This window comes from Nuphar pumila, chromosome 5 (genome assembly GCF_984573655.1).
Source record: "Nuphar pumila chromosome 5, dmNupPumi1.hap1.1, whole genome shotgun sequence".
NCBI lineage: Eukaryota > Viridiplantae > Streptophyta > Magnoliopsida > Nymphaeales > Nymphaeaceae > Nuphar > Nuphar pumila.
This window is the reverse complement of record NC_143253.1, coordinates 17,569,112-17,684,363: the sequence shown is the minus strand read 5'-3', so window position 1 is coordinate 17,684,363 and position 115,252 is coordinate 17,569,112. Positions and strand designations below refer to the sequence as shown.

At 39.8% G+C, this 115,252-nt stretch overlaps 3 protein-coding genes and 1 non-coding gene across 8 annotated transcripts; 1 reads left to right on the top strand and 3 right to left on the bottom strand.

Annotated features, from left to right (window-relative positions):
* The first annotated feature begins 15,376 nt into the window (after positions 1-15,376).
* LOC149836972 (protein DEFECTIVE IN MERISTEM SILENCING 3-like) lies at positions 15,377-39,480 on the top strand. 2 transcript variants are annotated; one of them, XM_090005707.1, is made up of 8 exons: positions 15,377-15,518; positions 17,163-17,288; positions 17,496-17,610; positions 18,090-18,318; positions 18,432-18,623; positions 18,833-19,153; positions 19,490-19,715; positions 38,923-39,480. In XM_090005707.1, the coding sequence occupies exons 1-8, from the start codon at positions 15,501-15,503 to the stop codon at positions 38,956-38,958; spliced, it is 1,263 nt and encodes a 420-aa protein (XP_089861833.1). In that variant the 5' UTR covers positions 15,377-15,500; the 3' UTR covers positions 38,959-39,480. The 2 variants fall into 2 exon arrangements, with proteins under 2 accessions (XP_089861833.1, XP_089861832.1); XM_090005706.1 differs by having other exon boundaries at positions 38,917-39,480.
* A 1,204-nt stretch (positions 39,481-40,684) lies between these two features.
* Positions 40,685-43,050, bottom strand: LOC149836971 (RNA polymerase II transcriptional coactivator KELP-like). The gene is made up of 3 exons (XM_090005701.1): positions 42,640-43,050; positions 41,243-41,348; positions 40,685-41,021 (listed from the first exon to the last, which is right to left on the bottom strand). Exons 1-3 carry the CDS (start codon positions 42,979-42,981, stop codon positions 40,933-40,935), a joined length of 537 nt encoding a protein of 178 aa, XP_089861827.1. The 5' UTR covers positions 42,982-43,050; the 3' UTR covers positions 40,685-40,932.
* Positions 43,051-62,305: 19,255 nt separating this feature from the next.
* LOC149836970 (uncharacterized) lies at positions 62,306-74,615 on the bottom strand. Of its 4 annotated transcripts, none has more exons than XM_090005703.1 (4): positions 74,331-74,615; positions 71,878-72,108; positions 65,775-65,852; positions 62,306-62,553 (listed from the first exon to the last, which is right to left on the bottom strand). In XM_090005703.1, the coding sequence occupies exons 1-3, from the start codon at positions 74,558-74,560 to the stop codon at positions 65,819-65,821; spliced, it is 495 nt and encodes a 164-aa protein (XP_089861829.1). In that variant the 5' UTR covers positions 74,561-74,615; the 3' UTR covers positions 62,306-62,553; positions 65,775-65,818. The 4 variants fall into 4 exon arrangements, with proteins under 4 accessions (XP_089861829.1, XP_089861830.1, XP_089861828.1 ...); XM_090005704.1 differs by having other exon boundaries at positions 62,306-62,549; XM_090005702.1 differs by having other exon boundaries at positions 65,798-65,852.
* A 539-nt stretch (positions 74,616-75,154) lies between these two features.
* TRNAQ-CUG (transfer RNA glutamine (anticodon CUG)) lies at positions 75,155-75,226 on the bottom strand. Its single transcript has one exon. It is a non-coding gene; the product is annotated as a tRNA-Gln (tRNA).
* Between the last annotated feature and the right edge of the window lie 40,026 nt (positions 75,227-115,252).

Sequence of the window (115,252 nt, the reverse complement as noted above, 5' to 3'; positions counted from 1 at the left end):
TATATTGGACTTTGTCCAATATATCCTCGTACAAGAGGGGGGATAACAAAAAAAATATAAAAAGTATGCAAAGACAAAACTGCCCCTAATGGCCAGAACCTATTACATAGGTGTAAAAAGATTAAAATGCCCCTACAAGGACAAAAAAACAATTTAAAATTTATATATATATATATATATATGTTTTTTAACACTTATAATCCATCACATTAAGAAACTTGGCTGCTCATAGGGCAAAGGGTAGGTGTGATGACTTTATCTCAAGAGCATGGACAAGTTGGATCCAGACTTAGGAAGGTCTAGTTGGAGTGTCTTGGTCCATGGTGGGATATAATTTGGATGGTCATTGATGTGGGTTTAGCCGCAATTTCTTCCATCTTTCTAGTCTTGAATCTAGATAGAGATCCTAAAGTGCCCAATCCGTTTGAGGTTTTATACTCTGAACTATGACCCAAACCAAGTCCATGAAAAGATTTGGATTTGGACCTCAAACACATTCCATGTCAGAACCGGTTTGGATTTGAGATCGGGTCTGGTTAGATCTGACTTAGGCAGCCTCGAGCCCATTTTGAGGTGCCATCATCGGGTCTGAGACTGGGCCTGGTCTGACCTAGCTTAGGCAGAACCATATTGGGATCCAGTCTAAGTGGTTGAACTACAACCATGTTAAGCTTGGATTAGACTTAACTGTTCTTGACTTCTTGACCGTAAAAAACACACTTGTTTGGGAGCTAAAATCAATCCTTAAAAAGCCAAAATCCATCTGAAAACCCAAGAAGCCCTCGCCTTTCTCCGTTTTCCGTTGTCTTTCCTCGCTCCCAAACAACCTTTGGGATTGGCAATTCCACGAACCTTCAAAGCCACGTTTTGGCAACACACGGAAACACTGATTCCATCCCTATTACAAGCTCCCAAACAGAGCCATAACAAAGGTATCAAATCAAGACATAAAAAGGAACAAATAGCAAACAATAAAAATACATAGGACACTATTATGCAAAAAAAATATCACATTCACAAAAGGAAAAAAATTAAATAAAATTATGTAACCTATTAGGTTGGCACGATCAGTCCCCCAAATCCAAATTAAAAAAAAAAACAATAGGGGAAAAAGGCAAATCAGGTCTATGTTAGTTCTCGAGAAGAAAACTATGCCAAAGCAGTATCATATAGCAAAACAATAGAAAATTTAATTGTTTTTTTACTCTCAAATCAGGATAGATAAAAAAGAACAAATAGCAAACGGTAAAAATACATGGAATAACACCATTATGCAAAATTAATTTCAATTAACAAAAGAAAATTATGTAACCTATTAAGCTCGCATGATTAGTCCCACCAAATCCAGGTAAAAAAAATGATAGGATGAAAAGGCAAATCCGGTATACGATAGTTCGAAAAAAAAAAACTATGCCAAAGAAACATCATATAACAAAAAATGAAAAAATAAATGAAATTAAATGATTTTTTTATTAAAACATTTTGACAATGCAAATGGTCAAATAATCTAATCAATTAGACAACTTAGAAATAACACACACACCCATATTTGGTTTGTATGTTCTCAAACTAAGCCCTACCTAGTTGAAACCATAAATTTGATCCAAAAATCACCTATGAGCTATGCCAACGTCCTTGCCTTGGAAAAGTTTCCACCGAATAATTGCATGTTTCTTTTATTTCAACAATGCGATCATCCTTTTGATACATCAGAAATAGGATTTGCAAAAAGAAAAATACAGGAATAAACCCTAACCAAACTCAACAAATGCTAATAATAAACCAAATAAAAGTCTCAACACAAAGAGAAAGTGCCCAAATGCAAAACATGGTTCCAAAAAAATTAGGGTTTCAAATCTAATGTCCATCTCCACCGACTTGTCCATGGTGGAGTAAAGGTGCCCAGGGGCGTAGCTAGGATTCATGTGAGGGGGGGGGCAAACAGGGTTGTAGAAAAAAAAATTATTTGTGTGATAGTCGGGGGTTCGGGGGCGCGCTGCCCCCGGAAAAAAGTTTTTTTGAGATAAAATAAAAAATGGCTACAATTATTAATAAAAATCTATTTCATATGGACAAATCAAACTATTTGCTGCAATCAGGGCTGGGCTAGGACTGGGCTGGGCTAAAAAATGGATAAAAATCTATTTCATATGAAATCAGGGCAGGGCTAGGACTGGGCTTTTTTAAAAAAAAAAAAATTAGCCCAGTCCTGCCCCCTCCTAGCTACGCCCCTGGAGGTGCCGATGGTGGTCGTCTCCATCATCGTATCCATACATCAAAAATACCCCCCCCCCCCACACACACACACATATATATATATATATATATATATATATATATAGAGAGAGAGAGAGAGAGAGAGAGAGAGAGCATGGTCAACTGGCCAACCAAACTATTTAAAATAGGACAACCAGGATCCACCGTGGTAAAAAGGTCTACAGAGGATGCCTCCGCCCCGATCCACTGCCATCCCTAGGCAAGCCTAAGAGGTTTTGTCGACACCCATTAATCATCCCAAGACCCAATCTTCCCTTTCTGTTTTTCAATTCGGTTAGGCTTCTCCAACCTTTCCAAATACCCAACACTGTTCTATAATTCTCGGACCATTGGAAATGCCAGGCGATCAACTTGTATTTGACTTTGTTGGAGTTGGTTCATCTTCCCTCATTTCTGCTATGACGATGAAGCCACTTAAAAAGTAGCATCATGTTCATCAAACTGATGCAAGGAATGCCCAAGCCGGCCCTGTCACTTGGCATATAGAGCAAATTTCAAGATAGAAGGTGGTTCCATCTTTAAATGCCCCTGACCAAAGAAAGTTCTGAAGGTGCTTGTTCAGCCTTAGCTCTTCCTTCTTTGAGCTATTTCTAATCTATTTATCTAACTGGATTTTGATCAAATTTAGATCCTATTATCAAAATATATAAATACTTGTTCAGCTTGGGTCAGCTGTCTCACTCTTGATTTGCATCAGAATGATATCTGTTTTTAAATATTGTATATTTTTGTGAAGAATTTAATGTCGTGGAGAAGTAGAATGTAGGAAAGTGTAGAAAACTCTAGCGTAAAGATAGAATATGGGGCATCAATGGGTTTTATTGATGATATTTTTAGATATGTAGTTTAATGGATGTATTGAGAACAAAATTATGTTGGTGAAACACCTATTATGACAATAAAAATGCATTACTGTTCGCAAGAAATGCTGCATTAGATATAGATCAACGCACTTTCAAACATGATATTGTTACTATAATATGGTTTATTAGATTGCCTATGAAAGTGCAAGAACAAATAGTTTGTACCACAAAATGAAATAAATCTGTCATTTGTTGTGATTGAATCTAGTCTTTTTTCACCCCATTTCTTTTTACACGGTTGTTCTGCTCCACCTGGCGGGTCTGAGTGGGTTTTGCAACTGCACATTTCAGCACGTTGAGAGTCATTGTTGATCATTTTCTGCATAGTTGCTATTGGTGATCCTTACAAGGAGATGATCACATGGTCAAGCTTGACTATCAAGTTCTGATTGGTTGTTGTGGAAGCCTATCTTACCTCTGTTGGTTGCATCTGGCTTCTCTTTAATTACGGTCAATTTTGCCTGTGTTTTCCATTGCAGATATCTAGGTTAACAATTACTATGCTAATTTGTGCTATATCAGTTTGTATATCTGTTAAGTGTGAGTTCTTAGGCCAGTTCTAGTATTTGTATTGACTAATATGACATTGTATGGCTACATTTGGCAGCTTTCATGTTGGCTCTGGCTGAAAGGTCGAAATAATGGAGGAGCTGCTGTGAGACTTAGCTGTATAGATTGTTACTGTAGAGGTTATCTAACAAAGTAAAATGTTAGTCCGAAAGCCTCTAAAGAGGACATTGGAAGAATATTTGGATGATGAACATATACATTTTGCATTATGTTGCCAAATGGTGTGCATGTAGATTTAATTTTGCATGGTCGGCAGGAAGAAATCCTTTTGCCTGACTTTGTTCGTGCTGTGTGGAAGTAATGTAATAATTGGAAACGGAACATCATTCTAAAAGAGATGTTGTGGAATGCTGATATATACTTTGAAGATTTAGCTGGCATGACAATCAGGAAGAGAATAAGATTTGGTGAATTTTCTAGAACGAAGCCCAATGTGCTTATGTTACATGTATCCCTCTCTCTATCTCTCGCTTTAGTTTGACGCTTCTATTCCTTATTTAATATACTAAAGAATTTTGGCATTTTTTCAGGATGGACAAGATGGCGTTTATGCTTGCCAGGTCGGTAATTTTGGCTTTTTGATCCATGTGAATTTTGTATATGCTCATGAATATACAAACGAAAAGCATTCAAATGTATGTCAACTGTGTGCATAAAAGTTCTGTTTCTGGAAGAAACTTGTTTGGCAGGATCATCATGTTACAGCTGTTAAACATAAGTGAGCGTAGTTTCATACTCTCTTTATTGTTCTTTCTTGTCATTGCAGAATGTGGGATCTGACCCCTGATACTGATTTGTTGTCAGAACTTCCTGCAGAGTATACTTTTGAATCTGCTCTTGCTGATTTAATAGTAAGTGACTAATGTGCTCCTGTAATGTTTCTATGTTCTGCACTATGGGTCCATTTGGCATGTGTTCTTTCTGATTTTCTTTTTTCTTTTTTTGTTGGTTCCTGTATTTTGTATCAGGATAATTCATTGCAAGCTATATGGCTCAATGCTCCAAACGAGAGGAAACTAGTTAGGTAAAGTAGATAGTAGATACACATCACTCATCGCCATCACAAGTGTTGATTACAAGGCTGCATCTCTTTTCCATTAAAAGTTCAACTACATGATCCAAATTTTTTTATATTTCAAAATCAGAGTGAGTTTTTGGCTTGTTAAGCAAGCTAGTAGTCCCTTGCATAATTTCCATGTAAAGTCCTATTTGGCAAAAATGTATTGAAGCTGTCTGCTTTCACACCACAGGGCCTGGGACATGGAACACAGATTTAGATTCTTTGATGCCATTTGTGAGAATTTAAGAAACACATTGATTGTGGATAGGCCTAGATATGTGAGGAACATCTTTGGGCAGTGATGAACCTTCCCACAAGTATTGCTCTCTCTCTCTCTATGTGGTTTTCCAAGCAAAATGTGGCCTTAGTAATTCTGATTTGGTTTTCTTTGAATTAAAAATAAAATATGGACCAAGCGTTTGGTCAAAATCTTGACCACCATTAGTTTAGTTTTGGTTTTCATAAATTATTTATTTGTGTTGATTTTTTTGGGCAACCTACTTTATTTTTCTCTGTGAGAAGCAAAGGTCAAGAATGCTTTTCCATGGACCCTGCTGAAAGGGTTAATGCTAATGCTTCCTAGGGAGGATGAAATCATTCACTTTTTCCATTCTTAGTCTCATTAGCCTTTTTAGTAGTGTGATGTTCAGCCTTCACAAATTTTTTTTTTTTAAAAGGCAAGCTGGGGTTAGGCAGACCCCTACCAGTTATACAATGATACCATTGGGATTCCAACTTGCAACATCCCAACACAAGGTGACGTGCACTAGCTGCTCCTACCAGACAATCGGAGCCCCCCGTTGCTTCAGCCTTCACAATCTCCTACATAGGAGTGAGTGCAAATTCTGGTGGGCGTTGGTAGTGCACTGGTGGAGTCTGAAGATCAGCCTAAAACAAGGATGCTAAGTCTGAGATCGTGCGTTTGGTTAAGGGAAATTTCCTGATCTCAAACCGACTTTTTACCTGATATTTGATGTCAGGTACCAACATTTCCTAAATACCAAATCCGGGCCTAATGTTTCCCCAAAAGTGTCAAACAGGGACCTTGGGTCAACCTTCCTCAAACAAAACCATGATTGCTTTTGTGTTTGCTGCAAAAACAACATCATCCAGAGTAAATAAACAACCTTATCATTAATACGTAATGTTGATTCATATTATCATCAGTTTTTCCAGACGTATATAATAATAACAGTTTGAGTGTTAGATTAAATGAACTCGTATAATAATGAAAGTTGAATGGTAGATTAAATGAAGTGGTCGACTGGACATCATCCAACTTCTATCCAAACTCAAAATAAAATTGTGATACTCTGAGTTTCAAATAGATAAAATACTGATGAAATTGTGTGTTTCTTTGGATAAGCAAGATGGTTAGGCTGACCCACTGATACATATTAAACACATTTTACATGTCACCACGCTTCTAATCTATTTTACGTCATTTAAACCTGTGAGCCATTTTATGTCATTTGCACTTGTAAACTGTTTAGGTAGGATGTTTATTCCATATTCTATCTTGGCCTAATATCCATGTGGAATTAGGTTCCTGGCATGAAACTGTAATGGATGACCTTTTCTTGGTACCAACTACCAAGCAGTCCTGGTTGATCCCTCCCTTCAAGTGTTCTATTGATTATCATATACGATAACTCTACAGTTCCTAAGATATGTACAGTTATCTGGTGAGATAGTAGAAGAAATGAATAAGACAAAGTAAGAGAATGGGGCAGAATTCCTGAATGGGCTCCTCCCTCACACCTAGAGGTGCGTGCCATTATGATTCTAACATAAACGTCACCTTCATGTGTCATGGTACAAATGACCGAACTTCCCATGTCAACCAGGGTCTGATAGTAACATCCCCCTTGTGCATGGGTAAGGACCATCTACAACCTAGCTATTATATCCCAATGATGGTGTACTGGCAATGGTTTTTGGTAAACAGATGTGCAATTTGATGTTCTTCCTATATAAATCTAGTCTTCAACTTTAGATCTCCCACCCCTTTTCAAACAAAATGTTTATCCAATTCTCTGTGTTGTCTTGTGCTGTACTTGATTGATTGAGATGGTGACAACACATTTATTATTGCGATACAATTTGGCATACATAATAAGTTGTCTCTGTCACGGGCTAATTTTTCCAAGGTCAATTTTTTTTGCATTTCAAGCCAAGGAACGCCCGTGCGGCACTAGGCCCTGCGGCCTAGTCAGCCTCACAGCACATGCTTCCCACACGTAAACTTCTTACCCAGCTTAATGTCAACTTAGCAAACTGTTCTTTCTAATAAGTCATTTCAAACATGGTCCATCGCGTATCCGATCGCCACTTTCGTGCATAGCCGTCCCATACCGTCTAGCACCTTCAACCACCAAGCCAACAATGCCTTACTACTCCCACAAGCAAGTGCATGTTGGCAATAGCTGAAACGTGCCTTCATAGCATTACTGACTTAACCAACATCCAACACGGGTCATGAAGAGCATGGCACATCCAACAACCTTTATCGATGTATGTCATGCCTCCAACTATCATTGCGAGCCAACCTTCCTCAATTCCAGCCATCCACGTCAACAACACACAGATGTCTTAGCCTCGCGTGCCATGGAGCAAATAGCGATCCCATGGGCACACCCCTACCATAACTTCACCACCGAAGGGACAAGGTCTTTCGACCCCCAGTCCGAAGACCAGTTGATGATTTCATGCCATAGCGAACAACACCACCCAAACTCATTCGTCAGCGTTGTGCACTCACTTGCACAACCCCATGCCACTATGCACGGTTGAAACCGCACCGCCACACCAAGAGCGTCCCACCCGCGCACCCAAGGCCTTTGCCTACGTCCCATGGGGGATTTGAACTACACAGAGACACTTTCATGCACTCCCAGTGTTGCCCGTGCGATATAGGGGTGTCTATGCCAAACTGCTGCAACATGTGCCAAGCAGCTCAAACAGGAGGTCCCCTATATAGATGTTTTAGGAGTCAGGCCCCTGCCAGCAAGAGGAACCCGAAAAACACTTGGGGAACCATAAATTTCTCAACCTCAGAATTCTTCAAATCTGCCTTCACTCATGCATTCCCCATAGTTCATTTACACGGTGAATCTTTGATCTTGGCCCCAAACAACTTCAAATGCATGCTGGATTATCGTCTCAAAGATTATGCACACATTGTTGCGCGTGCCACGCCCTTACCAAGCTCACTACAACCACGTGCCCACCACATGTTGTGCTTTGCACACCGAGTGCATCACGCACGCCAATGACCCATGCAACATGCGACACCATTGTTGTGCATGTGCACCAAGCTCTGCGCATATGGGCAGGGCATGTTTGCTACGGGGATGGTCCAACTGCCTCATGCACGCTGCAACCAACCAATCCATCACTCCTGGGGCGCTTTCACTGCACTTTACACACATCCATGCATCTGTTGTCACATCTGCACTGCACCATGCCAGTGCACATGCCACGCTCCTTGCACAACCCAATGCCACACTCAGGCACAAGACCCAATCCGTTGCATGCACACACCTTTTCTGCTTGTGCACTGCACCTTGCCTGTGCACATGCCACACACCTCCTCCACAGTCCAGTGCCAAGCTCAGGCACAGGATGCAATTAGTGACATGCACACACACCTCTTCAACACCTGCATTGCACCACACCCGTGCACATGCCACACCCCCTTACATAGCTAGTGCCAACTTCGGCTCAGAGCAGTATCTGTGGCATGCATGCATCCCTTCAACCCTAAACACCGCACCAAGTCCCATACATGTGGCACATTGTCAGGCTCTCCAAGATTTCGGGTGCAACATCCTCCCCTACTTAAGCCATCGTCGTCCTCGATGATCTCTTTGCTAACATATGAGGAGTTCTGTTCAACAATGCAACCCACCCAAATGATGTGCTACTTTCCATTTAGTTCATTTTCCTTTTCATAATCACAGGACCCCAGCGTAGTCCCCATTCTCAAGCGAATCTCCCATGCCCGCACAACATCCTGTTGTCTCAGCTCACCTTACACGGGTGCCCTCATTGCCCATTCACTGGCTCGATCACTTCAGGTTATGTCACTTTGGCCATACCTAATCTGCACACCACCAGTCATCCTGACTGTGCTCCGTGGAGAGTGTGCCAACACAAACGATCAACAACCGAGGCACTTCTTCTCGTGTTTCCCTCAACACAGAGCGACAATCGAGCTTCTCCTCACACTGCCCTTGCCAGAGAGCGACAGTCGAGCTTCTCCTCGCACTGCCCTCACAACACAAGGAAACCAGACTCAAACCCAAAGGCATGCCTACACTTTGGCTTCAACCCGCAGTTGTTGCAACTTTCGAACACACTAAGTCTCATACCTTAGCATGTCTCTAGCAACTCCAACAACGGTCCACTGCATGCCACAACGACCTTCTTGTCGCACATAAGCCTTGATTCAAAGGGCACTTTCTTGGTGGTTGTTGATCTCGTAACAAGCAAACATTGACCTCTTCAGTGCCACCTTGACCCCAAAGGCTTCATTCCTTTTAAACACACCTTTTGTATGCCACTGTGCCTCACAAAGCTTTCAAGGCATGAAGGAAAACAACGATCTTTCTCGACCACACAAAAATTGCACATTGTTGTCTCGAGCTGACTATATAGTTGACCTTCCACATAGCTAAACCCAACTCCAACAACCCAGCCTTCATGTTAACTCCACCATGAAGCATCACACTCCGGCTTAGGTGCTCCGAACATGCTTTGGCAACATGAAGAGAAACCCGACCAAAGGCTCTCTAACACATTCACCACTTACGCACTCGTATGCTTTTGCTCTGATACCAGTTGTCACAGGCTAATTTTTCCAAGGCCATTTTTTTTTGCATTTCAAGCCAAGGAATGCCCGTGCGGCACTAGGCCCTGCGGCCTAGTCAGCCTCACAACACGTGCTTCCCACACGTAAACTTCTTACCCAACGAAACATCAACTTAGAAAACTCTTCTTTCTAATAAGTCCTTTCAAACATGGTCCATCACGTATCTGATCGCCACTTTCATACATAGTTGTCCCATACCGGATAACACCTTCAACCGCCAAGCCAATCATGCCTTACTACTCCCACAAGCAAACACATGTTGGCAATAGCTGAAATGTGCCTTCACGACATTACCGACTTAACCAACATCCAACACGGGTCATGGGGAGCATGGCACATCCCAAAGCCTTTATCGATGTATGCCATGCCTCCAACTATCATTGCGAGCCAACCTTCCTCAATTTCAACCATCCATGCCAACAGCACACACATGCCTTAGCCTCGCGTGCCATGGAGCAGATAGTGATCCCATGGGCACACCCCTACCATAACCTCACCACCAAAGGGACAAGGTCTTTCGACCCCTAGTTTGAAGACCAGTTGATGGTTTCATGCCATAGCGAACAACACCAGCCAAACTCATTCGTCGGCGATATGCACTCACTTGCACAACCCCATGCCACTATGCATGGTTGGGACCGCACCGCCGCACCAAGAGTCGCCCACCCGCGCACCCAAGGCCTTTGCCTACGTCCCATGGGGGATTTGAACTACACACGGGCACCCCCATGCACTCTCAGTGTTGCCCGTGCGATATAAGGGGTAGGGGTGTCTATGCCAAACTGCTGCAACATGTGCCAAACAACTCAAACAAGAGATCCCCTATATAGATGTTTTAGGAGCCAGGCCCCTGCCGGCAAGAGAAACCCAAAAAACACTTGGGAAACCATAAATTTCTCAACTTCGGAATTCTTCAAATCTGCCTTCACTCATGCGTTCTTCACAGTCTATTTACATGGTGAATCTTCAATCTTGGCCCCAAACAACTTCAAATGCATGCTGGATTATCACCTCAAAGATTGTGCACGCATTGTTGCACGTGCCACGCCCTTACCAAGCTCACCGCAACCACGTGCTCACTGCATGTTGTGTGCATCACGCACGCCAATGGCCCATGTAACATGCGACACCATTGTTGTGCATGAGCACCAAGCTCTGCACACATGGGCAGGGCATGTTTGCTACGAGGATGATCTAACTGCCTTGTGCACACTGCAACCAACCATTCCATCACTCCTAGAGTGCTTTCATCGCACTTCACACATATCTGTGCATCTGTTGTCGCATCTGCACTGCACCATGCCAGTGCACATGCCACGCTCCTTGCACAGCCCAGTGCCACACTCAGGCACAAGACCCAATCTGTTGCATGCACAGACCTTTTCTGCTTGTGCACTGCACCATGCATGTGCACATGCCACACACCTCCTGCACAGTCCTGTGCCAAACTCAGGCACATGACGCAATTAGTGACATGCACACATACCTCTTCAGCATTTGCGTTGCAGCACACCCGTGACATGCCACACCCCCTTACACAGCTCAGTGTCAACTTTGGCTCAGGGCACTATCTGTGGCATGCATGCATCCCTTCAACCCTAAACATTGCACCAAGTCCCATACCTATGGCACGTTGTCAGGCTCTCCAAGATTTCAAGTGCAATAGTCTCAGTGTAGTTAGTAAATGTCTCAGATAACGGATCTTTGCAGTAATAAATACGATAAATCTATAATCGGTTTTTAGTACTCGAGTTTGTAATTGTATCTTCTTACTCCAAGAATCAAACGTGAGAGGGTGGTGTATGTTCTCCCCCGATGATTCACTGAATCCCACGTCTGTGTTTGGGGGTCTGAATGAGCACCACATATGTAAGCACATGGGGCTCATATTCCCGTGTATGTTGACATCACTTAGCATCAGAGTATGGTGTGGTTGCAAAGACTTAACTACCCTTTCTTGCTATTCTTGCCATAAAACGATGGTTTGAAAAAGTAACAAAAATGACCTTCATTCAAAAAAAGGAAAACAAATGGTTCAAAAAGAGGACAAACATGTCCTCCATTCAGAAAGTCGAGGATGATGTTGACTCTTCAAAGTCTACACAGCGAAACGAACCTTAGCTGATAATCTGATGGTGATCCGGCGAAACGATGGTGAGCCAGCGATCCGATGGTGAGCCAGCGAAATGATGGCGAGTCGGCGATCTGATGGTGATTCGGCGAAACGAACCTGAGCCATCAAAAATGTCGTTTTGAACTTTTCATCGTCATTTTTTTCTTCTTCCTTCTCCGTAAAACACTATAAACCCCCCCCCCTCTCTCTCTCTAACGAAGAAATCAAGGGAGGCAAAGAGCCGACAATCCAATGGTGATCGTCATCCTCTTTCTACTAGCAGTGGCCAGAATGTTGCTCTCATCCAGCGGGCAACCGACTGCGACAACTCCTACTCCGCCTTCGAGGGACACCTACAACGGAATCTTCCTCCAGTACACCTACAATGGAGTACAGCCTCTGGCTTCCCCCATCATGAACCTCAAGATTGCCATCGGAATGGCTGGCGACTATAGCTTGATCACGATGAAGATCGTGCTCAAGGGGGCAGTGTTCGGCATCGCGATTTATAAAAATCGCGTCACGCAAAAAAAATACCAGAACTCTGTATTCTGATTTTGTGTGTGCTGATTATGGCCTCATGTTATGACTGTTGCACTCATTCAACAAATCGTCATTCTTCAGCAAAATCGCTATTATGATTTGTCGGGTCTTCAACGAGTCACTGTAGCGATTTATAGTGTTGGTGGATCTCCAATGAGTCATTATAACAATTTATAGTGTTGGTAGGTCTTCAATGAGTCACTGTAGCGATTTATAGTGTTGTCGGGTCTTCAACGAGCCACTATAGCGATTTATAGTGTTGGTGGGTCTCCAACGAGTCACTGTAGTGATTTATAGTGTTGGTGGGTCTTCAACGAGTCACTGTAGCGATGCATAGTGTTGGTGGGTCTTCAACGAGTCACTGTATCGATTTATAGTGTTTTCGGGTCTTCAACGAGTCACTACAACAATTTATAGTGTTGTCGGGTCTTCAACGAGTCACTATAGCGATTTGTAATGTCTTCCATAGATCACTATAGCGATTTATGAAAATCGCGCAACAAAAAAATTGACAAATTGAGTAGCGATTTACGAAAATCGCACCAAAAAAAAAGTAGAAAAATCGTGGGAAAGAGTGTTACAAAAACCTCGAGCAAGAAACAACCAAAGGAAACATGAGCACCACCATTAAACAAAACACTTTATTGATCTTTTTCGATAGTTATAAGAGGGAAGGAAAAGAAAAAATTTATACAAGTCTCAAAAAAAAATTGGTCTGGGGGGCGCTGCCCCCCGATCCCCCCGCCAGGGGCGCCCCCCCTGGAGCCCCGTTGACTGCGCCGGGGGGAGCCCCCGGACCCCCCTTCTGTAAGAGTAAAAACTCTAAATCAGGCTCCGCAACTCATCAAGTTGAACGATGCTACAATCAGTGTGCAGGTTAATCGGTGCTTGATGGAGCAATGTAGGATCGTCTGCTGGATGTGCATAGAAGTGGAAAGAGAAGGGAGAGAGAGTGAGAGGGTTGATGTTCATGGCCTTCTCCAGGGGGGATTCCTTTCTCGGATAATCCTGCAGTGCAAGGACTGGGTCTTAAATAACCATCTTCGGGGTACTTAAGTCTTAACAACCACTCCTTTTCTAGAATCGTCATTTTTTTGGCACCAATGGAGGAAAGGGTACTTAAGTCTTTGCAATCGCATCAAACTCCAACGCTAAGTGACGCTGACAAACATGGGGATACGAGCTGCACATGCTTACATACGTGGTACTCTTTGGGACCCTCGAACATGAGATGTAGCTACCTGCCCTGTTCGGGGGGGGGGGGCATATAACCTGCTTCGATCAAACGTGATCCAAGTGACTTGTTTAAGTGAACATTGTAGACATAGCCAAACACACACAAATAAGAATACTCAGGGTATTTGTCGAACACGTAAAGGTATGGGGGGCCCTTATCCAATTTTTTTGTGGGCATACCATTGATGAGAATTATGGCAGTATAAAACGCTTTTGTCCATACATAGTTGGGCAAACTACTCAGATGCAACATAGTTAATGCAATTTCAATGATACGTCCATGTGTTTTTTCTAACACTATTTCACTGAAGTGTGTGAGGACAAAAAATCTTGTGTTTGATCCCATTATCAAGGAGGTATTCTTTAAAGCCATTAGAGGTGTATTCACCACCCCAATCACTTCTAAACGTGACCATACAAGCAGAAAATTAATTTTCAACATAGATCTTGAAGTTCTTAAAAATAGAAAGTACAAAGAAGATTCATGTGTAATATATCCAGTCATCAACAAAGATCACATAGAAACGAGACTTATGTAAGGGCTCACATGGGGCAAGTCCCCGAGCATCTAAGCCTCTGTTTGGGAGTCGAAGATGAGAGAGCAGACAATATTTAGCGAGGATTTAATAAATACCACTTACCTTAGTTGGTGCTTAGGAACCTTGTTTTGGGAGAAGAGAATGGCGTTGGGAGTTGAGATGGGAGTGAAGATGGGCCATTTTCAACTATATCCTTGTAAAGGCGTTGTTGACAACTCGAGCCTCATCTCTCATTTTCTTCTCATCACCCCTCCCATCTAGGGATGGCAGTGGACCGTGGCGGGGCAGGGGACACGGTCTTCACCCTCGCCCCGTCTCTAGAAATTAACCTTCAGCCCCGGTCCATCCCCGTGGTGGGGGAGACTTTGGACCTCCACCCCCGCCTCATCTCAAAATATTAATCCCCACCTCGCCCTTGCCTCATCTCCCTCATTGCCACCGCTACCGTCCCATCCCCGCCCCATCCCTGCCCCATCCCAATTTTTACAGTACATAATAAACCCTACCCAGTAAAATAAGAGATTGGAAAGGAAAAAAACACAAAAACCTAATAATGCAGATAATTTTTTTCAGTTTTAGAATGATTCAGATAAACAAGAGGAAGATTGAGAAGGATCCTCACTCAAATGTGGCTGCGGCAGTCATCTCCTGAGGGCGGGGCGACGGTGAGAGCGTAACAGGGACGGGCAGCAGCGCAACGGCTCACCTCGTCGTCATGGGTGACTCGACAGGAAGGAGTGGAGAACTAAGAGCCAGAGAAGAAGAAAGACGTCAAGGCAACGACAGTCAGCAACAACTCGCCTCATCAGATCGTTGTTGGTACTCGATAGGAAGGAGAGAGGGGTTGAGCACTCAGAGCCGCGGAACTGGAGGGGAGAATGCTAGAAACCCTAGTCAACCATTCTTTTTAACCCTTTATCTATGTTTCATCTGAACCGTTGATTAAGTTATGATCAATAGACGAGATTACAATAATATGTGGATGACATGAGGGGGCGGGGTGGGGGAAAGTGTTGGTCCATCCTCGCCTCCATCCCTGCACAGGGATGAATTTTAACCTTCATCCCCGCCTCCATCCCCGGTCCAAACGGGGCAAGGCGGGGCGGGGCCCCGCTTTCCCCCCGTCCACTGCCATCCCTATATGGAGTTGCTCGAAATTTGATAAAAAACATGAAATTCCAATGCCAAACGCACCTAGATTTTTGCAATTCTTGGTGGTGGAGACCTTGTCCCCCGCCCCGCCCCGCCCCGCCCCACTGCCATCCCTAACTCCATATATAGGTTCGTGCGAAAGCCCCACACGCACAGCAAGTCAAACTCTTACCGTTTTGGTTGGGGGCAGTGATCCACCTAGTGTAGTAAAACAAAGCCGCGTAAATCGCTTGTTGCTATTTGCAAACCATATTCGTCCCTCTCATATTTCCAAATGTTTCACCAAAGTCAGGTAATTTCATGACTACCCATTTGGAATTACGCTCTCAGCTTTCATGATTTTGGTGGAAAAAATCGAATTTGCAATGGTTGGTTTTGGTGATCATGAAACTTCGAGTTGCATATGACCGTGTCCCTCTCTAGATGTTTTTTTAAGAGTTTTTCTTGGGTTAATACTAGGGGTTATTGAGTTTTCCTTATTTCTTCCAAAGAACATGCACTCATTGCTGCCATTGATGATGTTTTGGGTTTGTAGAAGTTTTTGCTGTTATGGGTTGCGTGGGGAATGAAGATTTCTGTGGGTGGTTGTGCTTTATAGCCTGATTTCTTTTGGATGTTGGTTGTGTTTTACGAGTTGGGGAATTGGGTATGTTTTAGTTCCGTTTGTAGTTGAGGATTATACCCAGTAGCATGAAGTATGCGAGGACATTTTGAGATATTTTCCGCTTTCTCTGCATGCATGTTGTAGTGTAAAATTTTCTCTCCTTGATTGTCAATTAGAACACTAGTCGAATGAAGAGCTTCAAATGTGTGAAATTCCTTTTTGAAAGTAAATTGTATTCTTCATGTGTCTGTTCTGACACGTCATTCCTATCATTACCATTGCAATTGCTGCTCAAATTTCACTTTTACTTTATTGCTCGCGTCCAATCAACTTCTGCGTATCAAGGGACCCTTTCTATGCCAAGTTATTTTGTAATGCACATTGATTTGATGGATATTTTGAAGTCATTTTCCTTCCCCTTCATCAACCTCAACCTACTTCTACCTATTCTGGTGGATATTGCTTTCCATCTACCTTTTGCAAGATCATGTGTGAAAAATGCGGATGTCAGTGCAAAACAGAAGTTTATTGCTCTTCAATAGTGTGTAAGCCCTTAATGCTTCCCAATTACGTCTTGGATTTTTTTTTCAGGTCTATTTTGTTTACACGAGCAGTTTTTGTGCCGGACTGTTTTATGTGCTATAGAGGGAAAAAAGGATCTTCTATATATTTTCAATCTGTACAGTTTAGCTGACAACTTTTCCTGCTGCGATTTGCTCCAATCAATGTCAAAGGGACACGCCACTTTTAGCCGTGTATCTAGGGACACGAAAGGGGAATGCCCATGACTTGTATGAACAATATTATATTATTTTTAATAATTTGTATTGTTTTCGGTAGTATTTTGAACAATAATTATTAAATATTTTTAATCAATTTAATAATGCAAAAAACCTGTATTATCATGTGCTTTTTTCCAAAAAAAATTGTGAACTTGCATCTTGAACTCATATTGAGTCACAGTTAGTGTTCATGTCTTTGGACATAGGCTCCAACATACTCGGGGATTGGAGAGCATACTACAAGTTTTGGTTACTCCCAAGTTATGATTCTTTATGTCAAGTCCAAACTTGTTCAAGTCCCTATGAATTAATTTTTGAGATGGAAACTTTATAAACTTCTAAAAGCAAATTCTTTTCAGTTTAAATATTTTATTTATTCATGTTTTTTCATTGATTTCTCCTTTTAGAAGAAAATAAGTTGTTACACATGAATTCTGCAATTATTATAACGATATGGATATCCTACTTTGTTTTTTCTACGCCCTCCCTTTGTTGGTTTTCAACTCTAGATAAATGAGTGCATTGATATTGCTTTCATTGTGTTATTCAGAGTCCTCAAATCCCTCCTTCATGTTTGAAGGTGTTGCGTCTTCCAGAATTTCCAATGTTAATACCTGATACAAGTGGTTCCATGCAGACTGAACAGAGTGTGGAGGTAGCGATGGATCAAATTAAGGTATGTTTCAGTGGAGCATGGGCATTTGATTATTTTATGTTATTTCCATTTTCGGATCTCTCCTTGTACTTGTTGTTGGGTCTGATGTTTTGTGGTCACGGTGTGTTTTAACATCCTTTTGAATATGTCCATTCATCTAAAAACAAATCTGTCCTATGTAAGATGAGCCATGTTCACCTAAGCTTTTGAAATTTTGCTTACCTGCAGAGGCTTGAAGAAGATCTACAAAAACTTGGGTTAAAAATCAAACATCATGAGGACAACATGGAATTTTTGAAGACTCAGTCCAACAACTTAGACAACTCAATCAAGGATCTCAAAGGTTTGATGAATGTAAACAGTATCATTTTTCGGCGGTTAAGCCATGTATCTGTGATTCTGTATACTTTGCTTAGATCGCTTGGTGATGCTTATTGTAGTAAAATATTGCCAAATTCAAAATAAAGTGGGATACAAAATAAAGTGGGCAGCTGCCTTCCAGGATTTAATCCTGAGAAATATTTGGTTCCCAAAGCCATTGGATGAGCATCATACAGAAAAGGTGACAGGATATATGCTTTTTTTGCATCACCTTTGATTGCTAGTATGTCTCACTAAAAGTCTTGAGTTCCCAAATTCGATGTTTGAGCACCATACAGAAAAGGTGACAGGATATTTGCTTCTCTTGCATCACATTTGTTTGCTAAAACTGATACCATATTACTAGCTTTACAAACTGAAAAAAATAATAATAACAATATACAAAAATTAATCTGGAATAATGTCAGTTGTTATTACCATGTAACAGTATTACTGAAACAGGTAATCTTGGAATATATAATTCATCAAGAAAAGCTGAAGCCCTTTATCGGAGTCATAAAAACGTGCACAGTGAACAGGATACTGTTGATCAGATATTACTGCTGGACAAAAAAGCTGCTAGTCTATTGTGTAGGATAAAAAACTTTCAAACAGCAGATTGCACTTTGTCCAGAGACATTCTTGGTATAGTTGCTACACTTGGAAAGGCACCAGATGATAACCTTAGCAGGTTTGTTTTATGTACAAGTCTGCTAGTTCTAGTTGTGCAATAAGTATCCATCATGGCACTTTTTCATGCATTGGGTTTTTATTGTTTAGCCTGACCTGACATCCGTTTTCCAGGCTTTTCTCAGAATACCTAGGATTGGAGAGTATGCTCGCAATTGTATGTAAGACACATGAGGGCATCAAAGCTCTTGAAAATTATGATAGTGAAGGCAAGATAGACCTGAGATCTGGTGTACATGGACTTGGGACTACTATCAGAAAACCAGTCAGTGGAAGGTGTCTTGCAATTTGCCTTGAAGATCTAAGGCAAGATCCTTTCACAAATTGCTGTTTTTTGTAGAAGGTGGCATGGTATCTTTGAAAAGGATTCATGTTATCTAGACTGGCATATCCATTTGCTGCATTGAATAAATTTACTATTTTTTATATGTGGAAAAGCTCTGCCATATGGAAAGGATCTCATCTTGGTAAGGGCTAGAAACTAAATGTATTTCCATCTGCTTGTGTGAGCACAGGACTTATGTCGGAAAACATGTGGCAAAGGATCCACAGAAAAGACTTGATTTGTTGAAGCCTAGACTTCCAACGGGGGAGTACCCACCTGGCTTTCTTGGTTTTGCAGTGAACATGATCAGTGTGGATTCTATGCACTTAACCTGTGTTACATCATCTGGACATGGCCTGAGGGAAACATTGTTTTATGCTCTTTTCTCCCGATTGCAAGTGTATAGGACCAGAGCTGAGATGGAACTTGCTCTCCCTTGCATAAGTGATGGTGCACTCTCGTTGGATGGTGGAATAATTAAGAGTTCTGGTGTGTTTTCACTTGGTGAAAGGTAAGAGTTAGATATATCTGATTGTATGCTCTTTGACATTTTCTTCTTATAAATGCTTAGTTAGTATTATACATCTTATGCCATTTTGCAATTTTCTTTAAGCTTTTATGCTTGTTGTATGCCTAGAGCCTTGAATACCCTGCTCCACTTCTACTTTTCCATCTACTCTTTGTTTTGGCCGAAGTAGATGGTTGTTCAATTGATCACAGGAACACAACTATAGTAGTTGTAGAAAAGGCTTTTATACCCTTTAGTTGCATTTATCTATGTTATAATGGTAGGCTTAGGAATATTCACTCATCTGTTTTCTGGCTAAGTTGTATTATCTTATTTCAGGGAAGAAGTAGAAATTAGGTTTCCAGTGAGTCTGCCTGCTTCATCAATGTCACTCAACATAGTTGAATCTGAGGAACGCCTTAGGCTGATGATATGGAACAAAGAACAAATAGATGAGGACATGGAAAGGGAGAAGAGTGTCTTGGAGAATGTTAATACTATGTTTAACAAAAAAAGAGAAGAGTTCGTGAACTTCCTTGCTCAGAGTGCTCCACTAGTGAGCAAGGTAATGTAGCATAAATATCCTTGCAAAGTTAGTTTCACCATATTATTGTTATATGTCTATATGGATTATGAAAGCCTGGAAGTTCCTTTTCATGTGTTGTATGTCCTTTTATTTTGCGAGAGCTGGTAAAATCTATCGTGAATGATGCTGAAAATATTTGTCCTCTAGAGATATTTACCTGTGATCATTTATGTATAGTTTTATAACATCGTTGATATTTATGGTTTCCGTGATGCATCTTGTTTACAAAAATTTCCAAACAGGGAAAGAAGGGACTTGTCCAGATTCACTAAAATCCTTTTTGAAATTGTAGGGGACGCCATCTACGAGCCTCGATCGTCCTTCACTTGACGGGAAGGTAGGATCTAAGCAAGTTTTTCGATCTTCATAACCCGAATTGCACCGTTGAGATGCTTGAATATGCAATAAAGATCAAAGTGTATTAGTATATGTTCTTTAAAATAATAAAAATCAAAATGAAAGAACGAATGATCTGAAAATCACCTTTTTCAGACTCGAGGATCCGTTAAGCTTTTAAGTCCTTTGGTTTAGGTAGCACCTTTGCGAATGTATGACAATTCGAGAGAGAGGGTTATGGGAAGGCTGGGACTCGTTTTCTTTAGGGTCAACGCTCGGATATGGAATTTTCAGATGACCAGACTATAGGGGTGAACCCCTATTTATAAAGTTTTTAGACGGGGTATGGATCATCAGGTTCTCAGATCTGGGTCTGGTCCAAATGAGTTCAAGCTTATCCCAACATGGGGATTGGGCGTAGCAGGAACAATCTCGTTCCTGAGAAACACACAAAACAATATTTGGCAGTTAGGGATAAGATAGAGATAAGTCAAATGGTTTATCTGCACATTCAGTGCAGCGGACAACAAAGCAGTTGTGTCGTCCCATATCATATGACACTCTCCTTTTGTCATCTACAATATCGGATGACGCTCAGTTCTGCCTTCCCCAATAGTGGATGGTGGTGCATGATGTCATCCTGTAATGGATGACATTACAATGAGTCGCCCTCTGGATGGATGGCAAAATGCCCCTTGTCGTTCGAGTTTGAGAAGTATTTGATTCTTGCTTTATACTTGAAAATACTTGTTTTAAAATATATTATTAATCGAGCATCATAAAATTTTGGTGTCTACAAATGCCCCTCTTTGTTATTAATCGAATGTGATTCAATTTATGACAAAGAAATAGACAACCTCAAAATTTGAAACGCTAGGTTGTCGAGGATAAGTTTAATTCTGGCGAACGAGATCGGGCTATTGTTTTTTAAAGAAAACTGGGTTGCTGGGACCGTGATTGGTCTCGCCGAATGAGGTTGGGCCAGTTTGAAAACCACTGGGTTGTGAGGACCGTTTAGGTCCCGTCGAACGAAGTCGGGCCAATATTTTTGAAGAAAAACTGGGTTGGCAAGACTGTGATTGGTCTCGTCGAATGAGGTTGGGCTAGTTTGAAAAATAGAAAACAATGCCCCTAGGATGATAAGGAATATACCACCTTACTGGGATTGGGAGGCAAGAATCGAGTGGAGGCCGACCCAAGCATGCTCTCTATTTGGCTGGATGGGAACTTAAAGTGCAGTCCGCAGATGGACGACAAATTGGATGTCGTCCACTATCTGGACATCTTTGGAATGTCGTTCCTTGTCCGCATAGTGGACGACAATCCTGGAATGTCGTCCCATACAGGGCGACAATTCATAGTGTCGTTCGACAGGAGGTTGTAATTTTTATTGCACGAGGCCCACCCAGGAGTTTGACTTTTAGTAGGAGTAGATCTCTTACCTTAGATATTCACTTTGCACATCCAGTTTTGTCCAGCAGTGCACTCAGATCTTTGACTTTTGCCATGGACTCGCTTGCTGTCATTATCACCCTTAAAAAGAACAATATTTTTTCGGTCAATCCTCGTCAAGTCTACGCTCACCACCATATCCGTCATGGGCGACTGGTAAAGAAAATATTTTCTTTTTCTCTTTTTGTTTATCATCTTCTAGCCCTTTTATGCTTTCCTTCTATAGTCTGACCGCAGATACAAGGGGGAGAGCGCAGCTCCTCGTTAGTTTGATGAATGGTATACTGAACTTTAAACAATTCACCGATAGTTCTTAAAGGATTTTGGAATTTATCATGTCTGCCAGTTGCAGAAAATGGCAACCAACGATGCCCTTCTTTCTGCCCTCATGGAACGCTGGAATCCCGCACGAACACCTTTTGGTGCCCCTTTGGAGAGATGACCATTACTCTTAATGAAATGATGCACCTTCTGGGACTGGTTTATTCTCCTTTCGTGCATCCTTTAGATGATTTTATGATAAGTCGCGGTGCTATGAATTTCACAAAGCTCTTATTTTCCCTGTTCGGTCATTCATACTGGGATCTGGTCCATCCTTCGTGGGATGCACAAAATCAGTATCCTCATATCATACTGGAAGATCTCAAATCAGCTTTCCAATCTCGCACCCTTACATCAACTGGTGCATGTGCAAAGAAATATTTATTGGGGTCCTTTTACTTTTGTGTTGTGGGGCATCTGCTTTTCCTTGCGGTGATCACTTCATGGACCTCATATACATGCATATGCTAAAGAGCTGGTATGTTAACGAGCAACGCTTGTTTCTAGGTATGATCGAACTAGCAACAACTTATTGGGAGATGGAGTAAGTTTTTTGTTCTTGGTACCCCGAAATCTTTTTGCTAATTTTTTTTTCTTTAAGTATGGTTTTTTGAGCACTTTCAGTTTGAGCGACCTTCTGCTACCACTACAAGAAAAACGTTATTTAGCGACGAAAATAATCCGTCGCAAATTTATGATGGATTAGCTAGAGAAAACTAGTCGTCCCTAAAATTGGAATTAGTTGTAGAATTAGCAACAAAAAAATTGTCTCAAAATCCGTCGCTAATTAGTGACAGAAACAATCCATTGCAATTTTGCGACAGATTTTTTTCGTCGCTACTCTATCGCTAATTTGCATGCATAATAGTTCATGGAATTGCATTTTATGTTAAGCATGTTTGTGGTAGAGAGGGAAAGAAAATTTACGCATTAACTGAAACAAAAAAATTACTCACCAACAATCACCAAACAAGAATTTCTAACAGATTTGTAAACCACAACAAAGTGTTAACGAACTCAACACAGGCAACAAGCAAAATGAAGACTTTATGACCTACAATATGCAAATTATAGCAAACCAATAAGGAGAAATCAGTCATTTCATTCCCATTAACTTGGAAAAATGGAACCTACTTTGTAATTTCATCTAAATGTGTGCAAAACTACTTTTGCTTGACAATAGTTTTCTTGGAGGTGAATGACATCATATATATGTGTGTGTGTGTGATATATATATATATATCAAATCATTACATCCACCATCAATGCATGATAAATTAGATATTTTCTTCATCATAGCATTATTATGATTCTCTTTTAACTGGTTAAGATAATAACCGTAACATCATAGGACAAAATGATTGCAAATCGTGAATGGATGTATCATATGATAGTTGATAATAAGGTGTCGCTTGAATATATGAATGGTGTTGACAGTTTTATTGAATTTGCAATAGCAAGTGTCAGTATAGTGGATCTCGGTCAGATCAGGTGCCCCTGCACGATGTGTAAGGACAATCGATTTGTAGAACCTCATGGCGTTAGACATCACTTATACAGGAAGAGTTTTTTCAGTGGTTATCAGAATTGGACGCTTCATAGTGAAGAATTTTGAAACAATTTTGACGCACGGGTGGATGTGGTGCACGATAATCCATATATGGATTTGATATTTGATGTCGCAGGACTAAAACTGGGTCCTAGTGATGTACCAACTGGGGTAGAGGAAGAAGTATCAAACGATGCGGTTAGTAGATTTTATGACTTACTTAGAGATGCTGATGAGCTGTTGTGGAATGGTTGCGAAAGTCACACTATCTTGTCTGCAGTTCTTCAACTACTGAATTTGAAGTTAGAGTATAATTTGAGTCAATCATGTTTTGACAGTCTATGCTCTATTGTGAAGAGTATGTTGCCCAAAGATGAGAAATTGCCATAAAATTTCTACCGTACGAAGGTTATGGTCAACGCTCTAGGTATGGGGTATCAAATTCTACCGTACGAAGGTTATGATCAACGCTCTAGGTATAGGGTATCAAAAGATAGATGCTTGTCCAAATCACTGCATGTTGTATTTCAAAGATCAAGAAAATAGTAGATCATGTCTGTTATGTGGGCATCCTCGGTTCAAGCCAAAGATAAAGGACAATGCTAGCACGAGGTCAAGAGAAGTGTTATACAAGTCACTCTGCTACTTTCCTCTCACCCCTAGATTGCAACGACTGTATATGTCTCCGAGGATAGCTAAACACATGAGATGACATACAAATAAAGTTCGACATGACGAAGACAAGATCACGCATCTTGTTGACGCGGAAGCTTGGAAGCACTTTGATCGTACTCATCAGACCTTCACAATGAAAGTGAGAAATGTTAGACTCGGTTTATGTACAGATGGATTTAATCCATTTGGGGGTAGATCAACCTCATACTCGTGTTGGTCAGTATTTGTCACCCCATACAACCTTCCTCCAAGCTTGTGTATGAAGCATCAAAATCTTTTTTTGTCTCCATTGATCCCTAGTCCGACGTCTCTAGGCTAAAATCTTGATGTATATTTGAGGCCATTGATTGATGAACTGAAAATACTCTGGGATGACAGTATTCTCACGTACGATGCCCACGAAAAAACAAAACTTCAATATGAAGGTTGTTGTTCTATGAACAATTAGTGACTTCCCTGCATATGGTATGTTATCTGGTTGGAGCACACATGGGAGGTTGGCATGTCCGTACTGCATGAAGGATACAAAATCTTTTAGATTGACGCATGAAAGAAAGCCGTGTTGGTTTGATTGTCACCGTCGATTTCTACCTAGCGACCATCCGTTCCTACAATAAAGGAATGTGTTTCGAGCAGGCACAACTGAAATAGAAGGTCCACCTACACGGTTGTCTGGCATAGAGATTTTAAGACGATTGCGATACTTTTCATATGGACTGATAGATGCTCGAAGTGAGACGCCCTTCCTTGGATTGGGGAAGGATCACAATCGGACAAAGAAAACTATATTTTGGGAACTATCATATTTGTTGACCTTCTTGATACGACATAATTTGGATGTGATGCATATAGAGAAAAATGTGTTTGATAATGTGTTCAATACGGTAATAAATGTCAAAGAAAAAATAAAGGATAATCTGAAGGCTCATATTGATTTAAAAGTAATATATAAAAGACCAGAATTAGAACTCCAAGAGTACAATGGCAAAGTACTGAAACCAAAGACAAGGTACGTGCTTGGACCAGATCAAGTAGGTCAGGTATGTCAGTGGTTGAGACAGTTGAGATTTCCAGATGGATACGTCTCTAACATTGTTTGGGCTGTGAAGATAGACAATGGACAATTATATGGGTTGAAGAGCCATGATTGTCATGTCATCATGCAACGGTTGATTCTCCTAGCATTTCATGATATGTTAGACAAACCTATATGGGGGTATTATCTGAGTTGAGTTGATTTTTTAGAACATTGTATGCATCGAAAGTTGTAGTAACTGAGGTAAAGAATCTCACGGATTCTGTCGTACTACTATTTGTCAGCTAGATAAGAGATTTCTGCCAGTATTTTTCGACGTTATGGAACATGTGATCATACACTTGCCATATGAAGTTAGGGTTGGTGGTCCTGTGCAATATCGGTGGATATACCCTTTTGAAAGGTATATTTTTATTTATATTTTTTTCTCTAATGCTATTGGAAATTTATTGTATTACGAGATGTATATTGAATTACGAAGAGGAGAAGGAGGAAGAAGATGAATATGAAAGTCAAAAAGTGATGAGGAAGCATACTCGAGCTAGTGAAATACATACCACATCACTTTCTCATATGCACTATCTATTTTAACATTATATCTTGCATATCATGTTACATTCCATGGATACTTAGCAAGTGCATGCACAGTTCATGCATAGTTATAAAACTGATTTATGTAGGACTTTTAAATCTTTATATTTCATGCATATGTCATGTTCATGCATGTCATGCTAAGATCAAGAGTTATGTAATTGATCCAAATAACATTTTTATTTGTTAGAATATGGTTCGTGGAGGTAGCAGTGATCGAGGATCAAGTGAAGGCCGTGGGACAATATTAGGTGGATGTCTTTATGTTATATTTAAATATATGCATTCATTATGTTTTTGCTTATATGTTGATATAAAAATTGTTACGTGTTAATCATCTTTATAGGATCTCAGCTCAGTAATCGCCAATATCAGCCTTCGTCTTCACGTACAGCTTCAATAGGTATATCATTTAAATAATTATATACTTGATTAGTTTAAATGTGTATTGTGTGAATTTCTAAATTATTCTATAAATTATGTTTCGCCTACACATGACCCACCTACACCAGCTACTCATACACATCACGAGTCAACGCCAGCTAGTATGTATAGTTCCATAATGGTTAAAGTTATTTACTCAACATGTATATAGAATGTGTACATGAATTTTCTTATTTTTGTACAACAGTCCAAGAGAGTCGTACGGATGTTGGGTCTTCTCAGTCTGACACACGACGATTCATTAAAATAGTGTATATCGATAGTCGACCGTAAGTATTTCATTGTCACTTGTCCAATACTTATCTTATAAATAGTGTATATCAATAGTCGATTGTCAATATGTACAAATTCATATGCAGCGCGAGGTTCGAGCCACAAGAAGTGATTCAAGAATTAAGAAGTCACTAGTTCAGCATCTTTCAAGACCGATCACTAAATGGATGAGTACCCGAAGGAGGTGTTGGATAGATTATGATCCTCATTCATGGTATACAATCGTTTATCATAGCTAATGTGTTTCATATTTACAAGAGGATCTTTCATTTGACTTGGAGGGACTTCTTGTTATTGCATAGGATTATTCTCTTTTGGAGACTTTGGGTTTCGAGCGACCTCCTGAGGTACTTTTCCTTGGTTCCGCGATTCTGAGTAATTGCATCTTCCATTTGCCTTTTACTCGAGCTGTCATTGTTTCCTTACTTTCTTGCTTATACCATCCTCATATTGTGCCAACATATTCTGTCTTTTCATCATCCTCATATTGTACCAGCAAACATCCAAAAGCGGCTTCTCCTACAAACAAATATAACAATAGAGGTTTTCCTATGATGAGAGGGGGGAGGGCTAAGGACAGGAGAGTTGAGAAGGTATTGCTTCGTACGGTCAAAAGACTCTTGATACTCTTGGTTACAGTTAAACTCATCACCTTTCCTAAAGAGCTTGTTGAAGGGAATGGGTTGCTAGGTTCGATATGAACCTCCTAATGGCTTGAACCTTCCCTTGAAAACTCTTAAGTTGTTTGAGGTTCTGCGGGAGAGGCATGCCAATGATGGCTTTCACCTTGGTTGAGTCGACCTCTACACCTCTCTTACTGACAATGAATCCTAAGAGTTTTCTTGACTCGACTCCAAAATTTCAAATACACATTTTTTGGGGGTTCATCCTAAGTTTGTGCTTCCGAATATGCTCAAAAACACTTGCTAATGACTCAAAATGACTTTTTTGAGTTTTGGATTTTACCAAGATGTCATGAACATATACCTCCAGGCAATCATGGATTTGGGCATTAAAAATGACAATCATGGCCCTTTGGTATGTTACCTCAGCATTTTTCAATCCAAAGGGCATGACTATTAATGCAGAGCAGGATAGAGGAATCGGATCCATACAGCCTGACCCAGGCAGTGGACCCGATTCACACCATGGGATTGGGGATCAGATCCAACTCGTGGACCCGATCCAGATTCCTGTACCGAGATGTGGAGGAGAGGTCCCACTGCGTACCTACGCCAGACGAGTATCGAGAGTACAGGCCGAGATGCCCCAGATCCAGCAGCGCACAGAATTGGTCTCGGGTCCGGACCGGGACCCGAGACCCGAATCCAACTGATGCCTTTTAAAAGGTCACCCTAGGGTTGTGCGCGACTACAGAAAAATCCTTTATGCTACTGCAACTTTTGTTTTTTGATTTTGCTACTTTTGCCCAGTGGTTTTCTCTGACACGCTTGTTTCATTGTTTTCATTCGTTGATTCCTTCTAGCCCAACAACTTTTTTCTTGTTTGAGTTTTGTCCTTTTTTCATTTCTTTATTGTAAGCATTATCATTCATCAAATAAAATACTGCTCGGTCCCCATTGTTTCGAGTTTTCCCTGGTTTCACACTGCATCCGTGTTATTGTTTGCCGTCGGCTGCACATTGACGACGTGACCAATAGCGGTCTGTAAGCAGCACAGTGTTGATCCCGTTGTCGTAGCTCCACCTTCAGTGTCGGCATCCACGGGGTTAGTTGTTCTCCCCCTATCTCTGCATCAACTACGCAACAGAAAGTGCCCCATTGAGTGGTCAATGTTGTCCTGGGCTGATTCGTTGTGGCTAGCTTGATCTGGTTATATCCAGAGTACTCATCCATGAAAGAGAACATTTTATAGTCTGTCGTACTATCAACTATGAGGTCGATATTGGGCAGTGGGAAGTCATCCTTGGGAGTGACTCCGTTCAGGTCTCTAAAATTTATACATACCCTAACCTTTCCATTGGCTTTCATGACAACAACTATGTTTGCTAACCATTCTCGGTAGTCAATTGGCCCGAATGAATCCTACCTTGAGCATATTCTTTAGGCTTTACTTGACTTGCAATTCTACCGTCTCATCAATTTTTCTCAACTTTTACTTGATGGGTTTTGCATCATGATGTAGAATGAGACAATGTTCTACCAGGTTGAAATCTAACCTAGGCATGTCCTCAAAGGTCCAAGCAAACACATCAATGTGTTGCTTTAGAAATTGTATCATCTCCTTTTCTTCTTATGTCAAGTGATTCCCTATTTTGATTGTCCTGGGGTTCTCAGGAGTTCCTAGGTTTATTTCAAGGTTATCATTTCTGACTAATGGGGAAGGATTTTTCTGCCTTTCAATAAGAGGTTTAAACTCGGGTAACGCTCTGTTGTCCTCACCCTTATCCTCACAATTGGGTTCATACTCCCTTGATTTGTCCCCACACGATCTCGATAAAAAGGCATCATTAGATGATTTGAGAAAATAAAAACAGGGGGTTTGATAAAAGCTTTATTGATCTTGTCAACGGGAATAGTGTGTTCCTACAACAAAGATGATAGTTGAGATCCTAGGGAAGAAAAGTTTTTAGGATTTTCTTGTTTTTTTCATTTTTTTGGATTTTTGCAATATTTTGATTTTTTTGGATTTTGAAAACTTTTTCATTTTTTTTGTTTTTGAAAAAGCTATTTATAAAGTTCAGGTTTTGAGGGCTTACCTGGGGCCGTTGGATGACAATCCATGTGGAATGTCCTCCCTCCATACGGTTGTGGTCAGAATCTGTCTTGTTGGAGCCTTGCCCCGAGCCTAATGGTCCTTTGTAGAAGGAGACGATAGAAGATTGTTGCTCAAATCCTGAGACCCAAGACTAAGTTTATTCAATGGGAGAGCTAATCCTGTATCATATGTTGTGATGGGACCCCCCACCGAGCTAATGATGGTGGTTGCCTTCTTGAAGTGTTCCTTCAATGTCCAGGTGAGCTCATTCTGGTCCTTCTTCCTCTTGGGGTTCTTAAAGCCGAGCCCTTGAGTTTCCACCTTGGGTATTGTTGTAAAAGGCTCTATTATGCCTTGGTGACTCTTTTTTAGTCCTTTAAAAGGCTCATACCTTATGTGTAGGGCCATTCATCTATCATCCCTTCGAGCCTGAAGACTTTGGGCCTTTTAGAAAGGTCTGTCACTGACATGTGGCTCAAGCTAGGCGACGCCACTTTCACGATCACACTAGATGATGGGGTCACATCTTCTTTCGTCCAAACAATTGGCATATCAATATGTTTTTCTGGCTTGGACAACATAGGTTGCACTGTCCTGATAGTCGGGTCGTCTGCATACACCACCACAATGTGATCTTGTCATGGTATTTTCACACACTGGTGGAATGTGGAGGGGACAGCTTGAAGGTCATGAATCCATGGCCTTCCCAATAATAAGTTGTATGAGGATGACATGTCCACCGCATGAAAGAGTGTTTTCTGAATAATTGGACATATCACCACATCCAGTATTATGGTTCCCATTGTAGTGGTGGCATTGTCATCGTATTCGCTAATCTGGATCACATGTTTTCCCAGTTTCGCTCTTGAAATGTCCAGTCTCTTGGCAGTGATGGTTGGGCAAATATTCATTCCACTGCCTCCGTCCATCGAACAGTTAGTAAGTGACATCTCATTGATTTGCACAATTATATACATGGTCTTTGTATGGAATATCAAGGGTTTAGGCATATCGTCCTCTGAGAAGGTGACTGGCATCTGAGTCATGGGCCGCTAATCCTTCGGGCTGAGTACTGGGAGGAATTTTGACATTCCTCAGAAATCCCTCTACTGGCTCCCGGTGTTCTTTGGAAACCCTGATCAATTTTAAAATTGAGATGTTGGTCGGTGTCTTTGCTACATGAGTCTCAATATTGTATTTTCCTTTTTTTGTCTCCTTAGATTTCTCTGTTGCCTCTCTACCAGATTTTGACGAAGCGGTGATTTGGTGAGGCATTAAAGGTGATGGTCTCTTCAGGGTTTCTGGTTGATAGTTCCTTCCTGGTTGTGTAAACTGACTGACACCATCTTCTGGCCGCTTCTTTCTAAGGGAGAGTGCAGGGAGACTATCCTTCCTTATAATGGTGTCCCTATGGTAGGATGCTCGGGGAGGAGCCTTAGTGTGGTTGTTGTTTGGCGGGACCAAACGATTCACGCTAACCTGAGGGACCTCTTGTGACACTTCTTGGCTCTCACAAGGAACATGTCTTCTTTGTACCCTCCTTCCCCCTTGGTAGCACACTTGGGGAGTTACAAGCAGTTGGTGGGGATGGGCACCTTAGTTGTCATAGGCACTAGACGGAGCCTAGGTGGTGAGCTCCTAAAAAGGCCTAGGCACAACTAACAATGTGAATGAACAATACACAAAAAATAAAATCATGTGTACAAAAAAATTAACAATAGACATAATACAAACAATAGACAAATAATGTCTTCTTCTTCTTCTTCTCAACAATAGACATAATACAAGCATTAGACAAATAACATGTCTTATCATTCTTCTCCTCCTCCTCCTCCTCGAAGAAGAAAACAAATGATGTGTTAAAAAAAAAACTTCAAAAAATAAAAGCCTAGGCGGTGACAACCTAGGTGGCAATATATGGCCCCACCGCCTGGACCTGGTCGCCCAGGCAGTGTGGCTGCACCTAGTGCCGCCTTTGACAACTAAGACATGCATTGTATGTGGAGGCTTGGGGGATATAGATTACTATATTGGTGAATGGCCCATGCTCAATAGTCATTTTTGCAAGTCAATTCTCCTTCAGATCGTAGGCTTAGACTCCTTCGGCATTATGATTAGGGAACAATTCTTGAAAAATGCTCAGATCGTTGTTGACCTGGTTCCACGGTTCCTCGTCAATTAATAGCTTGCCACTCTTGATATGGTCTTGTATTATATGTTTGAGGATGAAACATTCTTCGGTGTCATGGCCCACTGCTTTATGATACCGACAGTACTTGGATGAATCCTTTCTTTTCATTTGCGGTGGTATGATACTTCAAACAACTTCACCAAACCGTCTTGTAGCAATAGATCTAGAACTTGTAACCGAGCTTGTTTGAACTTTGAAATTTTTTGGTCCCTGGTCCATTTCGGGTTTCTAGCATACCCGTTCTCATTCTAATTCTACTTGTTTGGAGCATTCTTCTAGTTACCTGCTTTCTAGCCCTGATTATTTTGCTTATGGGGCTCGTATCTCGAGGCTCGGATGGCATTGACTTGGCCTTAAGGCCTGTCTGATTTTTTATAGATATTGTTGTCCTTGGTATGCTTTAGAAACCCGTCATATACTCCCATCTTTATGCCTACTTCAAAGGCGGTAGCCTTCTTTATTAGTTTGGCATATGTCTTCACCTGAGCCATGGGAGAAATTATCCATTATGATGATTAGTGCATGAGAGTCTAAAATTGATTCTTTCATTATGTTCGCCATGGTCTGCCAACTATTAATCAATTCATGAGTCCTTTCATATTTCTTTTGTTTTAATTTATATAATTGATTGATGGTGGGAATGGCCTCAAGATTGAATCTGAATCGATCCACGAAGAGGTTGATAATTTATTTAAATTCTCTGATACTCTAGAAGTTTAGGGTGACAAACCATTATAATGCCTCTCTCTCCAAGCTCCTAGGAAACCAGTTGATTAGCCTCTGAAACTTGTGACTCATCCCACTAGTTGTACTCTTGCTCTTGGTTCCTACCTGACCTTTCTTAATATATCTGTTGCCTGAAACTGTTCATGCTCTACTCTTCTCCGGATCTCCTTTGTGGCTTGGTCATGTTCATGCTCTTCTCTTCTCTGAATTTCTATTATTTTTGCTTTCATCTTGTCCATATACTGCCTCATCTGTGCCCAAAGATCTTTTCCTGTGAGTAGAGATTTGATATGTGGGACCCTTGGAGCTCTCCTTCTTGCAGACCCATCTGAACTGGAGGTATTTGTCTCGTAATCCATGGGAGGATCCTTACAAGAATGACGTGAGTGCCTTCTAGAGCGGGGTTTTGGGATCTCAGGTCATTTTCTTTTCCTTGGAACTCACTCAGGCTCACGAAAGACATCTGTGTGGGTTTTCTCTTCGGGGTCTTCATTAAATAGGGTGTTTGGCATCATATAGGGTGGCATCCGATACATGGGATTCGTTATAGATGACATGCCGTAGGCGGGATTTTTCAAAAATGGTTCCACTGGAATGTATGGGAGTTTGGTTTTTTAGGTTTTTTATCAGGTATTCATGATACCCCAAATAATGATTCACACAGACCCAGCCAAGTAATGAGAGATTTTCAAAATAATGGGTACCCTAGTTCTCTTTGAAAGATGTATCAATGTATCTGCGAGGTCTCTTTGGGTTCTATATATCAGGGTTTTGTTTCGAGTCCACACCGATATATTCAAGCTAACAACTTAAATGTACTGATGTAGAGTATCCAACTTCAATGGTATTGCAACCGATATACCCAAGCTAACAACTTAAAAGTACTGATGGGGGATCCGGAGTTCCAAATGATAGGACAAAAGATTTTGAAAAATCCAAATAAAAGAGACTTTAACTTAAAAGATGGGGATAAAAAAGTGAAGGGATCTTACAATGAAATCAAACAATGTCTCAATTAAGATCCCAACTTGCTGGAGGTGATATTTTTGTATTTTCTATGTGACAAATTTTCTCCTGTAAGAGTATATAAAATGTGAGAAGCCCTAAGCCTAATGTTTATGCATGCATTTAATACAGGACAACCTATACGCGAGATAAAACAACTAAAAAAATAAAATAAAATAAAACAAAATAAAACTAAACAGAAGATCTAGCAAAAAAAGCAAACAAAAACAACGGTGAGATCTATACTGCACTAGTATAGACGACAGAATCTTTCGGACGACGGAAGCTACCGGACAACCAATCTATCAGATAGCAGAATCTACTAGATGATGGAATGTAACGACCCCAACTCATACCCAAGAAAAAATGCAGATTTTTTTTTAATTCAATTGCAAAAATCTTCCCAAAGACCCGGGGCCTTTATAAATCCACCACAACTAGGAAACTCGACACACCACAAGGGATCTTACACTCATCTTCCAAACCATAGCAAACCAACTTTATTAATTAAGAAATAATAGTCTTAAGACAATTGCAAAATATCAGAGTGCATAAAGAAAATTAAACGGAAAAAAAAAATAGCCAAGCTTTCCAATTGAGTTTGTCAAGCAGTAACTTCACTGATCTCCTGAGGCTGCGAAAAATATAAAAGTAGGGGTGTCATAAATCAAGAGAATTCTGTGTACGAATCATTCTAATGAAATAAATAAGTAAAAGATCATAAATAAGATTCATACAATATTTTCAAGGGACACAATTATGACAAATTCATAATTTAAGCAATAGCGAACAAGTACTAAACAAAAGGAAATAATTAATATTAACAAAAAATATTAAATATGCATTAAAGACATGTTATCATGCAATAGATAACACATATTATGTAATCACCCATATAACATAAAGGAACAAGTAATTATGCATGATTTAATGCATAGCAAGAAAATGCATGATGTTAGTGCACATGCATGAATAAATTATTATCTTTATCAATTTCTCTTATTATATGCATGCCCTTATTAGAATGTACACAATTTAAGTTTTTCTTTTTATTACCGTTGCCCGCGGATACACCAAACGGGTAAAAATTTTTGAGGTCAAGTAGGGTTTTCAGGGTAACTTAGCACATAAGTTGTATTTTATTACTGGGTTCCAAACTTAGTGCTCGACCGAAACAACCTTCAGAACATTAGACCACCTATCTAATGTCGCGACACCAGGGACCACCCATCCACAAGTGTCAGTTTTTTCTTGGTATACCAAAACAACAGCTATGTCTACACACCACTTCCAGGCAAAGTGGCGAAAACTTCCTAAAACCGTAGACAGGAGAAAGAACCTCAATATCGGGTTCAAGGTCAACAACAATGCACACAGAGTTTTTGTATTCTTTTGGTTTCCCCAAAACCACAACTCTAAGAGTCTTGTACTCTCGACGAGACATCTTAGAAAATACATTACATTGTTCTTTTTCTTTGAGTTATTAGTTGTTTCATTAATTTGTAATTCAACATGACAAATTAATATCACAAATTCACATTTCTAAATGTGAGGCTCATCACGAGATCACCCCCCGTGGAAAACATAGAATAGTGCAATATAGAAAAAAAAAGTCAAAATGTGATTTTTACGATGCATAAAAACAAGTAAAGGAGCAATCCAAGCTCAGGGCTCACTAGGCCCGCGATGATTCCTTTTGATCATCGATGCATCATATGCAAAAATCATAACAAACAATATATGCAATGATGTCAACATGCTTTTCAATGCACATTCATATATGCCAAATCTAACATTATACAGGAACTACAACACTCATATGCATGTGTATGAGTTCACACATTCATGTTAAGTGAATGGTTCCATTCAATACTCATATTCATGTCACACGCATTCTTTTATTTATGAATCATCTCCATTTGAACATATGAATATTCATGCAATAACGCACATGTGAAGGACACTAATTTATAGTAAACACATGCAACATATTTGGCATAACACCCTGAATAAGCATATCATAACAAATAGGCATGTGAAACACACATAAAACAAATAAACATATGTACATATACATGTTGCGTAATCCGCAGAAAACTGGGCCCAGATTTTTATTTGTCACCCGGCTGGACTCGGTTGAACCCAGTCTGCTGCACCTACACAGGTGCTGCAGCTGCTGCCCACCCTTATCAAAAGACCGGTAGCAATCTGCTGTGTTCAGCAGGGTGCGGTGCCCAGCTGTTCAGCCGTAAATTAGTAGCCGGCTGGGGGTTGGCAGACCCCAGCCAGTCTACATAAGTTTTATTTTTATTTTTATTTTATAAATTCTGCTCAGCCGAGCCACTTGGCTAGGCTCCAGAGAAACCTGGCAGACCGGGCCAGCTGATCTGATTCAGCTGGGCCGGTTGCCATGACAGGGCATGGCCAGGTCTGGTCAGACCTAGCCAGCCGAGGTACTCGGCTGGTCTGCTGACCAGGCCTGCCCTGCAGCCCCTGTTTTTTTTTATATATTCAGTTCATGTTGTTTTAATACGACCAGTCGATAAATCAAAACCTAAGCACACAAAAACTAATCGGTTCATCTGCTGGACAGTGTCATCATTACTTAAACAGTCACATGCTGATCATGACAATAAACACAGGTTAAATTTTCAGTTTTACACCATGATCTAATTATGCTTATGCGTAGTAAAGAATGGCAGCAAAACAAACTTTGGTACATAAATTTTCTGATCCAACATAAACTAGGAAATAATTATATTTGTTCTATTAGGTACAAAATTTTCAAGGCGATATACACTTTATATATATTCAAATCAATGGTACACGGAGATTCAAGATGGGCCGAACAAAGCGAATCCTGCTTAAACCGATTTTGATTTATAGCCCAGCGTGAAACCTAGTTCAAGTACAGAGCGATGCGGCCAACAAGTGTATGTCCAGCTTACCATCCTAATCAAGATCGATCTCAGCAAAAGAAGACTGATTCTTTTAGATTCATGAACACTAATTAAGTCCTTTGCCTATAGAATCCCATGAGAAAGATAAAAGAACCGTACAACATACCCATTATGAAAAGAAAATACATATATAATCAGACTTAGACTACAGCAAGTTTTAGTGTACCCAAAACAAGAAACACGGTTATTGATTCAGAGGCAAATTTGTATCAGATTAAGCTTGCTGGACACAGATTTAAATCCGGTCACGGATTTTCAAACTGATTTGCATAATAAATACCCAGATTTATTATCAAACATTGCTTTACAACATATATATATATATATATATATATATATATATATATATATATATGCATTGGGCATAAATAAAACATGCTTTTGCCGGAAGAAAAGGGTTTAAATCTGAATACACATGTTCAGTCATGCATATAACGATATTTCATAAGTTGCTTACGACAAACTAAATCAAATTCATGGTTTCCTTCAAAAAAAGATATCCCATAAATCAGATTTAGGTTCTTGACTTTTTCAAAGTTTTCAAATTTGTATTTTTTTGAGTCTTTCTAAACTCTCCTTAGTCATATTAAGAAGTCCAAAACATTCATATCATAGAAATTCGGAATTGCTAATAATTAATTATTTAATAATTAATTAATTTTTTTTGAAATTCTACAGTTATTTTAATTACTTTAGGAGTCTTCTTAACTCCAGCTAACTTTAATTTAAAACTTTAAACTGAATTTAAAGCTAGATATTCATTGGGCATGGATTTGGGGTTTGGATCCGTATCCAAAATCTAAATCTATATCCAAAACAAAATTGGATTATGATCTGGATTAAATTCAGATTAATATTGGACTTAGACAAGGTTCAAATCCATATTAATTCGGATTATGAGCATTGGATCCAATTCGATCTAACTCCAGTTTCAGTTCGACAAACTGCTCTTTTTTTTAAAAAAATACGATTTTCGGGCCAACCGGAACTCAAATTCGAAAAAGTAGCATATTGTTGCGCTCGGCATTTCGAGACGCATCCAACGACATATTACACGAATATCAAATTCTGAATTTTGACCGAAAATAACCCAAATTTCGCTCAAATTTAAAGATAAAAAATAAAACTCTTTTTTACGCTTCGATTGACTCGTCTCGACCTTATCGATGAGACCTAGGCGAGGCCTAAACTCAAAAACATCAATCTAATATCGAGGTTCAAACGATCTTTCTTCTATACTTAGCCAAATTTTCGAAAAATCTCAAACGACCACTCTATCAAACTGCGGATCTTGCTAATGTTGCAGACAAAGCGGACGACACTGACTGTCGGACGGCAATTTTACCGGATGCCAGAAGCTTGGCGGACAACGGATCCTACCAATGCTGCAGACAGAGCGGACGACACTGTCAGACTGACGGTGGGTCTACCAGACGGCAGAAGCCCACCGGATGGAAAAAGAGGTTTTGTTGTCCAATCAGAGAAGTGGATACGAAAAGCCGAAATGTTGAGCTCGCTACAACTCAAAATTTCTCTGATAATGCAAGTTTAACTATGATAAATCGGAAAAACAAAACGGTGTTCCATCATGATCGCCAAAATTGTTTACAAAAATTTTTGAGTGGGGAAAGAAGGGACTTACCCGGATTCACTAAAATCCTTTTTGAAATGGTGGAGGACGCCGTCTATGAGCCTCGATCGTCCTTCACCTGACAGAAAGGTAGGATCTAGGCAAGTTTTTCGATCTTCATAGCCTGAATTGCACCATCGAGACGCTCGAATATGCAATAAAGATCAAAGTGTATTAGTATCCATTTTTTAAAATAATAAAAATTGAAATGAAAGAATGAATGATCTGAAAATCACCTTTCTCGAACTCGAGAGTCCGTTAATCTTTTAAGTCCTTTGGTCCAAACAACTCTTGTGTAGGTACGAAGTTGATTGTAACAGCTCTGGCAGCACCTCTGTGCAGGCATGACAACTCGAGATAGAGAGTTATGAGAAGGCTAAGGCTCGTTCTCTCTAGGGTCAGTGCTCTAACGTGGAATTTTCATATGACTAGATTATAGGGGCGAACCCCTATTTATAGAGTTTTTAGATGGGATATCGATCACCAGGTTCTCAAATCCGAGTCCAGTCCAAATAGATTCAAGCTTATCCCTACATGGAGATTGGGCTTAGAGAAACGCACAAAAGAGAATTTGACAGTTAGAGATGAGATAGGGATAAGCCAAATGGCTTTTCCGCACATTCGGTGCAGCGGACGGCAAAGCAGTTGTGTCGTCTCATAACGGACGACACTCCCCTTTTGCCGTCCCCAATATCGGATGGCGGTCAATTTTGCCATCCCCAATAGTGGACGGCGGTACAATGAGCCGTCCTCTGCATGGATGGCAAAATCCCCCTTGTCATTCGAGTTTGAGAAGTACCCGATTCCTGCTTTACACCTTAAAACACTTATTTCAAAAAATGTTAGTAAATTTTTTTGTCTACACATCTTTTCTTTTTTTCTTCCCAAGCCCTTTCTTTTTTGTGTGAGCCAAGAGAAAACACCTCATTGCTGGCCACGCATGGGCAGGACTTCAGTTGGTAAACCCTTGAGGTCCGCCATGCCTGCCAGGGGGTACCGGTACACCCAGCTTCAACCTTGTCACAAGGGACACTTCCATTGCTTTTATAGCATTATAAAAAATTATGGATACCAGAAATTAGAAAGAGACTAAGGCTGGCTTCAATGCCATCACATGATATAAGTGACAAAGCCAATTCAACTTACCCTTTTGAGTGCTGGAAACTGTTTCAAACATCTTTATTAGATAGCTCTACTGCTTTTCTTTTACATGTTTGAGAAGGCAAGAAAAGAATATTTACATGTTCACTTTACTCTTTGTTTTCTTGTATAGCATCAGGGTCTTCTTGGGCAGGTGAGAAACGGAAAGATATAATTGGAGGTTGACACATCTCTGCTAATTCTGGCAGAAAAAGTTTTGGTCATGCAAGTTCTGTTGACTGTTGCTTCCTCGAAGCTTGATGCCACTAGCACATGTGAGCACCATTACTCGAGCTGAATGGTACTCTGGATTAAACTAGATTTTGTTGAGGGGGTGGCACATAGTGATACCGTCTAAAGCTCTCCATTGGCCGTCCAGGTCTATCCACCCTGCAAAATTTTTTGTTCAATGCAAACTTTCTTGATGTTTTGTGGATTTGAGCAGGGCCAAAGACATGAAGCATCGGTTTCAGATGTATGGCCCCTTAAGTGCTAACTGTATTACTGCTCTGTATCATTCTCCACCACCTTGTTTGATGTCACTAAGATATTCTTTTGGGGCAATCTCAATAGTGCAGTAACATGCACAAGTCTCTAGTGTGTATTTACGTCGATCAGTATTATTTCACCTAATTAAGTTTGACTGCATGGGTGAGCTTAACAAGGTTCATTTATCATGGATGGTGTTTCCATCTAATAATTTGGATGCAGAATATTTTTTCAATAATTTCTTTTTGCTGCAATCTATACCATTCATGTTTATCTTTTTCAATATATTTTAATATTTAGTTGTATTAGTATAATGATTCTCTAACATAAATTAACCATGTTTGACTTAAAAATACATGAATTAATGAAATTTTATTTATTGACACTGAATTTGTGGTACACACACGTGTGTGGGTTAATAGTGGCTACCCTCAAGTGGACCATGCTAAGCATCTCTATGGTCAGATTGAGCAAATAACGCTCATACCTATTATTTTTTTGTTGGAATTGTACTACTATAAAAAATGATTATATATTAGTAACTATAGATTGCTTTTGGATGCACTTACACCAACCTATTAGAAACTATAATTTTTTTATAATTTGTTTTTTTTTTGTTATGACTTATATAATGTACATACATTGCTTACTAAGAAACAGGTCTTGGATCAGGTGATTAAAATGCACAGAGACTTTTCAAGATCAACAGTCCATGTACCAAATTTTCATGACTATAAAATCATATTTGTATGTCCAAAAACGTTATTCAAAATACTTATCAAGCAAACTATGTTTACATCTATGATTTCTGATTAAGATGATATAACTTAAACCCCTGATTTCTAATTAAGCAGGTGTGTGCACAACCGGAACAACCTATCATTACTAATATGAAAATTTTCAAGCGCGCAATTCAACTTTAGACAATAATCACAAACGCATCTAAACTTCATCATGGTTAATTAGAAAAACCTAGAGTTTACACTCCTGTCAAAGTTGTAAACTGTGTGCTGCAATTACCAAAACATAAGATGTGTTTTGTATCGTCACTAAAACTGTGTTTTGAAATTTTTTCTAAACAAAATGAGGGTAAATTAGCAACTTTAGCTTATCAACTCAACTTGGGTTAATGATAACCCAAGTTAAATCAAGGGAAATGTGATTTTGTGTAATTAATGGAGCAGTAATATTGTCACCAAAATTTTAGGTGGGTTTTTTAAAATGTCCCTTTATAGGTCTGTATCCTATTCACCTTGGCCTTCTTTTATTACTCCGCCTGCACTATGACATTAAACAAAAGGAGCCATTAACCTCAGCCTCAGCTTTTGTTTTTTTGATGAGAACAGCTGGGTGATTAGGCGCCCTCCTTGCTAATCAAAAATTAGGATGAAGCTAAAAGTCCGTTACAGTATCTCAAAAGGGCGAATTATCTTTCCATATAATTTTGCCCATCACGGTTGACACAGTTGAGCAGTAAGCACACAGAATTAGTGAGATTAAAACCGACAGATAGAACTTGCAGAATACAAACATGAGGATGCGGAAACCGCACTCCCAGACAACTTGTTACAGCTTTAAGAAACTTCACTATGCAAAAAACATAGAACAGGTCCCATGGCAACCCCTCGGGGGTCTTCCGGTCGTCCCGTCACTTTCTTTGCTAACTCGACTGTATCTTCCTAATAGCTTCTTCTATTGCAGGCACAGCTTTCTTGAAGGCTGCCCATTGTTCAGGTGTCAAGCTTATCCCTGCAACATATCAGCAGCACATTCAATAAATTCAGTTACTGCTTCTACAACACATGCAGCTCAATATAAATAAAGGGCTAACACCAACAGTACACAGCTGCGCACGTGCATACATGCACACACATGTTATCCATGTCCGTTACACGTGTGTGCATGTCTGTAGGTGGCTGGGTGAACTGGGGTGACTCCATGGGGAAGTTAAGGTTGGAATCTTAGCATGCCTTTAGACGAGGGGAGCTGCTTCCCATCCTTTTCGTAGTACTCCCTAATTGAAACCAACGTCTTTCCCCTAAACTCCTGAAGTGTCACTCTTCTTCTGTTTGAGAGCTGCATGAATCCATAACAAAGAACACGAATGTTACACATTCACCCACACATATGGATCATAATAAATTTCATCAGCCTTAACGCCTCACTGTAATATCAGAGCGATAGGATATTTCATATTTCATTTGGTATATACAATACATCAGATTCCTATAAAAAAAATACAATACATCAGATTGAAGGCCATCCACTAACCTATAGAAAACTAGAGCAAGAATAGCAAATGGCAGAAACCGTCTCCAACATTACAGTAAAGCAAAGGAAACAAAAGCGATAATAACCACCTTTATAAGAATACCATGATGTCACATACAAACAAAGGCACTGCATAAGAATAAAGGCTAAAAGTGTGGTGCCTTTGCCCATTCATACAGACACGTTTATATGTTGGCTTGTATGAGCAGCTTATCAGATAGAAGGAAACACGCTTAAACTCGAGAAAACCATGACCCACATTAGCTAATAAAATGTAGCATTCACTGACACCATATGGTAGACTGTCATTTGGAATTTCCTATTATATGTACAGAAAGATAAATAATTTCCTTCCAACTACTTCATAAATCAATGACGTGAAACTGTTATTGAAACTCTTGAGGATAGCAGCATGATCTTTCTACTGACATATCCCCCCCTTGCAATTTGTGGAATTCCATAACTATTATACTCATTCAAACTCATAAAGATATCTTCCTTCTGAATTCTTTAGCTTTCGGCTATTTTAAGCATTGTGACAACTGATTGCTTGAACAAAGTAGGGTTATGAACTTTCGAACCAATCCACAGAACTGAATTATCCTGCTTTGATAGACAGCGTACCAAGTATAACAAATAACATGTTGATGTAGGAACTCAAGGCCATTAATCCTTGCGCATTCCACTTTTAGATAGCGAGAAAACAAAAAAACACGAAGTCCTAACCACTTCCCCTACCAAAACTGACCACTCATACCCACTCTCATTTATAGCTAACAAATCCGCACTTAGAAAAGAAAAAATACAATTCATAAGAACACCAACACCAAATCGCTATAAGAATTACAATACACAAAACATCTGGTAGCATCCAACCAGGGCCTCTCAATCTTGGATTATCATCAACACCACCAATATCAAAAAGACCAACAACAATCAATCTAATTTCAAGCCCAAGATAAAAAAAGAACAAAAACCAAAATCTCCCAATTAAAAAGATTTCACGGCACTCACTAGATTTGAAAAAAAATACAAAAAAGACCAAGAAAAAAAATCATGGCAATCACTAGATTCGCAAAAAAAAGAGTTAATTTACCCTGCAGAGGATGGGATCTCCATTTTCATCGACATCGTCCTCATCACCACCATCGTACTCCTCGCCATCATCGTCATCGGCCCTACTCCTCTTCTTCCTACCCTCCCTCTGCTCCTGCTCCTCCTCTTCGTCGGCCTCCGCCGCCTCACCCTTTGATCTGGAGACCAAGAAGTTCTCGACGACTCCCCTGACGAACCGCCTGGCCTCCTTGCCTGAGAGGTCGATGCCGAGTCTCTCAGACGCCAACGCCCTCACCTTGAACTCCGTCATCTCCTGCATGTTCGCCTTCTCCAATATCCCCACCACCGTCCTCTCTATTCGACCCATCGTCTCTGAATCCATCCCTTCTCCCCCTCCTTCCCCTTCCGCTCCAACAACCGAAAGAAAAACCCTAGATAATGGTAATATGAGGAGCCCAGTATTGGGGTCACCCAATTAGATCGATTGGGGAATTGGGAAGTACCGTTTTCACCGCCACACGGAGGCAAATTTTTCACATTAGGACCCATCTTTTGCCGTATATGTAATAAACTCACCCATCTTTCTTAAAATCCCAAAAGAAGTTCGGCTTCATTGAGAAAGTGCACCCAGCTAGCCCACAAGGTCTCTGTTCATCTGGTAGGGGCGACCAAGTTGACGGGTGTCACAAGTTTAAAATCCACAGGTGGCGTCCCTTATCACAGAGTGAAAGCTGGGTGTACTTTCTGGTGGGCATGAGAAACCTCGAGGGTTTTACCAACCGAAGGCTATCCAATGTGCGGTCCGTGAGTGGAATGGGGTTTATGCCGCTTCGCAGGTGGGTCTAGGTTCAAATCTCATAGGTGTCACTTCTTGCACAAGCTGAAGCATGGTGATTTTCTATGATCCTGTGAGTGGTTTCTCCATGTAAATATCAAAAATAAAATGTATGATCCGTGGTGAAAAGGTTTTTCTTTGAGCTACCAAAGAAAAGAAAAAAAAAGTGCACGGCGGGTCCCCAATTGTCAAATTATACCAAAGCCCATGGGTTTTGAATTGTTAAACATGACAAAAAGATGGGACTTTATGTGAACATTTCACCAATTTTTGTGTAAACGTGACGTGGTGAGGTAATTTTAGATCATGGCGGCCTGGCAGATTTCTGCCGTCCATCATGAATATCTACTGGATACAAGCCCACGTCTTTGTGTCAACGTCACTTTTTTAAAGTGAGACCCAGGAGCCATGTCAGTGGGTTAGATCAGGACCTGAATCGGGTAACACAGGTTCAGATCCGACTGTTTTGGAAGTCTGCTAGACCTCGGGCCATACCCAACCTGCTCTGGCAACATGGAACAGAGTCAAGCTGGGTAACATATGTGCGGACATCGTTACTGGTGTGCAAGAAATAGTTTTGGGGTTGGGTTGCTATATAGAAAAACCAGGTAGAGTTAGGTTTGATCCGGATCCAAGGCAAATGACTGATCCAGATTTGGCATGGATCCAGGTTAGCCCAGTAGCATATCCAACCCATATTGTGGATGCGCTTTAACTCTCGTGAAAAATGACCAGCCGAATGGTTGTGAGGGGGCTGAGACGAAGACACCAGATCAAACCCCACTGACACACTACAACTTTCAAAGGTGGGTCACGTAAGGCAGGATGGTCTTGAGGCGCCACTAAGGGTTTTTCTCGCTTTCGTGAGGGTTCAGGGATCTGTGAACACCTCAAATTTTTCAAAAAATTATAAAAAATTTTCATTTTCCCCCTAGCCTCCATTTTCTGAATGACTGAGTCAGTTTCGATCTAAATTCTATTTATTTCTTGGATTCACTGGAATTCAAATCTATTTTCTATATCTGACTCAATTTCGGATTCAGATCTGATATCAAAATCCAATTCTGAGCCCTGTGATCCAATTTTCAAATCAAAATTATAAAAAAATAAAAAAATAGTTTTTGAATGGCTCAGACAGTTCACCTGGTATCCATTTGGATCCACTGTTCTTTATTCCTCGATTCGAGATCCAAAACTCGAACATTTTTTCAAAACTTCGGATCCATACCCGTTTTCTGAAGAAATTCTCGAAGATTAACCTTATATTCTCAGAAAACTCCTCTTTTGTAAAAATTTCAAGTCTTTATAAAATATTTCAAAAACCTTGTGTTTTCTCCATAGTTTTAGAAATATTTTATTTCAAAAACACAAAAAAAACACAAAACACAAAAAGAATTGTTGGAATGAACATTCCGTTGATATTGCTCTGTGTGAGTTGATACTACTATATATGCAGATCAGCATCACACGTGAGACTTATTATGCAGGGAAAATCAGAAAACGAAGAAAAGCAAAGAAAAAAGGGAATGGTGATTAAGCCAGTAAGAGAGAGAGAGAGATGCCAATAACTGATAAAAAAATAAAAAAAATGAATGAGATGCCATCAGATATTATCCAAAACAAGAAGTCAAGCATAAACAGAAAACCAGAGTAAAACAGAAAATAAAAAATTGAAATAAGAAAAGGAAATGGGATCTAAATACAGGGACTTAACGAAGAGAACGATCCTAATGTTGTATTAAACCCAATGCAGATGTAATATTGAACTAAATGTAATGCTACAAACTCTATGCTAAAAGATCTATTAAATGAAGTGCATTACAGAATTTAAAATTAGAGGAAAGATGACGATGGTAACATTACATCAAAACAGAAAATTAGTTATGCAGAGACCGGAAAAAACAAGTGATAAAAGAAACTATGAAAACTCAAAAGAAAATTCATGGACAAATTGCAGAAAAGAAAAATAGATGTCAGAACCAGAAAATTTCGTTAATGTAGCAATAGATGGGTCGATCCTGTTATATGCATGTCGATCCCACCCTTAATGCTTTGTAAGAGGAAAAAGAAGAGAAGACCAAAGAGAAGAGATCTGAACAACAAAAAGAAAATGTGATAAAGAGAAGGAGAGTTTTGCAGAAAATAAAAAGGAAAGAGAAATGATTACTTACCTGTGACTCTGCTGATGTTCGATCGATCTTCAGTCGCTTGAAAAGGAGGCACCAGAGGGAGGAGATTGAGAAGAAGGGAATGGAAGTCAGAAGGGATCAGAGGGGGATGGGAGGCCAGATGCGAGATGGAGAGGTAGAAGACGGATCGTGAAGGAGAAGGGAGCACATGGAGGGGTAGAAGATGGATGCCGAACATCAACCCTTGCGACTTCTTTTATAACAAGAAGCTGTTAGGGGTTTTACCAATTGAGTCCAAAAAGTTTTTGAAAGTTTTCAAAAGAGTGGTCCTTTTCAAAAAAAATCTCAAAAGAGGCTTTTAACCACGAAAGTATTTTCAAAAGGGGGGGGGGGGTGTGAACACCCCAAATTTTTGAAAGTTTTGTAAAAATGACCCTTTTGCCCCTAACCCCGTTTTTCTGAGAAAATCAAGTTATTTCTTCAGATTTCTGGATTAAATTCCACATTGATATATTCAAATTCAGCTCCGGGTCTGAACTCAGTATTTTAAATCCAAATCTGAGCCCCGTTGTCCGATTTCCAAAATAAAATCACAAAAACACCAAAAAAATGATTTTGAAAGGCTCGGGCAGCTCATCCGGCACTCTGTTGGATCCTCGACCCTATATTTCTCAGTCCGAAGTTATAAACCTCGATTATTTCTCAAAAATTCGGACATAAACCCATTTTTTTGAAGAAACTGTCTCAAAATAGTTTCTAAAATTCTCAGAAAAACTCCTTTTGTAAACATTTTACAAAAACATCAAAAAATTAGTTTCAATCTTTTGTAAAAAACTTTAGGATTTTATTTTAAAAATACAAAAAAATAGAAAGATAACTCAAAAACCAAAAATTTGAAAAAATTTTGAGAAAAAAAAACAAAAGATTTTGAGCCTTTTGAAAACAATTTTGCCAAAAACCTCGGGAGCCCCCCCCCCTCTTTGTAAAATCTTAAAAATCAAAGGGGCTCCTCGGTAAAATATTTTCTTTTAGGGTTTTGTTAAAATCCTTCGTAAGAAAAACGAGAAACCCTGCTGCATCTTCTTCTCACCAAAACCCTTCCCTAAACCCTCCATCTCCGAACCCCCTTTCTCCGCCATCGATGCTTAACGGCACCTACTTCTCGAACCTTCTCTTCCTCCTTAAAAGGGGATGCACGAAGCCCCATTGAAGGCATCCGTTCTCACCCCTCCATTTGGCATTCTTCTCCTTGTTTCTTTTTGATTTTTTTTCGATCGATTGAAGAGAACCCAGTACGAAGCCAAGCAAGCCTGGTGCTCTCCTCTCATCAGCTGAAGGAATCAGATCCGTTCCCACCCCAGCACCCTCCTTCCTTCTTCACTACCGCTTCTTCAACTCCCCATTCGGATCTTCTTCCAGCATCAGATCGCCTTCACACCTCCGTTTCATGCGTTTTCTCGTCTTCTCCTTCTCCTTTCGGACATGACAAAAGGGGGATCGAAAAACTTCATCCGGTTTGATCAACATTTCTGTGGATCGACTTTTTTTTAAGGAGGTACCCATCACCCACCTCCATCCGCCTTTCGGCTGGAGCACCCATCTTCGTTAAGGAGCACACAAGCCTCTTCTCAGCATCAAGGTTTTCCCCTGAAGGATCCGCCATTCTCTACCTCATTCATCCTCTGCAAGAAGCTGAAGATCGGCTTTGCTTCTGGAGAAATCGTCTGCAAAACATTACCCATCATCTCCATTGAAGGCCGACCGCCTCCTCCCAGACCCCTGCAGCTCCTCAGTGAGCATCCATTCCTCTTCCCTCTGTTTTACTTCTTTTCTTTTATTTTCATTAAAGCACCAGAGTGATATCGATTCGCCTATGGCAAAATCAATTCACCACTGTGCAATACTAAAGGGAACAACTCTGTTCCGACATTTTTCTTTTCTTTTCTTTTTTTTTTCTTTTTTTTTTATTCGCCTGGCCGGCCCATACCCCTTGGCTTGCATTTTCTGATCTTGATCTCATAACTTCATTTCCTTTTGTTTTTGTATGTCGCTGGTAAATTTTTTTTTTTCTGGCTAACCTGCATATATTTTGATTATTTCCTTTATTATTCTGCATTTCGCTTCATATCGATGCTAGCATGATGGTCCTGTTGATTATGTATAACCCATGGTCATTCAAATGGTCTTCTGCGAACACCAGTGTGTGCTGTCACGCCCATCACACTATCTCCTACATTCCTCTCAGAGATTTGTCTGTGGTGTTCATGAATTATCCACGTCTCGTTAGTATAGAATCAGCTCAGAGAGGACAATCGTTGTTAGAAAAAAAAAAGGGGATTATATGATCCAACAGGAGCCACTCTTAGTTGGAATCTTTGGGGAGCAGCAGAAATTCTATTAGTCATCGAATTCATAATCGATGATTTCTGAAGGAGAAATGCCTAAATCACTTCTGGACTGGTAAAGCCACTCTAAAGCATTATCAACAGTTATTGATGTTCTCGTTTTCTTGCGTCTGAAGAAACACAACAGTGCTGTCATGGAAATCCTCATGTTTCCTTAATATACTTCATTTGAGATCCAAAAGGTGGGCGAATTCTATCCTGTTGCACTGCGGTATTAACTGTAACAAGGACTGCTTGGGTACCTGCGTATGGGATCTCCTTTCACTCCATCAGGTAAGATTTTATATCTGATTATAATCCCCTTTGGGTGCCAGCAGCATGTAATCTCAGCTTGTATATTCTATGAAAACTTTTGTTCGTATGTTATATTAGAATGTTAAGCGCTTTGTTCAGAATTGCAGTATAAGCTTGATGTCAATTGGCTGAGTAAAACACTTTTTCTTAGCTTCATTGTTCAAATACCCATCATATTTATCATTTGGAATGTTTTCGTTAGCCAATATCAGATGCTTTGCCCTTCTGCATCTTACGAATTCCCCTAATTTCCCACTTCCCATCAGCTGTGGATTCAATGCTCGGAGGTGTTCACTAGTCCAATCATGGACCCTAAGAGGGAATGATATTTAAGAAAATCATCCGTAATGAAGAAACCACTCTGTCTCCAGGACTTGGGTTTCAATAATTCCTCTGGGGTAGCATTTACCAAATTCAGGTGTTATTCGAATGGCTACAGGTCACCCCTTTGAGTGAATCAAACCTGGAGAAGTGGCACCCTTGTAACTGAGAGTTCATTAAGTCTGTTGCTATCTGTATAAAACCTCTTATTACCAAGGTCAAATAGAGGGGAATAACCTGGTTGTGGACCGTCTCATGGCCAAACAGAGATCGAGATAGGATCTCTATCATCAGCTTTTTGTCAACAGCAATATCATTACTTATCTGGGTTTGGATGAACTTACATCTACTGAAAAGAAGGGAGAGCACGATTTTGGTGCCAGACATATCTTTGTTATCAGGTGTATATCGATTGAAGGAAAACTTCAATACATTCGATGAACTGGGGTGTTATTTGGATTGATATTCCCCTTTTGAGTCTAACATACCCCTTCCTGTTTTAGCATTTTCGCAGACTCACCCGTATATGTCGATCCAGCAGGTTTCTCATAATTCAATCCCTCACGGTCTCTTTTCGGCAATCTGGAATGGTATCCATGTTTACCTTCATTAGGCACAAGAAGGCCAATTGCATTGTATAGTGCTTCAGAAATCGCTGGTAAGCATTTCGTGGTCCATCAATTTCTCTCTCATTGTATAGGCTAATCATTTCAGCATTATTAATTCTGCTATACTGCTGCATTTTACATACATTAGCATGATCACCATTTGCCTTTCCCTGCAGTAAGACTCTCCCCAAATTATTTGTAATGTCTCTCTGTTAAACTTGCCTTCTGTAGCTGCCCCTGTTCATCACATTCCCGACATACCATTACATCTTATCCACCAGCACTTTATAACACTTCCACATTCGGTTGTATCTGTACACCTGCACATGCTCTATGCACAACATCCTCCATTATACTATATATTAACACCCTGTAAAATCTCTTCATCCATGACCCATCTGCTACTTCCTTGTTGGCTATCCATTGGCATCTCAACTTGTCATATAATCACTGTTATGGATGTCAATTTGCAGAAAGTTGATCCGTCGCCTGCAATTTGTGGAAATCGTCATTTCACCCATGAGATTGGATTGAAATCTTGTTGCAATAGTTAGCAAAGTTAGTGGAAAACTCCAATCCATCGATTCATAAGTTGGTTTATGGATATGCTAACCCAATAGTTTGTACCTGATTCTTGACTTAATATTTGGTATATTATATAGGAATTCATTAGCTTAAACATCCATTTATTTTCAGTCTTTTCATTAGTTTGGCATGTTTTATGGACATTCTCACCCTCGATTTTTCATCAGTTTAGGATGCTTGCCCATATGCATTTTTCAGGTAAAATGAGAATAGTATTTTGTTCTCAATCAAAAGGGGTATAACCATTTGTATTTACATTCCCAACCTAACTTCTTCCACTTTCTTTTATCTGTGTCTTGTGATAACAATTGTTTTGCAGGAAATGTGCGGAAAGTGTCATTACTGGGGATTTGTATTTTTCAATTCTAAGTATCGTAATAAGTTAGGCCTTAATAAGAATTTACATTTTCAACTTTTTAGATACAATGAATGAGCATTGTAAATATCATGAATTACTTGTTTTTCATGCATTTTTGCTTTTATTTCTCAAATTCTCACAATGGTGAAACACGAATGGCACGTGCACCTTTTCATAAGAGGTAAGTTAATTCTAAGTTGATGATTTACACCAACGGCCATAGTCGGGGTGTAAACAAAACTTAGTATTTTTATCTTTTATGAAATAACACTGGATCCGCACTGGATCCATTTTCAAAATTCATCATATTTCCTTAAATATTTTCTTCTTTTATCAGAATTTAACTTAGAATTAACTCAAAATATATACCAATGGCCATAGCCAGGGTATATTGAGGGTTAATTTCATTTTAAATTCTATAAAAGCACCAAAAAGGGTATTTTATCCTTCACTTGAATTTAGATATGACTATTATATAATACATTCAATGACCATAGTCAGGAATGTATTATATCATTAGTCTTGTTTAAAATCATTTGAAGAATAAAATATGATTTTTAAATCCAATTTCAAACTTATTCAAATTCATTCATCATATAGGATAGAACTGCATCATATTTTCAAAACTTCTTTTTCAAAATTTCAAGTGATTCTTCTTCTTAAATCAAATCTTATCCCAATCCAGTTCCATCTCATTTCAAAGATTCAAAATTCAATTTCAAAGTCCAATTTGATTTTGAAATTACAAAATCATTTTATATTCAAACTTCAAATTTCCAACTCAATTCAAAATCCAATTTCAAAGTTCAAATTAACTTTGAAGTTATCTTCTGATTTCACCTTTATCTTCAATCAAGGTTCGGGTTTGAATCTCAAAACTTAAATCTTGGGTTTCTAAAAACCCAAGATCCATCTTTAAAGGTCCTATTTGGACTTTTTCCTAACCCAAATCCAAAGTTAAATCCTAGTCTCAACTTGGATCCAGATTTCCAAGTCTAAACTCCATTCCCTTTTGGATCTCAGATTACAGATCCAAAATTCCATCTAGGATCCAGATCCTCATTCCATTTTGGATCTCCAATTACAAGATCCAAATTCCACTTAGGATCCAGATCCTCATTCCACCATTGGATCTCAGATTCAGATCCAAAATCTATTTCTTTAGGGTCCAGGATCCAATTCTACTTTGGATCTCAAAACTTCAGATCCAATTCCATCTAGGATCCAAAGATCCAACTTTACTTTGGATTTCCAACTTCAGATCCCAATTCCATTTAGGATTCCACTTTGGATCTCCCATCACGGATCCAAATTCCATTTAGGATCCAAATCCTTATTCCACTTTGGATCTCCCATCACGGATCCAAATTCCATCTAGGATCCAAATCCTTATTCCATTTTGGATCTCCCATCACGGATCCAAATTCCATTTAGGATCCAAATCCTTATTCCACTTTGGATCTCCAATCACAGATCCAAATTTCATTTAGGATCCAGATCCTCATTTTACCATTGGATCTCAGATTCGGATCCAAATTTCATTTCTTAGGATCCAGAACCAGTCCTACTTTGGATCTCAGATTACAAATCCAAAATTCCATTTAGGATCCAGACTCCCATTTTATTTCGGATCTTAAATTTCAGATCCAAATTTCATCTTGATTCCAATTCTTAAAACCAATCCCATTTCATTCCAGATCAAGTTTTCATTTCAGATCCTAAATTCAGAATTCAACTTTGAAACTCTATTCAGAATCCAGAACTTAGATTCAGATTTCATCTTGAAATTCCAAACTTTTACAAAATCCCATTTCTCAATTCCTTTAGATTTCCCACATTTCCTTCTAAATTCAAAGACTTCAAAATTGGAATTCAATTCCATTTCAAATATTCATCCAAGTTCAAACTTCTAAATTTAAAGTCCATTTGTGACTTTGAAAAATTTCCTTCTCTTTTTTTTTTATCTCAAAAACTTCAAAATCAACTTCCAAATTCCAGATTTATTTTTCCAAGCTCTTGATTATTCTAAAAACTTAGAACCTTAATCTTAAGTTCTAAGTTAGGAATCATTTCTTCACTTTATCAGATTCACTTGGAAATTCTTCAAAATATTTTCAAAAAGAGCATACATCTTTGCACTTGCACAAGCATGATTCTTTGTGCATTTAGACTTAGAATAATTTCTTAGATAATTTCTTAGCAAAACAAAAGGGCATAAATTCGACCCTTGGTTCGATTACCCCTGGTAAAGGTGCTAGGAACGATTGAACCTCGTACCGACGAGCGGATCCCGTCTCCCAGTTTTCCCGCAAATATTTCAAAAACGGAGGCGAGTTATTTCAAATATTTTCAAAATTAAGGTCAAGTGAAACCCGCAAAATAATTCCTCTTCGCTTCTCTTCTTTCTTTTCTCTTCTCTCTTTCTTTCCGTTCTTTTATCTTTTCTTCCTTCAAAAAGGAGAAAAATAAGAGGTTGGAAAGGAAAAGAGAAGGAAGGGAGAGAACATTACGAGAGGAAAAATTTTGCGATGATCACAGGGGTTCTAGGCTATTTTTTCGTATTTTCTTTTCTTTTTCTATTTTTTTTCTTTTCTTTGCATTTTCTATATTTTTTTATTTTCTCTGCATAATAAGTCTCATGTGTGGTGTTGATGTGCATATAGCAGTATCAGCTCACACAGAGCAATATCAACAAAATGTTCATTCCAACAATTCTTTTTGTGTTTTGTATTTTTTTGTGTTTTTGAAATAAAATCTTTCTAAAACTATAGGAAAAACAAAGGGTTTTTGAAATATTTTATAAAGACTTGAAATTTTTACAAAAGAAGGGTTTTCTGATAATATAGGGTTAATCTTCAGAAATTTCTTCAGAAAACGGGTCTGGATTTGAAGTTTTGAGAAAATATTCGAGTTTTGAATCTTGAATCGAGGACTAAAGAACAGTGGATCCAAATGGATACCAGGTGAACTGTCTGAGCCATTCAAAAACTATTTTTTTATTTTTTTATAATTTTGATTTGAATATTGAATCACAAGGCTCAGAACTGGATTTTGATATCAGATCCAGATCCGAAATTGAGTCAGATATAGAAAATGAATTTGAAATTCGGTGAATCCAAGAAATAAATGAAATTTAAATCGAAACTGTCTGAATCATTCAGAAAATAGAGGTCAGGAGCAAAAAGGGAAATTTTAACAATTTTTTGAAAAATTTGGGGTGTTTCCAAGATGCAATTCAACCATAGTTTGTTTTGGGTCTAAACTGGATCTGTGTTTGAATCAGCCTACTCAGATTTATGTTTGGGATCAGGCAAACGAATATGGTTGGATAATTGGATTAAGGTTGTAACTGGGTCTAACCAGAACAGTTTTACCTTTTTCATGTGAAAATCAATACATTTCACCCATTTTCAGTGGATCCAGTACCACCATCAGATCTGAGTCATGAGAAAATCATAGGAACCCCCCTGGAGAAGCAATTTCCCACAGGCCACAGGGATTTTTCGACACAGGTGTCTTTCATACGAAAGGCACTTCTTTACCCGCCTGTTGAAACAAACAGGCTCCATCATATAAATGTGTTTTTTCCGCTTCTACGGAAACATGAATCCTGACATTTCATGCGATCTCTCAATTTCGTGCTGGTTTTCCAGTTTCACAAGTTTGGGGAAATGCCAATGTGAAAGAATTTCCAGCCTAACAAAAGCCATAATGCCTAATAGTGCACCATCAGCCATGTTGAGGAGGTGAATTGTCATGAAGCTGTGATTTAGATAATGGTGGCCAGAAAGGATCCTGCAAACAATGTGCTATGAAAAGTGATCATACTCAATCATATGCATCCAACAAAAGTTTCATGCCACCAAAAACCAAGAATTTCCTGGATTTTGCATGTTTACAAGGATCCACAGACGAGTTCAAATCTTTCCCCAGGAATGCAGGAGTAAGAGGTTAGTTGGATTGCATTAAGACCCACATGCACATTTTGTCAATATATCATAATGTTATCACAATTTTCTATAGTTTTTCTTTAGTATTTTTCATGTGTATTTAATTTTAGTGTCCTCAGAAAAAATATTATATACCCCAAGATTTTTTCCAATATTTCCAAAAGAAAAACAAGTTTTTAAATCTTGAGTTTTTCCTTTTCTGAGAAAAAAAAACTGAGAACGATATTTGTGACATTGATTCAACATCAACTCATACTACGGATGCAAATCGGTTGGATTCAGTATTGAGCTTTTGCAATTTTTGGCTGTTCCGGATCCGATCCCATCTGAATCTTCATGTATTTAGCTGTTCCAGATCAGAACCGTTTGCATCCCTAATGCATACTCAGGCATTATTCAAGTTGGTACTTAAATAAGCACTGATAGAGTTACCATGAAATGACATTTACAAGTGAAGCCATAAGTGCAGCATCATTACACTTAAGTGTGGCATTTCTGCATTGACAAAAGATAAAAAGATAAACTGTCATATAGACATGGTTGCGGGTAGGGGGGATCTAGCCATGTGTATGAAGTTTTCAATATGACTAGCATATAAGGGGACACAACACTGAAGCCAAAATGGAGCATGCATGGCATAGAAGATAAAGAAAGTATGGGGTCAAGTGCCGCCAGACCTTTACACATGACAGTAGATGGAACCGACTTTCAAATACATGAGGCCATGAAACCATTCTCCAATATATAATTCAGAGCTATTAGTGGTTATGATTTTCACCATTGTATAGGACATAGAATCCAATGCCTCTCGTTCTTCGCCTGTACCGTAATAGTGATAAACTATGTTACCTGGACAATCTTAGAGGTCCAACGTGTTGGTGTCCTGCTGTGTCCAATCTCAACATTCCTTGACAATTGACATAGCCTAGACATGGTTGTTTTCCAACCTCAAAGTGTTTGACACTATTGGACATGTTGGACAAGTGTCACATATTCCGTGTGTACTATATGGACACTTAAAAACTTAAGTGTCTAACTGATGCAGCGCAGCGGCGATTGGATTCCATGACACACTTGGGTGCTGAAGAGGGGGGAGCACGACCTCTACGGTCGTGCGACGTGCAGAAACAAATGACAAATGAACACCGAAAGCTAGCGATGCTTGATTTATTCAATAGAAATTTAACCAAACAATGAAGTAAAAACGACAGGAACAGAAATAACAATGAAAACAATGAAGAAAATGAGAGGCTGCTCAGACCGGACATGACTGGAAAAGAATCTCAGAAATTATCAATCTTCTCTGCTGCACGCAACCCTAGAATAGGGTATTTAAGGTACGCAACTGGATCCAGGTCTCGAGTCCGGCCCTGGACCCGAGATGACTCCTCTTTGTTGCTGGATCTGGGATGCACGGGCCTGTGCTCGTCTGGAGTAAGTACGCAGGGGTACCTCAGCCATGTGTCTTGGTACCGTGATCTGGGTAGGATCCACAGCTTGGGTCCGATTCTCGGTCCCCTACCTGGGTCAGGTTGTATGGATCTGGGTTGATCCTGCTCTGCATCATTCTCCCCTGATTGGGAAGAAGTCGGCTCTGACAACTTGTTATCTCCACAGTAAGCATATAGATCAGACACATTAAAGATAGGCGAAATATGTCAACCTTCAGGCAGTTCAAGGAGGTAGGCATTTGGACTCAATCGCTAGAGGATCTTGAAAGAGCCATATTTCTTAGGACTCAATTTACCATAAGTACACACTGGGAAACGCTCAGGACACAGATAAACTCATACTAACTGACCAACTTGAAACTGGACATCTCGACGACCCTAATCCACGAAAGCTTTGTAAGCTTCATAACTCTCAACAAGTTTGGCTCGGACCTGTCTATGTATATCACGCATGTACTCAATGGCATCAAACGCGTCTGGGGCGGGGTCTGGAAGACTAGACACAGGTGTGAGATCTACTACATGGGTTGGTGACCGCCCATAAACCACTTGAAAATGAGACTTGCCCGTGGACTGGTTGATGGAACTATTGTAGGCGAACTCGGCTTGCGGTAAGACTAGGTCCCAAGTTTTGACATTCTCCCCCAACTAGACTCCTGAGTAGGTTCCCTGAGGTGCGGTTCACGACTTCGATTTGGCCATCGGTCTGCGAGTGGTATGCACTGCTGAACTGGAGCTTGGTTTTCAATAACGCACATAATGATTTCCAAAAATGACTCATGAAGCAAGTCTCACGATCTGAGGTGATTGTGTGAGGCAATCCATGAAAGCGGGTCACATCCTTGAAGTAATACGAGGCTACTAACGAGAAGTCAGTGGTTCGCTTACACGGGACAAAGATAGTCATTTTGGAAAATTAGTCAACCGCAACTAAGATGGAATCAAAACGATGCGAGGTTCTGGGAAGACCTACAATAAAATCCATGAAAACGTTTTCTCAAGGCCTCTTAGGGATGGGTAACGGAGTGTACAAACCACTATTCTGACGTCGACCCTTTGGCACTTAGCATACTCGACAACTCTGGACAAACTTGACAACATCTTTGCGTATTTTGGGCCAAAAGTAGTGTTCATCTAATAGAGTGAATGTATTATCATGTCCAAAATGCCCAGCTAGTCCCCCCTTCATGTAACACGAAAATCAATTGCAGCCTGAGAGAGAATGCTGACACACATAACTTATTACCTCGAAAGAGGTAACCGTTATGTATAACGAACTGTGGGTCCACTATGCTGGTAGAGGAGAGGCACCCTTCCCAGACCTGCTGAAAGTCAGGGTCCGTTGGGTACAACTCCTTGCATTGCTCAAACCCAATGACCTGCACGGACATAGTTATTAAAAGACTATTTTTCCTGTTAAATGCGCCAGCTACCTTGTTCAGAGTACCTGATTGATGGTGAATCGTAAAAGTGTACTCTTGCAAGAAACTGACCCACTTGGCATGTCTAGCACTCGACTTCTTTTGGCTATTCAAATACTTTAATGCCTCATGATCCGTGTACAAGACGAACTCTTTATAAATGAGATAATGCCTTCAGTATCGAAGGGCTTGCACAACGGCATAGAATTCGACATCATAAGTGGAGTACTGGCACCTCGCCTAAGTCAGCTTTTCACTAAAGAAAGCAATGGGCTTGCGGTTCTGACTCAAGACGATACCAATTCCCACTTTAGAGGCGTCGCACTCCACCTTAAAGACTGTGCTAAAATCAGGAAGGGCTAGGATGAAGGCACTAGTCATTTTCTCTTTGATGAAAGTGAAAGTTTTGCCCGCAACCGAAGTCCAATGGAAGCTAGTACCCTTTAAGCATTCCGTGATAGAGGCCATGAGGGTGCTAAAGTTCCTCACAAAACGACAATAGAAAGTGGCTAGTCCATGGAAACTACGGATCTCTCCTATAGTACTTGGGGTAGGCCATTCTACAATTGCACGGACTTTGGCGGGATCTGCCTTTACTCCATCAGACGACACAATAAAACCCAAAAATACCACACTTATCGTCATAAACTCACACTTCTTGGCATTGACATACAGTTTCACCCACCTTAAAATCTCTAGGACTTGACGCAAATGACTCAAATGATCAGACAAAGAAAAACTATAGATCAAAATGTCATTGAAATATACAACGACAAACTTCTCTATACAAGGACGCAATACTTGGGTCATCATGTTCATGAAAGTACTCGGGGCATTTGATAACCCGAATGGCATGACTAACCACTCATACAATCCATCACGTGTCTTGAATGTCGTCTTCCACTCATCCCCCTCTCGGATACGGATTTGGTGGTACCCACTCTTTAAATCAATTTTGGAAAAAATGGAGGCACCGACAAACATATCTCATCCAACCGAGGAATGGAAAAATGGTACTTGATAGTGATGTGATTGATCGTTCTACTGTCAACACACATGCGCATGGATCCATCTTTCTTAGGAGTGAGAAGGGCGGGCATTGCGCAAGGGTTCACACTCTCACGAATGAAACCCTTTTGCAGTAACTCTTGAACTTGTCTCAACAGCTCGGCATGCTCAAATGGATTCATGCGATATGCGGGGAGGTTAGGTAGACTCGACCACGGGACCAAATTGATGGCATGCTACACCACCCTCATCGAAGGTAGACTATCGAGAATGTCGTCTGGCATAATATCGCGAAACTCCTCGACAAGAGGTGCGATGTCCGCGGAAACGGGCAACGACGTACTCATAGACGGTTTGGCCACCAGGGCATAATAATAGCCATTCTCCCTACAATGGCTCAAGAAAGTCTGGTATGATAGACCCGCGAGCCAGAGAACTCGCTCAGGCTTATCCACAGTGGGAAAACTGGTCTCCTTGATAGGGAGAAGGAATATTTTATGACCCTTAAAAATAAATGAATATGTGTTCCTACGACCATCGTGAATGGTCTTGCGATCAAACTGCCAAGGACGTCCCAAAAGAATATGACACACACTCATAGGGGACACATCACACCACACCTCATCGTGGTAATGCTCCCCCATAGATAACCGAACTAGACAACGCTGGGTAATGGGAACCTCGTTCCCTTTTTTGAACCACGCCATCTTGTATGGTTGAGACAATTTTTCCGTTTTCAAATTCAGGGTGGACACGACACTCTCGAAAACCATGTTCTCACAAGCCCCAGTGTCAATGATAACATCGCATGCATGCCCCTCACAGTTGCATCGGGTTCTAAAAATGTTGTTCCGCAATCATTTTACAGGGGCCAACTCACGGGATGCGGTCAGAACATGCAGAATGAACAATAAATTTTCGATGTTACCATCGAACTCTACGACTTCCCTCTCATTCTCTCCCTCAATCGACAACTCACCCTCAGTCTCACTATTGGATGTTGACTCAACAATACCCTCGATGAAATGGGCATTTTTGTTCACGGTGGGGCACTTGGATACTATGTGTCCTAACTTCTGACACCTAAAACAACGGATGGTAGGCTCACTAGGCTTGGCCTTGGATCTGGTATGGTCCGGACTGGTCAGACTTGCTAGGGTCGACTCTTGGGGTGGACTTTGAGTCTTTCTTCCTAGGGGAGTTCGCTCCCCTGGTTGGGAAACTCGACTTGGGTCGACCGGACTGGTCACTCCGGGAGACTCTATATTCCTGCTTCCTTTTCGATTTTTCCTCCACATTCATGACATAACTGTTGGCCTGATCCAATGACTCGACTATGACACAACTGAAGTCATCAGAAATAGCAGAAGGGAGACCAGAAATATACCTCGTGACCTGCTGGTGGGTGGTCTCCTCGATCTGCACTCGCAGGGATAGACGATGAAACTCAGTAGTGTATTCTGCCATGGTACGGGTGCCTTGACGCAGGGTCAGGTACTCCTTGTAGGCTCTCTTGACGTGGTCTGAAGGCACAAACTTGGACTGCATCAATCTCTGCATCTCCTCCTATGTCTGCACGCGCTCCTATCTCTGTCGTTCCCTCGACCTTTGCAGCTCAACCCACCATGTCTGCGCTAGGCCCCTCAACCGAGTGGACGCTAGGGAGACACGACAGTGCTCAGCTACAGTGTGGTAGTCAAAGAAAAACTGCACAGCATAGGATCAGTCGAAGAACTGCTCTGCATCAAATCGTCCTGCGAACTCTGAAAGGTCTAACTTCACCCCGTAGGTAGAGGGGTGCTCTGGCATTCTCTGCTGACGAGGTTCCACTATTCCTACAGGGTACTCATTTCAGAAGGTGTCATCATCCATCAAGGCATCGTCATCTTCATCACAGTACTGCCCACCTGGGTTTGATGCTGATGCACACCAGTGACATGTGGTCGATGCTCAGGTCGCACTGGTTCCTGCTGAATCTGCATAGTCGTTGTCTGAAGCTGCCTCGAACTGGCTCGTCCTTGGGTAGGAGTCATCTACTGACGGCGTTGAGGCACCAGCATGATAGGTGGTAGGAATGGTCGGTGAACTGCGTCTGGGTTGGTGGGAATGGGGTAATAGGGATTTGGGTTGGAAGTTGGGTTATGGTAAAAGTAGTGGGTTGGATAGGGGATAGGGTCCTGGATCGGGGACGGGATAATGGGTTGGGTCATGTTTGGGGTTTGGTATGGGTATTGGGTCTGGTTTGGGTAGTATTGGGATGACTCACCCAATTGGATCTAGATTGGGCCAAGTCCTAAACTATTCGTCGGACCCAGAATGGGGTGGGTAGGATCATGGATCGAGTTGTGGTGCGAGACGAGTTGGCTAGAACTCGATCCTTGATCCATAACTGGATGGGTCTGGTTTTGACCCGACTCAAATTCAAACTGGAGCTCCGTCCGGGTCTGATATAGGTTTGGGTCGACAGGGGATTTGAATTGGGGTTTAAAAGTGATAGGTTGGATCTGGTTCAGAGTGACCCATGAACCAAACCCAACTGGGCAGGTCGGGTAATGGGGTTCAAGGCCCGGACCCGCTCCTTGGGACCCAAAGGATGGTCCTCGAGATCCGAGTCTGGGTCCTGTTGTCACAAACTCCGGTATGGACCCTCTCGGGTTCGGACCCAGTCACAGGGATCCCCCTACTCGCGCTCGCGGGTGTGCTGCCACAGGGCCTCCACGCACGGGCTCAGGAGGGAAAGGAAGTTCCTTCTCGAGTCGAGCTGACGAACTCGGGCCTGTAGCAGAGCCTAGCATGATGCTGGGGTCCTGCAAACTGGCCCAGCCTGCGACACAGCCACCGTGGCTCGAGGTCATGGTTGTAGTGCACCCAAGACGGGGGGGTCCTACCATGATCCCCTAGTTCGGTTGGAAGGTATCGGCTGTGTGATTCACAGCCGCTATCGATTCTGGATGGATAAAGGGTACCAGATGCGAAATGGTGGTGCTGACAGAGTGAGAGTGTGTCGACTGGATTGATTCCGCGAGTATTGTATTCACACGATCGATTGCGCCGTCATCCAGCTCCGCTCCCGCTCTTTGCATTGACATCGCGCGTTGGTCCACCATCAACTCAAGGGCGACAATCTATCCTTCGATCATGTCCATACATTTTGACATGCCGGCTACGTCTTTGCTTACGCGTAGCAGATTTTCTTGGATCTTGGCCATCATGTCTATCATTTGCATCATCGGATCCTCGTTGTTGGTTTCCTCCTGCTTGTTCCCACTTGTAGGATCGTTCCTCGCTTCATGCACCATGTCGTTGACCAAGGAGGAGAGTTGGTGCTCTGATACCACTTTGATGTAGCGGCGATTGGATTTTGTGACGCACTTGGGTGCTGAAGAGGGGGGAGCACGACCGCCACGATCATGCGACGTGCAGAAACAAATGACAAATGAACACCGAAAGCTAGCGGTGCTTGATTTATTCAATAGAAATTTAACCAAACAATGAAGTAAAAACGACAGGAACAGAAATAACAATGAAGGAAATGAGAGGCTGCTCAGACCGAACGTGACTGAAAAAGAATATCAGAAATTATCAATCTTCTCTGCCGCACGCAACCCTAGAATAGGGTATTTAAGGTGTGCAACTGGATCTGGGTCTCGGGTCAGGCCCTGGACCCGAGATGACTCTTCTTTGTTGCTGGATCTGGGACGCACGGGCCTGTGCTCGTCTGGAGTAAGTACGCAGGGGTACCTCAGCCCTGCGTCTTGGTACCGTGATCTGGGTTGGATCCAATGCTTGGGTCTGATGCTCGGTCCCATCGTGCAGGTCCAGTCCCCTGCCTGGGTCAGGCTGTATGGATCTAGGTCGATCATGCTCTACATCACTAACACATTATAGAACTTTAGATTTTTAGCCAAGTATGGATTATATCATGAACAATGTTGACCTAGAGCACCAAAAAGGCACTTGAGTTTTATTTTCTAAAAGAACTTCAATACGTTTATAGCAGTGCTCATGTATTTAATCTTTCAAGTCTGACGGTGTCCGACACTCACACTCATACTCGTGTCGAGGTAACATAGCTAGCAAGATTTAGCAAAAACAGGTACTCATGGAAAGCAGTGATCTAAAAGTGGCTCAGAGCATAACTTGCAGAAAACATGATTAGGTGGCTGCAACCATTTTGGTTATAGCTGGAGTTTTTAAGCAGCTACACTCCTTTTTCTCATGTTCTGCATTCTCTTTCCTCCTATTTCTTTCATCAATCTATTTACTTCTTTTGTATGTAACAGGTCCAACGTTGTCTTAACAGTTGAGAGTAGAGGACCATAAAAGATAAATGAATGTTCATGAAAACAATGCAATTCAACCAAGTTTTTTCTTCAAAGTAAAAAAGACTTATTGTAAGTTGCCTAGATTAGTAAGCTTACAGTACCGACCTCAAGATGCTTTGGTTAAACTACCTATTGCTGTTGATGATGATGATATAAGAGACGATTATTAGTGACAATGCTTGCCAATAATACAAGCCTTTATTGCTCCATCATGCAGTGTGTGCTGCTATTAGAAAATCTCTCTCTCTCTCTCTCTCTCTCTCTCTCTCTCTCTCTCTCTGAAAATGTAACGCCCCAAAATTTCGAACCTTATAATTTCCTTGAAATAGTTAGAAAATTCATTTTCTTTACAGAGTTTATTTCTAAATCAGCAGAAACGATTTCTTTTAAAAGAAAGAGGACATGTTTGACAACCTTGGGCACGTTAGCGAGAAAACAAAGATTTACCATGGACGATCTGCAATAATACTTAGGAAACCATTTCTTCTATTTAAAGAGAGTATCAAGTTTGTACAAAATTTAGGTTTCCTCAAGGGAAAACCGTATCAAAAACCAAAATGTCCAGGAGAAGAACTACGAGCAGAAACAGTGGATCCTTGAATCATCTCGCAGTCGCGCCATCGCCTGATGCACCTAATCGTCACCTGTACCCATGAAATGGGTTAGTTTTGCGAAAAACTAGCAGGAGAGTACAAAGACAGAAAGAACTAAATTAGGCATAGATAATTTATGCAGCAGGTAGTAACGAGCAAACTAAGCAGATAGACTGGAGGAATAAGCTAAGTACAACAAACTGAAAAGAGTGTGCATGCTCAATTTAGTTATTACTTGATAACCGGCCATGTGGGTACATACACGGCACGTGAGTCGAAACAGTCGAGTCCAAGCCGAGTGTTCATTATGTTAAGTATTTTAGTATACCTCGGTTGTCTGACTGAATCTTATTCCTATGAAGACGACCGATGGTCGAGAGAGTAAGTCTCCAAGGCATGATAGGGATGCATCCAACTTCTGCAGAAGTGTTAGGCTAACTTATGTAGCCTCTATCCCTCCCCCTAACCTCCGATGACTGGGGAAAAATGGGTCTTTTGCCCTTTTTGAAAGCTGTAAATGGACTGTCTATCGAAGTTGGTACCCTTCGTCCTCTCTCTTGGCGAAGCTAGGTTGAATTGAGCGCGACGGGGTTTCTTAGCCGTTGCCTCATTCTTCATGCTCTGGTCCATTAGATCGAAACGAGCATCTTGCCTATGAAGGCGATCCCACTCTTATATGTGTTTTCAACAACCTGCACTAAGCATTAATCGAGGTCATAAGACTCTCTCATCCAATCGTCGTAGTACTAACATGTCTCGCATGTTTAAGAAGTACACTTACGAGGAAAAGGATACAGGTCCTTAATAGGAGCCTCGGGAGTGTGTTTCGCAAAGATATAATGTTTTTAAAAAGCTATTTTAACATTTCAAATCTTTCGAAACGACACACAACTTGCCAACATGTGGCATGTGATTTTCTCGAATCTGACATCCGATGACACAGTGTTTGGGCGCTATGTAAGTCACGACACTGGTTTTGGTAAATGGGCTTCACAAATGGACCCATCACCTAACAACTTGATCTTGCCCTAGATCAAGAGTTCTCCCAAAACATATTGGGTAAAAAGAGGAAAGGGTATTCCTTCCGAATACGCTGTGTCAAAGGCAAGGCAAAAACGAAAGACAATACTGCAAAAAAAAGAAGTGCCTGGGCGCGAAGCGCGACGGCAAACAGGAACTGCGAAAGCAAGGGACAAGGATCGCGAAACCGCGTCCTTGAATTAAAAGACAGTAAGTAGTAAATACGAAAGCAAAAGCCTGGGCGCAAAGCGCGACGGCAACAGAAACAGGAAGTGCGTAAGCAAAGGACAAGGACCGCGAAACCACGTCCTTGAATTAGAAGACAGTAAGTAGTAAATACGAAAATAAAAGCCTGGGCGCAAAGCGCGACGGCAAACTGGAATAGGAAATGCGAAAGCAAAGGACAAGGATCGCGAAACCGCGTCCTTGATTTAAAAGTGTACTTATATATGTATATGTATATAAATATATCATTAAGTCCTTTCGATCATCAATTATTTAAGCTTGATTTAATTATTTAAGTCCTTGTGCAACTTCTCCTACCTTGGGGTATTGCGAGAATGGAGTCGTCTACGAACGTAGGTGATTGTTGGTTTAGCTTGCGGGGCGCGAACGGGCTCTGTTGCGTAACACTGCACAGGTACGTAGTTTAAAAAATGAATATAGGTAGGGAGAAAACTCGGTTTCTCCGCAACTTAATGCAGGGGTCATCGGCCCCTACCGTTACGAAAGAGAATGGGGTAGGGTTCAATGACCCATGCCGTTTAAAGGAGATGGGTGCAGGGGCCATCGGCCCCTGCCGGGATAACAGTAAGAGGGGCAGGGCCCTTTGGCCCCTGCGGAGTCTTCAAAAGGAGGGGCAAGGGCCTTTGAGGCCCTTGCTAGTTTTTAAAAGAAGGAGGGGCAGGAGCCTTCGGCTCCTGCCAACCTTTTTAAAAGAAAGGGGCAGGGGCCGAAGGCCCCTGCCAAGGAAATGAATAAAGTGGGGGAGAGTGCAGGGGCCAAAGGCCCCTGCCGAGCCCTTGCTCGACAGAAAAAGAGACAGGGGCCTCAGGCCCCTGTCGGTTAAAAGAGGGGCAGGGGCCATTGGCCCCTGCTCGGTTTCCGAGTGGTGAGGCAGGAGCCTTCGACTCCTGCCTCCTTTCTTAAGGAGAAGGGTAGGGGCCATCAGCCCCTACATGAAAGGGAAGGGCAGGGGCCATGGCCCCTGCCGGAATGGTGGAAAGGGCAGAGGGAGGAGTCCCCTGCCTGCTAAGAAGATGAGGGCAAGGGGGGCGGGGCCCCCTTGCCTGTCAAAAAAAAAGAGGAAGGCAAGGGGGCGGAGCCCCTTGCCTGTCGAAAAAGGGGAGGAGGAAGGCTCGGCAGGGGCTGCCGGCCACCTGCCGGCCTTCCGGCGAACCAACGAAAGAAGAGAGGGGGGGGGTACCTGGGCTGCCGTGAAGGGGGGTTCGTCGGGGAGGGTGGCGCCGTGAAGGGGGGTTGGCCGGCGTCGGCAAAGAGAGAGAGTCGGGAGGTCGGGGGGAAAAGAGAGCAGAGGGGAGAGAGACGAGAGATGAGAGAGAGAGTCGGGGGTCGGGGGAGGCTCGTAGGCCCTCCCCTCTCGTCTTTTAATAGGGAGGGGGCGCACACAGGGCCCGCCCCCTGTGTCGCCGGAGAAGCCCCCTGTCGTGGGCTGCCAGTCCCCTCGAAAAGGGTTTTCGAGGGGCCGACACGGGTTGGATCCGGGTCGGGTCTGGACCCGACCTGGGTCCGATCTCTTAAAAAAAATTTTAACTGGTTTTTACAGAAAAGGCCAGGAAGAAAAATTAAAATGACAAAATATTATTGCATGAAATGTAAATAACATTATAGAAGAGAAAAAAAAGAGAACACCATATAAAGATCACATTACGTACAAAATTGAATGCCAGATTGTTTCACCCCCTGAATCTCCTTGAGCTTCTCCTTTTGCTGCACAATACAGAGAGCATGAGACAGTGAGACTGTAATGAAGTGTCGGATGAAGTCTCCAAGAGCAAAACAAGAGAGCACGCGCATACACAAATAGCCACTAATGGGCAAAAGAACAACACAACCACTTAAAGTGGTAAGGCACCCAAAAGAAGAGGAAAAATATATATTTCACTCAAAAGGCTTCAAAGAAGCATGCTATACAATGGGGAGAAACCCCTTTATTTATAGACAAAAGAGGAGACCTTGGAAGGGCTCCTAGAGGGACGTTGGAGCCCTTCCAACGGTCATAAATATGACCGTTGGAAGCTCCAACGTCTTCCTAGGTGGGGCCCATTCCAAGGTGGAAAAGAAAAAGAATAGAAAAAATAAAAAAGAAAGAAAAAAGGAAATAAAAGAAAAAGGAGAAAAATTACAATATGCGATAAGAAGTAAAAAGACTGTTTTACCCCTATATGGGTCTATTTACAAAAGATATAAATATATATATATATTTATATATGTAGATAGACACATAGACATATATATAATTAATATATATATGTGTATGTGTCGTGATCTATATATATAAATATATATATGTACAACATATTTTAACACCCCCCCTCAAACACACGGTGAGATCACCGAGAGTTTGCTAAGGAGAAAGAAGAAACGAGGCGATGGCAAAGCTTTGGTGAAGAAGTCCGCCAACTGGTACTCGGTTGGAACATAAGGCAATTGAATGGTGCCGCGTAGGAACTCATCACGAACATAATGGCAATCCATCTCAATGTGCTTTGTTCTTTCATGAAAGGTGTGATTGCTGGCAATGTAGATAGAGCTCTTGTTGTCGCAGCACAGCTTTGAGGGAGTTGAGAATGAGACTCCCATATCTTTAAGCAAACTTCTTAACCATACGATCTCTGTGGTGGTAGTGGCCATCGCACGATACTCTGCTTCAGTAGAAGAGAGTGAAACTTTTTGTTGCTTCTTACACCTCCAAGAGATAAGTGACTCTCCAAGAAACACACAATACCCTGTGATAGAAATACGATCATCGGGGTTACCACCCCAATCAGAGTCAGTATAAGCAAGTAAAGTAAGAGGTGAAGAAGAGGGTAAGAATAATCCTTTTGTTATGGTGCCTTTCAGATATCTGATAATTCTCATGACAGCAGCCATGTGAATGGTGGAGGGAGCAGACTGGAATTGACTTGCACTATGAACTGCATGAGAAATGTCGGGTCTAGTGATGGATAAGTATGTGAGTGACCCAATCAATTGACGATAAGGTGTGGGATCAGCTAAAGGAGTGCCATCACTGGCTCTCATCTTGGCATTGATTATTTCTGGCGTCTCCACCTTCTTGTCATCAGTCAGTCCAGACCTGTCAATAATGTCGGAGGCAAGCTTCATCTGAGAGAGGACATACCCTTTGGGAGAGTATGCAACTTCAATACCTAAAAAATATCTTAGATAACCAAGATCAGACATATCAAAATTTTCTTTAAGAATATTCTTAATAAGGTTAATACCTCTCTTATCATTACCTGTGATAATCATGTCATCAACATATAATAACAGAATTGTAATGTGATCATTAGAATTTTTAACAAACAAAGCAGTATCAGTATAACATGAGGAGAAACCATTATCAAGAACTACTTTGCTAAAAAGATCATACCAAGCTTTAGGTGTTTGTTTAAGACCATAGAGAGCTTTATTTAACTTTAGAATATTTCCTTTACCAATTTCAAGACCTGGCGAAGGATCCATAAGTACTTCTTCATATAAATTTCCATTTAAAAAAGCGTTTTTAACGTCAAGTTGATATATAGGCCATTGTTTAATGGAGGCTAAGGCAATTAAAGTTCGCACACTAGTCATCCTAGCTACGGGAGCAAAGGTTTCCTCATAATCAATTCCATATTCTTGGGCATAGCCTTTTGCAACCAAACGAGCTTTGTATCTCTCAAGAGATCCATCACACTTGGTTTTAACTTTATATACCCATCTACACCCAATTGCCTTTTTTCCTAATGGTTGGGGAATAATACTCCAAGTTTGAGCTTTGTTAAGAGCCTCTAATTCAACTTTCATTGCTTCAATCCAATGTTGATGATCTTTAGCTTCTTTAAAGGAAGTAGGCTCATGATATGAATGAATTAAGATAAGACAAGTCCTATAATTAGGTGAGAAAGATTCATAAGATACAAATTTTTGTGGAGGTCTACTATTACGAGAAGATCTCCTAGGTGCATTAATAGGTTCTTCTAATGAGAGATCTTGAGAATATCTTTCAAGAGCAGGTTGATGTTCAATTCCTGACCGCCGGGTATATACATTCATTTCATTAGGATTCTCAACTTGAGAATCATTACTATGTTGGAGTATATCATTATGATGGGAGATGCCATCACAAGTATTATCGCAAGTACTTGCATCTGGAGTTTCAATTCTAGGAGCAAGATCAAATAGGAAGGAATAGTCAAGGTTTTCTCTAGATGTGTGAACATCAAATCCATTTTGATCTTCAAGAAAGTTTACATTTCTTGATATATAGAGTTTATTATTTCAAGTGTCATAGCATCTATAACCTTTTTTATTTTCACCATATCCAATGAATGCACATTCAATAGCTTTAGTCGATAGTTTATCTTGTCCTTGAACAAGCACAAAACATTTACATCCGAATATCCTTAATCTATTAAAATCTGGAGTAATTTTGAATAATTTTTCAAAAGGTGATACATTTTTTAAAGAAGCAGAGGGCATACGATTGATTAAATATGTTGCGGTAAGAAGAGCTTCGGCCCAAAAGTTTTTAGGAACATTTTTAGAAACAAGAAGTGTTCTTGTAGTTTCAATTAAGTGTCTATGTTTTCTTTCCGCAAAACCATTTTGTTGTGGGGTTTTAGGACAAGATCGTTGATGTAAAATTCCATTTGTTTTGAAATAATTTTGAAAATCTTTAGACATGTATTCTCCTCCAGAGTCGGATCTAAATATAGCTATATTGATTTGAAATTGGTTTTGAATAAGAATATGAAATTCTTTAAAATTATTAAAGACATCGGATTTGTTTTTAATAATATATACCCATGTATATCTAGTGAAGTCATCAACAAAACTAACATAGTAGGAGTAGCCTCCCTTGGACAGAACGGGTGCCGGTCCCCATACATCGGAATGCACAAGTTCAAAAGGTCTTTTTGACACAAAATTACTATGAGAATATGGAAGTGAATGAATTTTTCCAAGGATACAATCATTGCATGTGAATGTATTTGTATTACAAAATTTTTCCAAAAAAGGAAAGAGATACAATTTAGAAACACTAGGATGTCCAAGTCTTTTATGCCAAGTCTCAATATCTTTGGATTGAACATGATTACAAAATGATTTGGTTGGCAATGACAAAAAATCCATATAATAAAGATCCCCTCTTCTATGGCCTTGCCCAATCCGCTTCCCGGACCGAAGATCCTGCACGTAGCAATGGGTAGGTGAAAAAGTGACATTACATTCAAAATCGGTAATTTGGGAAACTGAAAATAGATTTAAATTAAGTTTTGGAATAATTCGAATTTTGGGAACAAAAATTCTTTGTTTTCATTATAAGTTTTCTCAAGATTCCCAATGCCTTCAACATCCAAGGATGTTCCATCGGCAGTGGAGACAAAAGATTTAAATTTATTGAGACTTGTTTTTGATAAGAGTGATGCATTCGGAGTCATATGAAAGGAGGCACCCGAATCAAGAATCCAAGAGGTCATACCTGGGAAGGAGGAGATAGCGGCGCCGGAAGTGGATGGTGTAGAGGAAAACTGAGAGGAGCTCATCTTCATGAATTGTTGAAGAGTTTCGGTAAGATGAGCAAGAGACTCTTTTATGTCACCATCTTTCTTTGAGTCTTCAATTGGAGGAGCTTCACCAACGGAGGCCACCTTCTTTTTAAATCTTGGGCAATCCGGACGAATATGGCCCGGTTCATTACAATTATGGCAAATGATTTTCCTTCCTCCACCACCATTATTTTTGAAAAAATTAGGTGGTTTGTATGGCCTTACATTGTTGCCGGGTCTAGATACGGCATGAACTTCATCAACATCTCGTTTTAATGCCAAACGAGTCTCTTCTTGACATAAGTCGGCCAAAATATCACTTAGAGGAGTAGAGGCCCTATGGAGAAGGGATCCTCTAAGTTGCTCAAATTCGGGGCGAAGCCCATGAATAAATTGGAAAAATCTTTCTTTTTCCATTTGCTCTTGCCTCATAGCAATAGCACTACCTTCCCATTGGGGTTCGAGAAGGACAAGTTCATCCCATAAAGAAGATAGGGCACTATAGTAGTCCCTAATACTCATATCACCTTGTTTGGTAGCTCTTACCTTTTCTTGTAGAAAGAAATGCCTAGCAAGGTCTCTTTGAGTGTACATGCCTTTCATAAAGAACCAAGCTTCATTAGCCTTCTTGAATTTGGCGAGATTTGCACAAATCTTTAATTCAACATTGTTCATGAACCATGCTAAAATTTTAGCATGCTCACTTTCCCAATCTTTTAATTTAGAAGAGTAATCAAGAATAGCCTTCTCTTTTTCCTCTTCGTTCAAAGCTTTTTCCTCATTACCTTCAAACTTAGTCAATCTCAATTGTGGTTCCGGAATGGTTCCACATACATAACCCCAAAGTTTTTTACCTTTGAGATTGTTTTCCATAGCGGCCGCCCACATGCGATAATTGGTCCCATCCAATTTGAATGAGAGGTCGATTTTTGCATCCTTGTTGGCCATTTGTAGAAGAGGAATATAAATGCACGAAAGAGAAGGATATTACTTGTCAAAAGAAGATCCGATGAAGCTTTATCAACCAAGGCTCTGATACCATGTAATGAAGTGCCAGATGAAGTCTCCAAGAGCAAAACAAGAGAGCACGCACATACACAAATAGCCACTAATGGGCAAAAGAACAACACAACCACTTAAAGTGGTAAGGCACCCAAAAGAAGAGGAAAAATATATATTCCACTCAAAAGGCTTCAAAGAAGCATGCTATACAATGGGGAGAAACCCCTTTATTTATAGGCAAAAGAGGAGACCTTGGAAGGGCTCCTAGAGGGACGTTGGAAAGACTGTTCCAAGGTGGGGCCCATTCCAAGGTGGGGCCCATTCCAAGGTGGAAAAGAAAAAGAATAGAAAAAATAAAAAAGAAAGAAAAAAGGAAATAAAAGAAAAAAGGAGAAAAATTACAATATGCGATAAGAAGTAAAAAGACTGTTTTACCCCTATATGGGTCTATTTACAAAAGATATAAATATATATATATATATATATATATATATATATATATATATATATATATATATATATATTTATATATGTAGATAGACACATAGACATATATATAATTAATATATATATGTGTATGTGTCGTGATCTATATATATAAATATATATATATGTACAACATATTTTAACAGAGACCTCTGTTCACATGGTTTATATATATATATATATATATATATATATATATATATATATATATATAGAGAGAGAGAGAGAGAGAGAGAGAGAGAGAGAGAGACCAGAAAGATTGTGATGTCAAATTTCTATATAGACTGTGTGAGCATGCATGTGCAAAACACGTTTTTGAGTGTGTTTGCAAAACTTAATGATTCTCCATAAGTCATTTTCATTGTTATACAGATGACACTGCAAAATTATCTTAATATTAGTTGTGATACCAAAGCTCTACATAAACTCATCATTGGCAAGTATACTAATCATTTCACATAACTGAGAATGCAAATTCATCATTTCATGCAAAGCACACAAACTAAACTCACAAGTTTGGAGTATAATTGAGGATGGAGAATCAAAGTAAAAACTTGACGAGGAACAAAAAACAAGGTCAGTTGAGCTTAACCTTTTGGCAGAGCATGACTGGTTCGGTTACTCTACATAAGTGAAGTTTGCTAACTTAGGCTTTTACTAGGGTCCCAGCATACTCTAAGCCACATTCTCCATTATCAGAGGAAACATACCTTCGTTCAACCTTATCTGAGGCTTCACTCTCCCCTTTCCCAAATGCAACCTCATCCATGCTTTGCCCTTGCCGTTTGTACCTTCCACCAGCTGCAACAAAACCTGGACATGGCCTGAATGCCTTTATTGGCCACCACCCAAATCCTGGAACCGTTGCTATGCCTCCTTGAATTCTCCCTTCACCATTACAACCCTCTTCTATTTCTTCTTTTCCGCATGCCTTGCATCCCCTATAAGGCGTGTTTAATAGGTCAAAATCTGTGTTTCTTTTTTCAGAAGAGAAAAGTTCACTAAATAGAAAAGTGACATGAAGTTGCACACAAATAGTAATCAGTTTACATGGCCAATCATAGCGTGGTACATGGGATATTATGTCCATTTTGACATAGCACAAGCAGCCAAATCGAATTGAATTGGCAGGTGAATGGTTTCAGCCTTAAAAAAATGGTTTTTGAATGTTTTATAAATCTTTTCTAATTGAATAGACCACCAAACTGCATCAGCCACCACTTCCAAATGACACGCCACCTCTTGTGTGTACAAATCTGAGGAGGGCCAACAAGGAGATCTCTAATGCAGGAATCAGCACTCATTTGAGTGAAGATTCCAATCTATTGAGTTCCAGCCAGAACATAGAAAATAAAGTTGGAAAGAAATGGCGGAAACATCGGAAATGTTTCCTTTAGTCACAAGTGGGATCTATGTCACATGGGTGCGGGTGCGGGTGCGGGTGCGGGCGCGGGTGCGGGGATTCGGCACTTCCAAAAAAACCGGGTGCGGGGGTGCGGCAGGGGCAAAAATGTAATATATATATATATATAGTGTGTATGTATGAATGTATGGTAGCTGTTAAGGTCCATGACATTTATGCCCAACTTACTTTTTACCATTTTTTTATCTTATATGGTTGTCCCCAAAGATGAAAGTGATGAGTTGTGGAGCCTGATTCATTGTTTTTGCCCTTGCAGGAAGGGGGGTCCGGGGGCTCCCCCCGGCGTGGGTAATATTGTGACCAATTTTCACAATATTCAAGGCATGAACAATCACATCCGGCAATCACAATCACAACTTAGGCTCTGTTGGGTGCCAGAGGTGAGAGGGGTGATGGAATTTAATGAGGGTTTAATTAATACCACCTACCCCCACAGGTGGTTGGGAACTCTGTTTTGGGAGATGAGAATGGAGTTGAGAGTGGAGAAGGGGGTGGAGATCGGCCATTTTCAACTACATCCTCACAAGGATGTAGTTGACAACTCCAGCCTCATCGCCCATTTTCTTCTCCACTCCCATAACCCCTCTCATCTCCTCTCCAACACCAGCTCACAAACAAAGCCTTATACTTCTCACGTTTCACTAACCATGAGAAAGTGATGTGATTGTGATTTACAATTACAGGATCTTGAAAAAATACAAGAATCACCAGGCATTGCAAAACGAGTTATGGGTTCCTCATCTTGACGGCACACAATGCACCAGCTAATTGGCCGACTGTATTTCATCTTCTGTTTTTATAACACATAACTAAAAGTCAAGAGATGCACTATCTTTCCAAGAAAAGCAATTGATTGATATGCGCAGACTACAACCTCCTCATTTTTGAAAAAGGAAAGTATCATTGTGATTGGCTATACAAAGTCATGGTGATCTTTTTCACAAATAAAAAACTGCCAAAGCACATATAATCACCCCAGTTATAATGATATTAGTAGTAGTAGCAGTGAGATAATCTTGAGATATGAACATCAATAAAAAAATAAAAATATGCCCATTTTACAATTAATCAGACTGTTAGAATCTAAATGACCTTCTGAAACCCAAAGAAAAAGGAGAAAGAAACTTTTCAGCATCATGAAGAAGCTCGCATGCAGCTCAATTAGCCTGCAAAAGTGGCTTATGAAGTTCACCAACATTTTCTGGAGGACAACACTTTGTTTTCAATTTTCCATAACTGCTCTTCTCCAGTAATTCAGCATTAAAAAAATCCAGACAATCCAATCAATTTAAAAAAAAAAAGAACCTATGGTTCTAACATAAAAAGATCACAACAATTTGTTACCATTGCATCCTTAGAAAAAGCAATATATAATAAAAAGCAGCAAAAGAATAACGGTCATAATAATGGTTAAGAAAATCAATAATGGTTCTTTTAGCATAACACAAAATTTTCGGTATTTCAACCATTATTCTGTTCTTAATGAATTCTAATATAAGATGACAAGGAACCAATCCTTCAATCCCTTCGAAAAACTCATTATTTAGTAGACTTATGAGCACAGTATTTTCATTTTCAAATCGGCAACAGTGTCGCACTAGTGACAACAATGCTAAACTCAGAAACAGGAAATGATTAAAAAAAAAGCTCCACATAAGAATGATATTCTCAAATAAATTTGGAACCAACAAAACATACCCAGAAAGCAATTGGGTGAAGGAAGAAAATGAAAGAGAATACCTAATTGGAATCTCCTTCTGTGTATCTTCTTCAACTGGGAGTTCGGGCTCTGCGGGGACTACAGAATCAGAAATGAGTGCAGAAACGGGAGAATCGTTTTGCTGTGTGGTAGACTGAAGGGTCTGTAAGGATGCGCGCTTCGGAAGCGTGGGGGAAGCACCAAAGTACCTCCTGCTAGAGCTGCTCTGAAAGAGAAGAGGTGGAGAAGGGGTAGTGAGGAATGATGCCATCGTGAGGAAAAGAGGAGATGAGCCTCTCTCTCTCTCTCTCTCTCTCTCTCTCTCTATCTCTGCAAAATAATTAAAAGGAATATTTTTTGTGGGGTTATTTTCCTTTAATTTGTTATTTCACAATTTTTTTCCCAAAATTTGAGGCCTTCCCTTCAAAAGAAAATTTGGGCCTCCCATTCCCTCCTGTTTCCCTTATTTATTGATTTTTATAAATCATGAAAATTTCAAAACCTCTCTCTGTCTCATATGCCTATTTTAGTACTTACCATATTTCTTCTTAAGATATTCTTATTGCACAAGTTCGGGTTTTAGGCTGGTAATTTATTTCATCCGCTGCCTGAGGGGGCAAAAACCAAAAAAGAAAAGAAAATTTCTGTCTCAAGAAAAATAAAAAATAAAACCACTTGTTTTTTGCTACCAAAAAAAGTTCATAAGCTGGTGGTCACCACTGATGTGAAAAACCAACGATCCAAATTAGCCTAAAATGCTTTCAACGCTCTCGACTGTTTTAGTGGATAAGAAATTTTTCAATTTGGATACTTAAAAAGTGAATAGAGAATTAAACTCGGAAAGTCGTCATGCGGAAAAATGGTAAGGTTCCACCGAGATTTGAACTCGGGTTACTGGATTCAGAGTCCAATGTCCTCACCACTAGACCATGGAACCGTTCATGAATAATGAAACTCTTCAAACTTATATAAGTCCATTCTTTTGAACATATTCCCACTTCCCATCTATCGAAAGAAACCTCTCTCTGAGAAACGAGGAGTCTCTTTCTCTTGTCCAAACACAACAATGTTTAAGAAAACCAAGCATATCTTGGATATTGAGGATCATGTCAAATTTGGAGTTGGAAATTCATTGTCTCTCTTGTGCCATTAATCCAGCCAAGTGCCATCTAATAATGTTAGGGAAAACTTGGCAATTTCCTCGAGGCAAACTCGTGAGAAACGAACCCACAAATTTTTACTTAAAACCAAGCAGCTTTTGCCTTTTTTTCCCAAGACCAGTTGGTTTTGAACACATGGCTCCTCAGCTAAGATAGCATGAATTATGTGATTATGATACTTCTAATCTTTTTTCATGACATTCGTTTCTTTGGCCATAGTACAGAAAAGACCAATTATTTTGATTTACGACCCCTTGGTATCATATAAACAAAACCAGAGTCAAAAAATAATGTTTCTTTCAATAGAAGCAACACTGTTCACACAGCTAGGGAGAATATGCAAACAATCATGATCATGTTTTGAGATGATATTAATCCACAAGTCTCTCTTTTCAACGCATCAGGGCTACATCACAGGGACACGCCATTTAGGGTCCTGTGTCCAGGGGACACAACATGTATGTGGGCATGCCAAGGAACACATTTTGACATGTATGACTTTTTTCAAAGAAATTGGGAACTCGAATACTCATATCGAGTCACTTTTGTGTCCATGTCTTTGTGACATAGCATCAAGGACAAGGAACCATTTCATGCTTTTAGGCTGCGTTTGCATCCCAGGACAAACGCCACAGGGGCAGCATGTGTAGCGTTTGTCCTGGACTTGCCAGCACTTTGCAAAGTGCCTGCACAGGATGCACTTTCTGCTGTCTGAACACCGCGCACCCTTCTTATCAAATGCAGGACAGCGCTCAGTCAGGGACCAGTCAGTGCACAGGTGTATCCCATGCATAGTTACTGAAAGCTTCTTGCTACATGAGGAAGCTCGGTTCCCCTAAAGCTTGCTTTAGAAGCAGAAAACTCTCTGATTCCTCAAAAGGAGGGGAAGCTCTGGGAAATTCGCTTCTAAAATATGAAAAACTAGATTCTCTTTAGTGGGAAGCTCGCTTCCTTCTCGATTCTCTTTTGCTTTCTTAACTTTTCTTTGGCTTCTTGTTATTTTATTTTTTTTGAAAGGCAAGCTGGGGTTAGACAGACCCCTACCAGTTATACAACGATACCATTGGGATTTGAACTTACAACGCCCAACACAAGGTGACGTGCATTAGCTGCTCCTACCAGACAAGCAGAGCCCACGTTTAGTCTCTCTTCTTTTCATTTCCCATTCACTTCTCCCCAACTTTCTAAGTTTCTCATATTAAAAACTATTTGATAGAGGGCGCGATGGACAGTCCACACGAGTTCTGTTCGAAAGTGATCATGCACCTACACATTTTTGCCCTTAAGGAAACTTATTCAAATCTGTAAAGGCAATAGAGTTGAACAATTCTTGCAAATCCGTACAAAAGCAACGCAGTTCAAAACAAAAGATGGCAAGCTTTTCTTTATTCTATTGTTATACCCCTCAAAAGTTTACTCCCACCACCAGTAGGATCACCCACTTTTGTTCCAAAAAAAAGACTAGGAATATTCTCAGAACAACCGAATTACAGCTTTTGTGGAAATCTAGATTGTTTTGAATTTCTTGAATTCCTGACGACTGTACCGAACTTAATGATTTAGAACTTTCTGGAATACCTTAAATCCTAAGAACATCATTTTAGAAATTTGGAAATGAAAGCCCTGTTAAATTGTAACGAGTATCAAATGAAGTAGGGATTTCAAATTTAAAGGGCTAACTAGAGTTTGATACTGCGTTGGATGTTGTTTGAAGCTTTTGCAACCATAATGGAAAGGTTAACATGTAAATCACCTTTACAATCAATCTGTAATCACTCGTTATCCATTGCTTTCTGTTTATCATTGAATGTGAGGGAACTACAGACTTAGACTTTGCTTAAGGCCCAAGATCATCTTTTATAGTTCAAATATTCTTCTTCTCTTCCCCTTATAATCCAATCAAACTTGAGTAAAATATCTAACAAGGTGTAACTCAACATTGTTTGATTGCCTTCACCCTGGGAGGACTTGTATGAATCGACTATCAATTGGTATATGAGCAAGAATCTCAAGCCATAATTTTTTCGATAGAAGACTGCTAGGGGATAAGCCGCCCCTTCCTGTTTCATTTATCAAGAAGAAACAATTACAATCGATCTTCCTTGTAGGAATCATATCCAAGGAGTTACATCCCAAGCATATACATTGATGACATAAGTGGCAGACTCGAAATGCAAATGCTTATTAGAGATTGATTATTACTTTCGCGGCATCCAATTAAAATGTGCTAGCACACAAGCCCCTTGGTGATGAGTCTGCTGATCATGGCTAAGGTGATGATAATTGTCAAACCCACAATTTATTTTTATCAAGTAACATTTTTTTCTCAGTTTTACATGAGTGCATGGAAAAATAGGAAGGCCAACGTCGACTACAGGAAGACGGGACAATGATGATAAGAAAATCATGAGAGCTCAATCCATCATCCATGGCTAGATTTTGGGCAATATGAGGAGCAATAGTAAATGCAAACGAGAGAAGCAATGATGCAAAGCAGAGAAAGAGAGGTCATGAAGCATGTAGATAGGGGGCGTATCAATAGCTCGGATCTCTTGGACTCCATGTGAGCCTCGTGCTGAAATCTTTATTCAAACACCAGATTGCCTGATTTCAAATCCCCTTCAAAAACAGATATTTGAGATTCATTTTTTCATTTAAGATCCTCAAATCACCACTAGACCAGCCAGATCCAAGATCTCCAGATCCTTAGATGTCAATCCCTTGTTGGATTTGAGATCCGAGTGAATCAAATGCCACCCACAAGAAAGCTTTCAAACCTTTTATCTCATGCTCAGAAATTCAGTTAATCCTGCAAAACATGGGAAGGAAGAGAATGGCAAACCACCACCGCAAACTACCTTGTTTATTCAGGTGGACCTTAGAAAGTGGCATATAATGAACACCAGCAATACATGAGAATGTACTTTCAGAGTAAGGTGAATAATGGTCAAAGATTTTCATGATAAAACCACGTTCAAATGCAGCATATAGCAGATGACAGAATGGTGCCACAGTTACCAGATTTTTACAAAAGGACGATCCAGCTTTTAAGGATATGCTTGGTCCTGAAATCACACGGTCGACCGTTGTTTAGTTAAATAAAATAACTAGAACACCCTCAACATTTATTTCAACATGAACACAAAACGAGTTATTCTATCAACAAAAAAGTGTGATCTTATACCTTAGGCAATATCTTAAGGAAAAAAAGGCAGTTGAGTTGCAAGAATGAAACAGTTTGTTCTTTGTAAATAGCTGGCAAGTTGAGCAGCTTTTTGTAATTTACTTTATGGTCAACCACTGTAGTTGAAAATTCAAATTGCACCATGGGTCCAATATCACACAGAACTGGTGTGGGAGCAAGAGTATAATGATCGGATTGTTTCCCGATAAAAAAAAATTATCAGAAGTGCCCACAAACACTTGGACTTGCAAGTGATTACAAAACCAATGTTCCCTTAGCATTTATGAACTCATGTATGGGAATCCATACACGCCCCCTTGGATAAGGGTATGCTCCCCTCAAGATTTTTCAATGCTTAAACATAAATCAAATGTACACATCAAATTGTGAGAGATGCCAACACGATATTTTTTCAGTGCAGCTCCTAACCATTTACAATTTGCAAAAGATGTTCTCAAAGAGGGCAATACAAGATACTAACATGATGGGTGACAGGGATAAGAATATACAAGAAGCACGAACAAGTGCATAGAGACAAACAACATATCACAGATTACCAATCTACTGAGTAAAAGTCATCTTACAGACTGATAGTAACAGCTATACATGGGCATCTCATGGCCCAACTAGATAATATCCACTCCCCAAAACCAAGATTTTGGCATTCTGCAGAGGCTGACAATGCGCATGGACAACCATCTGACCAGCCATCTATGCGTGCATAACCAAGTATAGATTCTCAGCTGTCACAAGGACACGAGGCATGCCATCTTTGTGCAATTTTTTATTAAAAATAGTATACAAATTGACGCAACACGAGGGCAAGTTGAAGAATCCCTTGACATAGATTCTCAGGATTGATTACTCAAGCTAGGAATTATTATTATTCCCCGCCTGCCTCAAATACATGCTCTTGATACTCTTTGTTACAAACACAGTTCATACAGGTCGATGCATAGACAGAAAGGCATGCAAAAACAGCACAGATGATATATTCTTGTTAATATACTTGTTCCATGAACACTGGTCATTTCCCTATTTTCCTATAACCTACTATCAATTGACAACACTTGCAGTTCAACCTCAAGATTTTCATGCGTCAAAATGCCTGTGTGCACCTGCTTGGGAATTTTATTGTCACTTACATTTAATACAAATACGCAATTTTATGCCCACTTTTGTCCATAAGAATAGATGTAAAAGTAAAAAGTTCTGCCATAGACATAGAAGAGCAGGGTAAACAAAGAACAAGCAAATGAAACATGAATTTCATGTACGGTCAAAACAGTTGCCTTTTGCATTCACATCATTCAAAGCCAAGATCAAGACAATCAGCTTGCAAGACTATCAACATTCAACTTGCAACCTTCAATTTGATGCAAAAGTCATTCTACATTCCGTTATAACGCACATGTTAAAGCTAACAACTCATGGTTTATTGATTTATTTATTTGCAGCAAGTGCATGTTTATTGTATTTAGTCTAATTTAATTTTTTTTTTAGTTTCATAGTTTAATCCTTCATTGCCATTAGATTAGATTTTTGTGTTGCTTTATGTAAGTAGTTAATCAGATTATTTTTAGTTCTTAGTTAGTTAGTTAGTTACATTGCTTTAACTCTTTTTGTAGCTAATTAGATAGTTTAATTTCTTTCATAGTTAGTTACCTATGTCACAGGGATTCGGCCAACCAGGTGCCGCACCCGCGTCGATGCCACGCGATGCGGGTGCAGGTGCAGGTGCGGCACCAGGTGCGGTAAACCCATCCCTGGGTGTGGTCAACACACCTAGGGTCATTTTCGTCCAGTTTTGAGACTAAAAAAATCTCCCTCCAATGAAAAGGGTTGCGAAGAGGAGGATTAGGGATTTTTACCCTCCCTTCGTCTCCTCCTGAAGCCGAACCGCTCCGCCGAACCAGGTATGCCCCCGACTCCCTCTGCTCTCCTCCTCCCCTCTCTGTCTTCCCTCTCTCCATCTTAGAATGTCGGGGAGGGGCTCGACGTCGTCGTGGCTGCGAGCGGTGCTAATTTTCCACGAGGTGCTTGGGTGCTCGGCTTCTCAACATGTCCATCGTGCACATGGTTGTGCGCACGGCTTGTGCTTTTTTGGGTCTCTCTGTTTGCTTTCCCTTTGCCGCAGCGGACATGTTGAAATCTCGTGGTTCGGATCAATGGTTGTTCGACCTATGTTCGTTTTCTCCATTGATCCGTCCTTGATTTGGGTTTTCTAGTGGGTATTTGGAATTTAGGGTTAGGATTTGGGGCTTTTCGAATTTGCCTTCGATCGGTCTGTATTTTGTGTGATTTACTCCTTGGGGTCTAATTTTTTGTAAAGTTTTCGATTAATTGAGATTTGGTGGGTTTCCCTTGGTTGTAATCCTAGGGTTAGGGTTTCGTGGGGATCTCGGTAGTTATCGCTCGATCTTGAGTTGATTCGGGGAAAATTTTGTATTTTCTCGTTTGTTTACTTGTTCCCCTCTTTCAATTGGTTACTATTCATGAATTTTCTTGGTTTTGTAGAAGAGTACTGCTGGAGCTTCGTGTTCATTCGATCTTTCATTTTTGTGTCCATTATATATATATATATATATATTCTTTTCTTTTCTTTTCTTTTTGCCGCACCCCCCACACCCGCACCCATGTGACATAGTTAGTTACTTAGATTCCTTTGTTTTGTTACATAGTTAGTTAGATATTTTAATAGTTGTTATAGTTGCAATTAATTTGTTTTTTTTAGTAACTAACATTCGTTATTTTATAAATCGGGTGTGTGTGTTTCTGCATTTTTGTGTTTTGTTTTTTGTGTCTTGTGTTTTATAGGTAAATCTTCGTGCGTGAAAGGACTATTATCGCTAGGGTTGTGCCCGTGCAAAGAAACAGAAGCTAGACGCGAAAGAACAGAACCCTGCAACTTTTACTTTTTTATTTTATTTTTTTAGGGCGGCAGACCATTTTATTTAAGTTGGGTTGTAATAATTTTTTTATTTTGCTTGAGCCCTCTGTAATAGGGTAGAACGTTTGATGTGTTTCTTTTCTCAAGGCAATAAAGATTTGTCATTGTGTGTGGTACAAAAGCTTTTAAACACATTCCCTGTGTTTGACCCGGACTTTACTGCTAGTGTGAACCGAAATTTTAAGATTTGATGCACGATTTGCATAAACGATTTTTATTGAAAATTACCTTTTAAAATACTTTCACGAAAAGTAGCATCAAAGGGTACACATTTCAAATTTAGAAGCACAATTAAACAACAAGAAAAACAGGCATAGTGACAAGGATCATCTTAGCAAATTCCTTTTGTTAAATATCCAACCAGCCAGCTAGTTCCTACTCTAGAAGAAAATATTCACAGTGGAGTCTAGGTTAATCTCAATTGAGCATAATTTATGATAAGCAAAAAGCATACAGATCCCCTCTCGCTAAGGGGGCACTTGTGTGTCATGGAAACATTGGGGTTTCCACGGAAACACATGAAGGATGAAGTGTCTCCACAAACCCAACGTGACAATGCAAACAGCGAGGAAAGAGAGCCCCCAAAATCAATGGGATCACCACCACCCCTTTCAGCAGTCCAGTTTTGCTAATCCGCACAAAGCCTCCTTCCATGGTATACAGATGCCCCCCAAGGCCTAGTATGCTCCGCATACAAGTGGCTCTACACCATCCTTTCCCAACAAAAGTATTTATAGGAAGTTACCACTAAGTGCTGTCTTTGGGGGAGCATCCAAGAAATAGCAATGGCCTATATAAGTATCATTACATTTAGATCAACTTGAAAGAAGAACGTCATTGTATTTTGGAAGTTGTATTCACATTCCCTAAATCAAAGCCGACTTACATTATCACCATGCTACCAAATCGATAAGATCTCAAAGATGAAAGATGCTGGTATGCTAGAGAAAGTTCATCTAAAATAAAATGAAACAGTTCTCAATATGCTCTTGGGTCATGAATCATGACTGCATCCTGAAGTACCTATAATTGGGACTAAGGGAACACAACTAGGCTGAGTCAAATCCTAAAGAAATTTAAATCAACCTGGTTCCATTACTTTCTATGATTTTAGTTTTATTTTTCCTAGCATTTTTTTCCTTTCTCAAATTTTTAGTGGATGCAGACTTCCAAATTCTTCATGTATGTGTTCTTGATATTTTTTCGTAACCCTTTTATGCATGAGGGAGGGAGGGTGAATGCTTCTGGGCAGGATAGAGTCAGGCCTTGCAGAATTCTGAAATATATGTTGATTGTTCATCAATCTAAAACACTAGCATATAAATGTGATTTTTTGATACATAGTTCTATTTGATAATACATTTGTTCCTTATGGATTCATAGTCCCTATAGAATTTAGTGTTAAATCTGCAAAATATATTTGGAGGATAGATGGCAGAATTTCCCAAGCATGAATGACAGCAAAAGCATGTGGAAACATGGTTTTCCATAAAATTTAGTGCTTCATTTGTTTAAATGTGCATCAGATTCTCCACACAATTGTGATCAGCTAGTCACAGGATGCGAACTTCAAGGTTAAAATGTTGCAGTACTTAGTGACCATTTGTCAGTTATCACGTTCTTATGAACTTTTGAGGAGAAAAATCTTCGTCATTTTATCCATCTATTTTATAAGTGAAATGGGTACCGTAGCATGCAGTCAATGTAACACGAAGGAACCACAATCTTATCTAATTCACAACTCTTTTCCTGTTTCCAAACCAATGCACCTCATTTCGCTACTGGAAATGAATACGGCAGTTGGAACAAGGAAAACGATAATCAAGAGAAAACTAAAATCCCACATGACCGAATCCACAGTAATATAAGAAGCAAAATTACCAAGCAATATCAAGCATAACACGTGAAGATTGAAATGACGTTGTTTACCTTGTGATACAGGGATTTCCAAGCACTATCATCATCGGCAGCCTTGCGCATGGAAGAATTCGCCATAGACAGCCGGCACAAGCTCGGGTAGTCCAGATAACTCAGCGCATGAGTCGTGATCTCCTGCACCAACTGCTCTATCATCGACGAGCCCGACAGATCTCTTTCCCCGACGCCCTCGCGGCTCGCCTGCACGTTCGCATTCCCGTTAGCGTATCCGCAGGAGAAACTACATCCGCAAGCCTTCTTCTTCTCGTCGTCGTCGGCCGTCTTCCGCCGCTCCAGGTTTTTGTAATGCTCCCCCCATCGTGGGGGGGTTACGGAAGGAGAAGGGGGCGACGCCCCTTCCTCTCCCACGAATCAGATCGTGGGAGAGGAAGCGGGTTGCCCCCATTTAATTCTGAAGGTGGGAGGGGGTAACCGAGCAACCCCCATGGCTATAAAAGCCATGGGGGGGGCTCCTCTCATCTCCCCATTCGATCACCAGAGGAGCAGGGAGGAAGCGCGTAGGAGAAACAGGAGCAGACATCGCTGATCGCCGTCAGGTGAGTCTCCCTTTCTCGTGCTTTGTCCGAATGCAGGGGGAGGGGTCACCGGCAACCTCTCTGTTGTCGGTGAGTTGAAGAAAAAAAAAAAAACAGGGACAGGGAGAACCCTGTCCCAGCCTTGCAATAGAAGAAGGAGAACGACAGAGGGATTTCCCCTCTGTCGTTGCCTCTCGTTGGTGACAGAAATGGGGAGGAGAGGATCGGCTGTCGCATGGAGGCAGTATGTCCGATCGCCGCCCTCATCACCACGTGCACCGACCATTTGCAGAAGATGCAACAGTTCGGCAACAATGGTGTTGCCAGTACTTTTGCAGAATTTATGCAGGGCAGAATCGGTATGCATTTTCTGCAGACTAAGTCAGCCATTTTGCCCGGTTTGAGCATGACCGGATCGAGCCAGATCGACGCAAACCGAGCTAGGGTTTGAGTACTCTGACAGACTGACTCGGTCTTAACGAACCAAGTCGGGTCTATATACCGTGACAGACTGTTTCAGTCTATTCGGATCAAGTCGGGTCCTGACTAGTAAGCAGATGGAATCGGGTTTGTGATGGGGGATAGATTCGGTCCAAACCAAAGGTAGACCCAATATGGGTCAGACCGACTAAGTCTAGACCGAGACAAATCGGATGCGTGTGCGATTGGTTTATCGAGTGCGGTGGAAAAATCGAAGTAGCGAAGACTCGATTTTTCCATTACAAATTGGATTTGGGTTTGGATCTCAGTTGTACCCAAAACTCAGATTTGATTCAATTAGACGAACTGGTTTAGATCCATACAAACCCTTTTCAAGCAGGTTTGGATCAAGAATACCGAATCCATGATCCAAATCATAGTTGAGTTGATGACCTAAGTGGTCAAATTCTATTATGGATGTGGATCTTAATATAACATGATGTAAAGAGGACATAGGAGTCATTGAAAGAGCAAAAAGACCATTTTGCCCTTGATACGTCTACACAAAATATACAAGGCATAGCTAAGTGCCCGAAGTCAGATCTATGTGATTCTTGAATCCATGGATTCTACTGCTTGGGTAGAGTCTATTAGTAGGGGATGTGAACAAACTCTGAAAGAATGGAGTCAGAGTCGACAATTAAGTTTAAGGGTGTTTTGGTAATTTTGATGATATGAGGTATTCGTTGTTTTCAGATCAAGGGTTGCGATTGGAATTTAAGCGTTCCAGGTAAGTGAACATTTGCAAATTCCTCCTTAGTTAATTAAAACACATGCTAGCTAGTTTAGGCATTCTTTAATGTGATTCCAATGCTTCAAGTATGTTAGTTCTGTTATTGAGGATAGACACTGTTTTGCATGCTTAGGAATCTATAAAGTTCAAGTGTGATGCTTAAACCTGATCATGCATATTTTCTGAGTTATGAAATAAATGTGGCATGACATGATTGCATGTATGAGATCGATGTATTAAGTGAAAATTGAGGGTAGAGTTCCAAAGTCTCAAGGTAGGTATTACCTTGGGGATAAGTCACGCTTATGCCTTGGGAGGGGCATGGTAAGGATCGTGAATTAATCTGTGGTGGGTTACCATCCTTAACAGTTCAGACATGTAAACATGTGTTAAAAAGTAATTAGTGGATATACATTGAGGATTGTATAACACACTAAATTCAAGATGTGAATGTTGAGTAAAAGTTGTCTATAGGATGACCACCCAGTGTATGATGGGAACTCTACTAGAAGGCATGGTCTGAGGCAATGTTGAGGTGTGTACCTCTTAAGCAACTTGGGAATATCTCAGACATTTCTAGGTGACCCTTAGGGGTTAAAACATTGCCACTAGACACATGTAGGATGTAGCATGAACCACAAAACCTTGGGGGCAGGTATAGCTCCTTGAGACACCTTGGGGCAGGTATAGCCACCCTGGCTCTTCGGCTAGCTACCGTTTGAGTCCCTTCGCTCCCGGCTTGCAACCGACGAGCTGCTGCAGCACCTGTGTCCGTAGTCTGGGCCGGTTTGGACTACGTTGTTTGTGAGTGGTTCATAAGTCTGGCCAACATTGTAGACTCTGAGTTGTCTACATGGGTTGCTACGCCCGAGGAGGCTATGTTCGGAATAGCCGATTAGAGTAGAAGAGTTGTTTGAAAATGATAATAGAGATGCGGTAAAGGGGGTAAAACTCATAACTAACATGTGTGCATAAGTAGCAAACTAAACCAAGACTAGGAGCTTAGAGCTCACTACAGTTGCAACGGTCGTGTCTATTTGTAAATGGAATCTTACTGGGTTGTAGACTCACCCCCTTCTTTTGGTTGCAACTGTAGGTTCAGGGACTGTTGCCACCACTCTCAGGACTTAGTACGATTCTGCCACATCAGCCACATCGGAAGTATGGTTTCCCTTTACTTTTTATTCTGCTTTTGTCTTTGGATGGTTATGCTATTGTAAATGGATGTATGGACCTTCAAGTATTGAATAAAAGAAAGAAAAAAAAAATTTCTGGCACGATTTTGAGCTGTTTTTGAGATTATTGAGTAATTTCCCTCTCGGAACTAACGTCCACGAACCCGGGCTCAAGAAGCCCCGGATCGGGTCGTTACAAGTGGTATCAAAGCCAGGTTTCAATGAGAAAAATTGAATTGTAGAGGAAGATTTGGTTAGAATTTGAATTAAGTTGAAGGTCCTAAAAGAACGATAATTACAACCATCCAAAGGAATATGTGGCAAAAGAGTCATAGGAAGGTCCTGAACTTATGAGTATCTCTTGTTAGCAGGAATGAATATTAACAACGATAGTGGCAACGAGAGCGACCGTAGAGGCGGTAGGAACTCTGGGAGGCAGAGGCATCCTGATGTGATCCAAACGGATCAGATGGTTGCCGTTCTTTCGCTCTTCGTGACAGCCATGATGGACGTCACCAGGGCAATGGGGAGTATGACACCTCCCGTTCTTTCTCCAGCCCCAGTTTCAGTCATAATCAACAACTGGGGGTACAATGATCGAGAGGAAGAGGTAGCACCACCCCAACCATCCGTTGGAGAATCGCCAGGGTCACGAGGACGTCCTCCATATAGGCACGTCCGAAGAGGTTCACTGACAAATCGAGGTGGTAGGGGAGCTGCAGCATGTTGCTCGGGCTGCGACAGGTCTCGTTTCGGCCAATATAGGGCAGGACCGAGCAATACTACCAGTAGCGGGAGAAGTCAGGAGCAACCCGGTGCATCCGGTCATGAGGGTGTACAAGAGTCGATGGCGCAACAAGGTAGAGGCACTAATGTCATGGAGAATGAACAAATAAGAGAATCAGTGCAACCTCTTCGAGGAATGGCCTTACTGAGGAGAGGCAGGGGACATATGAATAGGCACACATACTTACGTGCTCTTAGTAACATGGCAGTGCCAGCACCAGTTAGGGTTCCATCAGACTCCGAGGAAGAAGAAGAACCTACTTACACCCCTCGTACCCCGACACCTTAGTGTTTGTTTTGTTTAAATCGTGTAATAAAGGCCTATGGTTGCCTAGTGATAGTACTAAGTAACGGGTTGTATTACGGAAGAACACGTGAAAAGTTGTAAAAACGTTGTTATTATTAATAAATAGTAAGTTCTTACGTCAAATGTGCAAACCTGTGTGGGAGCAAGCATGAATTTTAGTAATCACTTTATTCATATTGCAGTATGAGGACTCGTCAGGGAACATCGTATCAGTCAAGAGGTTCTCAAGTAAGCAAGAGACAGGCATGCCCTTCTCAAGCAAGGCATGTGAGGGAGGGCTCTGCAACGAGAAGTGTGGCAAGCCCCATTGGTCCTGTGTCTCCGCAAACATCAGATAGTCTACCTCCGAGAAGCATGGGAGCAGAAGGTGGAGGTGCCTCACCAGTTTCACCTCGACACGAACGTGCTACAGTTGGTAGTGGTGTGCTTCCCGGTTATACCACAGAAAGAATTTTGTATGAGCTATTACAAAATTCATTACATCAAAGTCAAAACCAAGTAGCATCAGGAAGCAATTCTTGGGCTGAGAAGTTCAAGAATATGAGAGTGCCCACATTCGACGGAACTTCTGGAGGAGTAGCAGCAGAGAAATGGATGATGCAAGCGGAGAAAGCACTGGATGCGATACAGTGCACAGAGGACCAGAAAGCATGGGTCGCGGCATCAAACTTAATTGGGGACGCTGAGTACTGGTGGCGATCCATCAGAGATGTCCTGGGAAGTGGAGAGTTTGTTTCCTGGATTACCTTTAGGAACAAGTTCTACAGACAATTCTTTCCCAGGATCGAGAGGATGGAAAAAGAAGAAGAATTTAGAAAGCTCAAACAGGGAAGTATGAGTGTAGCAGCCTACACCGCAAAGTTCAATTCATTATCCAGATTTGCGAAGGCTTTAGTATCTTCTGAGAAGCAAAAATGCAAGCTATATGAGCACGGATTAAAACCTGAAGTTCTGAGGATGGTGGGACCTCTGCAAATTCGGAGGTTCGACAGGTTGGTGGAGATGGCATCTCGGTACGAGTTTTGGGATGCTCGAACAACAAAATCGGAGATACAAGAGAAACCAAAGCAAGTACAACAAGGACAAACTAGTTCGTCGTCCCGAAGGTTTTTCAAGAAGAGGCAAGGCAACGACAGATCTTCGAAGCCACCTGAGGGAAGTAGTGCAGAAAACAACAATAAGCAGCAGGGGAAGAAGCCTGAACAACCTGAAGCAAAGAAACCTCGATACCGAGGAGCGCCTTCCAAGGGCAACAACTGTAGGACTTGCGGCTTCAAACATGAAGGTCGTTGTGATGATAAGAATATTAAATGTTACAATTGCGGTCAAATGGGACACATTGCAAGGAAATGTCCCCAGCCCGTACAGGGAGAAGGAACAAAACCCAGGGAGAAACCAGTTGCTCCAGGACGAGTTTATGCAGCAACTCTGCAAGAAGCTTTGACCAGCCCTGACGTGGTGGAAGGTACACTCCAAATTTCTGGTGTTAGTGCACATGTTCTAATTGATTCAGGTGCTACACATAGTTTTGTCACCCCTATTTTTGCTGCACTATTACCTGTTTCACTGGTACCTCTAAAAATAAAATATCAAGTAGAGACACCAGTAGGAAAGTCGACGTATATAGATGAAGTCATCCAAGGATGCATGGTACAAGTCGAAGGACGTCTACTGTCGGTAGATCTTCTAATACTGGACTTTAAGGGAGTGGACGTTATCTTAGGCATAGATTGGTTATCTAACCATCATGCAACGATTAATTGTCGAGGAAAAAGTGTCAGTTTTCAACACCCTGGAACTTCAACTATCACCTTTCAAGGCGTTAGAAAACTTGCAAAACCGACAATCATATCATGTCTTCAAGCCAACCGGTATCTACAGAAGGGCTGGATTGGATACTTGGCTTATATGAAGACTGAGGATGATGATAAACTTTCAGTCGCAGAAGTAGAGATTGTACGAGAATTCGTGGATGTTTTTCCGGAAGAACTTCCAGGACTTCCACCGGACAGGGAAGTCGAATTCCAGATAGATCTAGCCCCAGGTACAACGCCCATTTCTATTCCTCCATATAGGATGGGACCTGCTGAACTCAAAGAACTCAAGGATCAACTACAAGAATTGTTGGATATCGGATTTATCCGACCATCGGTATCACCTTGGGGCGCACCGATCTTGTTCGTGAAAAAAGAAAGATGGGTCATTGCGCATGTGTATCGACTACAGGAAATTAAATGCAGTGACAATAAAGAACAAGTATCCTCTGCCAAGGATAGATGATCTATTTGATCAACTGCAAGGTGCAGCCTGTTTTTCTAAGTTGGATCTACGTTCTGGATATCATCAGCTAAAGATTCGGGAAGAAGATGTTGCCAAGACAGCGTTTCGTTCAAGATATGGTCATTATGAATTTCTAGTCATGCCTTTTGGGCTGACGAATGCACCAGCTGCATTCATGGATTTAATGAACCGAGTATTCAAACCATTCTTGGATAAGTTCGTGGTGGTGTTCGTGGATGACATTCTCATATATTCGGCCAGTAAGGAACAACACGCAGAACATTTGAGAATCGTTTTGCAAATACTTAGAGATCAGAAGCTATATGCTAAATTCTCTAAGTGTGCATTCTGGCTTGATCAAGTGTCATTTTTGGGACATATTATCAGTAAAGAGGGAGTGATGGTAGACCCAACAAAAGTTGAAGCGGTAACCAACTGGCCTACACCCAAGAATGCCACAGAAATTCGAAGTTTTCTTGGGTTAGCTGGTTACTACAGACGCTTTGTAGAAGGATTTTCTATATTGGCAGCTCCCATGACTAAGCTCACAAAGAAAGAAATGAAGTTCGAGTGGAATGAGAAGTGCGAGAAAAGCTTTCAAGAAATCAAGAAGCGATTGACCACGGCACCAGTGTTAGTTTTGCCTTCTGGCATTGGAGGTTTTACCGTTTATAGCGATACATCACATAAAGGATTGGGTTGCGTTTTGATGCAACATGGCAGGGTTATCGCATATGCTTCAAGACAACTAAAGGTGCATGAGATAAATTATCCAACTCATGACCTAGAATTGGCTGCAGTAGTATTTGCACTCAAAATATGGCGACATTACTTATATGGAGAACAATTTGAGGTATTCACTGATCATCAAAGTTTAAAATATTTGTTCTCCCAAAAGGAACTGAATATGAGGCAACGTCGATGGCTAGAATTATTAAAAGATTATGATTTTGAGCTGAAGTATCACCCGGGGAAAGCTAATGTAGTAGCCGATGCACTCAGTCGAAAAGCAGAATCAGTCACAAGACTATCCATATCAAGTCTGCTGGTGAGCATTGTAGATCAAAAAGCAGAAGTACAATGCCTTCCGGGTCGACTGATGTTTGTCCAAACAACCTTAGGGTCAGAAATTTGGGACAAAATCAAAGAAAAGCAACTCCTAGATCAAGAGTTAGAAAGAATCAGGTCAACAACAAACGATGGTGAAGATCAAAATTTCAAAGTAGACGACCAAGGTATGCTGAGATTTCGGGATCGGATATGTATTCCTAAGGATGAGGAACTTAGGAAACAATTGCCTGCAGAGGCACATCATTCAAAGTATTCCATTCACCCTGGAAGTACAAAGATGTATAGGGATTTGAAGAATAATTTCTGGTGGAATGGAATGAAGAGAGATATTGCTAAGTATGTTAGTAAGTGTCTAATATGTCAGCAAGTAAAGATTGAACATCAGAGGCCGGGTGGCCTATTGCAACCACTACCTATTCCTGTATGGAAGTGGGCAGATATAACAATGGATTTTGTTATAGGATTTCCTAAGACCAGAGAGGGAATGAATGCGATTTGGGTAATTGTTGATAGACTGACCAAGTCTGCACATTTTCTCGCATGCAAGACAACGTGTTCCTTTGAACAATTAGTTCGTCTTTTTATAAAAGAGATAGTGAGATTGCACGGAGTGCCAGACTCCATTGTTTCTGATAGAGATTCGAAATTTACCTCCAAGTTTTGGCAAAGCTTTCAAGATGCATTGGGAACTCAGCTGAAAATGAGCACAGCTTTCCACCCGCCGACGGATGGGCAGTCAGAAAGAACCATCCAAACGCTGGAGGATATGTTGAGAGCATGTACACTAGAGTATCGAAACTCATGGCACGATATTCTGCCGCTAATTGAATTTGCCTATAATAACAGCTTCCAAGCTAGTATTGGGATGGCTCCATATGAAGCCTTATATGGGAGACGTTGTAGGACGCCGCTATGCTGGGACCAAGTTGGTGAAAGAAAAACCTTAGGACCGGAATTAGTTCAGCAAATGGAGGAGCAAATCAGATTCATTCGTGAAAGACTCCAAGCAGCCCAAAGTCGTCAGAAAAGTTATGCAGATAAGAGGCGACGTGAGTTGGAGTTTGAGTTAGGTGATCACGTCTTCTTAAGGATATCACCGTTTAAAGGGGTAATGAGGTTTGGAAAGAAGGGCAAACTAAGTCCAAGATATATCAGACCATTTGAGATTTTGAAAAGAATAGGTTCTACAGCCTATCAGTTGGCATTACCCCCATCGCTTTCTAGAATACATAATGTATTTCATGTATCCATGTTAAGAAAGTACTTGTCAGATCCTTCGCATATACTGGATACAGTGGAGTCGGTGTTAGACATCCAAGAAGATTTAAGTATTCGGGAAGAACCAATTGAAGTAATTGAATTTAAGAAGCATAAGCTAAGAAACAAGGTTGTCCCAATGGTCCTAGTGAGATGGAAGCATCATAGTAAAGATGAAGCTAAATGGGAGAATGAGGCAGATATGCACGCACAATTTCCCCAATAATTTTCAAGAAAGATTCGGGACGAATCTTTTTGTAAGGAGGGTGGAATTGTAATGCTCCCCCCATCGTGGGGGGGTTACGGAAGGAGAAGGGGGTGACGCCCCTTCCTCTCCCACGAATCAGATCGTGGGAGAGGAAGCGGGTTGCCCCCATTTAATTCTGAAGGTGGGAGGGGGTAACCGAGCAACCCCCATGGCTATAAAAGCCATGGGGGGGGCTCCTCTCATCTCCCCATTCGATCACCAGAGGAGCAGGGAGGAAGCGCGTAGGAGAAACAGGAGCAGACATCGCTGATCGCCGTCAGGTGAGTCTCCCTTTCTCGTGCTTTGTCCGAATGCAGGGGGAGGGGTCACCGGCAACCTCTCTGTTGTCGGTGAGTTGAAGAAAAAAAAAAAACAGGGACAGGGAGAACCCTGTCCCAGCCTTGCAATAGAAGAAGGAGAACGACAGAGGGATTTCCCCTCTGTCGTTGCCTCTCGTTGGTGACAGAAATGGGGAGGAGAGGATCGGCTGTCGCATGGAGGCAGTATGTCCGATCGCCGCCCTCATCACCACGTGCACCGACCATTTGCAGAAGATGCAACAGTTCGGCAACAATGGTGTTGCCAGTACTTTTGCAGAATTTATGCAGGGCAGAATCGGTATGCATTTTCTGCAGACTAAGTCAGCCATTTTGCCCGGTTTGAGCATGACCGGATCGAGCCAGATCGACGCAAACCGAGCTAGGGTTTGAGTACTCTGACAGACTGACTCGGTCTTAACGAACCAAGTCGGGTCTATATACCGTGACAGACTGTTTCAGTCTATTCGGATCAAGTCGAGTCCTGACTAGTAAGCAGATGGAATCGGGTTTGTGATGGGGGATAGATTCGGTCCAAACCAAAGGTAGACCCAATATGGGTCAGACCGACTAAGTCTAGACCGAGACAAATCGGATGCGTGTGCGATTGGTTTATCGAGTGCGGTGGAAAAATCGAAGTAGCGAAGACTCGATTTTTCCATTACAAATTGGATTTGGGTTTGGATCTCAGTTGTACCCAAAACTCAGATTTGATTCAATTAGACGAACTGGTTTAGATCCATACAAACCCTTTTCAAGCAGGTTTGGATCAAGAATACCGAATCCATGATCCAAATCATAGTTGAGTTGATGACCTAAGTGGTCAAATTCTATTATGGATGTGGATCTTAATATAACATGATGTAAAGAGGACATAGGAGTCATTGAAAGAGCAAAAAGACCATTTTGCCCTTGATACGTCTACACAAAATATACAAGGCATAGTTAAGTGCCCGAAGTCAGATCTATGTGATTCTTGAATCCATGGATTCTACTGCTTGGGTAGAGTCTATTAGTAGGGGATGTGAACAAACTCTGAAAGAATGGAGTCAGAGTCGACAATTAAGTTTAAGGGTGTTTTGGTAATTTTGATGATATGAGGTATTCGTTGTTTTCAGATCAAGGGTTGCGATTGGAATTTAAGCGTTCCAGGTAAGTGAACATTTGCAAATTCCTCCTTAGTTAATTAAAACACATGCTAGCTAGTTTAGGCATTCTTTAATGTGATTCCAATGCTTCAAGTATGTTAGTTCTGTTATTGAGGATAGACACTGTTTTGCATGCTTAGGAATCTATAAAGTTCAAGTGTGATGCTTAAACCTGATCATGCATATTTTCTGAGTTATGAAATAAATGTGGCATGACATGATTGCATGTATGAGATCGATGTATTAAGTGAAAATTGAGGGTAGAGTTCCAAAGTCTCAAGGTAGGTATTACCTTGGGGATAAGTCACGCTTATGCCTTGGGAGGGGCATGGTAAGGATCGTGAATTAATCTGTGGTGGGTTACCATCCTTAACAGTTCAGACATGTAAACATGTGTTAAAAAGTAATTAGTGGATATACATTGAGGATTGTATAACACACTAAATTCAAGATGTGAATGTTGAGTAAAAGTTGTCTATAGGATGACCACCCAGTGTATGATGGGAACTCTACTAGAAGGCATGGTCTGAGGCAATGTTGAGGTGTGTACCTCTTAAGCAACTTGGGAATATCTCAGACATTTCTAGGTGACCCTTAGGGGTTAAAACATTGCCACTAGACACATGTAGGATGTAGCATGAACCACAAAACCTTGGGGGCAGGTATAGCTCCTTGAGACACCTTGGGGCAGGTATAGCCACCCTGGCTCTTCGGCTAGCTACCGTTTGAGTCCCTTCGCTCCCGGCTTGCAACCGACGAGCTGCTGCAGCACCTGTGTCCGTAGTCTGGGCCGGTTTGGACTACGTTGTTTGTGAGTGGTTCATAAGTCTGGCCAACATTGTAGACTCTGAGTTGTCTACATGGGTTGCTACGCCCGAGGAGGCTATGTCCGGAATAGCCGATTAGAGTAGAAGAGTTGTTTGAAAATGATAATAGAGATGCGGTAAAGGGGGTAAAACTCATAACTAACATGTGTGCATAAGTAGCAAACTAAACCAAGACTAGGAGCTTAGAGCTCACTACAGTTGCAACGGTCGTGTCTATTTGTAAATGGAATCTTACTGGGTTGTAGACTCACCCCCTTCTTTTGGTTGCAACTGTAGGTTCAGGGACTGTTGCCACCACTCTCAGGACTTAGTACGATTCTGCCACATCAGCCACATCAGAAGTATGGTTTCCCTTTACTTTTTATTCTGCTTTTGTCTTTGGATGGTTATGCTATTGTAAATGGATGTATGGACCTTCAAGTATTGAATAAAAGAAAGAAAAAAAAAATTTCTGGCACGATTTTGAGCTGTTTTTGAGATTATTGAGTAATTTCCCTCTCGGAACTAACGTCCACGAACCCGGGCTCAAGAGGCCCCGGATCGGGTCGTTACAGTTTTCCATCTCCGCCATTCGCCTGTGGCTTGCAAAAACGCAGGGCCCTGACGGCGGCCACGTAGAAAGCCCCGCACGAGAGCGGCGCGGACGACAACGATGGGAGAGCTAGGGTCAGGAGGAGAAGCCATGTTATGGATTCTAGTACGGATTCAGTCTGGTTATTGGGTCTCACGAAGGAACTCGTAAGTTGGATTCAGGTATTAGATCCTAAATATAAATCTAAGTATTAGATTCAGTTTTGTGGGTTAAGAATCCTATGCCCCCCAACTTGAGAATATAATGAGATGATTATAGTTGGGTAACAGCTCCTCGAATAAGTATCTAAGCCCTTGTGTATGCAAGAATATACATAGAGCTCGCTTTTATTCCTTCCACCACGGTTCTAATTCCTTCAGTGGTATCAAAGTTCAATTTTTTTGGTGTACGTGGTAGTGCCCAAAGTTGATAGGTTTTTTCAATCCAACAATTGTATATGACAAATCATGTTGTCCTGAAGAAAAAGAAAGAAATAAAAAGAAAAGGAAGAAAAGGAGGAAGCAGATGATTTTTTCTCTATCAGATAGGTCCAGCAGCAAGGCCTTTGCTGTCGAAAAACAACAGTTGCAGTGGTCACCGAAAACCACCCAAGGTGGTTTCTCCCCTCTTCTCTGATATTGTACCCGACCAGAGACTTAGCTGGGGGGCAGTCCTGCCTCCCGAAACAGTTAATATTTTTTTTTTAATGCCCAGTCCTAGCCCAACCCTGATTCCATATGAAATAGATTTTTATCCATTTTTTTTAGCCCAATCCTAATCCTATCCCAGCCCAGCCCTAACTAGATTTTTATTAATAATTGCAGTCATTTTTTTTATCTCAAAAAATTTGACTATCACACCAAATATATATTTTTTTGCTACACCCCTGTTTGCCCACCCCCCCATCGCATGAATCCTAGCTACGCCACTGTACCCGACAGGCCGGCCTACCCATCTCACTGGCGCCACCACCATGCACCCCTCTATGCTCTTATGTTTCTCTCTCTTGGACGGGTACAACCCACTACGGTGGCCTCCTTTTCAGCTGGTCGGACGGACAGCGTTGCACCCTGCCGCACAACCTGGTTCCACCTGCACCCCCACGACCAACAAGCGTCCCCCCCCCCCACCCACCTCTAAACCAGGTCATCATCAATGGCCGGAGGCCACGCTACTCACTCGAGCGTCCCGATTACCCCAAAAAATAGGGCCACTACCCTGTTCTCTCTCTGTCATCCGTACTAAGAGAGGGGTTTTGAACACCCTCTTTCGACAGACCCACCTATCGTGGGTTGTTGTTGTCCCTTACCCTCTTCCATCTTCTTCTCATGCGTCTTCTGTTGAGGATCGGACCAGACAGAGTGAGGGGGTTTCCCAGACCTCTTAGAAAACAAAAAAGGTGGAGAAGACGACCATAAAGAAGACATCGTTGAGAGGGTCCTTGTTGCTCCCAACGGACAAATAGGTGTTATACCCAAAAACGATGATGCTGCCCTGCAGAAATCAACAGCAGATGAGAGGAGGGGATCAACTAAGCCTGGTCTCATTGATTCCTAAAACAGAAGACAAAGAAAGAAACCCATCGCCAATGTCTTCGTTTTCTTCTCTCTAGAGACACAGAGAGAGAGAGAGTTTGGGATGTCCCTCGCTCTAGACAGCAACCGGATCGAGGGGTCCATATGCAAATGCAGCCTTGCACCTTAGTCTATATGCCAGAACTCTCAGGATCCTAACAACTTGGGTGCCTCAGACGGTGAGGAGGTTCAAAGCTTGTACAGAGGCCCCCTCAACAGCATGGACTCCTTGGAGGATTCCCTGTCCATAAGCAGAGGCATATCCAAAATCTAAGTCGGGAAATCGAAGTTGTTCACAAGCCTATCAAAATCATCGACACTCACGGCCAAGGATCTGGCAAAGCTGAAGAACCCATACAACCGGAAGAGGAAGAACCTCATTCTGAGGAGCAATGTTTAGGAGAGGAACCGCCATTCCGGCCACTCATCGGTAGAATTCAGGGGTGGGATCACGAAGAGGCCCACTAATTCTTGCCGAAACTTGTTCGCCCTCGCCGCTATGAGCGGGTTGGAGATGGAGGATGCTGATGGTGATAAAGAGCAGCATTGGTTGCCTTCCTTGCCTCCGAATGGGAGATTGTGGTCTCGTAGCAATCATGGTACCTATGAAAGCGGCAGAGCGGGACTCCGGCTAACTGACCGCCGAGAGGTATGGTGACACCCACTTCGTCGGGTGGTGGCCGCAGAGGAACCTGCGCAAAAGATGAAAAAAAATTGAAGATGTAGAAAACGAAACGGGAGTTAGGGTTTCTCAAAAAATTGAGAACACTTTGTTTTATTTTTCATATTCAGTCCCTATTTTATTCAATATTATGTTTGCGGGCTTTTGTTTTTGAACAATTCCAAATACATACCATTCTCTGATAGACAGGGTCAAAAATATATTTTTTCTCAAAACATGCTTTCAATCTTTCTTCAATTATAGAAAATCACTTTGAATTTTCTGTTTAACTCAAAAAGTTTCAAAATTTTATTTTTAATGTTCTGATTTGTTGTTTTTACCCATAATTGCTTTGACTTTTTTTATTTTACAAACAAGTGCTTCCAGTTAGCAGAATACCTCTCAAAACCGGTTTAGATCTAGATTGGATCAACTTGGTATAGGTAGTTTCTTATAAACTTGATTGGATTCAGTAAAAAAAAATTTAGACCCAGTTATAATTTGCTTTGGATCTCTACCCTAATATAAAAAATGTTGGTTTTTACATGCATCGGACTTGGATCATGAAATATTTATATATTATTTTTTATATGCTTTAATATTCTGTTCATAATTTAGATCATTTTATATTTCGATTCAGTATGTCTGTTTTTTATCCAGTTTTATATGGATCAAGTGTAATTGGATTAAGATCTGTTAAATCTAATGTTTGGGTCAAGATTGGATATGATCAGATGTTTAGATCTAGTAAGGTGACAGAGACCTTGGTTTGATGCAGTAAAATATTTTAGATATGGTTTAACCTATATGGATTTAAATCTATCTAGTAATAACTTTTGGATCTAAAAAATATAATTGAACATACTTTAACTAATATTATATTTGAATAAGACATTTTTTTGGTATTTTGAGGTTGTTTAGATATTGAGCAAATAACTCAACTTGTATTGTACTCAAAGCTCATAGAATGATATGAACCCAGTTATGGTCAGATACATGTATAATTTTGGATAATTTCTTAATTGGATTATCTTATTGAACGAATCTAGTGTTAGGTCTGGATGCCTAGATATGGGATACGAATCTAGATTTGATTCAAGTTTTGCGATGGATCCAGAAAAGAATAATGCTTGAATATGAGACATGAATCCATATTTGATCTAGAGTTTATCATAGATCTGGATAGTAACAAGGTAGATATTGAACCTAATAATATATTTTGTATGGGTCTTAGTTTGACCCAGATAGATCCAAACAAGTAAAATGCTTGATGTGTAATATGGATCTATTTGTATTTGAAACATATGGTTATGGATATGGATTTGGATTATGGTCAAAACATGAGTGATTCATAGTTTTATTTAAGCTTGTATAGAGATCCATTTTAATATAGATCATATTGGACTTGATGAGAACATCTCAAGTCACATTTGGATATGGTCTTATATAAATCCAATGGATTTAGATTTAGATCATGAGTGGATTCAGTAATGAATCTAAACTTATATGTTCACAAGCTTGTAGTTTGATTAAAGCCTTGAAATTGGTTTTTATGTTTGGCATATCTAAATGGTAATAGGATAATTTCTATTAGATATGATTTTGGTGCATATCCAAATTAGATTTGGATATAGAGATTTATGTTTTACTTCATGATGAAAAATTAACCTAGTATGCGAATATGTAAAACCTTATGATGTTATGGCTTAATGCAAATATTGCTTAAATGTAATAAAATTGAAATAGTGAGAGTTCAATTATAATTATTGCACATGCAAATGTAGATATTTATTTGTATATGATGATAAATAATCATCGTAAATAATACTTCTTATGGTACGCTTGTATGAATGCATGAAGGGATATTTTTCTTACTTTAGAAGATTATGCACGAAATGCAACATGGTCAGCTACATTTATGACTATTTAGATCTGAATGTACTTATCTAACATGATCAGGTGGTTATCAACATGTAATAATGCACATGGATAGTGAGAGTATAAACTATGGTGAAAGTTTGAAAAGTTGAAGTATTTGCTATGTTTGGCAAATAATGGATTTATGAATTAATAAATTTTACAATACTCCACTAGTGTGCATGCCTATGGTATGGTCATGGAATATCCACAAAAACCCTATGACTATATAAGACCTATATTCTAATGTAGTCACTTTTTCTATAGAACTATGGACTACATGACTCAATATGCAGTGAATGGTGAATACTTGAAATAAACTGTTACATATTAAATGTTATGATAAAATTTATGACATGATGGAAAAATAACGTAGTTTGTAAATAGCCTTATGATAGGGATATATCATGAAGGAGTAATTCAACTAGCGTATGTAAAACTTCATAATGTCATATGGTTATTAGTGTGATAAATAATCCACCAGTTATAATACAATGTGGGTGTTCACCCCATATGGCCAAGTGGGAGATGTTGGATCCTGATACGGATCCAGTGTGGTGTAAACATCCCAAATTTTCACCCTCATCCAGTACTTACATTTCAGGTGTCATTGCATATCATTACATGTATTCGGCATACCATTTCATTGCATTGCATGTCATTACATCTCATTTTTCGAGATCTGGCACTCTTGTTTTCAAAATATTTAATCCAGATTTGGGTTTTTAAAACTTTTATTTCAAAATCAATTTTAAAACCTCGGTTTTTAATCAACATTATGTCATTTGCCAACCTCCATGACCTTATATTTTGAAGTATTTTCTCAGAAAACAATCTGGATTCGTTTTAAACTCAATTTTCAACTGACTTCAATTCTCAGACGAGACCCATTTAGGTGGTGTCGCTTATGGATTCCTTCATTTATCAAAAATCTAAAAAAATTTAGAGTCCTAGTTGGATCAGGACTCTGTATTTTCATCTTTTTAAACCCTTTTAAAACATCATTCTGATTTTAAACCAATTATAGTCATATCATTTGTCCATTTCCTCCGTTTTGGCCAAAATCTTAGAGTCCTGGTTGGATCAGGATTCTTTTTCCAGAGTTCTAGTCGGATCAGAACTCTACTTTTCACTACCTTTTTACTTGTTTTCGGAGAAAACCTTTCAAAAATCTTCTGTTTTGGCCAAAAATTCAGAGTCTTGGTTGGATCAGGACTCTTCTTCAAGAGTCCAGTCGGATCAAGACTCTTCTTCAGAGTTTTAATCGGATTAGGACTCTAATCTTTTATAGCTATTTTATCTATTTCAATCAAAGCTTTTAAAATCTTTCAAAATGAGTGAGAAACTCAGAGTTTTAGTCAAAACAGGACTCTGTTCAGATAGTCCTAGTTGGACCAGGACTCTGATCTTGATTTCAATTTTGAAAGAATCTTTCAAAAATATTTCTATCTATCAAAATTGTTACACTTTTATCAAAGAATTTCAAAATTATGAGGTTTTATCCCAGAGTCCTGATCAAATCAGGACTCTATCCAAAATTGATTTTCTCATTTCATTTTCACTGGTTTTCAAAAGTTTTGCCCAAATTTCATCATTTGCTTATCAGAAAACCAAAATTCTTAGAGTTTTGATCGAATCAGGACTCTTTCTTAGAGTCCTAATCAGATCAGGACTCTGAACAAAAACTTCAATTTCATCCTATTTTTAACTGTTTTTCAAAATTCTCTCATTTGTTTTCTCAGAAAATCCAAAAATCAGAGAGTCCTAGTTCAATTAGAACTCTGTCCTCAGAGTCTCAATTGAATCAGAACTCTGGTTTATTTCAATATTTGTTATTGTTTTCACTGCTTTCACAAGTTCTTTCATCTATGTTTCAAAAAATACCAAAAAAATTTAAAGTTTCAGTCCGATCAGGACTCTGTCCTGGAGTCCTAGTCCAGTCAGGAGTCTGTTTTGAAGTCTGTTGTTACTTCCATTTTTCATTCCTTTTTATTTGTTTTCAAAAATTAGGTCGTTTTGTAGAGTCCAGTTAATTCAGGACTCTATTTCAGAGTTCTGATCGAGTTAGGAGTCTAACCCTGACTGTATTTTCTGATTTATTTCACCATTTTTTTTAAAAATCTTTTCAAAAACTCCTTCATTTGGCCTTTAAAACCCAAAATCTCAGAGTCCTAAAAATTCAGGACTCTAACCAAGAGTTTCAGTTCGCTTGAGACTCTAGTTTCAAAATTCTGAATTTCAATTACTGATTTTAACCTCTTTTCAAAGTTATTTTCAATATTTATCTCAAATTTCTCAAAACCTGGTGTAGGCTCACTCAGTTGGCGCCACATCCAGAGGAGTTCTAACTCAGTTAGAACCCTATGCCATTTCAAAACTTTTAATTTCAAGTTTACTTTTGGAAATCTTTTGAAAATCCTCTCAATTTCAAGTTTTAAAATCATTTTTTGAAAAACTCAAGTAGGGCCCACTCGGGGTGGCGCCACATTTGAGAAAGTCAAGGTTAGTCTAGGCTTAGTCAGTGTCTTGGTTAGTTTTAGAAGTTTAGAAGAGTCAAAATCTATTTTGAAAACTCATTTTTAAAAGTTTGGTTTTTAAACTAGTGGTTTTAGAGGTTTTTAAAACTTTAAAACCCCAAATGTGGAAAAACGCCAAGTGGCGCCACATTTGGGGGATTCTTAGGTTTAGCTAGGGGTTAATTAGGGATTAATTAGGATAATTTAGGCTAGGGGTAGTTAGGTAACTCCACTCAAAAATCCCCCCCCCCCCTTAGAGAGTCCAAAATTTTCAAAAGTGTGATTTTTAAAACCTACTTTTTTTTATTATAAAAGAAGGCTATAAAGGGGGCGATTTTTTCATTCACCCTCTTTAGAGATTATTGGAGCTTCTCTCTCCTCTCCAGACCTTCCTTCATTGCTGCAACTCCAAGGTAATTAGTTCTTTGATTTTTATAAGTTTTAGTTAATGTTTTATTGATTTAAGCATGAATTTAGCCTTGGGCGCCCCTCCTTATGTGGATTCAACCATGATTCAACCCCAAGAACCATCAAGAACGGTCCAAGAAGATGATCTAACATGGTTTCACTATTTTTACAGGGATTCTAATCCATTATAATCGATTATAGCATCAATCTTCATATTATTAACCAATAAAACATGTGGTTTACCCTTTTAATGGGTTAAATTCATGATTTTAAAGGTAAAATCAAATTCCAGACATGGATTTCTTATTTTTATTTATTTATTTTACTTAGTTATATTTATTACATGTGTTTTAACATAGAAATCAATTTCGTTTTACTGTTTACTATTTTTTATTATTGTTTTCATTAGTTAATGCATGCTTTATTAGATTTTATTAGATTTCTGTGTGTTTTAAGCTTAGAACAATAAAGAGCATGCTATTTCGGATTGAAATATTCACTGTTAATTTCGGGTTTTTTATATGTGATACATGGATGTGTAAATGAACCACTGTAAAAAAATCAGAGGTTTTGGGATTCGGGAACTCTGTCAGAAAAATCAGACATCAAATCGTGATTTTCAATCTTTAAAATCGTTATTTAAATTCAAGAGGTAACTTGTTGTTGTGCTATTTTCCTTATCCGATATTTGATTCAAGATCTGTAAAATGCAGTGGATTCCTATTGATACGATCTATTTATTGTGAAATTTTGATAATTTTTAATCTCTGTTTGATGTTTTTCCTCTGTCAGAGAATCATATTTCAAATTTAAAATTCGTTAGGGTTTACCAAAACCCTAATCAAACTTGTGTTGCTCATAGATCCCAAACCACAGTTCCGATTCATGATCTGTAAAAAGGGAGTCTTGTTATTTTTCTGATCAATGTTCACTGTTAAAATCTCAGATATTTTGGTTGAGTACTGCTATTTATTCATGAATTTTCAATCGAAAGTGTCTGTTTTAACTCATGTTTGATTCGCAATATATAAGTCCAGATTATCGGAAAGGTTTCTCCCTAACCGGAGATGGTTTTTCCAATCTGTAAAAAGGAAAACCTTTGTTTTTATGTCTAGTTTGCCTCTGTAAAAATTCAGAAATTTTTATGTAGAATTGACCCCTGATTCTGGTCTAACTCTGTAACTGGTTTGTGATCTAGGTTAAAAATAGCATATTTTAGGGCTTTGATGCAATTTTTGGATTAAAATAATGTCAAAAAAATATTTTTAAGATTTCAATCTGATTTGAGGGTCATAACAAGTGCAGGTACCAATTTTTATGAATTTTGGAATCTGTTTGATGCCTGAATTGATCAAATTGCAAAACAGGGTCCCTATAAGATCCAAAACACTGCCAAAATCATGATATTTGTGATATTTCTTGATTTTCATGTATAATTTCATGTTTTTAAGGTTTTTTCATGTTTAGAATCATGTTAGGATGTTTCATGTTTGATTTTGTGTTTATTTCAATCATAAATCTCAAGTTTTTATCAAAATCTATTTCAGAAAACCCTGATTTCAAGGCCATAGTCTTGCTATCACTGGTAATTTGGTCATTTGACCTCAATTTTGAAATTCTAAACCCTAATTTTCATGTTTTTAATAATGTCATATCATACTTAGTTTAATTCATCCTTATTTATATTTTAAAAGTTGTATTTTGCAAAATATCTTTCTGAAAACCCTGGTTTCAAGGCCATAGTCTTGCTATCAGTGGTATTTTGGTCATTTTGACCCCAACTTCGAAATTCCAAATTCTATTTTCATATTTATTCTATCTTATTTCATATTTTATTAAGTTTATATAAGGGAATCATATGGAAAACGGCTTATATCTAGAAAATCCAGTAATTTCTAAATATTACTGGATAAATCTAGAAAAGCCAACATATTTTCACTAACCAGTTTTCTAGTTTTGCAGGAACATTGAAGACTTTATTTTCTGTATTTAAATTTGATTAGTTATGTAAATTAAATGTAAATTTTGAATAAGAATTTCAATTCTTGCATAGAATAGGATGCATTGCATATAGTTTTAAACTTTGATATATAACTGCTATGTATGCCAATTCATGCATATTTTTACCAGTTCACTATGGTCTACACGAATGACACATGCATAAGCTCTTATGGAGTTGACAAACTTGGTGAAATTTGTATTTATGGCCATAGTCAGAATACGAATAAGACCTGGATTTGTAATATTCGTATTAGCCACATTCAGCCTACACTCTTAGGCTAACTTCAAAATGCACTGCATTTCTCAAAAATACAAAAAGGATTTTCTCAATTCCTCAAAATCAAGTCTTTAAATCCATATTCATTCATTTCATTCATTTGCAAATTCCAATTTCAATTCAGAGAAATCGATTTTCTCAAAATTTCCAAGTCTTATTCTAAAATCGATTTTCTCAAAACTCTAAGTTTTCAAATGATATTTCAAGTATTTTCCCAAGTTCAAAATTCGATTTTCCAAGTTATGCATTCAATTTCAAAGTTTGAATTCAAAGAAATCAAGTTTTTCCAAAGTTAGAAATTTCTCATAAATCGATTTTCCTAAAATACTTGAATTCTTCAGAAATCGATTTTCACTTTTCTCAGAAATATTCTCTCACTAAGCTCACGATTTTCCACGTGTTATCTTTTCCAAGAATCTCCCAATATTTTCCAATATTCAAATCAAACATCATGTTTTCAAATATGCATTTTCAGAAATTCATAGCACATGCCTGATTCTTTGTGCATTTAGGAAATAGAATATGATTTAGACAAGTTGAATAAAGTTAAGCATACAATTGATCCTTGGTTCAATTACCCCTGGTAAAGGCGCCAGAAACGGTTGAACCTCGTACCGACAGGCGAGTCCCATTCTTTGGAATTATCCTGCATTTTAAAACGGAGGTGAGTTATTTTCAAAATCTTTTTCAAAGGTCAGTTTGACTTGCAAAAGTAAAAAAATTTGCGATGATAACATGTGGTCATTTGGTCTCATACTTGAAACCCATAAGTCAAAAATAAATCCAAGTGTTGGATTTGAAATATGAATTTAAGTATTAGATTCAGTTTAGTGGGTCAAAAATCCTATCACCCACTTACATAGTGGGTCATTGTGTTATGAACCACTAAGATAGTGGTAGGCCCCAGATCACATTGGATTCTCGGCATGTTTGAGAATCCAATGAGATGGTTATGGTTAGGGAAGATAAGTATCTCAAACCCTACCTCTGCAGGAACATACAAAGACCTCGATAATTACATCAAAGAATCTTCCCTGAAATAAGTAATTAATCTCGACCCTATTCCCTTCTCCTTTATCACCTAGAGCGCGCTTTCACTACAAACACTATGATTCTAATTCCTACACCATGCTCCATGCATCCTTCATCCAAACAAACCCTTGGGCTTATAGAAGCCCTATAATCTGAAGGAAGATAGAGAGAAATTCTAGGATTTCCCCCCTCTCATTTCCTTCATTTATATGGTTTAGGATTAGGGTTTCTCTGTATGATCGATTATCTTCGCTCCCATTTCATAGTGCAGCAGCATGGTTATCAGGAAACGAAATGGATAGGAGAAGCAATGCGTGAAGTGGAAGCGAGTGTTAAAAAGTACAGTGAAGTTAGAAGCAGGATACTATGGTTGCGAAATGAGTATCCAGGTGGATGAAAAAATGAATAGGAAATACATATAAAGCGACATGAAGTGTGGGGTGTAAGCAAATAAAAAATGACATAAGCACATCATGTATGATAGGAGAATGAAAACCTTTCCCAATAGAAAATCCTCCAAACCTACCCAATAAAAAATATTTATCTGATTTTTGGTGTTTTTGACCTTATATATATATGAATTATGCACTTGTTTTAATAGGACTGGGTTCTTGGAGCATTTGATTATAATGCATGGATATGTTTTTATAAGGTTTCAAAAATCAACAACCTACAATTTTAAAATTTTTGTAGGCACCAAATACCATTTTTTCATCTAAAATGCATGATTCATGTGTCTATTTATAGTAAAGCAATCATGATGAACACATTTTTTAGGTCATAATTTTGAAAAACACCAAAAAACTGCTAAATATTTTTTATTGGGTAGGTTTGGGAGGTTTTCTATTGAGAAAGTTTTAATTTCCTTATAATGTGTTTGAATGTATGAATGTATTGTGAATGTATTGATAATGTTTGAACGAATGTATTTGCAGGGTTTGATGGAATAAATGTATTGGCATTTTTTATATTATATTTTTCACAAAAAATAGGATTGTATGTAAACAATATATTTTTATATTATATTTAAATCATAATATTTACACATCAGAATATGCGAACATCAGGACATCCGTTCAATTGATTAACATTCTAATTAATTGATGTTTGCATATTTGAGCATGCAAGCATAAGGGCATTCACATAGTTGATTAACCTTTCAATTAGCTTATGTTTGCACGTCAGAATGTGCGAACATCAAGACATTCACATAGTTGATTAGCCTTGTAATTAGATGATGTTTGCACATTATAATGTGTGAACATAAGGGCATTCACATAATTGATTAACCTTTCAATTAAGTATTGTTTGCACATCAGAGTGTGCGAACATGAAGACATTCACATAGTTGATTAACCTTTCAATTAGATGATGTCACACATAACATAAAGACATTTGTGCATTTTTTTAACCTTTCAATTCAATGATGTTCATACAACAGAGTGAAAACATCACACCATTCACGCAACCTTCCAATTAGATGGTACTTTATGATATAGTGGTAATTGTAGAAGAAATTCATTGCATAAACGAGTATAAGAATGCACATGCATCAAATCGACCATGATAATCTAGAAACTCTAGCTTAATCCAAGTGTTGACACGCTCAATTTTATAAACTAGATGTCAATTTATAAGTTTAGGTGGGATTTCATGCCATAACACCTCATTGTCAACATCAACAAATACATTGTCAGGCTCGTCTCATGCCACATGTTGTGCAGGGTGTCTTTGATGAACTCAAACCAGGGGATGCTCATGGTGCGCTTGACCTCTTTAAGGGCCTACATGTGGTGGAATTGGATGTTGTCCAAACTGACCCCCAAGAAATATGGGAGATGGTTTCAGGGCGAGTTATAGGTCCAATAATGTGTTTTGGGTCCATATACGTAAGCCTAGATGGGTCATCTAAAATGGGAAAGGGTTGGGCTTGGTGTGGGTAAGGTTGGATTTGAGTTGAGTTTAGATATGAAGCATTAATTGGGTTATGGGTTCCATGGCTTGGATACTGAGTTTAGATAAGCTTCAATTGGATCATGATCGACTTGGAAAAATTATGAGTCGTTGGAACCATATTTGGGTAGGGTAGAGTTTGGACTAGATTTGGGGAATAGTAAGTCACTTTAAGACCTCATCCAAGTTTCAAAAGATCATGGGTTTGGTCTTGACCCAGTCCAAGAGGTTTCTGGACCTCCATCAAGTCAAGTTTGGGTTCGGTTTAATGAATTCAGACCAAAAAAACTGGTTTGAAATTTATTTAAATAGGATCCTGAACTAAACTCAGCTACAAATGGGTTTGTTTGAGTCAATCTTATATCCAAACCTATATAAACAAGGATGGGGACCCTGAAACCAGTCCCAAAAGATGGATTATGGGCCTCAACCAAGTCTGGGTACCCAGAGCCGAGACTTTCATTCATTTAGGGTTTAACTTATTTGTGGATGAATAGGTTGGGTCACTCGTATTGGGGTCACAAATGCCCCTCCACCAGGCATTCACTATGCAGATGCTAGGGGCACGCCACTGCAGTAGGTCGACCACTCCACCAGTCATATTTGGTCGCTAGGTAGTGGTCGAGCTAGTTCTTGTCAGTGAAGATCCCACTAGTGGTCTGTTTTAGGGTTATAACAAAGGAAAACTAGCAGTGGGCTTTAGCCCACCACCAGTAGTTTCTATATTGTTTCAGGGCGACAAGGGGAGCTCGAACTATTTTCTATTGGTGAAGCATCAATAGTGAGGTCATAAACAGAGTCAAAGACAATATTTGGTGGGTGAATCGCTTAAGCAGTTGTAGCTATAATCGATTCCTTGGCTCTCTTTAGGGTTTTCAATCATATTTGCATCACCAACAATTAGGGTTTCCTTTGGATCTCTTTAGGGTTTCCTCAAACTCTCTCATTGCTAGAAATAGGACCTACCATGTTTGGAATATCACTGGCAGCAAGAGGTTTTTTATCACTAGGGGTTCTCCATGCTTAGGTTGGCCATGCACGGGCAACAAGGAAGACATACCTTGTGAAGTCTCTCCAACCTCTTATTCAACCATGATTTCCTTTGCTTTTGATGATTGCTTCTCGGGGTTGTCATCCTTTCCTTTGGATTCATTGACTTTTTGAAAAAAACTCTAGTCAATAATGTTAGTTAAGCTAGCATTTATATAAAGTTTTTTCGTAGATTGCATATCTCACCTCTTATGTCATCTAGGGTTTCATATGTTCATGCTTTTCCTTTAATTCATGCAAGCCACCCTCTACATGTTGAATATGTGCTTCCTACTCCGTCATGGGTCATTCCTTGAACTTCATAATGAGGTAATGATTGAGGAGAGCAACTTACTGACACCAATATGGTGCATTGAACAAGAGGATTGCTCATAAACCCTCAATAAGAGGTACCAAAACTAATGAGAATTGAAATTAAGCAATAAAGTAGACATCAATAATTATGGTTTCTAAAAAATCTTTGATATCTCTTCCCTAAAACACTTATACATAGTCTCTCTTAAAACATGAAGATGGATATGAAACATGTGTGAATGGTCTAATGCATAGACCCATCAAACTATACTAGGTCTAGATCCAGTACAAAGATGTTTTGGTCACTACCCGCAACCCCATGATCTATGTCGTACATTTTAACTGTTTGAAAGGTACAAAAAAATAAGATCAAACAACTAAATTGGATAGGTCAAAACTATGTAGAGTCTTAACTAAGGTTGAGATCAGTTACAGGGGTTGTGTAGCGGGTTTAGGAAGGTCCTAAAGGAGTCTACATGTTCAGATATAGTCAGGGTATGTGTAAGATATTAGAAAATGCAAAACAACTCACAGAATGGGACTACATTGCTCCTTTAGGTACGGTCTTGGTCTAAACAACTTATGTAACTTTAGATAATGTTAGAGACTGATCCTAAGGTATGATAAGGGTTCATAAAATGTATAAATACTATAAACAAAGCTGAGAGGGTGATTGATCAGCAGAACCATGACTAACAAGTTTTCAACATTAGTTTCTGTATGTGAAACAATAATTAGACTAGAGAGAGGATTATAGAGTCATACCTCTGTTATGACTTATACTCTAAGTAAAAGTCTTAATTAAAATAAAGAGAATACCTGATTAAACTTTTCATAATTACCTTTTTGAAAGGTGAAAGAATCCTCTAGAGAGGTGGGGTCATCCCACCCTAGCTTTCTTAATTAACATCCTCTTATGTGGGCCCATTGGCTGACTCCCCTTGCTTATGGCGTAGACAAGTGTCATGTTTTTATTTTATTTTAGTATTAACATGTGTCCATTAACTTTTTCACATGTGAAAAAGCTACCTTAGTTGTCATATCACCCTTATGGGTCCCACCTAGGCCTGAATGACTCTCACTACCTGCAGAAAAGCATGTAGATCTTGAAGCTTAAATACGCACTATCTTCTGAAATTCAGGTTGTAACACAGTTGGATCACTTTGATTAGGCTTTGGGTTCGTAGAGAGGTTTGATTTCACGTCACTATGCATATGATTTAGACCCTAGACTGTAACATTAAGACTAGGGGTGTCAATGGTTTGGGTTTAATAGACCAAACCCTATTGGGTCCGGGTATGGTGTCAAATCAGAAGATCTGATTAAGGCACGGGTTTGGACCTAAAGGTTCGATTAATACATAAACCCGAGTATAGTTTTTGAAATTTTATACCAGACTCGGACTTGACCTGAGTTTCAATTAAGACCCTCAATTTTCAATGTGAAAATGTTATTTTATTGGGTATGGTCCGAGTCTGGTTCTACGAACACCCCAATTTTTTCAAAAAAATAAAAAATTCCCTTTTTGCCCCTGGCCCCCATCTTCTGAATAATTGGGTCAACTTCTGATCAAATTCTAACATTTTCTCGAATTCATTTGAAGATCCGAAATCCAATTTTATCTTCGGTGCTTAATTTAATCCCGGATCCAGATCAAATATCCAATTATGAGACCGATTATCCAATTTTCAGTTCAAACTCTAAAAATACAAAAACAATTTTCTGAAGAGCTTAGACAGTTCATCCAGTATCCATTTGGATCCATTCATTTCATTTCCTCAATTCGAGATCCAAACTTGAATATCTATTCAAAATCTCTGATCCAAATCCATTTTTGAAACTCAATTTCTAAAATTAATTTTGTTATTTCAGAAAACTCTTTTTCAAAAAATCCTTAAATTTTGAAATAGAAGCATTTTATAAAATTTCTTAAAATCCCCATCTAGATCCTTTCTTTCGATTTTTTAAGGGTTTTTTCAAAAAACTTAAAATAAAAACTTTCAGAAAAGAGGTTATACCCTCATTTTTTAAAGCTCCACTTTTAAGACCACCTTTTTGATTTTTTTTGAAAATTAAAGGACCTATTTTGAAAAGCCTCTAACGGCTTCCACTTATAAAAATGACCCACAGGGGTCGATCAGAGGCATCCATTCCTCGCGTCCTCCATCGACGAAGCCTCTCTCGATCATCCATCTCCCGATTTCTCCTTCTTTCCCTTTCTCCTTTTCTTTCTTCTTCATCTTCTGGCTTGAAGGCACTGATAGCCGACATCTACCTCCCTCCTCTAGGGCTCCAACAATCCGGTAAGAATCCTCTTCTTCTCCTCCCTGTTTGAATTCTGTTTTCTTGATTTTTTCTGTTCTTGCTTCATTAAAGCACCCCTTGTAGTATCGATTTGCTTATAGCAATATCGATCTACGATATGCAACATCACTGGAATGATCGTATTCCAACATTATCCTTTTGTCTTCTTCCTTTTTCCTTTTGCTATTTTCCTTTGGGTTATATATGTTCAAATGCCTACAATAACATCTGTTTGTTTCCCTGCATTCCAGCATTTGAGTTAGTTTCGTGATTCTGATTGCATTTTGTCCACTGTATTCCTGTTTTTTCATAGTCATTTCACGGTTTATCTTTTACCTCAGTATTCTGTTTTGATTTACCTACGACATTCATTTCGATTTCATTTAAATCGGTGTTCTCCCGTTTTGTCCAGCTTATGCCTTTCCGTTCCATCATTTTTATATATTGCAAACTCACCATCCGTGTGCTTTGATTCTTCATAGCATCACTTTGTGCACAATGATCTCTCATTATTTGCATGGCATATCATGTCTTACCTTTAATTCACTGCTAATATCATATATCATCTCTTCTTTCTGCATTCTTTTGCATTTACTATTGCCATCTATATTGTATGTGTTTTTGAGTTATATTATCTCTATTTCATTTGTAATATTTTGTTAATTTCATTAGCAATACTTTGCTTTTTCTTGAAACTTTGTTTCATCGTTAGCAGGCGCATATCATCACTTTACCATGTTTTAGTTGTTATCCTCTGCATCATTGCTTTGTTTTGTTGCTGATTTTTATTCATGTGCTCGGTTATAGCGAATCATCTTTGTAACATTTCTGAAATCATTGATTCGTCATCTGTATGTCACCCAACAACCCATAAGTCGTTGAAGCTTCATGTACACACATCATTAATATGGGACATTTGTTCCAAATGCCTCAAGCTGCAAGTAAGGGGGCTTTCTTTTTTTACAGGAATGATTGAGAAGAGTATTTAACCAGATGTGTCTATCCACAACTGTGTGATAACCAAGTACGAAGAGCTAAGACAATTTGACGATGTCTGTGAATTGTAGTGTGATATAATGAGAAAAGGTCTGATAGGTGTTGGGCCTTGTTTTCTCGTGTCCAACAAGCATGCTAGTTGAAGCATTCGTGCTCACAGTGTATATCCCTTGAATATCACATCACAATGTTACAAAACCAGAGGCTGATATGGCATTGATTAACCTATTTAAATTGTGTGTTATAAGAAACGGGGATGCTCAAGGTCAAAAGGGTGAACAATAGCATTGCTCAGGTCCCCTTTCTCGAGGACATCGATCAGTAGAAGCTTCTCAGAGCTTTGCCTTGAGAGGGTTACAGAAGGAGGAAGCACAAAAAATTGAAAATATTATTGTTATTTGTTAATTTTATCGAGGTTTTGATGTCAATGTAGGAAGGATTCTCTTATGCTACCCCCAATCCTTTTTTATTCTTGAAGTAAACTCAATAACTTGGGGAATTTGGACCTATTTTGTGAGTCCGTGAACATGATTTTTATTTACTAAGGTACAAAAAGGATTAAGTATGGTGGATGTTATAAGGAAACTGGGCTACAGATATACCCTCAATAGTTCCCCCCTATAAAGAGACATTTTCATTATTAAAGCTAATATTGCAAGGTTAATTAACACCATGATGTGCACACATATTGGCCCTGACAACAGTCAAAATATTTGTATATATCCTCCTGTATTTTGTTAACACCTGCCATAGACAGATTCAATCTTTCATGGAGATCTCAAGTCCACCATATGAGATGCTTTGTTGTGTTTTGCTGAGTTTATTCAATGTCTTTTCTTTTTATTTATCCATTATTGCATAGTGTGACATTAGATTTGATTCTTTCTCTTGAAAATCACATTCCCCATGGTCACTTTCATTATATGCATTTCGTCACTTCACAGTATGGCACCCACAATACACTCTTAAATTGTTGTAGTCTTATGTGCATTTCACAACAGTCCAATGTACTGCTGTGACCTTGCATGCGTTCATAGTATATCACAGTGAGCATTTCACAGCAGTCCAATACACTACTGTGACCTTGTATTACAGTGAGTGTTCACAACAACTTATGTACTGCTGTGATCTCCCACATTCATAACATGTTATCATAATGCACCCCATGGCTGTTGTGAATTCACAACAAAATTTCCTTTGCATTTATTTTTGGTGGCACTTGCATTCCCAGCATACCATTCAGTCATATTGCCATATGTTACAGATCATTCAAACCACAATATCATGTATAGCATGTCATCTGTTATCAATCACCTACCCCTTTGCACCCTCATCTCCTGCACACTACTACACCTTCACACGCAACACCCTACGTTTCTTCACAGCATTTAACTCCATCTCTTGTCAACGTCTCTCCACCTGCCCTTCACTTACCACCACACTTTCACTCCCTGCACTTGTGTATTGCACTCACACTTTCACTACATTATCACCCACTCACCTCCATGGCACAAACACTTCTACAACAAACACCACTGTTGTATGTGCAGCCATAGCTGCTGCAACATCCACAACAATATCTACAACCACTACACTTTGCACAACACCACTTACACCTCTTTCCAGCATTCTCATGTCTTCATATCACTTCACCTAACTGTCAGCTGCATGAATACCTATACATTGCTATATCTCCATCACCATTGTATATATATTTCTCATTAGGCACATACATTTTCTCACTAATTTAGTGTATTACATATGTATTCCAACATACAATTTTCTCATTAGTTTAGTGCATTATATACACATTCTAATATGTATTTTTCTCATCGACATAATGCATTGTATATGCATTTTAACGTATATTTTCTCATTTAGCATAAGTATAGCATTTTGCACATGTATTCTTCATTAGAGTAGATATAATCATATGCATCTTTGTTTTCAATGTAGCATTTTTCCATATTCTACATTTTGCTTTGTGCTAACCCATTTTTGCAGGAAAAAACATGGAAAATGTTAAATTCCTTTTCTAGATTAGGAATCTTATAATTTTAATTTCAATTTAAGACTGTAATAAGTTGATATTAATGAGAATCTCTATTTTTCAGTTTAGAATAGAATGTATGAGCATATAGTTCTCATAATGGTTTGTGACATCTCATTTTTACCTTATTCTTATTTCAAAAATTCATGAATGGTGAAACACGAATGACACGTGCATCTTTTTAATAAGAGGTAAATAATTCTAAGTAAATAATTCACATTTATGGCCATAATCAAAATGTGAATAATACTTAGGATTTTTATTTTTTATGAAATAACATTTGATTTCCATCATATTTTTCTGAAATATTATTTTCTTCCTTTATCAGAATTTAATATGTGAATTAACTTAAGATATATTTATGGCCATAGTCATGGATATATTAAAAGTTAATTTTATTTTAAATCCAATAAAGGCACAAACATTTATTTTATTCTTTATTAAAATTTAAATAAAGATTAGATTATAATATGTTTGTGACCATAGTCATGAATGTATTATGATTTAATCTTGTTTTAATTCTATTAAAGAATAAAATATGCTTTTAAATTCTACTCTTTAAATAAATTTCAAAGCACACATCATTTAGGATAAAATTGCATTCTTTTTCAAATTATTTCAATTCATCTTCAAAATTCTAAGTGATTTTTGAGAAAAAATTTAAAATATAGTTCTCATTTCCGAATTCAAAATCATTTTTCAACTTTTACTTACAAAATCAAATTCACCTTTCCACTCGATTTTGAATCTTATTCCAAATTCTTATTTTCCAACATTCTAAACTTCACATTTTCTGAATTCCATATTCTAACTTTGAAATTCTTCTCAACTTCAAATATTAAAGTTCAAACTCTTTATTTCCATTTCAAAATCCAAAAATCTCCAAGTTCTATCTAATTTCAAATTCTCAGTTTAATTTTTCAATCCAACTCTAAATTGAGTTCATTTTGAGATCCACTCTGAGTTTCTAAATCGATTTTTCA

Excerpts from the sequence above, each read along its gene's own strand:
- LOC149836972 (XM_090005706.1), top strand. Across the intron at positions 17,611-18,089 it reads CTCAATCAAGGATCTCAAAG|GTAATCTTGGAATATATAAT; the intron begins GTTTGATGAATG and ends TTACTGAAACAG. Across the intron at positions 19,154-19,489 it reads GTGTTTTCACTTGGTGAAAG|GGAAGAAGTAGAAATTAGGT; the intron begins GTAAGAGTTAGA and ends ATCTTATTTCAG.
- LOC149836971 (XM_090005701.1), bottom strand. The coding sequence starts at position 42,981 with ATGGATTCAGAGACGATGGGTCGAATAGAGAGGACGGTGGTGGGGATA. Across the intron at positions 41,349-42,639 it reads GAGATCCCATCCTCTGCAGG|CTCTCAAACAGAAGAAGAGT; the intron begins GTAAATTAACTC and ends GGATTCATGCAG. Across the intron at positions 41,022-41,242 it reads GCAGCTCCCCTCGTCTAAAG|GGATAAGCTTGACACCTGAA; the intron begins GCATGCTAAGAT and ends GATATGTTGCAG.
- LOC149836970 (XM_090005703.1), bottom strand. The coding sequence starts at position 74,560 with ATGGCATCATTCCTCACTACCCCTTCTCCACCTCTTCTCTTTCAGAGC. Across the intron at positions 72,109-74,330 it reads CAGAAGGAGATTCCAATTAG|GGGATGCAAGGCATGCGGAA; the intron begins GTATTCTCTTTC and ends CACGCCTTATAG. Across the intron at positions 65,853-71,877 it reads TCAGATAAGGTTGAACGAAG|CAAAAGGAGAAGCTCAAGGA; the intron begins GTATGTTTCCTC and ends TGTATTGTGCAG.